The following is a 144,179-nucleotide window of genomic DNA, read 5'->3' on the forward strand; positions in this document are numbered from 1 at the left end:
TCCAACCATAATTTTGGACATCCCAAATCTACTGCAATTTTCATAGTATAAAGGGTCGCCGTAGCTTCAAGAATGTGACTATTAGTCTGACCTATAGGGATAGCTATAGCATCTTTAACTGTTCCCATATGATCTCTCAACACACCTCCACAACCCGCACTCCCCGGATTTCCCTTAGCAGCACCATCAAAGTTTCCTTTAATCCAACCATTCAGAGGAGAACTCCAAGTGACATTCAATCTTGGGTTATCAGTTTGAATCTTAGGGTTTCCAGGAAACATAGGATTATCAATAGGAAAGGTTTGATCAGATATTTTCAAAGATTTGAAATTCTCCTTACAAGCTCTAATAATATTCTGACCAAGCACCCATCCAAGAACCTCTCTATTTCTAAAAATTCTATTATTCCTTTCTTTCCAAATACCCCAGCAAAGATGAGGCAGAGTGATTTTCCATAGAAATTGAACATCAAAATTCTTAGACGAGCATTTCCAGATTTTAAAAGAAGATTCCACATTATTATGATGAACCCAAGTCAAGTTCCAATACATTAGGATCTCAGTCCAAACCATCTAAGAATAAGAGCAGTTCAGAAACAGGTGGTCTCTATCTTCAAAACCATTCTTACATAAAATACACCTATTCACCAAATTAATACCTCTTTTTTGCAAGTTATCAAGGGTCAGAATTTTATTTTGAAGTAGGACCCAAAAGAAGAAATTAATTTTAGGAATGAGACCCTTAATCCAAGCCTGAGACCACAAGGGATGATTTTCCTTCTCTTTAGAAGAAAAGAGAGAAGAAACCTTGTATTGCCCACTAGGATCAGCATACCAAATAATCTCATCCTCAAAAGAAGGGTGAAGAGAAACAGCATTGAGAGATAATTGGATGTGATAAAAACTTTGATCAATGTCCTTCAAGTTAACCCAGGCATCATTCTACCAATAATGACTAACAAGAGTGCCATATCTCTGCTTGCATAAGTCAACTTGATTTAGATCTTGAACATCTTCGATCAGGGGGTGATCCTTAAGCCATACATCTTCCCAAAAACTCACCCTAGACCCATTTCCAATTTTCCACAAGCACCCTTCTCCAAGCATTTTCTTAGTACCCTGCACAGCTCCCCAAATTGAGGAGGGATGACTAACGTCAGTAGAGGAGAAGAAATCAGGAAGAGAAACAGGATTAGGGAGGTACTTGTGTTTCCAAATGGTACTCCATTCTTTTTTCTCATGGAACATACGCCATCCTTGTTTAGCTAGAAGAGCTTGATTCATGCTTCTGATTTTCCGGATACCCAGACCACCTTCCCTGACCGGTTTACAAACATGATCCCAGGCAATTAAAGGTATTCTCTTTTTTTCCTCTGAACCAGTCCATAAAAAATCCCTTTGAATTTTATCAATAGCCTCAACAAATTTAGTGGGGATTTTGAAGAGACTTAAGGCAAAAGTTGGTATATTTTGGAGAGAAGCTCTAAGAAGAATTAATTTACCAGCCTGGCTTAAAAGGTTCCCTTTCCATCCTGCCAACTTCTTGTTGAGTTATATGATATTGTTATAGTGGTATTTGTGAACTAATATGGATGATTGTAGAAGCATTGCTACAATGATTTATTGGTTAAAATTCTATGGTATGTAGATTTTAACTTCCATAAAAAAATTCATTTATGATATCTCAATTCTTAGTTAAGAAATTTTGTTTAACTGATTGTAACCATCAATCTTTTTCATATGAACGAAACTGACTTAACTGACTTCCTATGAAATTGAAGTAATATCTATACTTTTTTGAGTATGATAGTTGTTAATTAAGACCTGGGAAAACTGGTTGTTACAATAAGGCTCAAAACGTTGCAAAGACCTCGCTCAAGGCTACACATGACCTAGAAGCCTTTGGCATGTCAGAGAATAAGGACTCTCATGAAGCCCTGGTTCAAGGCTACACATGACCTAGAAGCCTTTGGCATGTCAAAGAATAAGGACTCTCATGATTTATTGTTGCAAATTGCAACCATAGAAGCATAATGAAATGCATTAACTGTAGTTTTCTCTATGCAAAAAGATAAAAGGGCACACGAAAAAGTTTGTTGTGGAAGAAGATGAAGAGACAGCCAATGGAGGAAAAGACGAAACTAGTATTGAGCTTAGCTCAAGTAAAGTAGGTTGAAAAATGGTTTGATATGCATAGACGTGTACGACTCAAGAGAAAGTCGCAAGAGCTTGGAAACATTTAACTCCCCTGTTTATAATTTGGGGAATTCAGTTACGATGATGGCAATCACCAAGTGTTCAATGATTCGGGGCTTGGTCAAAACAGTCAAGATCACCCCAGCACAAGTATGTCCCAGCCTGATGGTAAATTACAGTAAAGTGAATTTGCTCAAGCTCAGACTGATGATATTTATGGGACCCGCGCTTCTAGTCTTTCTCCTCTGAGTGACACATCAAACTAGGAGGATGGTGAAAAAGAAGGGCCTTTGGAACAATGTTCCCTTGGCCCTGATGCTTCTTTGGGACTGGATAAATCTACAAACGACGCCTTGGTAGCAAGTCGCATGATGGACATTCGTGGTCTATCATGTATGCAAGAAAGGACAGATAAAAGAAACAAGTTTAGTTAGCACACACCAAAAACAAGTTTCTAGCCCGTTAAGGCACATTGCAAGCCTGCGTATGTTCATAATCTATGTGGAGCAGTCCCAAGTCCCACACAACAAGGGAAGCAAACAAACAACATTATCTGTGTGCAACAGACTAAATTCAATTCATGAATTGGATGCCGCATGGCCAACACAACATCAGGTGAGAAGCATATGAGTCTTTCATACAAGCATATGACATGCCACACTCAAATTCCCAACACTGCAAGAAGATGAAGAATCTTGCTGGCAGATGATCATCTATTGGACCGAGTTGCAGCTTGTATTTGGAGACTGATTCTTCACAAGCTGGGGATGACTTGGCATCCATGGATGTGGATAGCCTAATAGAGACTCTTGTGGTTGGAAATAGCAAAGATTATCTTATGTGCAGAGACAAAATTTCCCATGCCATTCAATCAAATCGTAACTATTTCAAAGTCACGTTGGGAAGTATTGCTACGTAGCTGCAGAGAGTTACCATTCTCCCATGTGTAGTCATGTGAATATTGGTTTCACTGCAGAAAATTGGTTTCAACATTTGTGGTTGTGTAGTGGTGTTGATCTCACACAAATTTATTGAACAAGGCAAGTTTTTCCTGAACTGAATGTTGACATGAACTACAAACCTACAGATCAATGCAGAGTTCATGTGATTTGACCAAATGGTTACAAGGGAAGCCAACAAGATGATTCTCAAAATGATGTGGCATCGATGGTTTGGAGTATTTTAGTTAATAATCTAATTATTGATAGACAACACAATAGGGATGAACGTGGACAAGAACTGTGGATTGTGCTGCATCTGTAGATATGAAAAAGGGGTTGGACGCTATGGGCATTGAAGAGCAAGACAACAAATGTATGGTTCAACCATGATGCAGAGAGCAAAAGAACAGACTCAAATCGGAATATGCATTCCCAACTTACTATCACAATGTAGACCGGAAAGAAGCAATCTTGTACTCCAGCACATATTCTATCAGGGAAACTCATAGTAGTCTCAATATAATCACATTCTTGGAACACTCACCTTCAAGTATTCTAAACTATTCCCAAGCACAAAATCTTGATCAACAAAGAAATGAGCATTTTTAATTTCCTTATAGACCCGCACAAAGATTTCTGTAACTTTTATTCCTGAGCATGCCTGTAAAATCGCTCCAGTGGAGTTGAGGAGAATTAGTTTTTTTCAAACATATCCGAAACTCAAAGAATCCAACGTTGCATTTAAAAGATATGCATTCCATACCGAGACCCTTTTCTGTCATACACTCAAACTCATAACAATAAACATCTTTGGACTGCCAACTGTAATCTGCACTCAACTTGGTGGAAATGAGAACCAAATCCATGGGATGATCAAAAGTCCCATTAAAAAGATTTATTCTTTCTCATGTGATAAATAAAGACCAATACTTTGTGCTTCTCCAGCCAAACCTGTGTACTAAATCTGCATATACGAAAAATATTCAAAGTTTCTTTGTATATAAAATGATCAAACCCATCTATATTTCATTGAATCCGATGTCAACATCCATATTTGAAATAAGGGATCGATATCCATAATCAATTAAATCTAAATTTGCAGCCCACTTTTAACATACCCGATAAAAAAATTCAATATCAATATAAGCATTCAATTTAATCAATAACCAAGCTATTGATTATGAAGAGAACACGGTCAATGTGAAGTGAAGACTGCATCTTAATCCCACAATCACTTATGCCCATTAACTGTTTTCAATCAAATGGAAACAAGAATCGGTTATTTGAAAACAATACAAGACAGTTAAAACCATATATTCACTTCCATTCAAAACATAGTGTAAAGGATTGATTCTTGATTTCAATCAAATTGGTAATCGCTTCATTTATCTATCCCAAACATATCAATGTAGAATCATGATGTTATGAAACTCGGATGCTGCAACTCAAACATTGAAAGGAGAATGATTTAAAAACTTGATCTAAATTTAATTCTCCAATTAAATTCTAACATTCCAATTCTTCTAAACAATTGATTTTGACTGTCGACAGTTAGAGGGCCCAATATGAAATTACGCGATTTTCTCCCCTTTGGACTATATCTTTTCATAATAACTCCAGCCCTTTATAACAAATTTGGGTGGTTACATGATTGTTCAACTTCTTGGGTGGTTGGTACAACATTATAAAATTTGCATTGTTCATATAACCTTCATGATCACTTTGGGTTACATAGTCTTGCATTTGAATTTATCACATAATAAATTACAATTAATTGTATTGGTTATTGATTAATATAGTGGTTCCCTGCTTGTGTGGACGTAGCCACAGTTGTGGTGAACCATGATAAATACTTGTGATCATCTTCTTGGTTTAGTATTTTATTTTGTGTATTGCTCATTTTTATACTTTCGCATTAACTATGCACATGTAAATGTAATTTGAGTACATTTTGACTTTTAGACCACTTATATAGTGTTAATTGAAACATATAATTTTTTTATAAATGATTAATTGACTTATTTTGTGTAATTTGTTTTGTATGAAATTGCATATGAGGTGATGGTGGTTCACTTTTATTTTATTTTGTCATCAACTACACATTCACTAATGAGCATGCATTGGTGGACATTCAAATATTTATTGGTTCAATTTAAAGTGTTAGTGATTAAAACATTATTCGTTTTTGGCGAGTCACTTTAGCAATAAGTGAATGGTTATTGGTACCCACAAAAACTACTGGTGCCTTTCCCCCAAATGATGAAGCAAACATGACTTTTTAATCGAGTTATGTCATTTTTCCTTCTAACTATGGTGCCCAATAATCCATATATGAAATATCTTCAATAACTGCCTTAAGTTGAATTTGCCACTTGTTTTTATAATCCGCCAACAAGCTCAAGGACAAGTAATAATAGGTACCCAAGAGCCACTCTTGACACTTATTTTAAATTTAGACTACAATAAATTTTCCCAAACTTTTTGGAAAAAGGTAGGCAGAACTATTAAAACACAAGGAAAAACTTGAGCACCATTTAAAATGAGTTTATAGCTTTTGGATTTTGACTTGTAGCATTTTCTTTCCCTAAACATTTCAGACCACAGTCATCATCATTTAATATTTTAGAAGCAATATAAAAAAATAGGTACCAAGAGGCCCTTACCTAACATTTTCCAGGACATAACCCATTGTACTCATCTCTTATATCAAAAACGCTTATCTCAAAGACTCATATGGGAAGATATCCAAAAAATAGATGAGATTTCTTCGTGTCTCTACATGTCATCAAAAAGCATATCTGAAAAATTAATATGAAGGTTTAATGCTGATATCTGGTGGACAACCTAAAACCTCAAAGGAGTAACATCACTAGTCTCCTAGTTTTTCTATTTTTCATGAAGTAATTTAGTTTTCTGTGGCAGCTTATATAGATCTTAAAGGGCCCTTATTTCCAGGCAAGTATGGTATAAAATTTAATCTGTTAGATCATAATGATGATCATCAAATATCAATGTAATTAATCTTTGCTTTCATTGACATCTATTTGGATATTTTGAATAGCTCTCTTTTTTAAGCATTTTGGTGTTTTACATTCTTTAAAGTTGCATACCCACTGTTTTATCAATTATTTTTTTCTTAATGTACATGTTAGATGACTATTCTATGATCCACCAGGTTTTCAAGATGTAGGGATGAGGAGACGGGATTGTTTTGGGCCATTCTTGGAGATGGCACTGGATGGATGTATATAAGCGGGATCAGTCAATGCGAGATGATGTCAGACAGCCATCCGAAGTTGAAGATATTCCTTAGGAATCAAGAACATTTGACAGAGATTTACAAGCAAAGATTAGAGCCCCAAATTAGACAATTCATTCTTTCAATTATGCAAATCCCTCCATTTCTTTTTGAGGTCTTAGAGGAAATTTTTAATATAGATTAATATATACAAGAATATAGGAGGAACATACACTAAACACAGAATATCTGAGCCACCCCAAACCGGTGACTGAATTTACATCTGTAGAAGACACTCATAATACAATAGCAAGATCCAAAAAATTAGCTTAATAGAAGGAACTGTGAATGTTGGTGTTAAGCCAAATATTCAAAACATGATCCAATAAATTATCTACCTCAAATATTGGATCTGCTGCAGTCAATCTCTGAAACCCATAATAACTTTGGATTTCATTACCAGTAAGAATGCCAAGGAAAAGAGAGGAGGAACATAGTCAACCACCAATGTGCCATTTCCTTGATTGATTTGTCAGAAAAGTTGTGAATTGTAGAAAACAGAAACTAAGAGAAATGTTCATAACATTAAAATTAGATTGTATAATTATCTCTATAGAATGGCTAAGCCATGAAACAATGATCAGAGCCAACGTCAATGATTCCGTGCAATTAGATCACTAAACTGAACTTTTCAACATCATTTCCGATAACTAGACATAAAAATGACAGTTCAGATTAAAACTGGCATGGTTCAATCACTAACACAATGGATAGTTCATTAGGAGAGTAGGAACCAAATCACACAACAGTTGTTGGAACATTGCTTTCAATTCGATACAAGTCTATGGTTACAGTGATATCATAATGATTAATCCCTAGATCTGATACTACTAGAGAGAAAGACCTATTCCAAATGCAATCCCAAGGCAAAGGGTTTTAACTTTAATTTGATTTGTTACTGAAACCAGTTGAATGAGAATTTGACTAGCCAGTGATATAATATAGGAAATTGAAAATTGCATAATCATTAGAGTTATATGCCCTTTTGCAAGACTTTTGGTGCTATACTGAGCACTTCTTTTAAAATGAACAGATCCGTGAGCCTGTAAAGCATGTTTACAATCCCCAACTCTACATTACAAATGACATAAACAAAACTATGGATCCAGCATCACATCATTATTTAATTCTTGAATACTCCTGAAAGCATCACACATTTTGCAAACCATAAGTATGTGTTTATCTGTACACACCACACAAGCGTACATAAATGAATGATAACCTGGTCGTTTCTCATGACTACATTGAATGAAGATTTTAAATGTACTATCAGAGGAGAAACTCTTTCTCACTGTTCTCAAGAAGTGCAGCAAAAAAACTAGCCTTTTCATTGATGCAAAAAGCATTTCCTAAACAAAAAATATCATGTTAATGAAATCATTGGTCCTGCTACATTTAATGCACTCACAATCATTAATTGGTGTCATGTACTGAGACAGGAGCTACAGGGGCCGCATCTTGAGAAGGCTCTTCTGTACTTACTCCCTCATTTAACATATTTCTCGTCCCATCTGTTATCACTTGGTTGTGGTCTCCAACACCTAATTTCTGCAATATACTGAGATTGGCTCAAACTGTGTATTTTTAACTTAAAACCTCTTCTTTGAACACTCAGAAATCTGTACATTGTGATCTAGTGAGGTAACCCTAATTTCATGTTGAAGACTTGATAAGAAAGGACATTAACTGGAAATTACACTAAATCGGTACTGAGTGCTCAAAGAATTCGATGTACAAATGACATTGAAAGAAAAAACTAAGCAAGCCAGAAAAGTTGAATAAAGTTTGAAGCATGGAGTAAACAAAAACTGAAAAAGTAAATTCAGATCAAAAGGCTAGATGCAAAAACAGCTGAATCTGATCTAAAAGTCTTTGAATGGTGTTCAACAATGGGGAGGGGAATCTTGAATATACAGGCTTAGCATTAAAATTTCAAATTTTCTGGCTCTATTTGTAACCTTGAAAGTTAACCTACAGTTGTCGAAAATCAATAAAGAAATTAATCACAATACCTTCTGAATTTGGGACAGCTCTGCTTGCATGCCCTCTATCTGTAAAGAAACATCTGTTGGTTGCCTGTCATTACCATTGGATCGCCTGCCCTGTGACAAAAGACAGACGATTCTCAGATAGGAAACTTATTTTAGCTTAGTAGTTGGATCGTTCTTCAAAGTAAGCATACAAAACCTATCCTCGAAGGAAAAAAGAATTGACAGAAATCTGTATGACGAGTTCTTATATGTAATTATACACATTGAAAATAGTGTAACCGGTGTTTAACAATGAGTTCCACTACTTAAAATAAATAGTAAATACTACTACTAGACAGGCACAGATTATATTGGAAGGATGATTATACAATAACAAGCACCACATTTAAATGCCTGGGAGTACAAGGGAACAAAGTTACACACAGATGCCAGATTCCACCTAGAATATTTAAAATAACATCTGCGAATGGAAAATGCTGCTAGAAGCATTCTTTGGCATCAATAAGAATCAAGAATATGCTGGTAAACAACTTTTGTTAAGAAACTCTGTTTTGCAGCTCAGAACTTTTGAAAGCAGTTTTAATCAAAATCATGAGATTTCCACACTCCATAGAATTATAATGATCAGCTTCTGGTTTTGATTATGTTTGTACTTTTAGCATCAACATTTTGGATCACACTCTATGATCCATCATCAGGATGAAAGAGAGAGATGTAAAAAATTGTGAGTTGCAAATAGGGACAAACTCGAGATAACTGGAAAGGGGCAGGGGGAAGCACATAGATCAAAAACAACACAATAACCCCAAGAAAAAAAGAAAAAATAAAATAAAAAGGACCACCAAGAAAAAGGAAAAAGGGAAAGAAGGGTAACAATATAACAAAACAAAACAACCTACAACACTGAAAACTAAAAACGGAAAACACAATGAATAAAAAAGAAAATAATAAAGAAGAGAATATACACACACAAACATGCATACACCAAAAGACAAAAAATCACTAAAAAGACAAGCCTAGTAAAAAGGAAAATCATAAACACTCATCAAAAAATAAAACACGAGAAATAAAACAAAAGAACACAGAATCAAGCGGGGAAACCAAAATTAAAATATGTTACATCCTAAATTTTTGATCTTTTAAAATAATATTTTAGCCGTTGTAATGATTAGTTAAAACTCTCGGATGTCATGATCTTGTGAAATGGAAGTTATGGTTAACCGTTTTTTATTCATGTAAAAATGACTTGTTAGTTGTTCGTTGCCATTTCAACTAAAATGAATGATTATATTTTAAGATGAATGTTAGTGGTAATGGTGGTTAGCGTTGTGATACTTATGAGTTATTGTTGTTTTTAGCTATCCTGATTTAAATGGAGGAATATGTTATTATCGTGGAAATATTCTTTTGGATGCAAAAGCAGATGGAGGGGGGGAAGCATTGCTAAACAGGATTTAAGGAATGGGACACCAAAACAAAAGGGTACATTAATAGACTATTAAGTATGAGCTCTAATCACCTTGGTGAAGGATTTAATGGCCAGGCAACACGGAATGTACCTTGGACAATCATGAGCTACCCAATCAGTTCTTAATGCAAGAAAACATGTAAAAAATTATTGGAAGGAAGATGTTACCTTCTCTTTATTTTTGTTGTGGCATTAAGTCATCATCAGAATATAAATCTATATACTGACACCATGGTATTTTAACACCTATAATTGCACTTACATGTATGGCCATATATACATACATATGTGTGTGTATAAAATAATATATTGAAAGGAAAAAGAGAACCACATGATTTTAAATTAAGGCATACATGTACGTACAATTATAAGTGACATCAAATAACATGATGACAATATCTAATTATATTTTGTATATTTATATCAACCTTGAGTAAGTAAAGATATATGTCTCTCATCGGTTCCATGACGTTGAGATATTGCCACCTCCATATCTGCTGTAATCTTCTTTTGAAATTCGTTTAAAGATTTTTTACGAGTTTTGCGCTATGCTACTCCCTTTCTTGTAAAGGAGGGAGTGTGTAGTGTTATATGTAAGTATGCCGCTACAAAAGAGTGCTTTCTCTCTCTTGCACTTCTCTCTTTTCATAGGTATAAGGACTCTGAAATCTTAGCAGAATTTATATATATATTATATGGCATTTGATATAACATCATTCTTGTTGCACATACGACACCTCAAACTGCAACTAACCACAACAATTGCTCACAGTTCAGAAAGCAAGCTTGTGAGTGAAGTTCTTGGTGATGTGCTGCGATCACTCAACATGAATATCAATTCTCAGGTCATGCTACATTTCCATAATTCACTTTTACATGCATTCCGTCTTTTTGTTATACCATTGTTAATGAATGATCATACTGATTTCGTGCATCCACGATTCATGGATTAGAAATACTGGCATTATATAAGGCCTTGAATAATGATTTAGAGAGCATGGAAGCTATTTTATTTCCTTTAATATTTCTATCTTGTGTACATTGGGTGATAGAAATCATACAGACCGTATAGTCCCAATCAGCTTTAATTATTTTGATTTCTAGTAATCATAGTCAAAATGTGTATCATGTACAACAAATATATATAGAGCTTGTCCTGATATTACTCATGAGATCCGACTTATACAGTGGTATAATCTATATGCCATTGAGACAAGAACCAGACTTGAGTAAGGAATTTTGATTACTATACTAAAATGCATTGTATACATTGAGACCTCCCAGGATACACCCTAGACCAGGAAGGTCAAGCACGAATGGGTGAGAAGGAGAAGTATCCCTGCAAGAATAACTTAAAATGTCAGAATGAGAACAAATGAATAATTTAAAATTGCATATGTCAGGTCAGCTCATGATTGTCCAAATACAAATGTTCCGGTTGTCAAATTGAGCGGTGGTTGATCGGGCTCATACACTACCCATCTAAATCCTTGTCCAAGGTAGGTTAGAGGCATGCTTGCCACATTTGATCACCAGAGGTCTGGGTGCTAGCTGACATAGGGGAGGCTAATGGAGGGTATCCACTGCCTTGTTGGCTGCTTAGCCGACATTAACACCAGGATGCTCGGATGGCACAACCATGGTGCCCCAAGCCTAACCCTAGGGTAGGGAGGGTCTTTCTCATAAGAGATTGTGTGGGGATAAGTTAAGGTCCGCAGTTGGGAGGTTAAGCCTATGCCAATGCTTCTCCTCTTCACCAGATGTTGAGGCTTGCATAACACATTAACAAATATCAACACTTGTATGATTCTTGAACTTGTTTATGTTTTCCTCATCTTATTTTCATGTCATTCATTGAACTGTATATTTATATAGTTATGTTCATCATAGTATCAAATGATTATGGTAGAAGTGGTTATGGAAGTTATATTAGTTTCTTTTCATGTAATTAGGAAAAGGATTGTTTCTAAATTGTTGTTTACATATTCTTGTATATTGAACTTAGTTGTTTGTTTTCTTTCTAAATGAATTAATGAATATAACTGCCTTATGTCATTTTGTAATGAAGGATAGATTTATCTCTAGAATTAATCTTTTTTCCAGCATATGAAAAATGCAAAAAAATTCAAAGGCATAACATGCAAATGCAAGAATAAACAAAAGCATATCACTGAAAAGAAAAAATCTAAATGTAAGCCTATATATATATATATATATAATATTAGGAAAGAAGAAGTAAATAAAAAACAACTTAAAATAAATTAAAATAAAAGAAGAAAAAACAACAAAAACACGAATGAAAATGTACCACATGAAAAACTAAAACGCAACACATGTAGACACTCACAAGATGACTCAAAAAGGTGAGAGGGAGGGAGAGGAAAGCTAGGACCACCCAAGGAGAGGAGAGGAAGCCAAAGGGAGAGAAGGGGACCCCACCTACCAAAGAGGGAGTGACCAAACAAGAAGACCAAGAGGACAAATAGCGATCGACCCCAAGGATGTTGATGACTATCAAGCGCAGCTAACAAAGGGTGCAAGAAAGGGCGTATGAGCCAACATTCATCACGATTGAGGTTGATAGGGTAATTATTAATATCAACAACCTCTCTAAGCTTTCTATTGAAACATTTTTCCTCAATGAAAAGGATTTGTGTATTTTCCAAAAAAAAATATGATGTTTGGTAGAAAATAAGTGCTCAACTAAGGCAGATTTGTGGACCCTACCATGCTTAATGTTAGAATTGTGCTCTTTGATCCGGATGTGGAAAGAGCAATCTATTTCACCAATATAGGGATTGCTACACCACCTTATAGATTCCTAAGTTGGCAAAATGTCCTTGGAGTTTTTAATAGAAGGCGCTCGACTTCTAAGTTTGGAAAGGGGTTTGAAAGTAACATGCAGAACGTTTTTGGAAAGGATCTTTGTGGTCTTTTGGGTGATGCCATCCACAAAAGGAAGGGAGGCATTTAAAACACATGATGGTGGGGAAAGTTTGGGCAAAGAGGTGGAAAGTTGGATAGACCTAGCTTGGTTGAGGGCCCTAGATATTTGCCCAGGTGAGTAACCATTTAGGCACAAGACTTGGCAAAGATGGTTAAGCTCAAGTCTTGGGTTATCATAATCACAAATTCTATAGGCTCTCAATGCAGTTTTACTATTAACCTTCAGTCACTATGAAACTTATAGAGCTCAATTGCTATTCTTTTCTGGATTCGATTGTGTAGCTTTTTTTGCACCAATGTTTTGGATCACACTCTATGTTCCATCATCAAGATGACTACTCCTTATGCTTCTTTACTCATCCCGATGATGGATCACAGAGTGTGATCCAAAACGTTGATGCAAGAAAAGCTACACAATCAAATCCAGAAAAGAATAGCAATTGATTTCATGGACTGTGGAAATCTATTACTCTGACTTCTAGAGCTATTTAACATTTTCCTTGATTCATTTCACTTAGTTCTAAAACTTCTTACCTTCGGCTCCTTTTTCTTTTGTTGCTGAGCTTCTCTAGATGGAGCATTTTTCCAGATTATTTGCTTCCTAAGTCTCAGTATTTCCCCTTTTGCAGATGATATTTCTTCTTCAAGCTTTTTAGCTCTCTTTAAATATGCATCCTTTTCCTTCTCAAAGCTCATTAGGAGTTTGTTTGCATGTTCTGCCCCTTCTTGAACTTCTTTAGTTAGTTGATTCTGTTTCTCTAGAGATTCATATAATGAATCTCTTTCTTCCTCAAGATTATTGATTTTGGACTTTGCAATCTCTAACTCTTCAGACAATGACATTATACAGGTTCTCATTTCCTCCATTGATTTTGTGGCTTCGTCAAAATCTCTTTGAAGCGTCCTATTAATTTCCTTCTCTTCTAATAGATTTCTTTCAGATGCCTCTAACTTTCTGCTTAAAGCTGCTGACATTTGTTTTTGTTCATTCAAGGCTGCAAATGAAGTCTCAGCTGTCTTGCAAATTTTGGATAGTTCTTCCTTCAAATTCTGATTAGAGATTGAACTGTCTTCTAATTTCTTACTCAAAAATAACATTTCATTTCTTGATGTATCCAATGCTTTCTTAACTGAACCCAATTCACTGGACAGTTTTCTGGAGGTTTCTTCCTCTTCATGCACTCTTTGCTCCAGAGCACTACGTATGGCATTGCTGTCATTTTGTAACCTTTTAATTTCTGACTCAAGATTCTTTGTTACTTGTTGTGAAGTTGTCAAGTCACTGGACAAATTGGCGACTTGGCTTCTTGAAACTTCTAAACTTTCAACAGATCTCTCCAGCTCATCACTAAGGTTCTTCAAATTTGTGTTTTTTTCTTCCAACAAGGCTTCCAAAGTAAACTTCTTTTCCTGTAATCTAGCAGCAATCTCATTATTTCTCTTGTTTTCATCATATGCAATTCTCAGTTTTTCTTTCAGCTGGTTGATCTCTTCTTGTTTTGCAAAAATGGCTTGTCTAGAAGAAACCAAATCTTTCTCAAATGTAAGTTTCATTTGATTAAGTTCTTTGTGCAGCATGACAAGTTTCTCTTTAGAATCTTCTCTTTCTGCAACAGCCAAAACAAGTTTTTCATCCAGTTCCTTTAGGGACAAATCTTTCTGAGATAATTCATTTTTTACCTTGTCAAGCTCCAGCCGGAGTTCCTTAATTTGAGTCTCTGCCTCTGATAAAGATTTTCTTGTCTGTTCAGCCTTGAAAGAAATTTCTATAATATTTTTATCTCTTTCCTTTAGAGAAAATCTCAGGTTGCTCACTTCCTTTTCTTTTTCTTGAACATTTATATTCTCCAAATTCAACTTTTCTTCTAATTCATTAAGTCTTCTGTTGTCTAACTCTAAATCTCTTTTCAATGTCTCATTAGCCTCTTGCACATGCAAAATTTCTGACTTAAACATTTCCACCCGCGCTTCCAATTCCTGCACCATGTTTTTCTCTATCTCAAGCTGCTTTTGTAAACCTTTTGCCATGTCCTTGGCAGATATTAGCTCCTTTGATAGTGCAACTTGCTCTTCCTGGGCTCTTTTTTCCCGTTTCTGGCTTTTGTCTTGTTCTAACTGTATTCTCCCCTCCAGATCCTCTTGCAGAGAAGCCATAGCTATTTCTTTTTCTTTTAAATTAGCTGCATCCTGCAGCAACAGATCAATGCAGTCAATATAAAACAAAACAGGAATATCAATACTTCAACAATAATTTTGATGCACAATTCCCATGGCTTGAATAGATTATTCCCAGACAGCCCATATGTCAGAATCCTACTAACATTTTATATTATATAGAAAATAAGACAATCCATAAAGGATATGTTGTTTACAAATCTCAAGAAGAAGAAAACTGTTAGCGAATTATCCGGAACTTTAAGTATAGACAAATTTTATGTGATATGCCATCACAGACGCTAATCTTTACTTAATGCACAGTAGCCAAAGGTCTTACAGCTTCAATAATAGACTCGGCAGCCACCCTACCCTTCCTCTCTAGCATATATAAGGCACCCGCAACTCCAGACCCAATTATTCCAATTTCATTCAATAGGCCAAAAATTGCATTTCCTTGGGACTTATTCTCTTCTGTAAACTGCAAAATAGGAAAATCGTGTCTTGTAAGAAATATGCTAAAACACAAGGTGTGAAGAAAAAAACAAAATAGAACTCTTATCCCACTTTACTAGGATGTATTCATTCTGAGTTTTTTCAAAGGATAGACAAGTTAGGAATAACCTCTAGTGTTTCATTTTGTTGTTGAGTTGGAGAAGCTACTGCATCCGTAATTTCTATTTTCTGATTTTTTAATGTCTTTGATACATCCATAACTTCTTTGTCTGCAGGGATCAAACATCCATGAGCTTAGGATCAGGATTCAAAAATATGATGTCCTCTATTCAAAGTTTAAAGATGCGGGTCTAGAGTTACCATCTGAAACCAATAAATGGACCAGAATTGGGATCAAGATAATTTGAATTAATTGGCAGGCAAAATGTTTATTGAAGTAAGCATGCCCACTGAAGCTGAACATGATTTGTGTCTTTTTTTTGCAATAAGACTTTCTTTTCAGAAAATCTACTTTAAAAGCTCAATCAAGTCACTATGATTCAACAAATATATATACAAAATGCCTTTAAAAAAAAGAAAAGAAATCCCAGAACAAGGGATCACGAGGAATAAAATATATATGAAACATTTGTAATATAAAAGTTCTGTAATATACAACAGTGAAGCTCTCAATAACTATGACCCCAAAGAAAGCACAAAAGTTTATGAGTGAATTCTTTCACAAATTTATTACAGTTATCCTAAGAAAGTAGGCTCTGACGTTTCTGCATTTAAATGAGTCAAAAGTTTATATTAGTAGGATATCTTGTTGTTCGAATCGCTTGAAAACCTACTCAAGAGCTGAGTCCAGACTACTTGGCAGCTGCATGGAATTAAGTTCAAGGCTATTCAAAATAGGAACAAGGATATTTCTTTTCAGGTTAACAACCTTGAACATTGTTATGTTATTGCTAATATTGCTAAGATGGCCTGTGATTTGTAAAATATATCCTCCTTATATTTATCCTTGAATGTGATATTTCATAGTAAGGATGAACTCAAAGTCCAGTTTCAGATTGAATATCCTGATTTGCCTTTGCTTCTGGGCACTTGTTGATGGGGATTATCAAATCCTTCAGGAGGTTTATCTGACATAAGAACTTTTTTGTTTCTCCTCAGAAACCCTTGCATTGATGTAGATCTCTCCCAAGGCATTGAGTCTATTGATATTCGAATTGGAGGATAACACATCTCCCAAAGGCTGTTTTAAATTAATGATCCCAAAACATACCTTCCTTGTGATTCTACAGAATATAGATTAGTGATTTCCTACTCGCTTGTGGCTAATGTTGAGCCTTTTCTGGTGGCCAACTTTGCCACCAAAGTAGGAAACTTGCAAAGACAACCAAGAAGGTTAGACGACCATTGACAGCAAGAGGAGTGCTTAGCTTGACAGAGAAAATGTCAAGGCCTCTAGTTTTGCTTCTGTGTCAACGAGAGCAGTTGTTACAGTAAAAATGTCTTTGGCCTGACTGGTTCTCAGATATTTGTACAACCTATGACTTCCAACATTCCCAAGCAGCTAATTTTCTTACAAGCAATTGGGAACCAATTGCTGACATTCAGCCCTTGCAACCTCATCTGGAGGCAATGGAGTCAACATCCAAAGCAAAAAGTTGTTGTCTTTCTACCTTGACAAGTAGAAATCATTCACAATGTTCCTATAATCCTTCACCACTGTAGTGGTAAGAGGAGTTTGTACAAGAAAAGAGACGGCTAATTTTTAACATGGTAATTTTATGTATGACAACCAAAGTAATAATTTCACTAAAAGCTATGCATTCTTGTGGGGGTTTGGAGGAGAATATGAACCTTGATGCTCTCCCATGATTGTGTTCTCATGGAGTGAGCACGGTCTGACTCTTAATAACCTTATCCATAAGGACAGTAGGAGTAAGGGGAGTTTGTACAAGATAAGGGGCAGCTAATTTGTAACTTGGTAATTGAATGCATGACAACCAAAATAATAATTTCACTAAAACCTATGCATTCTTGTGGAGGTTTGGAGGATACTGTGAACCTTGACGCTCTCCCATGATTGTGTTCTCATGGAACAAGCACAGTCTGACTCTTACTAACCTTATCCGTAAGTCCTAAGTGAGGGCTGTTTGTCGCCATTCCCAAGGAATGAATGTTTTATGCCTGCAAAAAAATATTTGCAGACAGCACTTAATGCTGATGAATTTGGTGCCATATATTACATGTTAGGCCACAAGTGAAAAAAATGTCAAACTGGCACACCAAAATCTTATTACTGTACCTGATCGCATACCAGAACCAGCAACCTGGCTAAACAACAAATGACAACTAAAAGTGTAAAAGAAGTTTACTTACACAAGCACAAAATAAGAAACATAACAAATTAAGAAATGCTAAACAGTCATCAAAACATAGGAAAACAACATAAAATAAGCTATGATTTTTCTCATGCCAAATAGACTGCATAGAAAGAGAAACAAACTTGAATTATAAGACATAACTAAAGCTTTAATGTCCAATTACTCTCTAATCATGATATTGCTATCAGGATTCAATTGTGTAGTGTTTTTCGAGTCAAATTTATTGGCACATGTTTCACGAGTAGTGGTTCACATGAACCCATCTTTCATGAGAACAAATGGAACAGAGATGGGTCATGTGAACCACTACTCATGAAACATGGGTCAATGAGTTTGACACAAAATAAACTACATAGTTGACTCCTGATAGTAATATCACAATTTGACGTGCTGTGAAAAATATTTCCTTCTTATCAATACTCTCTAATTGTCCTTAAGTATCAAAGTTGTAGTCTTAGAGTATATATTTTAATATTCCAAACAAACTTGGAGAATGTAAATTACCTCCCTTTTGACAATGATCCTTTCATAATTAGGAAAAATCTCATTAAGCTCAATTAGCTGATTATCTTAACCACTGTCTAAGATTAGCAATGATAAACGTATTAGTTCTCAACCTGCTAGTGTATGTGACACAACCAAAATTAGGACCTGGACTAGACTATCCAACCTTGCAAGCAATCACACAAAACAAACACAAAATTGCATGTGAATTGAAAAAAAGTACTTCTATTATTGAAAATAGGAAATCAACATGCCCGCAAGCTTACATTTGGCCCATCAGCTCCACATGTAGGCTTGCAAGCCGCCTTTGGCTTATTACGAAAACTAATTCAAAACAAAAAAAAATAATCTTAAATTACCTTTCTCATAATCTACCTGTCCCAAATAATCCCTAACTACTGTTGAAGATCTACCATGCTTCTTTACATGTTTATATATCATATCCAATTGCAATGTCCATGTTGACCTTCAAATCCCAAACTTGTGTAACATGTCATTCCAATCGTTGCTTCTTGAAAAGGGTTCAAATATTGATGCAGATCTATTTGGATGATATGTGGTCCCTTCTTGATGTCACTCTACTTCATATATGCGACACAATCCACTCTGCAAGGTTTGTAAATGCTTTGCACGCTAATGCAGTTGAGTCTAACTTGAGTTACTCCAGGACACTCCCACATCAGACCATCACGAGTATTTGAAAAGTGTGTCTTGCACGTTGCCATGTGTTGTCCAAACTATTCCAGCACACTCTCTGATATCTAAGTTGCATCTTCTAGTGACTTGTCCATCTATTTGGCCAAGCATTCCTTGTATTCCTTATTATGGGTGTTGTGCCTTGCCCAACTAGCTAGTATTTGTTCAGTTTTCTTGGGTGGTGTTGGCATACATTGTAGTGGTAATGCTTATATGTCCTCCTCAAGTGCTCCATAAAACTAATAGAGATCCACAATGTTGGAGATCGATGAAATGTCCACTCCCTTTGATAACTCAACTTCATAGGTGTTTTCAGAATCAAATTTCCAAATGATCTTGCAAGGCCCAAACTTCATCTTCAACTTATGATATCTACCAGGCATAAATCTCTCTTTCCAAAGATAGACCGTGACTTCATTGACTTCCGCAAATTCCTTTGGTCTTCACTTGGCATCACTTGCCCCTTGTTTTGGTTGTTAATGACTTCTAAATGTTGTTGGTCCTTCCCATGAACTGCCTCCATGCGTCTTGCGATGTCATGTCCCTTTTCAAATAATTAAATATAATAATTTTTGCCAAGGCAGGCAGGCCCAAAAAGGTGAAGTTTCGGAAAAAGGGGATAATCTTTGGAAGCTAATGGACTAATCAATGAAAATTATTATTAAAATATGTTTTATTAACCCCTCTTGGACGTGAGTTAGGGTTATGCCCTCTTTTAAGGGGGTTTGGAGGCATTTTGGGCTGATTCCAGAACTTGATTTTTTTGCGCATTGCTTTGTTGTTCTTTAGAGGCTGCCAAACCTGTGAAAAAGGAGACCCAAGAACGGAAGTTTGCAGGTTTCCAAGAAGACTAAGGACGGGAGTTTGAAGCCATTCCATGTGCATGCTCATGCTGAGTTTGCCTTTGTGCTGAACAGTGCAGATTGTGGGTTTTCGGGTGTATTTTTTGGTAAGAGTTTGGTGTTTCCAGTTGAGTATTTCATATCAGTTTGGGTTGCTGCTGTATATCAGAATTTTAAATGTTAAAATAGAGCTAAATATATGTACTTGGATATGATTATACTTCTGTGATAGATTATTAAGTTTTTGTGGTGATTCCGGGCTATTTTGTGCTATTTTCGGGAGCCCGATGAACATTGTTTTTGTCCTCCGTTTGGGAGCTATTGTGTGCATGTTATACAGATCTGGAAATATCATTTTATAGGCTGTTATGCTACTCAAATTTCTGTAAAAAATGTCCACTTTCAAATTTATTAATAATTTGTGAAGCTGTGAAGTTTTTGGCACTATTTTCGGCATACCCGATTTGGGGTTTATTGAGAAATTGGTGGATCTTTGAAATATTGGTTGTTTGATCTTAAAGATCTGATTAGAGGCTTGAAATATCATACAAAATCAGTAAAGGGACATTTCATGTGAACTCCTTTGATTCTGCCCTTGTCTTATCATGTGGCTTGTTATCTCTAAGTTCAATTGCTCCTCTAGGTTGCAGACCAACCACTTTTTCAAATAGTTTCCTTTCAGTGCTCTAATTGATTGAATTGTTGAATGCAAACTTTTCTTGTAGTAGGACCAAGTACCAATTTCCTATTTTATCTTTGACCAAGCATCTAAGCAAGTTGCATAGACTTTTGTTTACTACCTCGATCTTTCCACATCCTACAGGTGAAACATCGTATTGAATTTTAGGTCTGTCAGCATCTTCTTCAACAACATCCTCCAAAAGTATAAGGTAAACTTGGTATTCCAGTCTAAAACAATGCTCTATGGCACTTTGTGCAATCTCAACACTTTCTAGAAGAAAAAACAGCATTGCAAGGAAAGAAATGTGCTATCTTAGAGAATCTATTTACTGCAACAAATTTGGAATCAATCCCTCTTTGAGTTTTTGGAAACCCCCGACACAAAATTCATATTAATATCCTCCCAAGATCTCTCCGGAATTCGAAGAGGTGTATATAATTTGGTATTTTTTGCCAATTCCCTAGCCACTTTGCTGATCCTACATTCTTGAACATATTTTTGAACATCCTTGTAGATTTGCAGCCAAAAGAAACCATCATTTGTTCTTATGTGAACCCTAATTAGACTTAGAGGATAGCTTTTTCCCACTTCTGTTGGTGTGGTTTCCCCCCATATTTTTCTACAAGGGTTTGGTGGCAACACCCTACGAGGCCAAAAATGACTATTATTACATAAGGCATCCAGAGTTATTTTTCTATTGGACAACATATTCTAACCCTAATTTTGTAACCGACATAAGTCTTGAATAAAATGGATTAGGATTAAGGATTTTCGTATGATGATTTAGTAGCTCCTTGCAGTAGTATTGAGTAGCAAGGGATTACAAAATGTAATCAGGTTGAATTATTGGATGATTATATTGGACTCTCTATTTGGTGGGCGTAGCCCAAGATTAGATAAACTAGCTTAAATCTTTGTCTTATGTTCTATTTTTGTATGCTTTATTCCTTTGCGTTATTGGTTATATTTGCATGTAAATATTATATTTTTGTCTAATAATCCTAAACATCCTTAACCAACACTACTATTTTATCAATGCCAAATTTCCCCCTAATCCTCCAGAATGCTTCTCTTTGATTAGATTCTCCCTCATGCAGCTCCTTGGAATGTAGAATTGATTTCCACTAAATAACAAATTGTCCTAAATAAAATCTTCCAACCACTTACTTATGTTTGTGCCTACCAATTCACTACTTGCCTTCCATGCCTCTACAAAGTTTGGGTCATCCTTGTACAAGTGTTTCAATTTGTCAAATCCCACTACATTCACCCACATCTACATCATTAAGTATCTTCTTCTTAACGCAACCACCACTTAGTTTGATTTTCTACTTAAGTGTTTGAGTACCAAAGTATAAATCTGCATGAATTCAACCCATCACAAGTGCCTATGAGTCAACTTTCTTTGACTATCTAAATACTGGTGTGCTTGGTGACCAATGAATGGCACAAACTCCTTTGACCACAAATAGGATCTTCATTTCTTTAGTGCTTGGAATATGGCATAAAACTCTTTGATTATATGCTAAATAATTCTTACAGGCATTGTTCAACTTCTCACTAGAACAAGCTATTGGTCTCCCTTCCTGATTGAGGACTGCTCCATTGACGTTATTGTTGGCATCACAATCCACTTGAAAGAATTTTTTGAAATCCCACAATGTCAATATTGGTTGCTCCATCAACTTCCATTTCAACAACTCATAGCCCTTCTATGATTTGAATGTCCATTTGAGCTCCTTGTCTTGTCTCATTGCCTTTGTCATGGATGCGTAGATAGTGTTGGAATTCTTGCATGAACTACTTGTATAAATTAGCCAACACATGAAAAGGTCTCACCTCTCCAACACTTAGTGGTGTAGGAAACTTTGCAATTGCTTTCACCTTCTCTAGATGGGTAAAAGCACAAACCTCTATCACCTTTTATAAAGAAAAAGGATCTCAAAATTTTAAGTGTTTAACTTTAATGACATAAAAGTGGCATGTGTTTAGAATTTGAAGATGATGTAAACTAATGCAATGTGCAAAATTGGATGGAAATTTATGTTTAGATTTATTTATTTTTAAATTGAGAACTAATTTATGTATTTTTTTAATTTTTAAAGTCCATTTTTTAATTTTTTTTAAATGCTGAAAATATAGAGTTTCGTTCCCGCCAAACAAATATATACAAATGATCATATTTTGCTTTGATTTTATAATATGTCATAGTTGACATGTATATCTAGTGGACAAAAAAAGAATTTTTGATTTTTGATGTATATTTTTAAAGTTATAAGTGTTCAAAATCGAACTTATCAAAAATTGATAGTGTTTTTTTTTGGCCAAACTTTTCCTATCAAATCTACATATTTTTTAAAACAAGTTACATATTCTTGAAGAGGACTCTCTCCTCTAGAGGTAGATAATAAAGTTTTAATTTTTCGAACATGATTTACTATTTTTTCTGTTTTTTAAAGTGACGTCTTCTTGAATCTTAAAATACCTACTTGTAATATTTTAAAAGTACAACATATTATAACTACTCAAAACACTATAAATTTTATATGACCATAATCTTGACTCCGAGAGCTACAAAAGGGTATTTTTAGTTTTTGAAAAAACTTCATTTTTATGGAGAAATTGGCCTTAGTGAGAAGTTTTAAAAATACTCTATTTTTTTCTTGTGTGGCTATCACATAGGATGCCACATAGACAGTTTCAGCCGAAACCCAAAGTGACTTTTTATATCCACTTTCGTGACCTCATATAAGAGAATGTTCAAACATAACACTTTTGGTTGTAATGCTTTCGGCCGTGACCCCATTAGATATCCTCAAAGGTAACACAGCTTTGTGCTTTTACCTAGATCCATTTTCAATCCTTCCTTAAAGACCACAAACCCCAAATAAACCAATTCATTCTTCATGAAACGACACTTCTTGATGTTGATCAACAACTTCGCTCTTAGCCATTGGAACACTTGTTTGATGTGTCTGATGTGTTCTTTCTTTGTCTTGATGTAAATCAAAATATCATCTAGATAAGAAAGGAGAAATTTCCCTACAACTTTTTTTACTACCCCATTCATTAGTCACATGAAAGAAAGACTTTGGTGCATTGGTGAATGCAAAAGGCATGACTAGTTACTCATACAACCTCCCATTAGTCTTGGATGCTTCTTCCATTCATCCCCTTCCCTAATCTCGATCTCATGATATCCACTCTTGAGATCAATCTTAGAGAAGGATCTCACACCGCTTAGGAAAGCCATTATATCATTGATACTTGGCAAAGGCAATTATATTGATGTCTCTTGAATTTGTGCACATTCTTCATTCTCCATCCTTCTTTGGCACTAAGATAGCAGATATCACCAATGGACTCAAGCTCTCCTAGATTAATCCCTTCTTTAACAAGTCTTGCACTTGTCTATTCAGCTATATTTTCCTTGTCGCTGTTATCCAACACACCACTTTGTTGGGAAAACTAGCTTCTAGTATTACGTCAATGTGATGACTGCTACTCTAGACTGGAGGCAATCCCTCTAAAATATTCTCCAACATTATCTTGAAATTGCTCAAGTAGCTCTACACCTCCCTCTGTGGTACATCTCCCTGCCTTGCGTCAACAATTCTTCCTCCTTTATTGCCACAGTCTCTCAGAATGGGTGTAAAACAAGTGTTAACATGCTTCAATCATACAAGAACTTCCTATTACCCACTAAACAAATCCCTACACCTTTGTGCACCACCTACTGTTGTTCTTCTTCCGAGGGAATCAAGATATGCTTCTTTTTGTCTTTGATTATAGTGTAAGCATTCCTCCACCCATCATGTATTATTTTTTTATCATAGTGCCAAGGTTGTTAATTTTGGAGCATTGTTGAAAATGTTCTAAGCATTGCCATATTAGGTATGTGTTTTCCAAATGCAACCTCTTGTATTTATAATGAGCATAGCCATGAAGAGACATGTCCCTTGAAGGGACATGTCTATTCATTAATTAGATAATTAATATAATAAAAAATTTAATTATAGTTATATATATTATATTAATTTCTCTCATATAATAATAAACTTACTTCTCAAATATTATGAGCACATATATATAAATTATATCTCATATATATTTATAGGTTTATTCGAGTGAAGCTACCAAACATCAACACTCCCTCTTAGCTAGGGAGGATAAACACAAGACAATTATTACACCATTGATAATATTAGGAATGACAAATTTTAAGGATATCTTTGATCATAAGATATCCACTATTTCGATATCACATTTGATATCATGAGTATTGGCCTATTATCATATCAACACATGATATTCACCAAATACGTGTTATATATCTATACAAACAACTCATAGACCATCAAGTGAATGACATCTAAAACTTAGTTGTTGATTTACAAGATATAATCCATCATGATCTATTTCAACATTTACATAAAATGTATATCATGACTTAAGTTATTGTAAGATTGTCACCTTCCAATAACTTCTGCAAATACAAGTGATGGTCATTTGGAAGTTGTCACTTCCTCATGATGTATATAGGGGGTAGGCCCATTAAATCATGCAGTTACACACATGATACCAAAAGTTTACATGAAGTCAAAACTCCCTCTGATTTTGATATGATCAAGAGCTTCAAAGATGAACTGAAACATATCCTCTATCCGCTCCTTCAAAGGGATGTGCTAGACTCCCTCTAAACATCAATCTTTTGAGTTCTTTTACCTTCGATGAAGTGTTAGACTCCCTCTGAATCTGATAAATCCTCCTTTTCCTGCAAGAACATTCTTGGAAAAGATCAAGGCAAATAATTCTTATTGAAAATAAAAGAATAACAAGAGAGAGACTAAGATAATATTCAAAGATGATTCTGCTTAAAGATATAAGATCATTCCAATGTAATATAGATAAATATCTAATTTAAATATATACTTTGAATATATATGCATATATATTCCATCTTCTATTTATACACTTCAATCTATATTATTGTATATATATATATATATATATATATATATATATATATATATATATATGTATATATATATAAAATTGTGTATTTGATACCATATTATAATATAATATAAATGGAACTTAATGTACATCTTGTTTACCGTACTGGGTAAAGAAATCAACGCACAGACAATAGATATGAATAGCAGAACTTCTTATTATTATTCGCATAAGCCAAGACATTACATTATGCTTGATCAGAACTGATGATTACAATGCTTCCCGAAGGGGGTATAAATACTCACCGAAGGGCCTTTTGGAAGGTTCCCGAAGGAACCCGTCGGGCACAAGTCGGCTACATAACAAATAATACATACTATCCTACTCGTCGGCTCATTACAATTATTTACCGACTACACATCTCTATTTACTCAATAATGTAAGGAAAAATGTAAGGAAAGCTTTGAATGCACATTACCTTAATTTACCTTATTATAAGTGGGGTCCGATGTTTATAAGGTTATGAGGACCACCAACCTTGGGCTTCAAATTTCATAATGATTCCAAGAAATTGAATAATACTTACAATACTTACTTTGGTGGGATATATCCCGTGCGCATCTTCCTAACCGAGTATATCATCCATGTGGTTGGCGACATACATATCTCCCATAGTTTCCATTATTTATTCTTTGACTACTCGGGTCAAAATATATTATCCTTCCATACTTATTGGTCTTATTTTACATTTGGGATTTCGATATTATTCAATATCTCCCACTCATGGACTGGTGGGTTTCATATATTTCACATTTCTGCTCAATGTCTCTTCCTCATTAAAATATTCAACCCTAACTTTTATGAATCAAACGACTCCTTATAATGGCCCCATGGTCTGGTTGTTTCCGTATATGTATGGGTTCCTTCTCAGCGTGGGCTCCTCTTACAATGTAATTAGTGGCTTAAACGAAAATGCAAATGATGTTGATCCTCTTCTGCAACGTGACTTGTATTGATTCTTGGCAATAATGCCTGGTTGTTTCCGTACATGTATGGGTTCCTTCTCATCCCTTTACTGACTATTAGCATGGGCTCCTCTTACAATGTAATCAGTGGTTTAAACAAAAATGCCAATGATGTTGACCCTCTTTTGCAGCGTGAGCTGTATTGATTCTTGGCGATAATGCCTTTTTTAGGGTTGACCCATGCATCATTCCTAAGGGTTATTAGTTGGAGGCAAGATTTAAATGTTATTTTTGCAATGTGCTACTTTCATTTGCGTGCCCACCGAAATTCCTCCTTTCTATTCATTGAGTACCATCCTTTTTGCGCTAGCCTTCTACATACGATTCCAAGAAAAAAATATTTTTGTTCTCCGTTTTTGTTATTCTTGCCATTGAAATTGGCCATAGCTGTCCTCCATTGAGTTTCAATCAATTAGAAAATATGATTTATCAAGTTAAGAAAGGATATGCTTCAAGATTAGATGAGAAACGCAGATTTTCTCTTGCATTCAGGAATATGTTGAGTATTTGCTTGGTGGATGATCCACGAGAGAGACCCACTTCGAGCTTCCTACTTAAGCACCTCCTTTCTTAGTCGCTATGTAATATTTTATAGTTGATATGCATTTCAAATTTTCTTACATTTGCAGCCTGCAACCTAGCTCTGATACCATGTTGATTTTGGAGGAACTTTGCAAATGTACTAAGCATTGCCATATTAGGTATGTGTTTTCCAAATGCAGCAATCTCTTGTATTTATAATGAGCATAAGCCATGAAAAGACATGTCCCTTCATGGGACATGTCTATTCGTTAATTAGATAATAAATATAATAACAAATTGACTTATAGTTATATATATGTATATATCATTATTATATTAATTTGTCTTATATAATAATGAACTTATATCTCAAATGTAATGAACGCATATAATTATATATATTGATGAATTTATTCGGCTGAAGCTACTAAACATCAACAAAGGTCTTCCCAACAAGAAATTAAACACATCCATTGGCATGATATCACACAAAACTTCATCCTTAATGATCCAATTTGAAAACTAACAAGGCACTATTCTTTCACTGAAATTTCGTGGCCTCTTGTGGTAATGATTGGTAGCATCGGTCGGATTAGTCAAATTTAAAATTCATCCTTGATCAAAATACATTATCTACCATCTACATTCTACTCAAAGTTATTATGAGTATTATTGATATGATAAATGACTAAAAAATATTTATATAACACTTTTGTAATTATACACACATATTTAATACATCTATACTAAATATACATATGTATATGCATATTGTTATTAAATAATTATTAATCATATCATTTAACTGAAATTGTTAATATATATCATTCTATTTTTTAGTAGGATAATATCTGTTTTGATTTCATGAAAATGACGATATTTACAATGATTATTATCAACCACCTTAGTTGATATCTTTCTTGTTTTAATATTAACTAAACTGTAGTCACAATGATGCATCATTAGTATCATAGTAAACTGTGATTTGCAAACTGTTGATTATATTATGAAGCATCACCTTGTATTAGATGAGACATGCCTCATGGAGAAGCATGTCCCTACGTGGACTATGTCTCTTCATGAGACATGTCCGATGACAAATACACATACACGCATGCGCGCGTGTGCACACACACACACACACACACACACACATATATATCAAATAATGTGAATCTTGGAAAGCACCGAAATCAATTAGTGTGAACACAAGTTATAGACGCAGCAATACTTAGTAATAATATCATACAAGTTACAAAGGCAACAATACTTACTCAAATCTGTTTTGATTCTTTATTCTAATTCTGCAAACACAATATTGGTAAAATATTAGTGATATCATATTCAAGATAATATATTGAAATAAATTAAAATTCCTCATTGCCCAAGTCTGATATAAATTTAACATGGTATCAAAGCCTCGTTAAGATAAGATCAAATGAATTTATTAATGTTGAAGAAAAGCCATATCAAATTTACTCGAAGATAATCTAAAATGACATTTAAAGTTTATCAAATTTCCTAAAATATACAAAATGGTGAACAATGTTAGATTTGAAGATCGACTTGAAGAAGCATCGAATTTAGAATTATGCTTGCCCTTAAAGAAAATGAATAAGAATCATTTGTGGAAAAAGAGCCCTCCATGCCTAATGAAGAGAGTGAAAAACATCAATGGATGAAAAACAATAGCAAAACCATGAAAATCTTAGTAGACGCTATGAAAACAATAGCAATACCTAAACGAATGGCTGCAAAACCAGTGGGTAAGAAACTAGGGTTTAAGTTTTCGTTTTGTAGAATGATTCAAAGCGGCCTCTTTCTAATCTTTTTCGAAGACCATAATTCGCAAAAGACTGTGGTGGAGAGACAATTTTGGAGAATTGGAAACTCAATGTTTTGTGTCATCCTGTGGTCTCCCAATGTTGTTAATAACGAAATCATGGCCCTCTCAACACCTCAGTGGGTGTCAGTTAGAAAATCCCGCCTTTTCTTTGTAATTTCATACCACAAGCTTTGGACCCAATAGGAAAAGTAATTAAATTTGATAAATCGTCCACTTTGCTAACCCACATGGATGCTAGGGTTCTAATTGCCATTGACCCGAGTCAAGATCTCCCTGGTGATATTTCCTTCCTTATTCAGGGTGAGAATTACATTTTGTCCTGTGTCGTATCTGGGTGGTGTCAATTCTTGTTTTCTATGCAGAAAGGATGGTCGCATTCGGAAGAACTGCCCCCTCATTCAAAACAATAAACCATTTGAAAACTCGAGCAATTTTAAAGATTTGAGAAACACGAAAGGGAAAAGAAAATAAGTTGTTACAAATAGAAAGGATCTACCTGATAGGATCCCTGATTTGAATGTTGACTCTCATAAGGTTTCAAAGAACCTCTATTTGGAGTTGGATGCCCTGCAAACCTCCTTCAAACCCCTAACTGAGAATTATATTCAGTCTTCTACCCAGGAGCCTTTTAACCCTGTCTTGCCTATCCCTTCACCGGAAACCATTGGGCTGGCCCTAGGTAAGCCCTTGCACAAAACAATGAATGCCCAACAAATTGTGCTAGAGAAAATCAAGAAAAGATCAGGGCACAAATTTAGAACATAATCCAACTCCTATCCGGTTTTACCTCCAGAGGAAGTAGAAGCTCTCCTTAAGGGGCAAGAATCTAGGATATCTCCCCCTACCTTTGATAGGGATGAACAAAATAACCTTAAAGAGTTACCTAGGAGTGATGGGCTTGTTGCCATCATAGACTCATATGAAGCAGAGGATAAACTTAATGGTTTTGAGATGGTAGTCATCCTGGCTGGTGACGACCCATGTGTTATCCTGATGTGTGAGCAGAGTAGGAGAAAGGTAGCCTCTGAAATTAGAACTTTGAGTGAAATAGACAAGGAAGATCAAGATATGGAAGACAAGGAGGTGGAAAAGTCAAACTCCTAGGGAAGTTGCATGGAGGGAAAGGAGGTGAATTTCGTGTTTAATGCAAGAAAAAAAGAATGGAAACCTAGGAAGAAGTTAGAGGATAAAACTGATGAAGGAATCCTAAGAGATAAGTTGAAAGATGGCGAACAAGGGAGTAGCAGAAAGCGAGGAAGACCCTCTAAAGCCTCCACCACGAGCAAGCAATCTATGACTCTAAATGATGACTTGCCTAAATGTTTCAAGAGATTTAAATCTCCTAAAGGTAAACCTATCTTTCAATCCATTTGCTAATGGCCAAATACATCTCATGGAATGTTAGGGGTTTAGAATCCTTGGATAGGAAATACATAATCAAAAGGCTGCTTAGAGCACATAAGGACACAGATTTTTTGATGCTTCGAAAAATCAAGGCTACTGGTTTCCAGCTTGACATTGCATTGAAATGTATTTGGGGAGATGTGAAACGCTACTTTACCAATCATGAGAGAGGTAGAGGAGGGACTGCCATACTAGTCAGCCCAAAGTGGAAGAACCTTGTTATTGATTGGGGCTCCTCACCCTACAATAGAGCTGTTTGGATAGTATTAGATCATCTAGGTGAGAAGTTTGGAATTTGCTCAATATATGCACCGAATGACCATCCAAATAGGATCTCTCTATGGAAATGGATAACCCTAATGCACAATATACCCTGGATTGTTGCTGATGACTTTAACATGATAGAAGGCTAGCAAGACAAGATAGGGGGATGCAGGTTTGAGTGGAAAGGAGATGAGAAGTTTTTCTGGAACAAAATGATTAGCAAACATCTGCTATATGATCCAATAGCTAGTAAGAGAAATGAACATAAAGGTATCTAGTATACATGGACAAACTTTCAAAAAGGAAAAAACAAAATATGTTCCAGATTAGACAAATTCTATGTCAATAGAAATACTTTCAGCTTCCAAAATTTAGAGGAAGAGTCTAGTGTGATGGTCTTCCCCTATATATTATCTGATCATCGTCCCATTATCACCCATATTATCTGGATTGGCAAGCCAAAGGCTGACATCCCTAGAACTAAGGGATTTTCCCTAAATACAACCCTTCTAAAAGATGAGGACCTCAATGCTACCACAATTATGGTAAGATGGTTTACCATTGTGTAGTTAAGCACCTAGATGCTACCATTAGGTGGAACACAATGATTGAAAGTTGGAAACAAGTCTTTAAGACTGTGGGGAAAAAGAGAGCCAAGGATATGAGAAGATAGGAGACAGAGCTGCATGATATTCTAGTTGAAACAAAAGAAAACTTGCAATCTAATACACAAGATTGTTCTCTCTAGCAGGCTCTACCAGAAGCTAGGGATGTGCTAAGAAGAATCCAACATATTAAGATTCGGGGGGCTAAAACTAGAGCAAGAATTAATTGGATTGAGCATGGATACAAAGGTTCTAAATATTTTTTCCGGATTCTTAAGAACAAAGAGGCTAGAGACAAAATTGAAACTATTAGGGAGGGCGACAATTTGATTACTGAACCTAGAGGGACTGTAGAAACGTTTGCTCAATTTTATCACAACCTATTTACATCAGAAGAATAGATGTTGGGTGTGGAAAATGAAAGAATCATAATTAGGAAACTAATCCTAGAAAAGGTGTCAAATGAAGATAAAGATAGACTAAGCACTCCTATTTCTAAAGAGGAGATTATTCAAGCCATATCCTAAATGAATAATGACAAAGCCTCAGGGCCAGATGGAATACTGGTGGAATTCTACAAAACACACATAGAATGGATTTGGCAAGACCTATTGATGTTATATCAAGAAGGTGTGGGACATGGCTCGCTTGGGGCTGGTATCGATTCAAGACTTATCAAGCTCATACTCAAGGAAGGTGATAAAAACCCTAATCAAGAACTAGAGACCTATCACACTCCTCAATGTCTCATACAAAATCCTTGCAAAAATACTTGCCCTTAGGCTCAAAGAAGTGTTACCTTATGTCATTAACTCCACACAAACTAGATTTGTCAAAGGCAGATACATTCTAGAAAACCTCATCACCTGTTAGGAAACTATGGAATGGGCCAAAGGTTTTGAGCAGTATGTAGTTATGTTTCTAATAGACTATGAAAAGGCATATGATAGAAATGAGTGGAAATTCATAGAGTTAATGATGGGATGCCTAGGATTCCCCAAGACATTTATAAAAATGGTGTTCACCTTAATGATAGAAGCCAACACTACTGTGGAAGTTAATGGCATAGATCATAACCCTTTAGACTTACAAGATCTATAAGATAGGGTTGCCCACTTGCCCCCTCGCTGTTTGTAATTGCAGCTGATAGTTTGCACTACATCCTCAGGAACAATACTTAGTCACCCAAGGTCAGAGGAGTTGGGTTACCTAACATGTCTAGGAAATCAACAATATGCAATTTGCGAATGACACTTCTCTCCTCATTGAACTGGCAAAGGTCAACATCACTAATCTGTCAAATAAGCTGGATATATTTTGTAAAGTCTCGTGAAGCAAAGTGTCCATAGCAAAGTCCATAACGTTGGGATGGCAAGAGCAGCCTCCAGCATGGTATTGTAAGTTTGGCTTTTCCTGAGGAGGCCCTACACACATTGTGAGATATCTGGGAATACCGTTTTCAGTCCTACCAAATCTGAATTCAATGTGGGAATGGATCAAAGAGAAGATTGTCAATAAACTCAACAAATGAAATAACAATTACTTATCTCTAGCTGGAAGAGTACACGTTTGCCAAAAGATACTATTAGCATACACCATATATTACTCCTTTGCTTGGTTATTCAACCAAAATCAGATTTTCTACGTTCAGAAAATTATTAAGGATTTCTTCTGGTCCGATGGAAGAGGTAATAAGAAGAGGTATGTCATAAACTGGAAGTGGTGCACAATGAGGAAAGAAGTAGGTGGGATGGGGTTGAAGGATTTAAGGCTGCAAGGAATTGCTCTAGCTACTAAATGGATTGCTAGGTCCACAAAAGATGAACCCTGGAAAGTCCTGATCAAACATAATATCGAAAGAGGGGTATCTTGTATTGGGAAAACATGGAAAGGGATGCATATTCATGACTTACTATCAGGTAAATGGAAGAATAGAGTTGAGGGTTCTGTCATATTTAAAACTTTATGGAAAGCTTGGGATAAAGTGAGGCAATGGGTGGTAGGGGTTGATCTGATAGACATCCAAGACAAACTTTGTGGAGAAAGATCCCCATGGTGGAACTTGGAAAGGAAAGGAAGACCTCTAGCACTTCTGCAAGGTTGTTCAACAAAAATATGGGATAGGCTAGGCATTCACTCCTTTAGCAACCTATGTATGAATAACGAACTGATATTCTGGGAGAATCTAGCCTCTAAGATTCAGCTCCCTCAATCTCAAAAGAGAACATATGCAATGATTAAGGAAGCCTGGAAAGAAGACAAACTTCTCCAAGTTTGTGGCAATGAGATTGACAGACTTCCCCTTTTGGTTTGGCCCGATGGCACTAAACTCTTTTCCACCAAAGCTATGCACCTCTATTGCATGCTTTCAAGTAATGATGAGATCTTTGAGTATCTCAATACCAAGTGGGACTGCAACTTAAACTGCAAAACTTGGACCAAACATCTTTCCTCTATTTGGCACTGCAGAGTGGAACCTAAGGTGCAATATTTTATATGGCAAGCTCTTCTTCATAAACTCCCTCTAAACAATTTTGATGGTCTATCCTTCACTTGTTCCTTTTGTTCCAAACCTGAGACCATGTCCCACCTATTCTCAAAATGTGTTTTCACCAAAGAGATCTAGAACTAGTTCGGCATCCCTACTAATACTGAGCTCCTCCCTTTAATACTGAGCTCCTCCCTTTCTTTGCTATCTCTAGAAATATCCCTGGTCTTCCCAAACCCTTGAATGTTTTCTAGGCTATTTTTTCCTCTTATTTTCTTTGGTCTATTTGGCTAATTAGGAATGACGGTGTATTTAAGGATAGGGATAGAATCCTTTCTAAGTCTCTAAGGAAACTCATTTTGCATAAAATTTGTGTAGGTCACTCTCAGTTATAAAGTGAAAGAAAAGCAAGCAGTGAAGATAACCAATGCATGCTCTAAAATACTGAAAGATGGAGGAATATAGTTTGATGCATGTCGTCGGTAGAAATTGTGTAGCCGACGAGTTGATGTCGTCGGTAAACATTGTGTAGCCGACTGGTAGATTAGCATTGTCATGTAGCCGACGGACCCCTTTGGGAAGGTTCCACGAGAAGTATATATACCCTATCGGAGATCATTGTAAATCATCATAAGCATAATGTCATGTCTTTGGCATATGCGAATAATACAAAGAGTACTGTTGTTACATGTTTCTATTGTCTATATGCATTTATCTATTTATCCATACGGTAAACATTTGGTGCCATTGCCATTGCCTTCTATATTCCCTGCGGGTTGTTTTTATAACCACGGCTTGCTTTTTTTATTTCCTGCGGCGTGTCTCTTATTTCCGCAAGGTTACAGTATGTTTTCGCAGAGGTGTTTATGAGTTTGGCAGTCAGTGTTTTAAAACCCCGTGGATTGAGCTTTCAATTCCCGTGGCTGATGTTGTAACCTCCCACGGATGCCTCTTAAAGCAACAGGTGATTGCGGCACTTTCAGCTGAAGGGGTATTTTTCTCTTATGCAATTAAAGTCATCGTACCGCGCCAAATTCAACATCATGAGAACACAGAGGAGTTAATATCATTTTCATTGTGTATCTTATACGGTAAAAGACTGCGGACAAGTAAGTAATCTTCCAGCTGTTAGTTGGTAGGGAACCATTGGGGAAAGAAGCAAGCAATGGAAAAACTAGAAAAAAATATATATTATTATCTAGCGAGAAGGCAAAAGCGACAGGAACCCTACATTATAAAGGTAAAGCAAGAAGCCGTTATTATGGAATCCGCAGGGAAATGGAAGCAGTGGAAGAACCAGTTGAAGACAAGTATGGAGAAGAACGCCAGAGTCTTGGCTTTTGGAATCCGAGTTGCAGGGCCATCAATATCCACCAGTAAGAAGCAAAAAGTAAGGGCTAAACTCACACACCTTACCGTTCAGTTTGAGGGACTCAATGGCAGTGAGTGTTGGAAATGGTGGCAAGAAACTCCGGACACAGAGGTAATCAAACAAATTTTGGTACGAGCACAAGTGCATTGGGCCATACAGCTTCCAGTTTTTTCCATTTGATTGTTTGAATCAGTTTTGCAAACCATGATAGAATCATACAATAGACACAGCAGAACCAGCACATTTATGTACAAGAAGCATCACATGACAGTTTCTTTCAAACCGAAGGATTTCACTAGGGTTTTTGGTATCCCTGGCCAAGGAGGACGGAAAGTGGAAATCAAGAACCACAAGCTGTCACAAGAACGAAAAGAATATTGGGTAAGATTAGTAGGCCACGATCTTATGCCAAAGGAGATGGAGTCAGTGGTAAAGGGGTCCAAGTGTAGAGGGCTTCGGCGAGATTTTATTCGAGAGGGCCACTAGAGATGCATCATGAATATCATCAAAAGCAAGTTGACAGGGGCAAGTCAGGTGTCGGATATAGCTTTGCCACAGATTGTATTCATGGACGACATCATGAATGGCACAGTGTACAATTGGGCTATAGTCCTCGCCGATAGGATGGAGTTCATGACACTTCAGCATCGAATGTTCTTTATCCTGCACCATGCCATTGGCTTGTTTCTAGAGGCAACCATTAATCAGATACCACTAGATGATTTTGAGGTTCCATCGAGGGGAAAGTTGGTGCTAGGAGAGCCTCCAATATTCTACTGGAGACATTTGGAGATGGGTGGAACAACAACGGGGCAGAAGACGGTATTCCAAGGATTAGAGGCATATGGAGACACGGACAACGGACGGGAGGGCACTTCAGAGAGCAGCAAGGCCGAGTCCGAGGAAGAGAGTACTTCTGCGAAAGTTGGCAGCGACCTAGCAGTTAGCGAGTCCACCTTCTTCAACTCGCCGCAGTTGCTAGCTTCGGCGCACTTGTCCACCACCACTTCACACATTCCTCCGTTTGGCCAGCGTCATGCACTAGTCGTTATGACTCCACCGAAAATGGAAAATGTTGTCCCATGGTCCGTGATAGATGTCCCACGGGCAGTGGCAGATGGTGTCCCACAGACGACAGATGTTGTTGCACCGGTGGCCACTACAGACATTACTTTTCCGACGGCCGCAGCAGATGTTGTTTCTCCTATGGTCACGACCAAGGGCATGCCTTCCTAGGGTTGTTCGCTAGACCCCGTTGCACTAGCAGAGGTAGCCCAAGAGATGGTAGAGTCACTAGTGCCAGAGCTCGAATGCCAGGTTCATTTAGATGTGATTGGTTCTGATGCTGTGGTCACCATTTCATCCTCCTTGTCGGTGGACGTGTAGCCAACACAGTCAGCTCAGCCAATACAACTGGCACAACAAGATGAGAGCATCAAGCCGACATAGATAGAGCAGCCCGAGAAGATGGAGGTGATGGACAGAGCGAGCGCATTTCTACGGCAGCAGTTCCGACTCACCTACAGAGGTTGGTCCGTCCATCCAGTCCCCGAGGCATAAAGAGGTCTCCCCAGGACCAGCCGTCGTATCGGAGCCACAAGAGGTGGTAGTTCCATAGTTAGAGGATACACCTAGGAAGGAGGAGGCGGCACCAGATGTGGACATGGTTACCGCAGGAGTGGTAGAGACGAGTAGTGACGGGGAATGGACCATGGACGATGTGGCGAAGGAGGATTATGGGTCAGATGAGGATAGATGCAAGGACTACTTCAGAGCCATGTGGGTTGCACTGAAGAAAGGACACACCATCGCATTACAGGCATTGACTCGTTAGAAAGAGTTGTATTTGGTTTGGGCTTATATCAAGGGAGTTTGTTTGGAGCGATTTTGTTTGTGCTTTGAGGATAGGGGATGGCCAGTAGTCGAGACACCTGAGATGTTGGCTGATTGGGCCACCAACCCTAAGTTGGGGGCGTGCACCACTCCGATTGAGAAGCTGGCGCACGAGATAGTGGGATTGTACAAAGAAGTCTATTATGCTCGTAAGCGTGCAGAGGCGGACAGGGCGGCAGACAAGGTCACAATTGAGAGGTCCTTGGTAGTAGAGAGGGAGGCTAGAGAAAAGTTAAATCGGACTTGGCCAGCCAGCAAGCAGTGTGGGCAGCTGAGCATGCAACACTTTTATGGGATAAGGAAGCGGCTGAGCAGGAATTGCAATTAGCTAAGGCCTAGGCTATGGACACAGCGCTTCTTTTGAAGGAAGCCGTAGAGGTTAATACACGGACTCAGAAGGATTTGCGCATTCAAACGGATCAAGTGTATGAACTGCGTCGGCAATAGCATTCTTCAGGATCACAACCTCCTCTCTAGCATATATTCTTTCTATATTGTATATTGTGGTCTCCTATATTTATTAGTTTTGAAGTCGCCAAGAGATGACTTTTCTTTTGGTGGGGATGATGTCGTCGGTAGAAATTGTGTAGCCGATGGGTTGATGTTGTCGGTAAACATTGTGTAGCCGATAGGTAGATTAGCATTGCCATGTAGCCGATGGACCCCTTCGAGAAGGTTCGGCAGGAAGTATATAAACCCTATCAGAGATCATTGTAAATCATCATATGTCTTTGGCATATGCGAATAATACAAAGAGTACTACCGTTACATGTTTCTATTGTCTGTATGCATAAATCTATTTACCCATACGGTAAACAATGCAAAGGCTGAGACCTATGATCCAAACACCTTTAAGGGTAATCTCAAAGAAATGGTGGAGCAAATCAAGCTGAGGAAGCTAATTGAAAATCTGGATGGAGGTGGAGATGGTGGAGGTCAAGCAAGTAACAACAATGTTAGGCAGAGTGATAAATAGAATTGCTGAAAGCTGTGATGCCCCAAACATGTTCATATTTACGGAAAACAAAGATGAATTCAATGAGGGGAGAACTCCATGCCTCCTGATTTGTGCATCTCCCCGTGCACCAGAATTACCTTGGAAACAGATTATGAGAAATTCAAATACAGTGACCAGAGATGGAGCTATGAGGCTCAAGTGGTCAGATGGGTTGTTGCCTTGGATGGCTTGGATGGAGATTTAAAGCTGATAGGTTGTAGAAAACAAGTTGTTTAACTCCTATTCGATAAACATTAAGCAATTTTTTGATTTTTTGTAATTTGATCTGATGTTTAATGAAGATCTGTACGAACCACAGATCAGTTACTTGCTCGTTCCTCATTTTTTGTTGTTAGACAAACTGTAACCCGATGGTAATATGACTTTAACTTATATTTAATATGAAAAATATATTATTGATCATATCATATAACTGAAATTGATAATATATATCAATCTATTTTTCAGTAAGATAATCTCTATTTTAATTTCATGAAAAGGATGATATTTTCCATGTTATTATCGACCACCTTAGTTGATATCTTTCTTGTTTTAATATTAATAAAACTGCAGTCACGATGATGCATCATTAGTATCATAGTAAACTAGGATTTGCAAACTGTCGATTATATTATGAAGCATCACCTTGTATTAGATGAGATTTGCCTCATGGAAAGGCATGTCCCTACATGGACTATGTCTCTTCATGAGACATGTCTGATTACAAATACACATGCACACACACACACACACATATATATCAAATAATGTGAATCTTGGAAAGCACCGAAATCAATTAGTGTGAACACAAGTTATAGAGGCAGCAATACTTAGTAATAATATCACACAAGTTACAAAGGCAACAATACTTACTCAAATCTGTTTTGATTCTTTATTCTAATTCTGAAAACACAATATTGGTAAAATATTAGTGATATCATATTGAAGATAATATTTTGAAATAAATTAAAATTCCTCATTGCCTAAATCTGATATAAATTTAGCATGGTATCAAAGCCTCGTTCAGATAAGATAAGATCAGATGAATTTATTAATGTTGAAGAAGACCCATATCAGGTTTACTAAAAGATAGTCTAAAACAACATTTAAAGTTTATCAAATTTCCTAAAATATACAAAATGGTGAACGATGTTAGATTTGAAGATCGACTTGAAGGAGCATTGAATTTAGAATTATGCTTGCCCTTAAAGAAAATGAATAAGAATCATTTTTGGAAAAAGAGCTCTCCATGCCTAATGAAGAAAGTGAAAAGCATCAATGGATGAAACAATAGCAAAACCATGAAAATATTAGTAGACACTATGAAAGATCATATAGCTCCAGTATATCAAAACAAAATATTGCATATGACATGTTTATGTGAAAATTACTATTGCAGTCACTAATTTTTAATCTCCTATCTTTAAAAGATTGTTTAACTACCGAAACTTAATTCATAGCTAATATTGAAAAATAACACAACTACAACTTCACCAATAAAAAAGAAATATGCAACACAATGCGCACAATATTTTCGGACAAATTATCCCTGAAAAACCCCTAAGGGAAAACTAGTTCTGCAAATGGAAAAATATATTAACTTCAGCAAATCAAGAGATACATAAACTGCTTGCCTCTTACTGGTAGAGCTTTGACAATCTCCCACTTTCTCTCGCCGATATTCCCCCAATGTTATCCCCTACGTTATCACTATTCCCTTGCTCACACTACAAGATTATTTTCTATCAATGCAAATACTTCTCAAACTTATATTCTCCAAATGCCCCCTGACCCCCTTTTATACTACTCTTGGAAAACCAAGGCTGAGATTGATTCTCAATCAACGGCTAAGATTAAAAAACAACCTCACAATTTAGTTGTTTCTAAAGAGAGTTAAGTAATTACTAAATAATTGTCTTTCCTCTAACCAATTTAGAAACAATTATTTACTAGCAATTGAATTACTAAATAATTTGGAAACAATTATTTACTAAATTATGGCATGTAGACAAATAGTTATCCAAGCTACCATAGTTAACAATTTGCATGCCTAGAGAACATGTATGAAATAAATAATACTAGTAGAACCCTTGCCCTAAAACAACTACATCATGTCAAGATGAGCAAAGGCGAAACTATTACATCATACTTCATAAGGATAACAAAATTAAGAGATCAACTATCTACCATCAGTCATATAATTGACAACGAAGAATTAATGATGATGGTTCTAAATGGATTCCCTACATCCTGGGAATCCTTCATTCAAGGAATAAGCACATGATCTAAAATCCCTAAGTTTAATCGTCTGAAAACTAACTGCATACAAGAAGAGTCTAGACTTATCACTAGAGGCATTGGATTGAACTCTTGAAACGATGATATGCAAGTTCTAACTCTCATGCACACAAGAAAGGAAAGAAAAATAACTTCAAGATGAAGAAAGGAAGGACATAACAAGAAAGCAATCCTTTAAAAGAAAGAGGTATTTATCTAAAGTACAATGCTTTAGATGTGACAAAATCGGACACCTTGCAATAAAATGTCGTGATAGGTTGAAACCTCAAGCTTCCATTGCCAAAGTTAATAGAGTAAGCTTGGGTAAAAATCATAAAGACTTGTGTTCTATTTAGACCTCTCAAGCCATGTCACTACCAGTCTAAACACTTAGGTTATGAACAGTAGAGCATCGTGTAACATAACAGGATTTAGAGAACACCTAGATAGCCACATAGAAGATTCAGATGATGAAGTCACTATTGGGGATGATTCTAACTATCTTATGAAAGGAATTGGAACTTGCACCATACAAATGAAATGAAGCATCTCTCTCCAACTAACAGGCATATTATTTGTACCAAGCATCAAACGAAACCTAGTTTCCATTTCAGCCCTTGCAGACAAAGGATATCCAATTACCTTTATGGATGGTAAAGTTCTAGCCTAGACTAAAAATTCAAACATTAAGAAATATCACACTATAGGAGTTTGACATGGATGTTTATATAAGCTTTGTACTTCACCTTCTCAACCATTAATCCATGAATCCTCAAATCCTTGATAAATTTGGCATAGAAGATTAGGACATCTTCAATGTTGTGCTCTACCCTCAATGGGAAAATTGCTATCAAGATTAATTATATTTAAACAAGCGAACGAAGTAATCTGCAAGGGGTGTGCCTTGGGAAAGACCATCAAAAGCACATTTCATAGTAGTGAAAATAGATCTAAAGATGTATTAGAACTTATTCGTTCAGATTTATGTGGGCCAATGACAGTAACCTCCTTGGAAGGATTTCTATATTATGTTATCTAGAAGGTTATTCTATGAAAACTTGGATAAAACTTAGTTGCCGATTCGTGAAACGAATCTGATTCGGGCACGCGAATTGGATCCGTGGATTCGGGATTTTTTTTTTTCCAATAATGATTTGTAGAGGATTCGTGTATATATATATATATATATAACTAAGAGAAATTATTTCATAGTATGAATCTATGATTCTAGTATGCATCTATGAATCTAGTATACTTGATAATTGATCTATTTTCATGATTATAAAGAAAATCAGAACATTCACATTCATGATTTTATGTTTTCGTAATTTATCAATAATTATTACATGCATTCATTCTTTGTATTTAGAAATCAAGATCAAAGCTTTATTGTAATGTCCCCTCTTTAGTTCGACATGACATTGATCATGGATTTTGCCTATTCCAGACTCTCGTAGGCAAATGGTGTGGAGAGAGAGTCAATTCTGCGGATCAGATGGTCATATCTTGCTCTTGAAGAAGTGTTAAGAGGTTATATTTTATTATTATGTGTTATTGGGGCCTACATGTTATAATTTTAAGTTGAGTTGCACTTTTTATTTTATAAAATTACTTTATTATGAAAAGTGCATTATAATGAGATTTTATAAAGGATGTTTCTAGAAGTTCTAGAAAAAGTGCATCATAATGAGATTTTATAAAGGATGTTTCTAGAAGTTCTAGCAACTTCTTAGAAAAGTGAATAAATAGAGGGCTGGGCCTCTCATTTTGGACATGCTTGGATTTGAGATTTCTTCTACTTCTTCCATTGTGGAGCAAATTTGTAGTCTCTTGGGTCTGCAAATTATTATTTGATCTTTGGGAACGAATCACTCCCTTGGATTGGCGACTTTGAGGGTGTGAAATATCACCTGAATTGTTGCATTTGAGGAGTTGGTAATTCAGCCATCTCATTTGGACTTCATTGAGATTCAGTTATAAGGGTTTACTTTGGTTGGAATAAGGGTTTCAGTTGTGCCCTAGCATTTTTGGATTGATTAACAGGGTTTGAAGACACAGTTGTGCATTATTTTCAGACTGCCAGTCCAGGGTTTGGACCCACGTTTTTGCTTATAACTCCTAATTGGCTTGACGGATGAATTTCATATTTTAGGGGGTTATTCAGCAACCCTAGGCACCCAGATTTATTGCTTTTGGAGTGACAAAAAACGCTGCAATATTTTTATCTAGCAGCCGTACCAGGCCGTACCTGTACGGCCCTGTCAGTTGGGCAGCAGCAGCAATTTTGTGAGTCGGTTTGGGGCAGATTGTGAGGTCTTCGTGTGGCATTAATTCAGCATTCATATCCGGCAAAATTGGAGCTATTTCAGGTGCACAAACTGAAGTTTTGATTGCCAAAATATTGCATGTTATGGATTAGAACAATCAGCACTGTCATTGCATAAATAGTTATTTCCAGTCATTAATAACTGTTGTAAAAGTTTCATCATTTGCATTCCAAATCTGAACTGGGTTATTGTTCATGTCATAACATTGCATTGTCAAGAGCTTGATGTATTAGAAGTGCATAGTTGTGACAGTCTCTCATTGTAATCAGTTCTATTTGCTGTCATAAAATCAGAATTGCATTGGACTTCATATTTGAGTTTCATATTGTCATCTATCTCTTAGATTGGTAGTGTTATAATTTGGAATTGTTGTTCATACATTATTGGCATCATATATTGAGGTTTCGTTGTACAACAATTAGTAATATTGCAGCCTTATTCGGTTACATGCCAACTGTTTGACAAAATTCCTAAGTCCAGTTTGAGGGTTTCAGTGGCCTTTATAGTAAGGGTCATTACAGTGGTATCAGAGCTATAAGTCTTGCCATCCTGTGGAAGTCTTATAGGGAATTTGGAACAGCTGGATAGGAGGGAAAGTGTTTGACGAAATGTCAAAACACTAAAATCAGAACATTTATGAGCATGCGACAGAGGCTTTATAATTTCCGCAATACCAAAGCAAGACAAGATAGGATTTCAGACCTGCAGAGCGAATAGTCTAGCTCATCTGTACAGGTGGATATAGAATCCAGTCATACAGACACAGGGGAGGTATTCTTTGATCAAGACTACGACTACAATATGGATAGAGGCGGGAATGCCGGTCCAGATCAGCGAGAGGAAAGATTTTTACAGTTATTAGACACCTTGGCACAGGGACAGCGATTAGCCGAACAAAGAGCACAGGAACAGAATCAGAGAATGGAGCTTATGATGCAGATGATGGCTCGTCAAATGGGGTTGAACGCTAACATAGGTGGAGGAAATAATCAGAATGGTAACAATCAGAATGAGAATAATCAGGATGGGATACATAATGGAGGCGAACAAATTGGGAACAATTTCGGTCATGCACCCCAGCAAGCTAGGACAGTGAGTTCGAGACCTATGATTCCCACGTTCCTTCCTAGAGCTCCAGAGCAGCCAGTACCAGAACCCCAGATCACTGACATACAGGATCAGCTGAGGAGAGATTGGGAAGCAGGAGGTCCAGATTTTACAGCTGCAATCACCTTTAGAGAGTATATGGATGTGCGGATGAAGCATATGCCCCGTGGACATGACAGGACTCAAAGCTATGAGTTACGAAAGAAAGTAGGGAAACTTCAGTTACCATATTATGATGGCTCGGGGAAGTCTACAGCAAGAGCTTGGGTTCAAAAACTTGACACATACTTTCAATTGAACCCTATGTCTGAGGAAGAAGCTATTAAGTATGCAGCAATTCACCTGGATGGGTTAGCACATGAGTGGTGGCATCATGGTATGATCACTATGGGTCATGCACACATTACCTCATATGTGGAGTTTACGGAGAGACTGATTGAACGTTTTGATAAGAAGGATCCAGAACTCCATTTCAAGGAGTTAGCTCAGCTTAAACAATGGGGATCATTGGAAACATACATTTCAGAGTTTCAGAAACTTGCAGTGTTAGTAATAGATGTATCTGAATGGAGGCTATTGGTTTTATTTATGGATGGGCTAGTTGATCCGTTGAGAGGGTGGGTTAAAGCTCTCAACCCTCCCACTTTGCAGGAAGCCATTAACAAAGCTCGTGACATGGATTCCTCTTCAGCTTCTAAAAATAAATTCCAGGCAAAGAGTTTCCCTTCAGGAAAAGATAGGGACAGGAAAGCCTTTCATAGAGAGACACAGCTACCTAAGGAGGAAAGTAAGAGGTTGGACAAGGAGACACTTAATGACTTGCGTAGGAAGAAGCTATGCTTCTATTGCAAAGGCCCGTATGAGTATGGCCATGACTGTCTTATGAGGCCAAAAGGGAAGACCAACCGAGCAATGTGGGCTTATTACGAAGGTTCAGATTCAGATAGTTCAGAACATCATGATGAGGATCTTGATGAAGCAGAGGGAGAGCAGGAGATAGAAAGTGCAAGGCAACAGCAGGGAACAGAGCTACATTTACAAGAAGCACGACTGTCTAGTATCCAGAGAGAGGGATCTTTCAGACTTCGGGGAGTTTTGGCTGGGCAGAAGGTTATTACATTATTGGACACAGGTGCCACACATAATTTCATTGATGCACGATTCGTGGAGAAGCATGGACTCATTACTGAGGAGTTCATGGGACTAAGAGTCAAGGTAGCTAATGGATACACTCTTCGTTGTGACAGGATGGTACAAGACCTACCTTTGCGCCTGAACAACTATGAGTTTAAGGCGGACTATCATGTGGTCAACATGGGTGACATGGATATAGTACTTGGAATGCAGTGGCTACATTCATTGAAGGTGGTTACCCTAAGACTAGAGGATATGGAGATACAATTCGAAGTGAATGGTAGGACTCATGTGCTTAAGGCTATCCGTAATGGAGACATCAGGACTATCTCATTTTGGCGGCTGGAGAGATTAACTAGGCATAATGATATAGAGTGGGCAGCAGTTTGTACTTTGACACCTACACAAGAGGAGCAACATAAGACGGAATATCATCCTGATATTCAGAAATTGAGGATTAAGTACGAAAAGGTATTCAGTGAGATTCCACCAGGCAGGCCACCGGACAGAGGCATTGAGCATGTTATTGAGCTGGAGGAAGGTGCTAAGCCTATCATGATCACACCATATCGACACCCAAAGCGACTCAAGGATGAGATCGAAAGGACCATCGAGGAGTTGCTAGCTATGGGGCACATCCGACCAAGTAAGTCACCTTTTGCATCTTCTGTTGTTTTGGTAAAAAAGAAGGATGGAACTCTTCGGATGTGTGTTGATTACAGGGAATTAAATAAGAGAACCATTAAGAATAGGTATCCCATTCCTCGCATTGATGAGTTGATAGATGAATTGCATGGGGCTTGTTATTTCACGAAAATTGATTTGAGAACAAGATATCACCAGATCAGAGTCCGTGAACAGGATATTGAGAAAACTGCTTTCAGATGTCATTGTGGGCACTTTGAGTTTGTAGTCATGCCTTTCGGTCTGACCAATGCACCTGCCACTTTCCAGTCCACTATGAACAGAGTTTTCCACCATCAGTTGAGGAAATTCGTGCTAGTGTTTTTTGATGACATTTTGATCTATAGCCGATCATGGCAGGAGCATCTAGAGCATTTGGAGACAGTGTTGAGCATTTTACAGAAGGAGTCCTTGTATGCAAAAGAGTCCAAATGTGACTTAGGGATGACCGAGCTGCTATATTTGGGACACATTATTAGTGCAGATGGAGTGCGGATGGATCTTGAAAAGATTCGCGCTATTGTTGATTGGCCTCCACCAGAGAACCTTACACAGTTGAGGGGGTTCCTTGGTTTATGTGGTTTCTATCGCAGGTTTGTCAGTGGCTACTCACGACATGCAGCTCCCATGACAGATCTACTGAAAAAAGGGGAATTTGTGTGGACTCAGAAGGCACAGAACTGTTTTATGAGATTTAAGGAGATAATGACTACGTGCCCAGTTCTAGCATTACTTGATTTCACAAAGCCATTTGAGCTTCAATGTGATGCATCTGGAGAGGGAGTAGGTGTTGTACTTATGCAGAATAAGCACCCCATAGCTTATGAGAGCAAGAAGCTCAGAGGCCCCGAGCGTTCATTCAGTATATATGATAAGGAGATGTTGGCCATCATGCATGCTTTGGCCAAATTCAGACAATATCTTGTGGGTAGCAAGTTTTGTATTAAAACTGATCATAACAGTTTGAGGCATTTCTTGGGACAGCGGGACCTGAATGATCGCCAGCAAAAGTGGGTAAGTAAGTTGCAGGCATATGATTTTGACATCTCATATGTCAAGGGAACTCAGAATGTTGTTGCAGATGCTCTTTCTCGAAGGCCACACCTCACTCTTATGGTTCAGATATCAGAGGATTGGTGACACTTGATTATAGCAGAGTATGCTAGGGATACATGGGCCTTCGATATAGTGGAGGGAACAGTGATTGAAACCAGATACACACTTGTAGATGATTTAATCATTTACAAGAACAGGATTTACCTAGTCCTAGGATCGAAGGTTAAGCAACTGATTTTGAGAGCATTTCACGACACACCGACAGCAGGCCATCCTGGGTACTTCAAGACTTACAGGTCAGTTCGAGAGCGGTTCACTTGGAAGGGGCTGAAAGCTGATGTTTTGCAATACGTTCGAGAGTGTCTTGTTTGCCAGCAAAACAAACAAGAACACACCTATCCGGCAGGGTTCCTACAGCCACTTCCAATCCCTGACAGGAAGTGGGAGTGCATCTCCATGGACTTTATCATAGGTTTGCCCAAGGTACAAGGACGGGATTGTATTTATGTGGTGGTAGATAGATTAACAAAATATGCTCATTTCTTTCCTATCACTACTACCCACTCAGCAGCTCAGGTGGCAGAGGTTTTCTTTCGGGAGGTTTTCAAATTGCACGGATTGCCTCGAAACATTGTGAGTGATAGGGATAGCCGTTTCATGAGTCATTTTTGGCAGGAGGTATTCCGGTTATGTGGCACGGAGCTTACACCCAGCACTAGCTATCACCCACAAACCGATGGTCAGACGGAGATTGTGAACAAATGGGTGGAAGGGTATTTAAGGAATTATGTGGCAGCTCAGCAGCGAGCTTGGGTCAGATGGATATATCTCTGCGAGTATTGTTACAATACTACATATCACATCACTATACAGATGACACCCTTCATGGCACTTTACGGTTATGAAGCACCTAGTTTCTTGGATTTGTTGTTGGGCGACAGTCGGGTACCCAGTGCAAGAGAATTATTACAAGAGAGTAAGGATATAGTTGCTACTCTCAAAGATAATATTGCGAGAGCTCAGAACCAGCAGAAGCAGTATGCCGACCAGAAGAGGACTGAGCGTAGTTTTGAGGTGGATGATATGGTTTACCTCATGTTGCAGCCATACAGGCAATCTACTCTTAAGAAGAGTAGTGCAAAGAAACTCAAGCCACGCTATTACAGACCATTCAGGGTTATCAGGCGAGTTGGTGAGGTGGCTTATGAGTTGGAGCTTCTGGCAGACAGCAGGGTGCACAATGTGTTTCATGTGTCCCGCCTCAAGAAGGCATTGGGTCAGAATGTGGTACCTTCCGCAGTATTACCTCTTTTAGACGATGAGGGAAAATTGATTTTAGTGCCAGAATCCATCCTGGAGAGCAGAGAAAAGCAGCTTCGCAAAAGAGTGATCAGAGAATACTTGGTTAAGTGGAAAGATCTACCTGTTGAGGATGCTACTTGGGAGGGGGAAGCTATTTTGCAGCACCCGGCGTTGAGATTGCTTGAGGCCAAGCAATTTCAGGAGGGGCGGACTGTAATGTCCCCTCTTTAGTTCGACATGACATTGATCATTGATTTTGCCTATTCCAGACTCTCGTAGGCAAATGGTGCGGAGAGAGAGTCAATTCTGCGGATCAGATGGTCATATCTTGCTCTTGAAGAAGTGTTAAGAGGTTATATTTTATTATTATGTGTTATTGGGGCCTACATGTTATAATTTTAAGTTGAGTTGCACTTTTTATTTTATAAAATTACTTTATTATAAAAAGTGCATTATAATGAGATTTTATAAAGGATGTTTCTAGAAGTTCTAGCAACTTCTTAGAAAAGTGAATAAATAGAGGGCTGGGCCTCTCATTTTGGACATGCTTGGATTTGAGATTTCTTCTATTTCTTCCATTGTGGAGCAAATTTGTAGTCTCTTGGGTCTGCAAATTATTATTTGATCTTTGGGAACGAATCACTCCCTTGGATTGGCGACTTTGAGGGTGTGAAATATCACCTGAATTGTTGCATTTGAGGAGTTGGTAATTCAGCCATCTCATTTGGACTTCATTGAGATTCAGTTATAAGGGTTTACTTTGGTTGGAATAAGGGTTTCAGTTGTGCCCTAGCATTTTTGGATTGATTAACAGGGTTTGAAGACACAGTTGTGCATTATTTTCAGACTGCCAGTCCAGGGTTTGGACCCACATTTTTGCTCATAACTCCTAATTGGCTTGACGGATGAATTTCATATTTTAGGGGGTTATTCAGCAACCCTAGGCGCCCAGATTTATTGCTTTTGGAGTGACAAAAAATGCTGCAATATTTTTATCTAGCAGCCGTACCAGGCCGTACCTATACGGCCCTATCAGTTGGGCAGCAGCAACAATTTTGTGAGTCGGTTTGGGGCAGATTGTGAGGTCTTCGTGTGGCATTAATTCAGCATTCATATCCGGCAAAATTGGAGCTATTTCAGGTGCACAAAATGAAGTTTTGATTGCCAAAATATTGCATGTTATGGATTAGAATAGTCAGCACTGTCATTGCATAAATAGTTATTTCCAGTCATTAATAACTGTTGTAAAAGTTTCGTCATTTGCATTCCAAATCTGAACTGGGTTATTGTTCATGTCATAACATTGCATTGTCAAGAGCTTGATGTATTAGAAATGCATAGTTGTGACAGTCTCTCATTGTAATCGGTTCTATTTGTTGTCATAAAATCAGAATTGCATTGGACTTCATATTTGAGTTTCATATTGTCATCTATCTCTTAGATTGGTAGTGTTATAATCTGGAATTGTTGTTCATACATTATTGGCATCATATATTGAGGTTTCGTTGTACAACAATTAGTAATATTGCAGCCTTATTCGGTTACATGCCAACTGTTTGACAAAATTCCTAAGTCCAGTTTGAGGGTTTCAGTGGCCTTTATAGTAAGGGTCATTACATTTATTTTACGAATATTATCATCCTTTTTATTTATTGTCAATTTTACACAGCCAAAGGTGATGGGTACACATTTGAAGAAGTTGAAAAATGTCATTTTTTTCTTTTCTAATTACATTTTGCCTATATCCTAGGAAACAGTAACGAGAATGTGAAATTGCAAACATTTATGGATAGAAAATCTATGGAACTTAACATCACTTTCAGCACAGATGATTTTTCTTTGGGTGCTGAAATTTTTTATTTTGAATATATTTTTGTTTGCCTTGCTAATATCTAGGGTGAGACCCTAAGATAATGGCTACACCTTAAGAATATTAGGGTAGAGCTGGGGAACTGTGTCATCCATCTAGTGGTACACCTTACTCTAAACAGTTTGCAACAATCATCTCATGTTATGTATGTAATCAAACAACTTCATTGGCCTATGGCTACCAACCTTTGGGTGGATAGGAGACCTCTCCCAAATCCTATCCATAGTCACAAGAGGCAAAAGAGATTGAGTCAGACATACTTGAGATATGACCCATATGAAAATTCTTAAAAGCAGGTTCATCCTTGGAACCTACCAAATCCTGCAACATAGATTTTGTGTTCATCTTTTGAAATTTTCAGATATAAAATTAATAGAGGAAGTTTTCTCATACAGTTTTCTCAATTTTCAGACATAGGGTTTCAACTTTCAACCCAAGTTTTGCACCAACAGCTAATTGCAACTAGGTTCACAATAGGATTACTGAGATCCATCTTGTAACCAGAACTACACAGCAGAAAGATACAAGGAAATACAATGATATAATCAGCATTGTTCCACCTTTAACCCTCAGGTTGGTTTCCTTTGGGTTCTGTTCCTGACCTTGTATTGCCATGGATTCGTGCTGGATCCTCAGGATTCGTGCTTGGATCCTTGAGGATACAAGCAAGATCCTTGATTCTGCCTGTGGATCCATTAGGATCCTTGGGCCACGGATCCACAGGTAGGATCACGAACCCTGCCCAGATCCACATGCGAATCCAGATCCAGATCGGACCTGAATCCGGATCCAAGGTCTGATTCACGAATCTGGTAACTAAGGGATAAAATTTCTAAAATGTTAAGAGTTTGATGAAGTACTAATGAAGTTCAAAGAATTCAATGCTCTAGTAGAGAATATGTCGAGCAAAAGAATTAAATACAAAGATCAAATAATAGGGGGAGAATACATCTCAAATAACTTCAAAATCTTCTACAACAATGTTGAGATTAGGAGAGTTTACTGTTCCTTACAATCCTCAACAAAACGGGGCAGCAGAAAGGAAAAAAAAAACAATTGTAGAATAGTCATGCTACATGACCAAAACCTTAATACTTCTCTCTGGATTGAAGCTGCCAATACTGCTGTTTGTATTCAAAATAGATGTCATCACTCCCTTCAAGATAAAAAAACTCTTGAAGAAGCATTCTCAAAAGTAAAACCTCATATAAAGCACCTGAGAATCTCTGGTTGTCTTGACTATATTCATATACCCAAAGAAAAGAGATCCAAACTAGAATCTTCAGGAAAAAGGGGAATATTTGTAGGCCACAGTGAAAAATCTAAAGCTTATAGAGTCTCCATCCCAGGAAAAAAATTAATTGAATTAAGAAGAGGTGTAATTTTTGAAAATGTTGCATGCAAAAGATCAGTAGGCTCTCATAATACAGCCAGCAAAGATCAAGAAACCCCTCAAAATATGGAAGTAGATACTACTTCTAAGATTCAGAGGGAGCCCCATGAACACACAAAAGATAACATTCAAAATGAACCCAAGGACTCTACTGATGAACTGAGAACCACTACAATAAATTGTTAAAAACTTATTTGGGCAAGAAAGATGGTTCAAGCTATGCAGCCCCTAAAGGGACTTTCAGGGAAAGAAAAAGACCACAAAGGTACTCCAACTATGTTGCTCTTATGAGTGAAACTATTAAATCAGAACCTTCTAGTGTTGAGGAAGCAATTAAACATCAAGTTTCGAAAGATGCCTGACAAAAGAAGACCAATCTATACTTAAGAACGATGTCTAGGACATTATACCTTGAACCAAAGATAAAACAATAGTTACATCTAAATGGCTCTTCAAAATCAAACATACTACAAAAGGTAGTATTGAAAATAATAAAGCAAGATTTGTTGCCCGAGGAAATTCTCAAAAGGAATGAATTGATTATGAAAAAAAAAAATTCTCCTGTTGCTAGATACACCTCAGTCAAGGTTGTGATTGCCATTGCTACATCAAAGGGTTGGACAATTCATCAAATGGATGTGAAGGTTTTTTTTAATGGTGTGATAGAACAAGTCTACTAGAACCAACCCGAAGGGTTTGGGATTCATAATAATAAGTCTCATGTTTGAAAATGACTTAAACAAGCTCACTGAGCTTGGTACGAAAGAATAGACAAATATCTTTCAGAACTCAGCTTCTCCAAATATGATGCAGATCAAAACTATTATTTCAAGGTAATTAATGGGGATATGTTAATACTCATTCTTTATGTTGATGACTTACTTATTACAGATGAAGACCGCCTTATCACCCAATGTAAACAAGATCTAGCATCTAAATTTGACATGAAGGACTTGGGCCTCCTAAATTATTTTCTCAGGTTAGAAGTATGACAGCACACAAATGGCATTTTTCTGAACCAAGGAAAATACACAATTGACATTTTGGAAAGATTTGGAATGATAAACTATAAACCAATGTCTACACCTATAGAGACAATTAAAATTAAGCTAAATGAAGCAAAAACCAACTCAGAGTTGGTAGAATCTGCTCTTTACAGGCAGATGGTTGGATCCTTAATGTACTTAGTCAACTCTAGACTAGATAATTGTTATGCAACAATGCTCTCAGTCAATTCATATGTGAACGAAGACATTTACACCTAGTAGCAGTAAAATGCATTCTAATATATCTGCACGGCACATTAGAGTATGGATTAAGATATGATAACAAGGGCATAAATCTAATGGATTTACTGACTCTGATTGGGCAGGAAGCATAGTTGATTACAAGAGCACCTCAGTAGATTGTTTCAACCTACGATCATCTATGATTTCCTGGTTTAGTAAGAAGCAACTGGTGCAGGAGCACCTACTGGATACCAAGATCACATGAAGACTCCAAGCAAGGAAGTAGGCATGAAGACACCTTTGAAGGTTGATTGAAATGTTTTGAGGTCAACCATGGTCATATTGAATAATCAAATGATGTAAAGTCCATAATTCCTAAAGATCCTCATATGAACCTTAGGCCAAATTATATGTAAGGGAGGCCTATAGTGCCTAGTAGGGATAAATTAGGATCTAACTAGTTTAAGTGGGTCTAAGATAAGTAAATTAGGCCCAAGGATGAAAAATAGAAACAATTTGAATAATAAGGCAAAGAAATGTAACTTAGAAATTTGAATTTTCAAATTCTAACAATTAGCTGCAATTTGGAAAAAAAGGGATTTAGACCCTTAAATGTTTGTAATGCATTCCAACCAATTTGGATTGGATGAGGAAGTGAATATCCACCCTATACAGCCTGGCCAAGGCATAGGGGCAAGGGTCAATACAAATTGAACAGCATTTGTATGAACAGGTTAAGGAAAAAGCAATAAAGAGTTAGTTATTTTACCAATTTCTTATAGTTTATTGATTGTATTCCCATCTCTCATCTTTGTAATGATTTATGGGAACCAAATAACCTCTTCTTAACACTTGCAAATGTTTTGAAGCTTTCTTGTTACATTTATACCAGAAGTTGCTGACAGGAGTTTGGAAAATTGCTTATTTTCTAACCAGTTTGGCATTTCCTCATGGAAGAATGATAATTCCATAGATGTAGGAGCCTGATCGTAGGAGCCTGATCCCTGTGGGATGATCATGTCTTAACTTCTATAATGTTAGATTACACAATTTTGTAGGAAATTCTAAGGATTGGTGATCACCATTGAATTGGTTGTGTGGAAGGAACACAATTTGGTTGCTTGGCTACAGCAGTACCTATCTGGCCATTGGAGGTCTACATTTTATGATTCGGAGGGGATAAATATGCCTAGGGTAAAGGTGAATCGACCCTTGGTTGTTGGATATTAGGCTAGGAGAGGAGACATGATAGAAGCCCTAGTTTGGGCAAGGGTTTGGTGGCTAATTTGGGGCTTTTCGGTCTAGACCATCTGTAGGTACAAATTGATGTGAGAATCCTTTAATTGGAACCAAAATAAGGTTATGTCCAGAGTTACAGAGTTTGGGGATAAGATTTGTATATGGTTCCTTTGTAAATGTGCCCTCTTTTTAGGCCAAAAATAGTCACAGTTGACTGGTTCAGAGGTTTGGTCCAAAGCACATGATAGAGCCCTTTTAGTATGTTGGAGTAGAGCCAAATGGGTGCTCAAAAAGGTAATTTTTTTTAGAAGTCCTTTGGAGAAAGTTGGAGAAAAGATTTGATTATTGCCACTGGAGGCCTAAGGCCATAATTGCTAGTAGATCTAGTGAATCAGCATTTTGGGTTTGTTGGTGGAATGGGCTATTGAAATTTTGTGAGTGGGTTGATTTGAGACGTTTGGTTTGGTTGAAACCCTTGAAGTCATTTGAAGCCTTTTGGAAAGTTCTTCGGTGTAATTGTAGCCCTCAACCCTTATAGCCCTTTTGGAACATTAATCAATTTGCACTTTGCAAATGATTGACATTGTCACAAATAGTTTGAAAGAGTCCTTAGCCACCTACCTCTACATCAACAATCATCTGTTGCACAAAGTTCTATAGAAGCAAAGTACGTCACAGCATCCATAGGAGCCCGACAACTTGTATGGCTAAGAAAACTTCTAGTAGGGCTATTTGGGAAATCCTTGCCTCCCACAATCATTCATTGTGATAACCAAAGATATAATAAACACTCTATGAATCTAGTATTCCATGACAAATCAAAACATACTGAGATATCCTACCATTATGCTAGAGACATGGTGGAGAGAAATGTCATCTAGTTGAGATATATTAGCACAGAGGAGCAAACAGTCAACATTATCACCAAGCCACTCTCCAAAACAAAGGTAGAATACTTGAGAGGTAAACTTGGTATGATAAAAATGTACTTTTATTTTTGAGATTGAGTCTGAGCAATATTGTACTAATATATTCTAAAGATGTTTTATGAGAAAACTCTTTTATAGTCATTCATGACTTTATGGGCCATTGAGATCATCATTGAAAGGTGACAATCTTACAATGATGCACTCTAATGTTTCTGGTTGATATTGTAAGGTGACGACCTTACAATAATCAAACCTTACTATCATGATGAATATCATGTAACTTGATATTCATGGATATGTCATCATAATTAATTTCTCTTGAATAACTAAGTAGCGAATATCCAAAAAATATTTATGGATAATCACATAAGTTACTTTGAAGGGACATATCATGGTGGATATTGTATATCTGTGGATATGTCATGATAAGATATCTTTATGATAGGCATTATTATGCCAACTGTACATATCATAATAGATATTATGAGTATGGTGAATACCATGGAATATGATATATGTGGACATGCCATTACTCTTGATATTATCATAAGATAATATCATTCATGGTGGATATCATGAGACCTGATATCCGTGGACATGCCATAATTCCTCATATCATATTAAGCTTATATCTTTACAAACTCTTATGTCGAGTTATTGTATCTTCATCCTAAAAGACATTATCCTCCATAGATAAGAGGGAGTGTTAATGATTAGTAGCATTGGTCGGATTAGTCAAATAATGTGAATTTGGGGAAGCACCGAAATCAATTGGTGTGAATACAAGTTAAAGAGGCGGTGATACTTTCTCAGTAATAATCTCATACAAGTTACAAAGGCAAAAATACTTACCCAAATCTGTTTTGATTCTTTATTCTAATTCTACAAACACAATACCGGTAACAATATTAGTGATATCAATTTCAAGATAATATTTGGAAATAAATTAAAATTCCTCATTGCCTAAATCTGATATGAATTTAACATCTTGTATTCAAGCAATCTAGCAAGGGTCTAGATGTTTAATCCTCCTCAGGTATCCATCACCTCAGAGACCAAATTTCTTGTACTATCACTATAACCTTACAACACTTGCCTCTTGACTTGCAATTAATCCAAAACAAGCTCCTTCTTTGTGGTGGTTAATCATTGGCTTTCTTTTGCAACAACGCAATCCTCATAACCAATGATTCACCCTTTTTTGTTATGTCTTAGAGATTTGAATGATCCTACCTTTTCTTCCTCCACATAAGCACTCCTAGCTCTAAAACCCCTTGACCTTCTGACACTTATCGGTACTTAAAAGTACAATGTTTAATTTTTTCGCACTTGAAACATGTTTACCAAAATGATCCTTAGTCAAACCTTCTATCCATCCTCCAGTAGAATTGGCCCAATAATAGTGTTCCATTTTTGGTAGGTTGTGGTAAAATCCTCCCTAGACTTTTGTTCTTCCTTCCCGAGAGGGCTCCTTCCTCTAGTTCGCTTTGTGTATGACTTTTTTCTCATCAAGTTGTACACACCTTCCTAATTCCCTTCGGGATTAGTTCTTCTCTTCTAGCCAACTTCTCTTCAACTCTCAACACTTACTGATAGGATTCCGCCATGGTGGTCATCCGAACCAAGCCTAATTCTTGCTTAATGCTGGTTCTAAGGCAATTAATGTATTGCACCACCTTTTCCTTTCAGGCTTCACTATGCCAAGTCCTAATGATCACCTTGTGAAACTCCCTTTTCTATTCCTTTATCGTGTCCTCTCACTCCCTCATTTTGAAGTTTTTTAGCATTTCCTATTCATAGTCTACAGGTATGAATTGACCCTTCAATTTTTTCAACATCCTACCCTACTTCACAATCCTTTCCTTTCCTTTCCTCTATGGGTCCTATCCAATTGCATCTATTTCAACCAATTCATGGCATGTCCCTTTAACTTGGTTTCAACAAACCTAAATCACATCAGATCTTCAATTTCCTTGAATTCAAAGTACTCCATCTCATTGATCCTATTAATTAGCTCCTCCAAATTTAGGCTTTTGACATAACTAGGAATCTCCATCCTTGACCTTTTTCCAATTTTGGCAATTGCCTTCATCTTGATATGATCCAATTCCTCCTCATGATCCCCTCATCTTGTCCTTTCCCTTTTGGTGTGTTACCATCGCTCTCATCTTCTAATCTTAGGTTTAGCCCCTTCCTCCAGTCCTCTTTAGCAACATCCAATCAATTCTTCATAGCTTGCATGATGTCCATACTTGCTTCCACTCTTCTAAAAACATTGGCCATCATTGACATTCTACTTGACAACATCCTTTCTTTCGTGCTACATGGAACTGCCTCAATTGGGCGATTTGGTTTAGAATTGCAACTACCACACTTTAGCGATCACTTAACATTACCCACAACCTACCTCCAATTCAAGGGTCCAAACTGGAATGTCTAACCTTGAAGCTAATCACAAAAAACACAACACAAAATTGAATGTGAATGGAAACAAATATTATCATTGAGAATAGCAAATCAACATACCCATAGGCTTACATTCAGCCTGTTGGCCCCACATGCAGACTCATTGGTTTCCATGGACTTGTTACAAAAATTAGTTCTTAAATTTCCTTTCTCCTAATCAAGTTCTCTCTAACTACCATTGGTGATTTACCATTCTTATATATCATATTTGATGATTTGTGGTGGCCTACATCAGCCTCCAAAATCCCACGCTAGTGTAATTGTGTTTATTTAAGAGGGTCCAAATATTGGTGTTGACCTATTTGGATGGCTTGTGGTCCCTTCTTGATGTCGCTCTACTTTACATATGCAACACAATCTAATCTGCAAGGTTCAAAAGTTCTCCACGCACTAATAAAATTGATCCTAGTTTGAGTTGCTCTAGGCCGATTCTGCATCATTATGTTAGAAACAGTAAAACTTTGTTGAAGTACAGACTGGCAAAGATTCTAGCCTCAAATTTTCTTCAAGTGAACATGATGATTGTAAAGGATGACAATTGGATCATTTATCAATTGTTGGCTCAATTAGTCTAGTTTTCTATGGTGTGTATTCGCAAATACTCCCCAAGAATACTTAGAAACAAAAAGAGTTGCATGGTTGGAATAAAATTAGAATTGTCATCTAACAAGGTGAATATTTTACTAATATTAATTGCTTGCAAATGAACAATTTATTGATGAATCCATTTGATTAAATTCAATTTAATAATAATGAGTACGACTTTAAGATATTAATTCAAAAATGTATACCTAGCATAACTTTCTTCCTTAATTCTACTATGTATAACAAAGATGAAACATTTTGTCTACTTGTATAATGGTAACTCTACTGCAGTTGCTTGTTTTTCCTTTGCATTGGGAAAGAATATGGAAATGCACTTGAAAAACAATGTTCTCGCTTCTCCAAGCCCTTCTATGATGGACCATAGTAAATATAGGTATTCAAAAAACAATGTGCAACATGGAGGTTAGAATGCATTTGGTGAGACCAACTAGCATCAATGCTCTCCCAAATTGGCATAGATTTACTCATCATAAACTGCATTTTGGACCTCATTTGCCTTATCCATAGCCTCATAAAAATAATTTAAATAATGTATGGGGGATTTCCCCATAAAAAAACTCAATATTCTCACCAAGGGCTCTAAAATTTGTATAATCTGAAGTGTATCCATCCAAAATGTCTCATCAAACACACAATGTGATATTTTTATACCATCCATCCAACTAGGAAGCATGCCCTATCTTTTCCAATTAAACAGTCCTTGTTCATCTTTTAGAGACAGTGTAAATGCCTAAAATTGTCCTCACTAGATCAAATAAATATTCTATTCATTTAATTATTTTTCCATTGTTCTTCTATTAATTAAATAAAAAATATCAAATTTATTTAATTAATTCATTAGCCTTTTCTATCCAATAATTAAAATAGATATTCATTATTTATTTATCTAATCCCACCTTTTTCATTAATTAAATTATTATTATTATTTATTTAGTTAATCTTATTAACCTTTTCCATTCCTAAATTAAATGAATATATTTATTATTTATATAATTATCTTATCTCCACTTTTCTTTTCTTCTACTATTAATTAAATGAATATTTTTATTTGTTTAATTACTTCAGTAAATCCGTTTCTTTCAAATCTTATCCTTTTTCCACCTAAGCCTCACCTACCACTTTATCACATCCCTTCGTTAAATTCAACTTCTTAATCTTATTAATACTCTCTTACCCACTGCTTAATCTTATCCCTTCAATCATCTTGTAACCTCTATTCTCCACCCTTGATTCTCTTGAGGACTTCTATAAAAGAAGACCTTTCTTCCTCATTTTGCAACAACAAATGCAATCAATCATCCAAGATGACTAATATGATCAACTACATTTCTAATTTTGGGAAACTCTTGCTTACTTGCAACCTTGCTACTATATCTTCATATCACATCTTTGCATCAACATTATTAAACCACTCCATTCATTTAATGCCATTGTCATGTCCCCAAATTTTAATGTAATAATTAAAATTAATTAATTGGTCCTAGAATTTAAATAATATAATAAAAGGACCTTTAATTAGTTACTTTAATTAATAAATATGGGGCCCAGGTTAGGAATATTTGTATTGGTGATTCTAATTGATTTATGTATTTCTTGGACCCATCTTTTATTTTATTTGTAGGTGTTGTCATGTCGGTGTTACTTGTAAACCCTCGGGAAGTTTCTCCATAGGGGTATTTATGACCAGTTGTAGGTAGTTGTTTAGTATGCGATTTGGATTATGCTTTTCTTTATACTGCGAATTCCAGTTGGTATTCTCTATTGTTCGGCATTTTGGAAGTGAAAGATCTTCCCTACTTGGCTATTTTGGTTTTAGTGGGATTCAACCCTCACCCTATTCCAATCCTGTATTACTTTGCTCGGATCTAGCAAGTTCGAGCATCATCTATAGAAATTCTTGTTCCATTCTAGCAAATCTCTTGCAAACAACATTTATGTCTAATATATTGTTATTATTGGTGGAATCATTGTGATTACAAATATATAGATAACTGTGCACTTAGTCAAGTGTTGGCGAACTCGTGGTGTGACAACTCCAGACCGAATGTCTCCTCTTGTCGGCATCAAATGCCCCTTCCACCAGCTCTACCCTCATTGTACGACATATCAATATCACCATACTAGCCCCAACATTTTTTCTCTCACCGTACAGACCTCCATACAAGTATTTCGTTCACCTCTCTCACACCCCACGGCCAAACTTGGATACTGTACGGCCATCTCCCCATGACCAGACTTGGCTACCGTACGATCATCTAGTGAACACCGTATTGACTAACTTCACACATGTTCCCATTGCCGATGGAACATTTTGTCTTCTCATCTACATACGGTCAATCTTGCACATCCTCCACCATACAACACACACAATTGGCCACCTAAGCAATTGAAAATCTTCCCTCCAGATCCTCACCTTCAGACGTAATTGATTCCTAGAAAATCAGGAACATTGTAGCGGTGTCAAAGCAATTGCCTTTGGGTTGAGATCCCCTTCAGGTTGAGATTGCCTTCCGATCGCGATTGCCTCCGAACAGAGTTCCCCTTTGGATTGAGATTGCCTCTGGACAGAGTTCCCCTTCGGGACGAGATCCCCTTCGGGCTGAGATTGCCTTCGGGCCGAGATCACCGAGATCCCCTTTGGAAAGTCATTGCCTCGGGTTGAGATCCCCTTCGGGTCGAGATTGCATTCGGATGAAATTGCCTCCGGACATAGATCCCCTTCGAATTGAGATTGCCCCTTCGAGTCGAGATCCCCTTCAAGCCGAGATTGCCTTCAGATTGAGATTGCCTCCGGACAGAGATCCCCTTTGGGTCAAGATTGCCTCCGGATAGAGATTCCCTTCGAGACGAGATCCCCTTCAGGCTGAGATTGCCTTCAGGCCAAGATCACCTTCAAACCAAGTTCACCTTCGAGACATTATAGTGGTATAGAGAAATTGCCTTTGGGTCGAGATCCCCTTCAAGCTGAGATTGCCTTCGGATCAAGATTGCCTCTAGACAGAGATCTCCTTTAGGTCAAGATTGCCTCCGAACAGAGATTCCCTTCCGGACAAGATCCCCTTCGAGACAACATTGCGTTCGGGTCGAAATCACCTTCAAGCCAAGTTCGCCTTTGGGACATTACAACCATTTTGTGCATGTGCTAAATAGTTGAGAACAAGTATTATTTCTACAAGATCATGAAGGATAGGAGAACAATGGAGTCAAGTGTTTCATGAATGTGATGGTATAATTTGGTTTATTTTATGTGTTGCATTCACGAAGAAGTGCTTCATTGATATGTTGTTGAATTTAGTTTGTAGACTTTAGACTAGAGGTTGGGTTAATTAGGTTTACAAATAGCTTTTCAATTTCATCATCATAGAGAATTTGCAATGCTAATTATTTAGTAGAAAATTTCTCAAAACTAGTCTCATAAGCTCCTTCCCCTTAGTCAAGGATCTCATCGCACTAAGCTTCTTAATGTAATTATATATGAACTTGGTGTTAGATCTCCGCCCCCCACCCCCAACTTTAGATTTAAGCCAATAAATCTTTCAATGTTCTCAAGGTCTAAATTAGGGCAATGTACCACACATGGGCTCCAAAACAATGTGGAGTATTTCTCCATGAAAATTTTGTATGCTTATGCACAATTTGCACATTGTAAGCGATAAATTGAACTACACATTGTGGCCCAACTTCTATCACAACCTCATCAAATAGTGAATGATAAGTAGATTGAATTCACTTTATCTAATGCATGTGCTAATTTTATGAAGACTATGTCATTATATGATTCAACATGAAAGTTGATCAATGTATGATTCCTTCTACCAATCCACCCATCGGACATAATGTTGCAACCTTTAATCTCCCCCTACTTGTATGGTCAACAAGTATCTTGCTAATATCTTACACTTCCTTTCTCAACATGTTAAGGCTTTCATAGGATGGACCTTTGAAATCAGACCTACAATGGGAACAGCATCAACAATACTTTTACAATAAGGAGAAGAACAACAATAAACAAGATGCTTGAATAGTACAATATAATTTCTATTGCCTTGTGGCTTATGTATGAACCTTTTTTAATTTATTCTACTCTCTCCAATGATGGTTAGGGTCTAGGCATAGTGCAAGATACAAAAGAGGCATATGTGAATTCTCATCCGTGATAGTGTAGCACTAGAAGACTTATGCACAAATTCCAGCACAAATGCTAGAGTTCTTTCTAACTTAAATCAAAAGCTACATCATAGTGCCTAAGTAAACCATGTCAATCAACAAATAATAGTTTTGGTCTTTTCTACCCTGCTTTCGTCATAGGCATCAAGGGACAACTCTTATTGTTGGGTCCCATCATTAAGAAAGCTTGCAATCATGTCCTAAAAACTTTTCAAGATGTCATTTGAAATGACTGATTTCCCCATCACTTTATTTCCTGCAAAAGTTGTATTTCAACCAATTTGAATTGAGAACTGTCGTACAATAAGCCTATCCTAGATATCACTCATAGCATGATTAAGGACTGAAATCACAAACACATTCATAACCATTAGATCTAATTAAAAATAATAATAGCAGCTTTTAGGTTCAGTCCAAAAAAAAGATAAAAATGCATATCCCTAGTAGCCCCTAAACGAGTAGAAAACATACAAGAAAACGATCCCTATATCTAGTAAACAGAAAAAACAAAAAAAGTAACCCTAACCTTAATTTTAAATTTTAATTTTTTTTACATATTAGGGTTAGTCTTGAAAAAAGAGTATTTGTTTATGACATTATACATTGTTGGGTTATTGCATCTTTCATTTAGTATACAAGTTAGTTTATAGTTAAATAAATAGTGCTAGTTTTATTTTCATAAACAAATATTGTTGGTTGTTTGTTTTTAGGAAGTTTTTCTCATTGGAGATTATTCACAAGACTATATTGGCTTTATAAGCCAATAAAATGTAATGCAAAGATCATCTCATTGAATTCAATATTCATTATATCTGAATTTTATTGGGTTGTTCATCATGCATATTTGTAAATGCGTTTTGGTGCTAATAATTTTCATGTGGCATCAAAGCATGAGGATATCATGCATATTTGTAAATGCATTTTGGTGCTAATAATTTTCACGTGGCATCAAAGCATGAGGAAAATATTACATCCAGGTGTTTGTAAAGGTGAGGAATGTTGTGTGGTGGCATGATAGTCAAAGGAATATCTTAATGCATGAGAAATTGCAATAGTGCAAAGGATGAGAAGCCAAAAAATTATAAGGCGTGAAAGAAGACTACATTGATCATGTAATAAGGAAAAAACTTATGTTCTATAATGCTTTGGGGATGGGGATAGGGGCATAGTAGAGGATGCATTTTTGGGACATTTCCTAGAGGGCCAAAAATACAAGAAAATAGTATACAAATGTGTGTGCATCTGTGCTTATTAGCTTAACAAATATATTAATATGTTATAGGTAGACAGAGGGAAAGGAAGTGAGGTGTAAATAACTAATAACAACAATATCAATATGTCAATAAATCATGAGCAGTAGTATAACCACGTAATAATTTCAATAAAGCATTATAACAAAAATCTAGTCAAACATCAAAAGACTATGGTCTATCAATATCCAAATGTCTCAAACATGTAACCAGGAGTATCAAACATCAAAATATAACAATATGTGAAGCTAAGCCTCATTAGGGCTAATCAATATCCAAAGGCTCAAAATTAACACAGTCACATTCAACCTCTAGCAGGAATGGATCATCCAATGGTAACCCTACCAATCCTAGTGGATCATCTAATGGTTGAACCTAACATCTTCAGGATCAACCTCCCATCACATTGCTCAAGTCTATCGATACTCAATAGTTTGTAAGTCTTCAAATCTTTGAGCACTATGAACTGCAACAAGTTTTTTGGCTCGTTTTGAAGCACACATGTTTCTCTTAATGGAGTGGATGAAGCCATAGGAGGAGCAATTCCTCTTTGCAATAGTGGAACTAGCAATTTGTGAGAGTGATTGAATGGCAAGTTGTTTAAACCCAATGTGTCCTTCCCATAATATTTCCATCATCCAATGAGGTTTCTTTGTGCAATTGTGACCCTATCCATCCTAGCCTCTAGTTTGCTAAATGTATGACCCTGGAGATCAGAAAACTCAAGCCACCACTCTCAAAGAAGGGTTGCCTTTTTCTTCCTATACATTGTACAAAGGGCTGTTGTAAGCCCCTCTATAAATTCTTCATCGTCAGAAGAAAGCAGTCGGTCAGGTCTAGGTTCATACCACTTCGGATTAAGATCATAGACAAGCATATGAAGAGGGGTGTTCATTGCATTCCACCTCTTTGTGAAAATAGACCTACAGTGCTCCACATAGAATTGCAATTCAAAATCCTTTTGATGAATTTCTTGCTTCACTTGATCGAGTATGCTATCAAAAGTCTCATATGTCTCTACTAGGCTAGGCGAGTCAATAGATGTATATTGAATGATCTCCCTAGTTGGTACTATGATAAAGAAAATATACCTACAAGCATCATCTAAAAAAATAAAAATAAATGAAAAAATGAAGTAAAACAAACTGTAACAACTATAAAAAAGTTTTTAGAAAATTAAAAAAGTTGAATTTTCAAATATCTTACTTGATATTAGCCCACCAAGTGTCATTAAGTGCTCTCTCTCACTACCTTCCCTTTATCTATCTTTGATTGATGCCATTTTTCTAGTCTCCACAAACAACCGTAGATTTTAGAGCATCCTACACCTCCAACATCGTCAATGTCAAAATAAAATAGCTAGCATATCTAGTCTCAACTGGTTTGAGGAATTCTTTCTTTTAATAAGACCAGAATGGTGCAAGTGAAGTGTGATGGTTACATACAACCACTAGTATCTCTATAGCTTTTGTCATTGTTTCCTTAACCTAATCTATTTTGCCAATGTCCTTCAAAGAGTGTATACAACATGGAGTCCAAAAGATATGTCTATAGGAGCTCACAAACACAAGCTGAATATTCCACAACCTGCACAACATTAGAAGGGCCCAACCTCCTCTATGGCCTCCTTGAAAATGGAAAAGTAAAGATAAGCATCCTTAACTTTTCGAGGAACAATCAATAGCTTTAAGAAAGTATAAACCAATGGTCACATAACAATAACATTAATGAGTGGCCTCTGCCAAATAATATAAGTCAACCTATTTACGACAATGGAACAACCAATCCTAATCCATGTTTGCTTCATCTCCTTCATCAACAAGGTTGCTTTGGAATATTGCTTGTCAAGAAGGGATGTACACGATCTATGTTCTCCAAAGGGGGCATATAATGGTCCAACTATCAATAGTTATCTCACCATAGTTTTGACATAAAGTGACCTGGCGAAACAAAATAGAAGAGCATGTGTGTAAAAGAATTTGGTCATTGCATCATCAATTTGCTCATGTTTTTGCATATTCGTCAACCCCATCACTGAAATTTTCTCATATGGTTTCCTCCTCCCTCTATCACAACTCTCTCCAATTGATACATTAGAAGAGGCGTGCATATCAATGGATGATTTTTTTAGATTCTTATTCTGACATGAAATGATTTTCTCCACACTCCCTACAAGCAATGTTGCATATTCAATTTGTCATTGCAAAGTTATTTTTTCACAAACATTAACACCTTTCCGCTCTCATCCACTAGATGGCATGTGACCCTAGTATACCCCCCATGGTAATAAGTCTTGCAAATATGACAAAACCACGTCTTGATGCTCCTGTATTTTTCCCTTGTTGGAGGTCACCTTTATTGGATTATTTTTAGTATCCTAGGTTCTTGCTATATTTAACACATTGTCCTAGAACTATAGTTAATGGTCATTTAGGCTTTATTTTTTGTTTTCTTAATCAATTCTATTTTTAGATGTTATTTAGACAACCTTGCTTTTTACTTAACACTTTTTATAGTGTGTGCAAACTCTATTTAAGAGTGTGCATTGTTAATACAATTAATTCCATTTTTTAAAGTTTTATGGTATCAGAATAGGGGCTGGTTCGAGTGTGACTCTCTTGTGGGAGGGTTTTAATTTTAAAAAAAACTCAAAAGTTATATGTTGGGCTATAATAATTTTCTCTAAAAAGTTATCTAATGGGTTTCTAATTTTTTCCCTTAAAAAATCTTATAGGGTTTCAATTATTTTTTGTCAAAAATTATTTGGTGTCTTTTCATAATTTTTTCCCCTTAAAAAAATTTAGTTGGATTTCACTCAATATTCTTTGTTTGTATCTCTTATCCTGCTTGTTTATGATCAATTTTAATTTTTTCACATCAAAAATCATGTTTAGTTTTCATCAACTTCTCTCTTCAAAAATCATTTCTAGATTTTATAACACACGAAGTTCGCGTGAAATGTGTGTCAAGGATTTCTTGAAATAGCTCCTATGTAATAAATATCTAACAAAATATATCACTTGACTATATCAGTTAAATATCAATAATTGAATAGTTAAATCTATTATTCTTGTTAGAGTTCTAGGTGACTCTACAACACCCCCAGGATCAAATGAAAGACTAAGATAACTTCCACAAGAGAATGGCAAGACAATTGCATGAAGATGCAAGAATGCTATTATTGATAATGGACTTGATTGACATCCAATGAATTGATTTGAAATGTACATAACAGGCCTCCTTATATAGGAGAGGCGATAAGAGACAATGATAAGGAGAAGATAAGCTATCACCCACACAAGGTGGAGGGAGTCACATGTCCACCAAAGGTTTATCATCCTCCATTATGCAATGAAGTATGTGTGATGATGAGGATGTGTAGGCATAATTTAGGTACACCATTTTCAAACTTTTAAAGTTGACCTCATAAAGAGTTTCCCCAAATGTTTATGGTTTTTTCCCTAACCATATTTCTATGAAGTTTCAATGTTCTAAGGAGAAGTCACTTCCAGATTTTGCATTGGAGAAGCAAATGTTTCATTTTCCACCAAGGGAAAAGCATAGCAGAAAACTCATTTTTTGCTATGCCTTTCACAGTCATTTTCAGATTTTCCATTGGAGAAGCAAATGTTTCATTTTCCACCAAAGGAAAAGTGTAGTGGAAAATTCATTTTCCGCTACACCTTTCGTAGTCATTTTCAGATTTTCCATTGGAGAGGCAAATGTTTCATTTTCCACCAAAGGGAAAAGCGTAGCGGAAAACTCATTTTCCCGTACGCCTTTCGCAATCATTTTTAGATTTTCCATTGGAGAAGAAAATGTTTCATTTTCCACTAAAAGGAAAAGCGTAGCGGAAAACTCATTTTCTGCTACACCTTTCGTAGTCTAAATTCAGTTTTCCGCACGAGGAGAGAAAAGGCAAATCTCAATCCAAAATGAAGATATATGGGGTCTAGTATCAAGATCACTTCAGAAAAGCAATTTATGAATCAATCTACATCAAAATTGTGCCCACTACACGGAGGTGGAAAATTGAAGATTGGGTGCACTTTCTGCACTCAAAAATGGAATTTCCACCGAGTATCAAATCAACAATAGAGAGATGGAAAAGAGCTCTTAATTGATTAAACAAAGAATGATCATCTAATAATGATTTATCTCTTGAAGATTTGGACATCAACATGACATTAAATATGAAGTGGAAAATTCATTTTCCGCTATGCCTTTCGCAATTAGGTTAGAGTTTTCCACAAAAGGGAGAAGACAAAAGTCAAATTTCTGCAAAGAATGAATTGGAGTATTCTATAACCATTGACCTGATAGCAAAGAAGAAGTATTACTTGTTAATTATTTACAAAGTGTAACTGTTGCTAGAATGTGCAAATTTCACCTACAACAAAGCAACGGAAAATTGAGAACATGATACGCTTTTCGACCTCCATTCGGGATTTTCCACCACAGGCATTCCAAAGACTCGCTCCCAAAATTCAGCAGAGAATCAACATGGTAAGCATGGAAGATAACATGCTGGTAAATTAAAGACATCTGGGTTACATAGCATGTGAAAGAAGAATGGCTGGAAACTTTATTTTATCAGTTGATTTTGTAACAATCATATAGACCAGCATTCAATAGCTCATATCTTTTGACTCAGTGATTATTTTCCCTATCGCTCCAGTTAGAATGAAGATAATTATGTTTGGATATACATATCCAAAGCCGAGCCTGATCCAACAGTAGAATCAAAAGATATGCCCCCCGCAACGAGACCTAGGTTTATAGGCAGAATTATTTTTCAGTCTGATCAGCAAAGGAACATTTTGATTTGAATTTAATATATTTTGATATCACTTGTCCAAACATCATTCAAATATGTTAATGTATATCCTTATAAATCATAGTTTATAAGTAAGTCAATTTTCAAAAGAAAAAATATGGAAAATCAAAGAGACAAGAGTCAATTACAAAATTGAAAAGTCACTAGAAGAAACCAATTGGAATGTGAAGAGAACCTCCAGGAAGAAACAGTTATAGAACTGAAAGGTCACCATTGGAGAACCAAATGGTTATGAAGAAGTCTATTTATTGTAAATCTTTGTTGATATGGGGGGTTCTTTTCTGCGAAAGATAGAGAGCTGGAGTAGGGTGAAGGAACTTAGTTTAGTTTTCTGCATTTTCATTATGCATGTTAAGAATTCGAGTTTTTGTAATAGATTTAGCGTAAGCGGTGAACAAATAAAATCTGAGCATTCATATTTGTGATGTTTAAGGCAACAGGGGTTTTATTCTTAATCCGAGCATTTAGTTATTTCTCCTTTGATTATAATCAATCAAAGTATTGTTATTTTCACTTTTGGGAATCATCTTGCATCTCGTGTTGAATAATGAATGGGTTGTAGATCGGAGTATTTGCAGACGTTCCTATTGCAGGAATTGGGATTATTTAACTTTCTCTTTCATTTCATTTTGCACTGCATTTGCATACATAGCATTCACATTGCATTACCAATGTCGGGGAGTCATAGGAAGTGTGAATTCTTGGGGTTGGCTAGGTGTAAAACTGAATTCTCTGCTTGAGTTAGTTCTGTCTAGGGCTGGCTTGGTTTTCCTCTTTCGTTCTCAGGTTAAGAACATACCTTGTTAGTTTAGTCATAAAACAAGATTCATTGAATATCATTGATAAGGGAGCTGTACCTTTTAATTCAAAGGAAATCTATCAACCTCATGATAGATTATCCAACTGTTGGTATGAAATTGTTTCTCACAGGTTCGAGCATTTAAGAGTTACATTGGAAAGAACAATTTGTTTACCAACAAGATGATAATGTGATAAGTACACTAAAGGTAGAATGAGATAACAACTATGACCACCTAGAGTGGAATTCTCCTACACCATGTGTTTAATTGAGGTGCAAACTCCTAAGTGTCTCAATCAAAAACTACTATGAAATGCATTATCCTAAGTAAGCTTAAATGTAATTAGTGAATATTTAATTACACCAACACCCCCCCTTAAGTGCAATTTAGGGGAATGCACTTAAACTCACAATGCAAGATGGGTCCCAACTACTAGGCCATTTTAGGTACCCATGTACAATATGCAATGCAATACATGAAATGTAATCTCTCATAAAGTGAAGAAGGAGAGAAACCTCATGGAAAAAACCCTCCTCCAAAAAGAGAGATGAAAACAAGTTGCATGGATGGATGGAGTACTCATGACCCCCCAAAAATTGCATACATCATGTATATAGAAAGGATGATCCCCCCATAGGAAGGAAATAAGGAGACATGATATCCCCCCCATAATGAAGAAGCTCCAATGTAGATTAAGAGTACCTACAAAAAATATATAATCCAATGTCTACAAAAAAAATGTCTCCCCTTAGGAAGAGATAAATACATCAAATGATGAAGCCCCCACTCCATGTAAAATGTGAGGAAGGAGGAAGAAGGTCTCCATGTATGCATCTCTGAATATTGAATAGGTGTCTCCAAGCTCAAAGATTCTGTCACACCATCAAGCTAACCTATGAGATGTGAAAAATCAAGAGAACATGAAGAGTTGGGAAATCCAATCTCCAAAGAAGGTGAAGAAGTATCTTAAAGAGGAACCTCCTTAGATGTATTAAACAAATCTGCATTATGAGACTCATCTAAAAGAGCATCCAGGAATTCATCCCACACTGCAAGATCTGAAGCATAAAGATCATCTTGTTGAATAGTAGAGCTCATGTCTAAAGAAGCAGGAGGTGGAGGAGTAGGAAGTTCAACACTTGTCTCAAGAACAAAATGATTCAAGTGTCTAATGTTCTCCTCACATGAATTATTCACCCTTGATAAAGGGTTAGGTACATCATGAATATCATCATCATTATCAACAAAATGTGCAAAGAATACAAGCATGATGTATGATCAACAACTCCCATAACTATGACATCTCTAGTCTCCATGTCCCTAATATAGACATAATCAAGAGTGAACTCAACAATTTTACCTTGTGCCCCATGAGTGGATATTAGTGGTCAAGGATGGTACACAAAGAACATCATTAAATGTAACCTCTCCCATAGAAATAGAACCTTTCCCACAAACCTTCATGTATGTATTATTACCCATCAATTTAGGTGGAGAAGTACAAGGCTCAATAGAAGAAAACATATCCATAGAAGATGCCATATGATGTGATGCAACTGAATCAAGAAGTCATTTACCTTGCAAAGGATGTGTGGAAGCAATGAGTGCTTGTTCTTTACCTTTGAATGATGTTGTAGATGTAGTAGCTGCCTGATATTGAGAAGAAGGAGAAGACATTGTTAAGGGCAACTGGATATTGTTCTTTTGAAGAATGTGAGTGAGCTCATCAATTTTCTTATGAAAACATTTATGCTTATCATGTCTTAGCTTTTTGCAATAAGCACATTTATCTCTCTTTCTTCTAGTGGTTTCCTCTCTTGAAGAGGACTTGGATTCAATATTATGTTGTGAAGGAGAGTCATCACCTTTTTCATATTGCTTAGGATCCTTGTGTTGTTTTTTTTCCTTTCCTTTGGAAGCCTTTGGAGAGGAGTCATTTGCAACCAATGCTTGATACTTTGAAGGCTTCAATTGACCCATGTGTGCTAATTTTGTTTGTTCCCTTATGATTTGAGCTGCAAATTCATCAAGAGAAGGCATTTTGTATGCACTACCAAGAGCATCCATAATAGCATAAAATGTCGAAACAAAGATTGAATATTCAGGACCTAGCTTGGAAAGAATAGATAATATCAATTGCTCATCATCTTTAGTAATGCCACAATTAGAAAGCTCCAATCTAATAGAATTGAACTTAGAGAAAAAGGCTTGAATATTGTCAAAATCACATGGATTTAGACCTATAAGTTCATTCTCCAATTTGAATTTTCTTATTCTATCAAGTTTACCAAAGATTCCTTCCATTTTTTTCCAAGCATCATGAGGATGTGTGCAGAATGCAATATGATATAGCAAATCATTGGAGATGGTAGCTCTGAGAGAACCAAGTGCTTTATCCCTTCTATCAAACCATTTCTTTCTTTCTACAACACCTGTAGCTAGTTCTAGATCCTGTCCAAGAATCATTCTAAGCAATCCAATGCTCATCAACTGATTAGAAATTGCTTGTTTTCATTGATGATAGTTATATGGAGTGAGCAATGGAACTTTTGAAAAATCCATAATGAATCAAAGAATGACTGAAATCAACTGATAACTCTTTCAAATTATTGATTCAATTATAAAAATTGCAATCCAAGTATTCACCAAGTGCAAATATAGCCAAAAAGACTTATTTTTGAAAGTGATATGCCCACTCCAAATCACTGAAATTTGATTACAGATTTGGAAAGTAGAGGAAAAATCATGCACTTTCAAAAAAATTGCACCTGAAAATGTTACCGAATGTGCCCAAATAGAGCCTTGAAAGTTGCAAAAAATGGGATTTGCGATTTTCAGAAAAATTTAGACAGAGATCCAAAATCACCTGCACCACTGTGTAGATTGTGAAATTCTACCCCAAAACAAAAAGATTTGCTCGGAAAAAGGAGTCCGTATGAAGGAGATATCACAATTTGAAAATTGCCTTTGAATTTTTTTTTTCTGAATCGCTACCACCGCACCTTCAAAAATCAAATGTCTGTAGATTTGGCCTCAGATGTCTGATTTGGATGAAACAAAATTCGATTTAGGGGTTTTTAGACCTCTTCTATATGATGTCAACCTCTGATTTGCACCAACAAGCTCCAATTTTCACCTGCAATAGAAGGTCACGAAATAGGACTCTTGAAATCTCCTCCAAATTGTGATGTCCAAATTGTCAAATGCTGCACCAACAATAAGTCAAGTCAAGATTGCACTTCTTGAGAAGAAGTCTTCACACCATGAGAGCTCTGATACCATGTTAGAGTTTTAGGTGCTCTACAACACCCCCAGAATCAAATGAAAGACCAAGATAACTTTCACAAGAGAATGGCAAGACAATTGCATGAAGATTCAAGAATGCTATTATTGATAATGGACTTGATTGACATCCAATAGATTGATTTGAAATGTACATAATAGGCCTCCTTATAGAGGAGAGGCGATAAGAGACAATGATAAGGAGAAAATAAGCTATCACCCACATAAGGTGGAATCACATGTCCACCAAAGGTGTATCATCCTCCATTATGCAATGAAGTATGTGCGATGATGAGGATGATAATGTGATAAGTACACTAACAGTGAAATGAGATAACAACTATAACCACCTAGAGTGGAATTCTCCTATGACATGTGTTTAATTGAGATGCAAACTCCTAAGTGTCTCAATCACAAACTACTATGAAATGCATCACCTAAGTAAGCTTAAGTGTAATAAGTGAATATTTAATTACACCAACAGTTGTTTTTTATGGGTAATAGGCCAAACCCAAGATTTATTATTATTATTTATTGTGATTAATTATTACATTTATATAGCTTGATTAGACTCGAACTCAAGACCTCCCATATAAAAGGCTCCCAATTTACCGTTTTGTTGTAGGATCTTGCCTAATAATTAAATGTATTATTATTTAAATTAGATATATATATGTGTGTGTGTGTGTGTGTGTGTGATGCAAGAGCATCCTTGGGTTGTTGACAATCTTACATCACCCAAAAAGATATTGCTTTGTTTTCTATTTTCCAGTTTTCTGTTTGATAGTTTGAATTGGCAATCACTTCATTTCCTGTTTCAAATTTTGCGGGCTTGGCTTCTTATGGTGGACCTATCTTGGATCATTCTCCTGTGTTCGCAAAAGTGAATGTTACACATGTTTGGAGTTATGTTTCATCTTCTGGGGTACTAATTTCTTATGTGGTTCTTCATACGATGCATGGTATTTTTCTTCTGCGAGGTTTATCCCTTTATGCAAGGTTTCGTGGCTTTGCATATAGTTTCTTGGATCATGTGAGTACATATATCTAAGGTCGACAGTGTTCTTATAATATATTAAGTATTCGGTCATTAATTCATTGTGGACCAGTCCTATAAAGTATAACACATTTCCTATCTTGGAATGTAAAGTTAAAGTTGACCTATGTGTCTAGATGGCTATATATGTAATGTAGATGAGTCTTGTAGGGAGAGTTCGGTCAGTATAAAGAAGGAAGTGATAACTAAGGCTCAAAGTAGAAAAGTTGGTCTGTAATCTAGAATGTATTGGCCAAAATTGGGAAGGCCTTACAGCTCGGCATGTACGGTGTTCAATTGATGTAACTCAAGATTTGTTGTTAAATAAAGAGGAGGTTTTCGATTGTATCTTGTTATATTTTTGTTGGGTTGTCTTCGCTTGGGGTTCTGGTCATCTCCTTTGGGGATACAACTTTTTACTGCATCAGATGGTATCAAAGGTGGTTGATCTTGGTGAGTGTTAGGAAACTGATTTGTCCCTTTTTATAAATGCTTACAAAATGACTCAAGAATGCCTGAATAACAAGGCATAACCTCTGACTAATAGTTGAGTCACTTACAATGGCTATGTTCAAGTCCTCTCTAAGTTTTTTACGAAGGCTCAGCACCCTTCTAAAAGATATTCAATGAATTAAATGTTTATTATGTCTTTAACCAAAAGACATAAAGGCTATTGACATTCACTCATCAACATAAAATGAATGTATTTACAAATATGAATAATCAAGAGAAAAAACAGAAAATGACCACAAGATCATTCACTAAATCCTCCCTATTGTAGAGAAATTGAGAGAATTGAAATGCCTTAATCTACAAAAAATGAGTGTACAAACCAACAGATCTATTCCCTTGACATGGAAATATAAAACTGCATTCAGAATATAAAAGAAATGACCACACAATCAAATTTCGATCCAAGAAATAAATATTCAAACCTCATGATTTGATATATAAATTCCTCTTTATCTCTAACACGTGACAAAACAACCACAAGATCATTTTATCCCTACAATCCTGTCAAGCTACCCTAGAAAACAAAGTAAAAGCTTTATAATTCTCTACAGTCTACCTTACAATCAATTTTTAGAAAAGTGTTTTTCTCCTCCCTATAGCCACATGACCGCTAGAAAAGAAGAACCCATATTTTGTAAAAAGTCTTCCAATAAATAATGTTTCCTTTGGCTTTTCAGTTTGAGAATAACCGATTCTTGAAAATTATCTTCTTTACTACTTATATCAACCTTTCTCTCTCATATTACTTCCTTGGAATGAAGTATTACGTATCTTATTAAAATGCTGAATGATCAAACTTTATTATAATGTTATATTAAGAGGTTAAAAAATTGACAAGTGTCACTTATGAGCATTTTTTGGTCCCTTTTGATAGACCCGCACACAGTCACTTGTAACTTTTTAACCCAACCAAATTTCTTCAATCGTTCTGGTGAAGATTTTGAAAACTTGATTTTGGAAAACATATCCAAAAATCAGGAAGATCCAACAATGGAGCTAATAGTTATACCCCCCCCCCCCCCGTATTGAGACCCATTTTTCTTCTTTCTGAAAAATCATTTTTACAGGCTGCATTAGAAACTATAAACAGTGTACCAGCAAATATCCACACCTGGATCACCATGTTGAGTTGCTCTTAGCACCATGAGGGAACCCAAATTATAAGAATATTAGTATTCTCAATTACCATATATGGGATAACATGCTTTTGGATTACAACAACAGAGACACCCAAGCCAATAACAAGATAAGCAATACCCCAAACATATATGCGTTTTATCGGCATAGTGTCAAGTTTCTATTTACTAATAGAACATGACATAATACCCCCAATAGCTAACATTCAAGTGGAAGAGCCAAGGTAGAGCCTTTTGAATCTTGAATCCAATCCTTTGAATGGTTCCTTTGAACTTTGCACTTTGAGAATCTGAAACTGCCCTTTTGATCCTATGAGCTTGAACCGTTTGAACCGTTGAGCTCGAACTTCGAACTTGAACTTGTGATCTCGAACCATGAGTATTCAAACTTTGAACTTTGAACTTTTATAGTGAGGTTCGAAGTTCAAGTCCTCTCTAATGCTTCTTATGTGCAATGCTTTGCAAAATCATTGTTAGTCTGGAACCATTATAATGTGCTACAGGAAATTGGGAAAATTCCTTCATGGAGCTCTATTTGAAAAAATTTAAAACTTAGGTGCTAAAAGCAAGCTAACAGCTGGCTCTGTCTAGGGACATGGACTGCAAGGAACATAGAGAATCTAGCAATCTCTGGTATAAGACCACTGTCTAGACACTGGGGAAATAGAGTCACGGTGGAACAGAAAAATAAGAGAGACTTTGCAAAAGAGCAGAGGGAAGTAGGGCAACACTAAAACACCTAAACTAACAGCAAGCCAAAGAACCAATAGATTAAACTAACACAATCAAAACTTGCAAAGCAGAAAGCTACTCGTAGATATGTACATGGGCAGGACACCCCCACCCTAAAAGTCGGAGGCAAAGAATACTTACACAAAGCCATTTACAGGTTGGCAGAAATATGAACCCTTTCTAAATAGAGAGTTGCATCTAAATGAAAGAAAACAATGCCATCTTTGCCTAGGAAAATCTTCGCCACTATAATCCCAACTGATTGTGTGCAAGAGTTTAGTGAGATGATATTCAGATCCAAACAGCCACGACCCATCATATATTTCTTACTCTTTCCAATCTTCCCTCATGAAATCTTCAGAAACATTAGCATTCTCTAAATGAAAAACATAATGCCCTAATATTCCTAAGGAGAACACTGCATCATCCTTAAAATAGTGTTTAGTATTTGAAGTAACCTTGGCATCTGAGAACATTTCATCTTTTAAAACAAAAATTAACTTTGGGCCACCATCAAGCTTCACAATTTGAATCAAGTTCCAATAAACTCTCTGATCTCCAACTTGTTTATTTGAATCAACAATCTCATCAAAATCAAATTGATCAACATAGATATTCTGCTCAGCTTGAAAACGTGTATCATGAATCACACCTTCTTTGACCTTGACTGCATACCAAAACTTACTAGGATTGTTGGTCTCAAGGCTGAAGGTATCTTCACTTGACAAGCAACAAATTGGATCACTTGCCCTTTTATGGACTATATGACAACAGTAGAGTCTGTCTTGCTGTGAGGCCTGCCCAACCTTAACCACCTCAATACCTTTGTTTGAGAGAGGATGCACAACATAACCAGGTAAATAACATGAAATATCTTCTCCCTCAAGATGAAGGTTGAGACCCTTACAGTTAACAAGCTGAAAGAGAATGCAACATGGATCTATTTTATAGAACATACCTTCCAAGCTCAAGACACTCATGCAACCTATGTTTTTGTAGATCAAACTGTTGTGGAAATATCTGCCTATAATAATACCATCCATTGTTATAGCTGCTGCAAATTGTAGAAGATGGTCTTTGTTTTCTTTCATCCTTGTGCCTATTAGATACCACACATTTTCACAGTTTTGAGTTTGAAAAATTTCAGCACTATGACTCAAATCTTTAACAACACCATATGCTGATTCATATTTATATAGCATTATTGAGTGATCTCATGAAATTAAATCTTTCTTTCTAAGGTTTTCTTGTTCATTGGATAAAAAGAGCCTGACTATGGTTTCATTGTTATAAGGAGAAGTCTTCTTCAAGCTGCTTAGTAATTCTTGAGGTATCAAAATTTTAGGATTATCTCCAATCCGTGGCTGAGAGAAATAATACTCAGCTTTTCCCCAAGAAAGAATTATATCATTCATAGAATCAGCAATCTTGAGATCACCATTTTTAGAAACATTTTCAGTATTTAAATATGTCTCATAACACAAATTAACTTCATGCAGCATAGGGTCAGCATTTACTAAAATAACCTCATTATGTTTTGCTGCAACTGAATCTGAAAATTCCCCATCCGAGATCAATGCATCAGGCAAACTAGTACCTGCAACTTTTTTTTCAAACTCATCTTTCTAGATGGCTAACAATAAGTTTTCAATGACCTTCACCTCATATAAATAATCATCACTTGAGAAGGCCAATGATAATTGGGGCTGAAATGTCATAACAATCTCATCATCTTTAAGTTCCACATCTATAAGAAATTTTTCTTCTCCTTTTAAATTTGTAGAATCTGGGAAGCTTTTAGCCAGGCACAGATTAGTTTTACTTTCAGCATAAGAAATTTCATATGAGGATATAAATTCTAAAGTAGTTTCGCTTGAAGAATCACATTCTTCTTTATCCCAAGTAAAATTAAAAGCCTCATATTCTGATTGTACATGAGGCTGAAAGTGTTCATTAAATTTTCTAGAAAAAGGATAACTTTCAGCACTTATAAATTTAGGAAAAAGAATGACACTAAAAAAAATTTCTTCGCTTCCACCATCTTTCCTTACCAGTGCTTGATCTCCATGTGTCTGCAACATTTTGATTGGACTGTCATGGTGCTGAAAATTTATTTCAGAACTTCCCTTTTTTTATCATTAGAATGAGAAGGATCTTCTAAATTGGATTTCCCTTTATCAATATCAACTCTATTTTCAAAGCGAACAGGTTCTAGAATAGGCTGATCATAATCTTCTAGAATTTCAAAAACATCTTTATCCATTCTTTCATGGAAATCAAAAACCCCATATTCCGGTTGCTGGTAAATCTGAAATTTATTTCCTTCCATGCTTTCTAAAACAGAATGATTTCTCTCACTTTCAAAACTGAAACTCTCTACTTCTGAAGAGAAAACATTATTCAATCTCAAATATTTTTCAGTTTCAGTTTGGTCATTTATGCTTACCAATGCTCAACTTTCGAGAGGTTGAAAGGCTTCTTGCTGAACTTCTTGCTCATTCATAATGAGGTAGTTGTATGAGAGATGAAACCAAGATAACTGGAGCTTCACCATCATCCACCTCTAATTCTTTTTCAAGCTGCTGCACCTTTCCTTTGCATTCTTCCAAGTCTTTCAGCTTGTGAAATCTGTAACACAACTTCTCCATAGCAAGGTAGTTAGGTGATCCTCTTTGACGCTTAGATTTGTTTTGATGGCACGCAAAATACTTTCTTTCCAGTGCTCCCAGAAATCATGCAGTACTTTATCTTGCATTTGGAGGATTTCAAGGATAGTAGGCTCAGGTCTTTTATTCTTCATGGTCTTTCTATTTGGCATGGTCAATGCACAGAGTTGCCAATCTCGTGCATGTAGAGATAATATAGAAACTAAGGAACCAAATGTCAAGCACTGATCTTTTGCTCCTGAGGTTCCCCACTAGAGTCGCCAAAAATCTGTTGGTAAACAGATTTTGTCCTTCGAAAAGAAATGCAAATAATCAATTAGAATGCCCGAATGAAGGCACAAATCCTACCAACAGTTGAATTGATTATCATTGCATTGATAATCCTCCTCTGAATTGAGAGCTACAACTCCCCCTTAGAAGATATTCAATGAATTAAACATCTAGATATAACTTTAACCAGAAGACATTAAAGCGTGTTGACACTAGCCCATAATCATGGACTGAGTGCAATTATCAGATTTACAAACTAAAGCAAGAGGACGAACAAATAACCATAAGATCACCTATTCAAACCTCTGCACTATAGAAGACACAAGAGGAGTTAAACATATTATTCTGCAAAATGTGAGTACATGAACCACATGATTACATACAGCACATGTTTGATACAAAATGGAGGATTATAATTAGAAATGTGAAGAAGAGAACCTCATGATTACTCTTAATCAAGAAAAATAAACATACAGCCCATATGACCTGTGATATAAATTCATTCCTATTTCTAGATATAGCAAAACAACCACAAGACTATTATGTGTCCTGCGTTTACAATCAAGAATGCAGAAAACATAAAATAAACTCTCCTATATTCCCCTGTTACACTCTATTCAAGTATGTTCTCCCTCTCTCCTTTAGCCACAGGACCTACGCTGAAAAGAATAACCCCCAATACCTCCTTTCTATTTCACATTTAGCTTCTTTCTTGCTAGTTCCTTTTCAATTGTTACAACCAATTCTTGTAAATCACGTGCCTTTTTAGAAGACTGTCATTGGTAAATATTGTGTAGCCGATGAGTTGATGTCATCGGTAAAAATTGTGTAGCCGACGGGTTGACGTTGTCGGTAATTATTTATTATGTAGCCGACGTGTAGCCGATAGACCCCTTTGGGAAGGTTCTTCAGGAAAGTATATGTACACCATCCGAGATCATTGGAAGCACTATGTAATCTCTTCGGCATATATGTGAATAATAGGAGTACTGCTGTACATGTTCCTGTTTATTGTCTGCATGCATTAATTCATTTATCCCATATGGTAAACATTTGGCGTCGTTGCCCGATGGACCTGGAACGAAGGCAGAGGAATGAAGACTAATGTCGAATCAACTGAACAAAAATAAGAATAAGCTGAAGGAAAAAGATGAAATACGCACAGCACAAGGGAATTTAATTTTGGCACAACAGGCCGAACACAGACGAAGGTTTAGCAAATTGCCAACGGACATCGAAGCACTGAGGAATTGCTGGAAGAGACTCAACAGCAATTGGATTTGGTGGAAGAAGCAAGGGAGGGATTTCTTAACTTGCATATGCCAAGGGAAGAGAATCCAGACGGAAGGGGATTAACTTGCACGACTCAGAGTGCCAAGGGAGCACAAGCGTGGAGTGAACTCTTCGTCCGAGATACACTTCTAGAATGGACAGCTTTGCTTGACGAAAACCTTTCCTCACCAAATAGCACGACTGTTGGAAATAAAACGACTGTCCAAAACAGCACAGGTGTTCAAAACAGCGCGGATGTGTAGAACAGCGTGGGTGTGCAGAACAGCGCGAGTGTGTAAAACAACGCAGGTACACAAAAAGTCCCTCAACCTTGAATAGTAATGGCTAGACCAAAGGAAAAATTGCCAAAGTTTGATGGTGATGGAACGGCCAATCCAATCAGACATTGTAAGACATGCGAAACAATTTGGACAGCGAATGGCGTAACTGACACAAATGAATGGGTGTGACAATTTCCAGCAACTCTAAGAGGTGTAGCAGTTGATTGGTTTGCCGACATGGATCCCCAAAAATTAACTACATGGGTAGACATTAAAAAGGAGCTTATCACCGAGTTTCAATTGCTGCGCGACGACAATGAAATTGTAGCAGAAATCTACACCACAAAGCAAGGGAAAAATGAAATCGTCTGTGTATATGCCAGAAAGCTCAAAGAATTAATAAATAAAATGGAAAGTAAGTCAATAAATGGGTTGAAAAAGCGATGGTTCATTGAGGGACTACGCCTGGAGTCAAGGAAGAAAATGAAGGTTGTGTCGCCATCATCATACACCGAAGCACACAATCGGGCAATGGACTTAGAGAGTGGACAGAAACCAAAAAGAAGAAGAAAAGTAGCTCATCCGACTCAGATGATGCGTCTGCGGAAGAAGATAGCAGTGATGACAAAAAGGGCAGCAAAAAGGTCCGAGCTCTCTAGAAGGACATGATCAAAATGATGAAGGAATTTAAAAATATGCAGCAAGAGATGATGGGAAACGAACTATGATGCACCGAATGCACGACAAAAGGTCACACGAAGGGATCTTGTCCAAAGAACCAGTTTTGTGAGATCTGCCAAATTATGGGCCATTCCGTAAAAGAATGTCCCTTCAATATGAAAACGAGAGGACCTCAACAAGTGCTCCTGACATAGGAGGCTTTTGCGTCAGGAGGGAGCAGAAACACTAGCAGTGATGGTGCCACTTCAAGTGGGTACAGAAACAATAGAAGAGGGCAGAATACCAATACCAACAATAATAATGGGGGCCGCAGCCGAATTCAGTACGATGCGAACGGCCACCCGATGGTTCAATGCAAAGCATGCAATTTGTGGGGCCACTTTGCACGAAACTGTACATCAACAAATGCATCAAAGTTGTTATGCAGATGGTGCGGTCCTGGAGATCATGAAGATGCCAAGTGCCCGAAATCAAGAGTGAATTTGATTAGCATCGGTGTAGACGAAGAAGTCTTGGCAATCACCTGTAAACAAGCAAAACTGTACCCCGACCCGATGGAAGAAAAGAAGAGATTGGAAGAAGCACAGGCGAAAATTGAGAAAGCAACGCAAGCAAAAAAATCACAATTGAAGGACACTACTGGTACCTCAATGAGGAACTGCGTTGAGCAAAACATAATAAGGCAGGTGATGCAAATGGAAGTCCCGATCAAATTAAGTGACCTTCTCACAATGCCCTAGTTATGGACGACCATTCTGAATATGACACCATTTTCGAAAGTGACGGAGGAAACAGGAAGGGACGGTAGTGGAACAACGGCAACAGGCCCAATGCTTTTGGCACTCACAAGGGGAAGGCATCCGACAGTGTTGAGATGGGCAATCTGGGAACTGTTCTGATAGACACAATTGTGGATGGAGGGTCAAGCGTGAACGTGTTACCAGAAGATGTATGGGAAAAGTTGGGACAACCTTCGTTGTGGCCACCAACATTCCAGTTGCTCACGGCAAACCAACATAGGATCAAACCATTGGGAACCTTAATGGCACAACTGGTAACTATTAGAACGCAGCTATTTTTATTGGATTTCGTGGTCATTCCACTGAAAAAAGAGGGTATGACGCTATTCTCGGATGGAGTTGGTTGGTACAAGAAAAAGTAAAACATGACTGGAAACGAAATACCCTATCAATGGAGCGCAGAGGCAGAAGATTCATAGTTGACTTGCACACACAAATGGTAGGCGAGGAGGCAACGTCGTCGGATTCTGAAGGCAAAGGTGGAGGGGATGACAAGGGGAAGAAGAGAATGGAACTTGATGAAGAGGGAGTATTGAGACTGGAAGGAGGGTCGAATGAGGATGACCTAGATTCGGTGAACGAACTATTTCACTGGCAGATGGAGGATTACTAACTCTTCCCAAGCTGCAACATGTTGGGCGTTGAAGAAGAAAAAGGAATTAATGAGTTCCCGGAGGAATATAGTGAACTAAAAGAAGGAGAAACGCAGGTGGACGAAACACCAGCCCATACATTCAATGAAGATAAGCCGATAAAATATGAAGAGGCCACAGTACAAACCATGAACCTTGAAGATGATATTGAACCAAAAAACATACTGGTGGGAGAAGAGAGAGCTTTGATCCACACGGAAAAGAGAAGAACACACCATACAACTGGAAACTTGTAGGAAGAGACCTGGAGGTGCACCATATGGCAAGCATAGGGCAAGGGGAAAATACCGTTCAAACTGGAGGCTCCGTATGGACAAGGAGCTACCACTGTACAGCCTTCTAGAAGCAGGCAAGGAAGTATTATACAGCCTAGACAAAGAAACCGTATGGATTCAGGAAAGGACTGTACGAACCAACTAGGATACTGTATGGACAATAAGCCACCACTATACGGCCATGTAAATGCCTACCATACGGACATGAGAAGTACTGTATGGCCAAAGAGGTGTACCGTATGGTAGTACGACAAACAGATGAAGGGGAAGCCATGTCTAAGCATTATACTGTACGGAAGCCATACAAGTACGGCTTAAGGAAAGCAGAAAGGAGGGTATGCCATATGACCATCCAGTGCAAGGTATGTCGTACGGACTTGGAGCATAGGGGATGGGAAGAATATCACAAAAATGGTGTGTTCCATGGACTTTTGTTTGGGTTTGAGAATGCTAATTTGGTCTTGGTGGCAGGGGTGCTGCTCCTCGACCCCGCCCTGTATCGCAACATGGAGCGCGCCTGGCGTGCTGCCCCAAGACCCCTCGACCCTGCTGGGGGCGATACCCTAGACCCTCAGTCGGTGCAATTATCATTCGTGGGAAGTTTGACCAGTTGATGAGACCTAGAGCTACTGCAAGCATAGAGTGTCTGTGTACCAAAGGTGGAAAGATCAACACAGCAAACCTTTCGAGAGGGGTGATATGCTTTGAGGCACTTGGAGTAGGTGTTGGATGTGAAGCTGTCTTGGCAGATGCATAGAGAACTCGGGAGGAGCTGATCATCCAGTTGGAGGCAGTATAGCGACACTTGGCTCAGTGTACCTAGGAGTTGGAAGCAGAGAAAGCAACACAGATGGCTATCAAGGTCCACTAAAGAAACAGTATTGTGTTAGCAAAGGCTGCAGATGCAACGTATTTTGGAGACCAGTTTGATATAGGCACGGAACGAATGTGAAAGTGGTGTGACGGAAACATATCTACCTTGTTATAGTTAGTCAATTAATGTATCTTGTTTTGTTAATCTGTCTCAGATATTTTGTAATTGTCATCCGGAGATGACTTTTTCTTTTGGGGGGGATGATGTCGTCCGTAAATATTGTGTAGCCGACAAGTTGACGTCGTCGGTAATTATTTATTATGTAGCAGGTGTGTAGCCGATGGACCCCTTCGAGAAGGTTCTTCAGGAAAGTATATGTACACCATCCAAGATCATTGTAATCATCATTAGAAGCACTATGCAATCTCTTTGGCATATATGCGAATAATAGGAGTACTGTTGTACATGTTCCTGTTTATTGTTTGCATGCATTAATTCATTTACCCCATATGGTAAACAAAGACTTCATATATATCTCTTGATTACAGGGACCTTTTCATATCTTACTTCATATCTTATTACATTTATTATTATTATGATATGAGTCTCCCTTAGATGATATGTCTATACACCTAACACTTGGACACTTTCAATTAAATAGCATCATGTATCATGTCAAAGTGGAGCAATTCTCATGGGGATCTTTGCCACCTGGCTCTACACCTGTCATGGGTAAATTACTTATTTACTTCATCATGCTTCTTGTTTCTATTTGAATAATACCCTACTTATTAACCAATTGTGCCAAACCTGATCTGAAGAGAAGATTACATATTGAATGTGAACAATCTCATTCAATCTTATTGTCATTGTCTCCATTATTTTCAAATGATTTAGGGATTATCATGTTATTGGCGATACCCAATACCCTGTACATTTAACTTCACATTATCCCTTGACAAGTCCTGAATGCATTCAATCTCCATCATAGTGCATGTGTTAGTTATCTACATTTCCTCTATATCAGTTCCGCTGTTGTCTATTCGAAAAGATCGGTTACCACATGACCTAATAGCTTAACCTTAAAAGGCAACTTGCAGTTCCATGCTCACTCGAATAACCTGACTCCAACCCATATTCATCATCTCCATTGCTGAGATTTTCCATCCTTCACATGTATGTAGTTCCACCTTTATATGCACACACAATGAGGTTTGCAGGTTTGAACTTGAGATGGCAATTGTGGACCCATCTTCCATCGTGTCACTTTTTACATTTTGCCTTTACGCATGTGAATAGAAAAATGGATGAAATCACCATTGGGTATGTTTTATAATGACCGCGGTTTAGGCATTGAATCACTTGATTGGCAAGAATAAGAAACTTTGTATTCATGTGCCTCTCATGAATGAGTATGCCGGATTTGGCCTTCCACCTATTGTTTTGTTGAGGGCATTTAGTCAAACAACTTGCGCTTCCCTTTCAGTTTCAGAATTTGTTGGAATGTGTTAGGTCGAACAACTTGTATGAACAATCATCGATGGCATACTCCTTGTGGACATTTGTTCTTTTTCTATTCACCTGTGCTCCATCTATACTCACTAATCACCTGCTCCCCCAATCATAGTGGTCGAGCGCTGCACATGTTCCCAATGCCTATATATTTGTGGTGTGTGAACATCTATGAGGGGAACTTTTGCTATGATTGATAAGCATGCGATCAGGTTTGGTATAAATATGTCGCCAGCTAAACTAGTAAAGAAACCTGACTATTATCACACAACATGAAATTGTCACCACAATGATTATGATTTTGTTGTATGAGTGCATGCTTTACAATTGATAAAGCTTGTACCTTCATTCACCACCCTACAATCTCATGGCACTCAGATTTATTCTGTAGGTAAATCAAATATCATGTGCCAACAATTGAAACCGGTTCCACACACATTGATCGGGTATTTTCACTAACTGTGGCATCAACTTCATGTGAGGAAGTTTGCGGCTTGTTTAATTGGGTTCATGTGTCGCTACTTCTCATAAAGACTTAAAGTTAGCTGTGAAATCGAAATTGGGCCTGAGATCTATATTGTGCTTTCATCTCCACTAAGTGTGGGTTTCAAAAATGGAAAAGTCTCCGACTTATATAAACAAGCATGGAACCACAATCCTTCATATGTTACCTCTGTCTGCCATCGTTGTTAATGGCCAACATTAAAATTGACTATTTGATACATTATGTCAAATAGTTGATGGAAAACACTCCTTTTGATACCAATTTTAAGCCTTCATCTATGGTCCTCACATTGCTTCCAATCTATGATTGGATTGATGTGACTTTGGGTGGGGGATTGAGTGCGGTCAGGCGCTAGTGATTTGCACTAGGAGTCAACTCCTTTATATTCCAACCAGTGTTTCGATACCTCAGTTTTGCATAAGTCCACAATTTATGTTTACCAATGCCCTTTCTAATAGCTTTGGTGATTCATATTTGGCACAAGGGGTGTCTAAGCTAGATCTGATTGATTCCCTTTAATGTCGAGGCCTTCATGTGCATGGGTCTTTTTAACAACGAATCGCCCATTCATCAAGTTTTAGCACTACACATGACACCTTTTTGATTATGTGCACATGGTATAGTGGCCATCCACGTGTCTCTGTCTTATTGGCCTTTCCTTTTTAGAATGAATATAAAGAATGTAGACCTCACATACATGAAGATAAGAGTTCGAGAAATTATCCTCAAATTCTATATTAAGGATATTTCTTGCGATTATGGGTTTGGTGTATTAAATAAAGATATTTGCATCTCTTTGAAGTGCCATAAGAAGGGCTTGTTATTTCATCTTCTATATCAAGGCACCAATCATCGCTCTCATGGACAAGAAGATAAAAGAGCAATCAACCCATGGAGTATAACATATGAAGTTCAAATTTTGGGTTTGAACTTAGGGCATTTATATTTCGTACAATCTGAATAATTTAATCCTTAGGCTGAAAAACCTTCATTGAAACTATGAGTAATTATGGATTTAGCCTTGAAATCTGCACCTCGAACCTTGAGTCTTTATGTCTGTACATGTATTTTTGAATCTTCAACTGTATATCTGAATTCATCGTTCATGCTTTTGAACCTGAACTCAAACCTTGAACTTTGAGAATCTGAACTGCATGTTGAGATTTGAATTGAACCTTGAACTTGAACTTGAACCTCGACGTTCAAAATTCGAGTTCAACACACTGCCCTTTCACAATTTACTCTTCACAAAAGAACATTACCAATTTAAAATTAGCAAGATATGGAGACAATTTCAGGGGTTTCCTTCCATGGGACTAGCATCAAAAATTTAAAAGTTGGGTGCTAAGGGCACGTCAACAGTGAGCTTGTCAAGACTTGGACTTCTTGGTTGCGAGGTGGTAGATTGTGGTTCTAGTTCGCAATTGCTGAGGACTTGCAAGTTGTTGGTAACCTATTCCAGGTTTATTGGCTTCTCGTTAGTGAACAGATCGCTCAAGTCGAGGCAATTGCACCTTGTTTTGATTCAAAATGCCGCTTAGAAGGATGAATCCTAGGAGTTTGGAACATATGTTTGAAGAATTGAAGGCAGAGATGAGGAATGAGATGTATAATGTCTTGAATGGTTTAAGGAGAAATCCTGAGGCAAAGAATGAATATGTAGTTGTTGAAGCTCTTGAAGTACTTAGAGTAGAGATCCCTACAAAAGAAGAAAGATTGTTGAGAGCTATGGCACAAGTTGGTAAGAGTCATAAAATGGAGGTATCAAATTATTCTGGCTCATTACATCTTGAGAAATTGATAGATTGGATTAATGAACTTGAAGATTATTTTGAGCTTGAGAATATTGTAGATCCACATAGGGTTAGGTTAGCACAAGCTAAGTTGAAAGGTCATGTTGCCTTGTGGTGGAAAGAATAACAAAAAGAGAGAGAGGATAATGATGAACCTAAGATTAGTAGATGCAAACCCATGGTTTCTAGATTAAAGGCTACATTCATTTCTGAAGTTTATGAACTTGAATTGTTTAAGAAGTTATAGAAATTGAGATAGAAGGATATGACTGTGAAAGAACATACTGGAGAATTTTACATGGTACAAATCAGATCTGGACATCTTGAATCTTCTAAGGAAAAGCTTGCAAGGTATGTTAATGGTTTGACATTTAACATTCAAGATTAGTTGACTATGCTGAAACTTAGTTCAGTTGAAGATACTTGTCAATATGCATTGAAGGCAGAAGATAAGTTAGGAAGGAAGCAAGGTAAACAGTTGACAAAAGTAGATAAGGGCAAGCAAAAAAAATTTGATAAGAAATTTGTGTTCAAGGGTACTTGTTTCAAATGGTAAAGATGGGCACCAAACTTTTGAATGTACTAGTAAAAAGATTGACAAATAAAACTTGGTAGTACACGAAGATCCAAAAGAGGAAACATCTGATGTTGATTTGGCATCACCTGAGGTTGGAGAATCTCTCTTGCTGAGAAGGGTCATGTTGGCTAAGCATGATGAGGAGCCAATGCAAAGAAGAAACTTGTTTCAAACCATTTGCAAATCTGGAGGAAAATGTTGCAAGGTTATTATGGATGGAGGTAGTAGTGATAATCTTGTATCAGAGGAAATGGTTAGGAAGCTTGGATTGTAGAGATTGAAACATCCTACTCCTTATGGTATTAGTTGATTTCAAGATGATCATAGGGTACAGGTTTGAGAGCAGTGCTTCATTAATTTCAAAATTGGATCTTTTAAGGATGAATTTTTATGTGATGTAGTGAACATGAGTGCTTGTCACTTTTTACTTGGAAGACCTTGGCAATTTGACAGTGGAGCTATTCATGATTGCATAAATAATATTATTATAGTTGAAAAGGATGGCATAAAGTTTGTTTTGATTCCTTTGAAGGATGAGGAAGGAGGAAGAGAAAAGAACCTTAGTGTTTTTAGAACTTTCAGTTTGAGTACAACAAAGCATGAGATTCAAGCAACTATTGATGGAAGAAAATCTGGGTTGAAGAAGTTGTCTAATCCTATGGTTAAGAACGAAGGCAAGGGAAAGAAGACATTTAATCAAATGAAGGTATGCAGCAATTATGATTCATTTAATCCTAGTAGTAGTAGCAGATCTGAGATCTCTGATGGAATAGTTCGTTCCAGCAACAAGTTTGGCACACTTCTGTAATGATTGATGAAGAGGATTTGTGGGTTAAGAATGAGCATAGGATTTATGTGTTAAATCCTTTCAGATGTTCACAAGTCCTAATGGAACATCTTTTGTCACCTTGGATGTTTGATGCAAGAGCATCCTAGGGTTGTTGGCAATCTTGCATCATCCAAAAAGATATTGCTTTGTTTTCTGTTTTCTATCTAGCAGTTTGAGTTGGCAATTACTTGATTTCCCATTCTAGATTTCGCGCGCTTGGCTTCTTATGGTGGACCTATCCTAGATCATTCTCCTATGTTCACAGAATTTAATGTTACACATGTTTGGAGTTATGTTTCATCTTCTCAGGTATTGATTCCTATGTGGTTCTTCATACAATGCATGGTATTTTGCTTCTGCGAGGTTTATCTCTTTCCACAAGGTTTCATAGCTTTGCATATAGTTTCTTGGATCATGTCAAGACCTACATCTAAGGTCATCAATATTCTTATAATATATTATGTACCTTGTCATTAATTCATTGTGCGTCAATCCTATAATGTATAACACATTTCCTATCTTGAAGAATGTGAACTCAAAGCTGACCTGTGTCTAGATGGCTATATATGTAACGTAGATGAGTCTTGTAGGGAAAGGATGGTCAATATAGAGAAGGAAGTGGTAACTAATGCTTGAGGTAGAAGAGTTGGTCTGTAATCTGGAATGTATTGGCCAAAACTGGGAAGGCCTTACAACTTGACATGTATGGTGTTCATTTGATGTAACTCAAGATCTGTTGTTAATTAAAGAGGTTGTTTTCAATTATGTCTTGTTGTATTTCCGTTGTGTTGTCTTTGTTGGGAGTTATGGTGATCTCCTTTGGGGATACACTAGCCTTTTACTGCATCACAATGTTATCAATTAATAAATACAAATCTTAATTAATAAACTTATTATCATTATTCTTATTATTAATCAATTAACAAAGTTAACTAATAAATAAATAAAATTATTAATACGGAAACACTATCAATCGTGTCATTCCACACGCAAATTATTAAAAAATGATGAGTGCACATCCACACTGGCAGACTTGCATAGCCCATACCTGCTAACACCCCACTAGCGTAGCCCATCCATGTTGGCAAATTGTTAATTAATAATAAGAATGATGATAATTAGTTTATTAATTAAGATTTAGATTTATTAATTGATATTTATATTTATCAATTGACAATCATTGTTATATATAAATTATTACTTAATTAAAATAATAATAAATTTAATTATTCAATTCTTGATGTCTAATTGATATATATTTTATTAGATATTTATTACATAAGGGCTATTACATTTCTGTTTTAGGGTTTTTACCATTTTTCCTTAAAAAACAATGCTTTTTAAACTTCCAATCATAGTATTTTGCAATCGATTTTAGGGCATCTTGCTCATTTGCAATAATTTGGAGGATTTGGCAGCTACTCACAGTGTCTCTCTCTACAAGGAAGGGCGGCTTAGTTATCCAACATCAGGTTGGATGTTTTTGTGATGATTTTGGTCAGTGATTTTGTAGATTCTAGGAGGGTCAATAGGAGAGTCAATAACAGGCTCTACTGTTTTGTTGCAAACCATTTTGAAGAAAGGAGTAACCTTCTTTGTTTTTTTGGCTACTCTTGGTCATTGACATTCTACAGATCTAGGGAAGATCTCAATCATAGCAGAATATTTTGAAGGATTTGTAATTAAAAGATATGTATTGTCTTCTGTAGGGTAGTTCATAGAATGACCATTAAGGGAGGGTATTAGATTATTTTTAGTACCCTAGGTTCTTGCTATATTTAGCTTGTTATTTTAGAACCCTAGCTAATGGTCATTTAGGCTTTATTTTTAGTTCTCTTAATCAGTTCTATTTTAGATGGTGTCTTTATTCAGACAACCTTTCTTTTTACATAGCACTTTTTATAGTGTCTGCAAATTCTATTTAAGAGTGTGTATTGTTGATACAATTAATTCTGTTTTCTAAAGTTTTAACAATTGTGGCAAACCGAAGCAATGGTTTCTTGGAATTAAAAGGGACTTTTACAATTTTTTGGACAATGTAGAGCCTACAAAACGGTCTAGTATATTAGAAACAGAAGTTGGACTTTCAGAAGTAGAAAAAGGGTTTCGACATTTTGTTCACTTCATTTTCACTTTCACTACCCTCATGGTTGTCACTACTTTTGCTGCTCATTTTGTGGTCTTATTATTTATGATTCAAAGTCTGGAAGCAATTAAAGTATTTTTCAATCCACAAACTTGCTAATAAACAAAAAAAACCTAAAAAACAAAAAAACACAGAGGAAATACCTTGGCTGTAGCTTCAAATTTGCAGCTGAGAACTTGTTTCAGACCTGTAGAAAAACGAAAATCAGACCAGTATCTCCTCTGAACAGCCCATCTCTCGTCTAGATCATGCCAATCTCTTCCTTGACAAGCAAAATCTCACAGCAAAGAGCAAAAATGAGAAAATGGAGGAGGACAAATGCTTGGTGAATTAAAGATTTGTTTTAGTTTTATGTCTTTTGATCATTTTAGGGTTTCTAACTTGTTTGCATGCCCTTGTCGCCCTCCACGCGGTTCTAAATGTAAAAATGAAATTAAAAAGTTGTTATTTTAGATTTCTTTTTACACTGGAAGCATTCCCAGATACAAGGAATGGCACCGACAAGACAGCAAAGGGACATTCCCCATGTCCGCAGGAGGGTCAGGGGATGCTTCCCATGTCCTCCAGCCGTCCCCAAATGACAGGGGATATTTTTTGTCATTTTAGGCACCTTCAGCAGACTCAGGGACAGAAGAAAGATGTCTCCTCAGCATCCTGCCATCTCGGAAATGCCTAGGGGATGGGAACAAGGGGTTTTGGGGCAAGGGACATGTCCCCATGTTTCCTTGGAAAATGGATATTCGGTGGGCATGAGAATTGCTGCCAATTCAAATATAAATTGTCAATTTGAATCTAACAATACATATAAGTGAATAAACTCTTATAATATTAGCTTCTGTGAAGAAGGAGTTTAGAATTGCTCGAAGCGGCAGAGATTTGATAAAGTTGGCAAAACATACTAATTTTGCAGAGAAGAATCACATCCTGTGTGCAAGGAGTGTGGGGATGTAAAACCCCAAACTGTTGGAAATCGATCAATATCCACTCTGAGCATCACCTAGATCCAATGAGTGCTAAATGTTCCATTTATTCTCATGAGAGATGGATTCATGTTGAATCACTACTCATGAAACATGGGTCAATGAGTTTGACTAAAAAATCACACAGTTAAATCCTGATAGCAATATCACAATATCCACTCTATTAAGATACAATATTCTAGACCACTTACATCTGCTGAAGCATGGAGGCATGGGAAAATATGATATTATTGAAATTCATTTAAAATTTATAAGTCTAGCATATTTTTCTTAAGTGAGCACAGCTGTATTCAAATTGCCCTGGAAACGGACAGGTAGAGTAGTCTTTAAAGCAGTTGGGATTTATAGTTGTGTGAAACACTTGTTGGTGGTATTCAGTTACAAAACTGCCAACAATTTTGTGTTTAAACTATTTTGGAGTTATGATTCATTTGAAGTGATATATTTGTCAGGAGAGACGAAGTTGTGCTTTTCTCTTGGAAGTTGCAAGGAATGATTATGTTTATGTCATGTTCCCATTTTGGAGGCAATTTGATTTAATTAATTTAATTAATTAGGTTGTCCAAAATAATGAATATTTTATGAGGATGACTAATTAATTATTTTAATTAAATAAATAAGTGGTATTAAGTTAATTATTTATAAAGTTATCAAATAAATAAATATTAAAAGGTAACTTTATATTTAATTAATTTAATAAAGTGATTTGAATTATAAAATATTTTATAAAGTCACTTAATAGATAAAATAAAATAATGTTCTAGAAGTTTCTGGAGAAAGTGGAGAAAAAAGAATAAATAGGCACCCTGGGCTTCATTCTGATCATCCAGTTGTTTATTTCTCTCTTGACATCAAATTGTGATTTAGTCACATAGTCTATTGTGGAGCCAAGTGGTTTCAGATAGTCAGTTGATCTTTGGGAATGAAAACCCCCTTGAATTTGCATAACTGAGGAAGTGAAATATCTTCTGAAGGGTTGCACATTTGGAGGTGATACTTCAGTCACTTCAGCTAGGGCATCATTGGGCCTAAGGCCATTTTTCAACATTTCAGCATTTCAGGAAGCATTTTTAGCAAGGCCGAAATTATTGGAGGTCATTTCTAGCAGGTCTGAAATTATAGGAAGCCATTTTAAAGCAGTCCGAAAAAGCAGGCCGAAAAAAGCAGAACCGAAAAAGCAAGCCGAAAAAGTAGTCCGAAAAAGCAGCTCCGAAAAAAAAAGCAATCCGAAAAAGCAGTTCGAAAAAGCAAAACGAAAAAAGCAAATCCGGAAAAAGCAAGTGGAAAAAGCAGATCAGAAAAAAAAAACAAAACAGAAGGGGCAGCATTGAAGGAAATTATTGCAGCCATCTACAATCAGGTTCTTCACTTCTCATTTGGCATATTTTCTGAGAAATGTAGGTTTTCAGCTGAGTACAAAATATAGCTTCAGCACTTCACTATTTCACATTGTACTTGTCTTTGTTTACCATTTGGCATTATTGGTATCAAAGGAAGGCTAGGATTTTGCAATTGAAAGAGCATTGTAATTTTTAGACTATCTATATTGCAAACCTAGAGTTTGATGATCAGCGTATTAGTTTGCATGCCAATTGTTTGACAAAATGTCAATTGGCTATAAGTTCTCTTTTTGGCATAAATAATGTTATAATTTTGCATACTAAGTGTTTATATTAATGACACTTGGTTGTAAGTGCATTAATGCCATCTTAGGTTGCATCCAAAGTATTTGTCATAATCACTAGTTGCTGTAGCTGCATATTGCAAGTAGTTAAGTCTCATATTTGTATTGAATATTGTCAAAATTAGTTGCACATTCATGTTAGGTCATTGTTTAGACAATCTGGAGTTTTTTTTGTAAGCATTCTCTTTGATGCAAATCGAAACAAGAGTCATTGCAGCAATCTGAAAAGTTATATCAGTCATATGACCCCTTGTATGCAAAGTGTTTGACAAAATTCTTCGAGCCTTCAATCAGCATTTTAAAGTTGGAATTGAGCAGGATTATTACAGTTTAAATTATAGGTAGAATGAAACACATTATCAATTTTAGTTTTTATCATGGTCACACATATTTCTTATATTATCTGCATTAGGTAGGGGTTTCAAGGCTCCCAAAGACCCATATGCTATATTTGATAATTAGACTGTGAAGCAGAATCAATTGGCGCTTGGAAGCATTGGAGGATGGAAGACTTTTATCATCTTAACCCAGCTTCTCACTCAGAGATGATTCATTGCAAGACAAACACCTTTTTCTATCTGTGTAGTTTAATGGAGGAGGGACTTGGACTTTCATGATATTTCTTGTGCAATTAATATAAATAGATGGTTGTGGTTGTTTTCTACAGTAGAAGATTGCTTCCACAGCACTAGAGGAGGGGGGATATTAAGACACTCAAAGGGGATGTAGACTCTTGTAGAAGAGTTGTTCTCTCATGTGCAGTGCTAGAGGAAGGATTTTGACACACTCAGAGGAGATCTGGACTTTTAGAGGAAAATTATTCTCACTTTGTGCAAGGAAGATGGAGACAAATTATGTTCCCTCGTGTTAAACAAATGTTTTGCAAGTTTTCCTGTTAGGACATTCACTAATGGAATCGGACTGGTGTTTCCTGGATGAATGAGGAGGATTGGGGAAAGTGCTTCATCAAAGTCTCCAAAAGGATTGTTATTGTCAACTCTTGTAGTATCCCACCCTTTGTTTGAAGTAATAAGAGGGGGAGGGGAGAATGTTGGGTTATTACATGTTTTATTTCGTATAGGTTTGTTTATAGTTAGATTAAATTAATAATGTTAGTTTTATGTTTATTTTGTAAATATTGTTAGATGTTAGTTTTTGAGAAGTTATTCTAATAGAAGGTTATTCAAAGGAAAATGTTGGCTTTATAAGCTGTTAAAATGTAGTGCAAAGATTATTTGATTGAAATCGTAATCCATTATATATGCATTTTATTGTGTTGTTCATCATGTAAATCTGCAAATGTGATTTTCTACTCAGTATTTTCACATGCACTAGAGTTAGAGTTTAAAAAGTTTCTAAAATAATGTTGCCAAACCCTACCATTTTCAGATTGCAGCTGAAGAATATCAATATGTGAAACTAGGATTTGAAAGAGAAATGCCAAATATGTGCCAACATGCCCTAGTTTGATGACCACAAAATGTCTAGTTTGGTGTTACTATATGCATTTGCCTGAGGAAGTCTGAAAACGTGTCTATCTATGATCCAAAAGACTGAAGTGTGAGAACATTCTAACCAAAAACCTGTAGCTATTATGAGAAAGCCTACAAAAGACAATGTTTTTTCAATTAAACGAGTTTAAATGTGCATTTTTCCTTTGCCCATGAGTTTTCGCCATGTCAATGCAGGTTTGACAGGGCATTAAGGATTCCAATTACCCAGGTGTGATGATCAAACTCGGCACAAGCAGATGAGCAGGGAGCAATTACTCACAGCTAATTGCATACGATTCCTGGTATGAGGCACTATGTGCACATTGTACAACCTTCTGTATGTCAAAAAACCCTAAAACCTCAGTAATTTGCTTACTCTTATGAAATTATTGGTTCGTGTAGGCACTGAAAGTGTCCTCTGGCAAAAACAGAATCAGCTTTAGCAACAATTTGTAGCATCCTGTGACATTTCAGTTTTCAGTTTTTCTCTCTTTGGCATGGTTTCAAACGAAAAAAGCTATAAAAAATCAACTTCCTAGATAGATGAAATTTTATGAAAAAACCTTGTGGAATGTGTATAATCAATATTATGTGATTTCTATGCATTGTAGAGAGCCGTAGTTGGAGTTTTGTTGTGAAAACTCTATATCTTGGGATGGTCATAGCAACAGAAGCAGGAAAAGTGATATGAGAGTTCTTGGGGGTTGTTTTAGAGCTTAGAAATAGGTGTATGGGATTTCTCCAGCAATTCTAAGTGCTGGGACCTCTTTGTACTGTCATTACCGGAGTACTAAGTGAGATTGTGCTCACCTTTCAGCTAGAGTTGTCACTCAAAGAAGGTTTTCCCAAAACATATCCGTGGTCATTTACGTTTTTTTCTCTCTGCTAAACTTCATTTCCCTGCGCAATTTACTCAGTATTCAAACTAAGAAATAATTCGTTGTTAATGAACAAGTTCAATGAATATCCTCCCTGTTACGTATCAGGACCCCACTCTCAAGATGTACCATCCACTCCAAGCCTATAAATAAAGAGACAGCAATACAGAAACTGAAAGAGATAAACCAGACAACGGATATAAGCAAATTAAGGAAATTGAATATATGAAAGTCCCAATTGTCACTTATCTTTCAATAAATTGGTGAATATCTTGATGGATTGGATTGGAATTAGAAAAATCTCAATCATTAAACCAAAATAGTAGAACTCACCGACAAAAACTTCTCCAAAGGCCCCTGAGCCAAACACGAAAAATGGACTTGCAGAAAAGGAGAGGAGAGCCAGCGTAGCCCTCCTACTGAGTGAAAAGGAAGACGTGGGCTTTTCATTTTGCTTTCCCTCGTCTGACCGAGATGCCAACACCTTTCTCCGATTGCTGCGCTTTCCAGGATTAATGAACACAGCCTGCTTCTGCAATGTCAGATTATGTAAGAGAGGAGGCGAGCATCCCACGAAGGAACCCATTTTCTATCCAATTCGACTAAAATTCGCAGCAGCTCCCAATTCATGCATTGATCAGTCCTCGTAACAAATCCTACTCTCCTTCCATTCCAAACCAGAGCTCAGAAATAAGTAGAAAGTTAATACTTTTTTCCTCAGACTAAAGTGAGAAGCTTTGAATATTAAAAATTGCTTCTTGAGCACTGCTCTGTGCGATTCTTTCCTTCAGAAGCTGCGGATTACAGACAGTTAAGAAGAAAGCTCCGATGTACATTGTCCGCTTTGATCTCTTTATCCGAGCTTCACCAATGCGAGTGAGCGCAATGGAAACGTGGCAAATGGAATCGTCAAAAGTCATTAAAAGTGAATACCCTGCCGCCTCCTTAATACAAAGACCACACGTAGCTTCAAATTATATAGAAATATATCTTCGGAACAGTATTTACGTATTTACTGCTTAAACCCTTTTTGGTTTTTTGAACTAGCGCTTGTACCAAAGGTACAAGTGTATAGCCGATACTGTCGTGTTGGTTCTCAATATTTGAAAAAAAAACAAATGATGATATAAAGAATTATTGTAACACAAAATTGTAAAAAGAATTTCTAGGAAAATTTAATGATTAACAATAATTAATTATTATTTGGCAATATCAAATGGAAGACTATGACCTGAAAAGCTTATGTTAGCTCATGGTACTTTGCAACTTAACATTCTAGGAAATGTAGTGAGCCTTACATAGAAAGAATAGAGTAATAACATTTATTTTAAGAAAGAGTGTATTTTATGAGGTTTCTGCAATCTATTTTGAAATGTTCTTTCATCCATATGAGTGTGATCTGAAACGTTGATGATGCTATCATTAGATAGGATTAATTATATAATAATCTATATTATATGATTGTATTCTATAGAGTGTGTTTTTTGTTTTCTTGTCTCTCTTCTCTTCTCCTCACTTCTTCTTATATATTTTGATTGAGGTTGTTCTAGGTCTTATTGCCTTATGATTCAAACATGCTCTCATCTTGATGATGGATCACAGAAAAATATAGAAAATCTAATCCACAAATGAATTTAAATTACATATATAAGTAGTATATTTATACATTAATAGAGTCATATGTAGATTATTTTCCAAATGTATAACAAATTTTACAATTCTAATTATAAATATTCAGAATCTAAAAACAATAGCAGTAAATGCTTAAATCTATATCAAGAAAACAAATTAATGTTTTTTCCTAAAATCTAAAATATCATTTAAAACTTAGAATTCATACAAGTAACATAACTACTACCACTTACACCAATACTCAATATAATTTATGAACTCTTCATATTAAAAATGTTACCTGAAGATGGCTTTAGATGTGGGAAGTTTGGAGGTCATAAATTATACATATAAAAAATATTAAACAATTAACACTTTCCTTCTAATTGAAATTCAGAATGAGTGCTTTGTTATCCTCAATATATTACAAGATTTAAACATTCACGTGTAACTAAAATGGGGTGATCGTGTGGATCCCATAGACTACTTCAGCGTGATGAACGTCATTAAAATCTATCATTTCATTTACTCCTTATGCTTTTCACAAGACCTAGGCTTGTGGATAAGTTATCTAAATATTATTGCTTATTGAGTGGGATATTACTTCTTGTATTGCTTCAAGCTTTTTAATGGTGGGCATCGTAGGCAACAGGCGTTGTCCATGTGGGAAATGCAGATGGAATTCTTGCCCATTTCTTGCCGCTAGTAGATCTCGTTCATCAAATCATTTCTATCATGTTCAAAATGGCAATCTCCCTATTCAAAACTACAGATTTCCATTCCCAATGATTTTTAATTTAGCTACAGGCAGCCGTGGTTGATTGGAAAGTGTAGAGTGCTTCGTAACGACAACATTCCTTGGGATTAAATTTTGGTTTTCATCATGCTTATATGTGATTAAGGCCTCTCAAATGAGAAATTGTGAATTCTATTCAGCAGCCCTGGCTGGTGGACATTTCAACAGCTTCTGATAAATTCAAAGGCATAATCCATAAGACCACCATTGCAGCCTTCATTATAGGAAGTGTTGCAGTTTGCCAATTCTTGCTCGGACATTGAAACAATTAACAGAATCATGTAACCATTCACCATTACTGCTTTGATTTATACCCTTCAATTGCTGATGGCGCAGATCTGCAAACTTGTTTAGAGCCAATTTTTAGGAGGCCACATTCTCCGTATTGTGCTGATTGGTGAAAAAACATTGTCCTTAACTATGTTTGGCCCAATCGATTTTCCCTCAGCGGTCAACCAAAACAAATTGTCAGTGCAATCAGTTTACCGTCAACGCCAACCAAAATCCGCTGCCAACAATCACACAACTTTCTGATTGCATTCAACTTTTCCGGCAGCACGTTGCCCTGATGTAACTAGCTATCGACTAAGGCCATTCAGTGAGGCACGAAGCTTGTAAGTTACATACAGCTCACTTATGTCTGAAACCTCAGGACTAAGGAGCATCCACGCCATCAAAATCACCCAAAGCACAATTCTGATGTAATCCCATATGATGTCGAAGACTTGCACTTGGCAAGATTTGACCCCTAGTGGGCTCTTTGTGAACCATTCAACTTCACCAGTAGACCAAGGGCCTAGTGACTAAAATATAACTTGACAATAAGATAAGGCAAGAAATGTTAGACGCTCAGTTGAATTATAAGAATATTTTTAAAATTTTAAAAAAAAATTAATTAATTTGGATTAAAATAAGAAATGAATTTATTTATTTTTTCAACGTATGTATTCATTTATAAAAAGAGTATTGATTTAGTTCATATAAATAAGAAAGAACCTCTTTTAATATCATAATATAGATAGTTTGAATATTTTTATCTCTAAATTTGAACAAGTGTGATTTGAAGTTCTTTTATTTTATTTTTAATTTTTAATTTTGTTTTGTTTTAGTTTGAACTTATATTATAGGTTGAAGATTTTTTAGTATATTTTTAATATGAAAGAATATTTCAACTTTCTATTAATTAAAATGCATAATATATATTTAGTAAGATATGAGTGGATGTTAAATTATATCTTGAAATGTATATATACAAAGTACAACTAAGTACAATCACACAACTTTCTGATTGCATTCAACTTTTTCGGCAGCACGTTGCCCTGATGTAACTAGCTATCGACTAATTATTAAAAAACATAGAGGGTTCAAACTTATAAGGCAATTCAACGAGGCACAAAGCTTGTAACTTACATATAGCTCACTTATGTCTAAAACCTCTTTGGCTTAGTGTAAGGACTAAGGAACATCCACGCCGTCAAAATCACCCAAGGCACGATTCCAATGTAATCCCATATGATGTCAGAGACTTGCACTTAGCAAGATTTGACCCCAAGTGGGCTCTTTGTGAACCATTCAACTTCACCAGTAGACCAAGGGCCTAGTGACTAAATTATAACTTGACAATAAGATAAGGCAAGAAACGTTAGACGCTTAGTTGAATTATAAGAATATTTTTAAAATTTAAAAAAAAAATTAATTAATTTGAATTAAAATAAGAATTGAATTTATTTATTTTTTCAACGTATATATTCATTTATAAAAAGAGTATTGATTTAGTTCATATAAATAAGAAAGAACCTCTTTTAATATCATAATATAGATAGTTTGAATATTTTTATCTCTAAATTTGAACAAGTGTGCTTTGAAGTTCTTTTATTTTATTTTTAATTAAAAATTTTGTTTTGTTTTAGTTTGAACTTATATTATAGGTGGAAGATTTTTTAGTATATTTTTAATATGAAAGAATATTTCAACTTTCTATTAATTAAAATGCATAATATATATTTAGTAAGATATGAGTGGATGTTAAATTATATCTTGAAATGTATATATACGAAGCACAACTAAGTGACTAAAGTAATAAGAATTGGAGAAGATTGAGGCACTAAGTAATCTAATTTACCTAATAGGTCAACAAGGTTCATGGTGACATGAGAAACATCTCAATCCCCATCTTTATCTCTATCTTTTTTGTGCACTAGAAAGATTTCTAGAGTAGTTCATGGAAACTATTTGGAGGTATCATGAGTTGACTGCCCAAAGGCACCACTAGTCGATGGCCTCACCCCCTAGAAGGCCATCCTGAAGTTGAACTCCCAAGGGAAGGGGAACCAAAGAGTCATGAACAGATCATGATAATCAATTAGAGTACTAGAATAGCAACGAGGATCTTGAGACCTAGGAGACATGGAGTGGCAAGCTAAGAGTCTCTAGTCTCCACCCTTTGCATTGTCCTTAAATAGGAAAATGGTCGCTAGAAGAGGACAAAGTTGAAAAACTCTAGCAATATAGATGAAGCATTGCATAAGTGGTCAAGAAGCTCCCAAAGGTGAGAAGCCTTTGACATCACCTTGTGAGCTTGCCCCTAAATCTATAAAAATATATTGGAGCATATTATAACTTTAGAACCAAGCAAAAATTTTGATCAATAATACAACGAGAAAAAATAAATATAAGATCTATATCCTTCCATATGCTGAAGAGGATCTCCACCCTAAAAGCATGTCATATTTAGGTATACTCAAGGGGATGTAAGGTCAATCCCCCAAAAGAGTCAATTGTTAAAAGAAAGGATTTGGCTTGAAAGGGTGGAAGAGGTCATGATTCCAACTCCAAAGTTGTTGAGCTCTATAACAGAACCATAAGAGGTGAATAAAAATTTCCACCATATGTCAAAGTTGAGACCTTATCAGTAAGATGTAGAAATGAATACAGTGAGCAAAGTGAGCAAGCTTAGGCTCAAAAGCATCTCATTAGATGTTAAGAAATTCACATTTTGGAACTAAGAGAGGTGATTACAAATTCCACCTTTGGTTTTAATTTGGCCACTATAAGAAGATGCAATGAAAACCAATGATACCCAAGACATGGCTTAGAATTGTAGAAAGTTGTATTAGAGCTCCACGTAGACATTGGAAATTGTCCATGACCTATGAACAACATTTTTACTAATTATCTTCTTTATTAATTAAATGATTTCAGTTACCCAAAAATAATTAAATATAATTTTATTATTTAATTGTTTATCAATTTTCCTTCGCTTCTTATAAATTAAATAATTTTAATTATTTAATTAGCTCACGAGTCTTCTATAATTAAATTATTCACTTTTATAAATTTTCTCTTTAAACAAATAAAAACTTATTTATTTATTTATCTCGCCATGCACATATTAATGATTTTAAATTATTGAATGCTAATTATTCTTCCACCCACCTCTTAACTACCAATTACTTTAAGTCAATTGATTAATCATTTTTGTTAACTACATCATTCAATCAATTAACTTCCTAATTGTAGCTCAATATATTCCACTCATCAAATCTCAATCCTTGATCTTTGATTCTTTTAATCAAATCTCTATTATTGATAGATATCATATATCTATAAAACCAAGCCTCATCCATCGTTAAACAATAACCACAATCTTTGAACTTTCATGTGATCACACTTGAATAGAAGTATTGAGATGCAATTTTGAGAGCAACATACTACCCATACTTGAAATTGAGAAGAGCAATGGAGGTAACAATGATTCATGTTTGAGAGGTGTTATTGATTTTCTAATTTCAATTTATCGCCTTACATTTGCATATTCATCTAATCATTTGAGGCTAAGAAAAATGGTGCATTTTCTAGAGTTTGTGGTTGTATTTTTTTTTAATAAATGCCTAGTAAACTTTTTAGTATGATCAATTATGCTCAAGTCCGCTTGAAATTGTTTGGACTGAGAGTTATGAACCAATAAGGCAATAAATGAGGGACCTCATCCCATATAAAAAAGGTTTGACCCAAACCGAAAAGTGCATTAGATCAATGTAAGCACAAGCTCAAGATGACAATAGTCCAACAAAGGCTTGAACATGAGTGGGGAAAGAAACAACACCAATCAAATTTTTAGTAGTAGTGAATCTTCGTCAATTGGCGATTTGGTCTCCTCATTCAATCATCATTTTGTGAATAGATCATATATAGTTGGTCAACTGTGTCATCAAAACTTTACAAAATTTGGGTTTAAAGCCCGATCCCCATTAGTTTACATGTAATTGGTCAAAAATCCTGGTCCAATCACCAATGTAATATACCTTAAGGATACAATTTTTTTTAATAAAAATCCATTCTTTACCTATTGTTTCTTATTGGACAACATTATTTCATCGTTAGTATAAATAATATATTTTCCCTTGGGTTGGGTGTCGCCTACCATTTTAGCGACATGTAGCACCAACCAACCCTGTTTAACCAACTATTTTATATTTTGGGCTTACATAGGAAGTGTCATTTTGCCTACTTTTGACATTCCCACTTGTTAATTTTGCACAATTTTCCAACCTAGTTTGGTATATATACATTCATAAGATACTATTATTCTACAAAATTTTCTCTTTTCTGGTCTGGCATTTCTTATTGTTGTTGAAAGTTTTAGAGTGCTAAGTGCATTGCCCATTGAGCAGTCATGACTCGTGGTTTTCTTGAAAGGTAAGTGATTATTAATTTGTTTTTTATGTGGTTATTTTTTACTGTCCACTAGGAGTGGCTAGTAGATACCCTTTGGACATCTCACATGCTCATATAAGATTGTAAATATTATTGGGTAGTACCGTAGTAGGTATACCCTTTTTATGTGAACAAATCATATTATTGTTATTATATGTAGTCTAAGTAGTCTACTATCATAGTCTTTTGTTCAACAAGTTAATATATATTTTTGTAGCCTTTATTGGTTTGCAATGTCAAACAAGAGGGGTTATAGTAGGATCCATGAAAGCCAAGAGAGGTCACCAAAAGCAGAACCTTATCAACATACTTTGGTGGTAAAAATGTTGGCAACCTACAAGATTCACAACGTACATCTCTAGTGCATGATATTGAAAAAGGAGATTCATCACAAGTTAGAGACCATTTTGAAGAAGTTCAAGTTGGTGAACTTAATATCTTAGTCGAGGATGAACTTGAGGATGATTTTGAGGTAGTGCCCCTAACTATGGAGTCACAAAATGATATTATAGACTTGGGTGAGAAAAGAAAAAGTGATGCCAAAAATGATATTATAGAGTTGGGTGAGAAAACCAAAAGTGATGCCATAAATGATGTTTTTGCATAGCAAGGGAAAAGAAAATTGGAATAAAAAACATATCGATCTCGTGAGGATTTGTCCAAAAGTAATTTTCAATTAGAATGGGTAGAAAAGTTCTAGTTCATTGAACCAATGCCTAATCCAATTTATGGTGAGCCTCCTATAGAATGCAGATGTAAGATTTTCATAGAGATATCAAAGAAGGAAAAGACGTTGCAACTTAAACTTGATACCATAGAAAAGCATGTCGATAAAATTTACAAAAAGGAAACTATAGATGAAGTTGAAAAATCCATGCTAACTTGGAAAATGAAGGACAATTGTCTTCATATCAAGAATGTCAATTTATACAAGTTACATGAGCAATTATGGGAGAAGCATTCTAAAGTAAAAGGTTATATTGAAGCTTTCCTTGGGAAAGCAATGGAATTAGAAAATATGGGAAAAGTTGTTCAGTTAAGTGTCACCTTTTATATTTTAGTAGAGGTCGTCCTATGATAGACTACCCTTCAATTATTGGTTTATTGCACTTTTTGAAAGTTTGAAACTATTTAAACAAACACCGGTCAGTAAACAACGGATGTGAATAGGCTGATTGTCTTGAACAGGTTGAAAAAGAAGATATGAAGGAAAAAATAAAACAATCACATTTCATTTCATTGTCTCTAGATGAAGTTACATCAATTGATAATACTTCCTGGGTGTGCATGCAGTGCCTCTCCCATTTGATTTCTGTAAGTCATCCTGATGGATGCAACCTTGTTGATCTTGCTTGGTGAGTGATCATGATTGGGACCATGAGTGGTCTGCACCCTTGAGGTGATTGGATTTTTGTACTATATTAGTTTCTTTGATTATTCTTGTGGCTGATTCGTGAGTTTATGATGTGTTAGATGGTTCATTGAGGTTTGTGCCAGTGGTTACCTAGATTGATGTGGTATCATGAGGTTGTTTTGTGATTACCCCGAGATGTTCGTAGAGATTGCACTGTATATTATTATCCTACTACACTAGACTAGGTTCCTATAGTAGTGGTTAGTCATGTATTTGACCATATTCACTTATGTGTTTTAAGTGCCTCTTTATGTTTTCTAAATAACCATTATTAAATGCTTAAATATTAGAAGTGAATTGTCCATGTTAGATTAATATGTTGTTTAGTTGATCATATTTTCATGATGATGCCCTTTTTGAGATGACAATATGTTTTATGATGATATTTGGTTATCTGGTATTTGGACATATCCTCTTATTATGTTTATATGTTGGATTTAATGCTATGGTTATTTACTTTATTCTTACTTTGTTATGCTTTATGTGAAAGTGAGTGTTGTAAATGGATTATTTCAATAATTAAATAAATGCTTAAATTAGGTTAATACATTTATAACTTCAGCTATATTATTATATGCAATTGTACTTGATCATATGGTTTAGTGTGTAGGATTTATGTCCTTGGCAATGACACATGGAGTGAGTGATTCAATTGTTCATATCTAGCCAATGTCATCCCTGTATGGTTGACGTATCCTATTTAATTATTTAAATTAAACCTCCTAATGATTTGATAAATCCAGACTCATTTGCATTATGTGATTAGACTTGTGAACGTGTTTGTGCATTTAAAGGTTGACATTCTCGTGGAAGTTATTAAGGTTTTCTATGATTTCAGGTTTAAGGGTTTTCAGGTTTTATTTTGATTGATTTTAATTTCTGGCAACTTTTTCATAGATGAATTCCAATTACTTGGAATAGCCTATTTTTGTTTGGGTTGATGTGGGGTTTAACTAGGTTACCTAGTTATTTACCCTAATTGATTATTCACTCAAAAAGTGAGAAAGTATCGAAAGAGGAAATTAATTCCTTAATTCTCACTTTTCAACTAGAAAGTTTAAGAGTAAAACCCAAAATCCTCTTCATGAGGAATTACTATTCTGATTGTTGTGAGATTTATGGGTGTGGGATGGTTGTGAGATCTGACTTGTTGGATCTAGCTCGGGGACACCTTAGTTTGCCACGTCTTTCAGCTACTTCTGTGGGATATTTATTTTATCTGGTTATTTTCTATTTTAGCCCTTTTGGTTATGAGGTAGGGCTCTCCTGTTTTAATGTTTCAACTTTGTTTCTACTTGTATTTTTGGTAGTTGTTTGTTAGGAGGCTGAGAACTAGTGTTCCCCTTTGGGTTTTGCACTGTTATGCTAGTCATTTTTGCATACAAACTCCAAACCTAGATTTTATTTGATATTTGTGGCTTTTGTGCCCTAAGACCAATTGGGTTTTAATTTTGAAGTTTTTGAGTTTTGAGGTTTTTACCTCAATTTGTGTGTCACCTAGTTTTCTTGGCATGATGTTGGTCATGGACCTGGATTATCCATAGGATGTCAGTCAAACCACTATTACACTTATGTGTTTCATTGGGATGCATGCCACATCCGTTCTCCTAACTTTGTATTCAATAGAGTGATTTTGTATCCAGTATTATTTTTCTAATCAAACACTTGTTGTTATTTTCATGGACATTAGGATTCATGTAGAATCCATACTCTTGGATTGAGGCCAGTTGAGTGAGTTCATGATGTATGGTTTTGTTGTCTTTTGTGATTTGTGTAGAATATGTCCTTTCGAGATTATATTCGGTTGAGTGTCATTTTGCTTGCATTCTCATCCAGTCCTTGTGTTATGATCTTTGTGATGGTGGTGTGCCATACACGATTAAGTGTGCATGCATTTTTCAAATGACTTGCAAGGCTTGAACTCCCATTTGTACCTCGGTGGAGTTATGATCATTTGGAGTTGGGTTGGAAATATGCATGCCTATGGGAACTTATCATTGGATGAGCACGGGTAGGGTAGGATAGCACCATCAATGGGGCTTCTATATTGTAGCTTGGTGTTTATGGTGTCAGAGGGTTGACGTGATGAAGTTTTAATCAAGTGATAACAAAATAGAATAATGGGTAATAAAACTAAGATAATAAAAATGTTATAGTGTGAGAGCATTTTGTTGGAAAGTTGAGTTTGCACAATATCAAACTTGGGCTATCTGATGCCAAGTGACTCTCCATGCAGTGAGTTCCTACATAGTTACCCATTGAGTGTCTGACCAAGATCTATAGTACTTGCATTGTCTCATGAACTTGGGTTCAGTCATCTTACTATTTGGTGTGAGTGTTAGCCATGGACGTTTTCTTTATGCATGTTTGTGGTTGGATCATTATCTCCATCAGCACGACAAGAATGGACATATGGGTTCCACGTGGTTGGGTGGCATAGCTACCTATACCATTACTAAGGACCAGTATATAGAGATGGTCTATTTCTAGTTTAGACTGATGCTTGATGTTTCACTTTGTATTTTAGGTTTTCTGGATATTATAATGTTAGTTTATTTGACACATTCCTATATTATAATGTTTAGCATATGATTAGATGATGTGATTTACTTAGTTGGAGTATCTATTGCTTTATTGGATTAGCATGTTATATTTCCTTGTTCTTATGATGTTATTATATTTTAGTAGTGATGCCCTCATAACACAACTTCGACTATCTAGTTGGCAGTTTGGAATGTTACTCTCAGGGGATGGCCAGGACCTTTGAGGTCTCATGACGCTATTATGGTTGGGAGGAACTACACATGAGTTTTGGTTGTGTTGGTGCTTAGATGCATATGCTTTCCTTCATATGATGTTTGGCTCATGAACCATGTATGTTCATTGGGATGTTGCTTTCCGCATGTTCTTTCATATGATGTTCTGAATTAGATAGATAGATGTTTTCTTCTTCTTGTTGGACAATGTCTTGCCTTTTATGCTCTCGAGTGATCATTCCTTGATTTGCATGGATCCAGTACTCCCCGATGTGGAGGAATTATTTTTCCTATTTTCTTATTCTTAGTTTATCTTGCTTGCTATTGTGGTTCCTCACACGAGATTGTACTCTCTCACACAAGAGTCTGTTCTTTAGTATATATTCTTGCACTTCCTTGTGGGGTAGCTTGCACTTCCTTATGCAAACCTCAGCACCAATGCAGTGTATTTTGGCTATTGGACCAATCATTTCCTCACGCGAGGTGTTAGTTCCTCATGTGGCATTATGTACTCTCTCATGCAAAGAGGTACTTCCTCATGTGAGACTGTCAATTGTGTTTTCTTGAGCAGACAAAAGGGGGCATCTCTGTTATTTTTCAGAGAACACAATTTTATGTTTCAAGTACCCTTCAGGATTGCTTGTATTTCTAGACTTTAACAAATTGAAGATTATGTGTTTTGTTCACATCTTTGGTTTCATCTTTTAGTTGACTGTGTCAGTTGGTAGTGGCATTTGGAGATTCGTCGGTTGTCAGGATTGTTGGTTAAGTCTTTCATTGTGATCCTTGTGATCCTTGCATGTTGATTATCGTGTGCATCCATACTTGTTTAAAAAAAATATATCTTGGCTTTTATTTATCCTTATTCTAAGGATCTCCAATCTCTAGGTGGGGCATTACATCTAGTATCAAAGCCCATGTTCAAACATTGGGATCTTTTTGTATATGTTGCTCATATGGTTGATGTTACAATTGTGTGAGTGCAAGTTTCTTAGTGAGAGCTCATGAGTTTTGTTGCTTTGGTATCTACTTGTGATGGACTTGCTTGTCTAGTAGATGTGACTAGAGTAGTGTGAAGAGAAGGAAGTGAGTCTTTCCATGTTTGTAGATGGAATCGATGTGTCTTAGTATCGTTGGCTGCTTGTGCGACCCTTTTGGATGGAACCATTGATTGGTGTCCATGTGTGGGCTTTGAGTGCGTCTTTTTTTTTCTCCTTGTGGAGTAAGGTGCATTATTTTCTCTGTTTTTTCCTATTTTTAAGTAAATAAATGAATTTTATCTATGATTTTTGTGTTATGTCAATGTGATAATGAAATGTTCCCTTTCATTGAGAAATGAGTGGTTATTGTGAATCATTGCAAAGGAATAAGTTTGCATTAGATCCTTTGGGTTAATAACTTAAGTCCCCAAAACTGATTACTTCTTTAGCTAATGGAAATTTTATTAAAATTGATGGATATATAAATGTTGCATTGCATGGAAAATAATTAAGGAAATTATTGTAGCCTACATATGAATGAGGTTATTGATGGTATACTGCTTGATGTGTCTGAGTGTGTTCTCTAACGCTATTAGGATGATGTATTCATTAGCATTGTGTGGTGATTTATCCCTCTTGTATGACTATTTCTAGCCATTGCATGTAATGTCATTTTATTGATGCCTTATTTTATTTGGTTGGAGGTACTTTCCTCATGTTGTTGGGCTAGCATTGATTTTTAGCATTTTCCTTCTTGGGCTAGTCATCAAATTTCCCTATCACTCTCTTTGTGGTCGTCATCACACTTGAATTTTTGTTGAAATGAGATCTCTTGTGATTAACTATTGGAGTTGATGATTCCCCATTTGGGCTTTTTTTTATTTTGGTTCATGATGACTATTCTAAATATGTTTTACTGTTGCCTAGTTGTGTGTTGTGACTCTATCATGTTCATCTCGAACCTCTAATAGTTCATATAGGGGATAATATCATAGAGAACATACTAGTGTATTTGTTATAGATGTAAAGTTGTTAATGTAATTGGATGGTTTTAATGATGATTATAGTAATGTTATTCTTGAAATAAATTCAAAAGGATATGTACTTGTCTTATGGTAAGTGACTCTTGAACCCTTGCTTTGAAAACCTTTCAGTTTCATTGTGCATTAATGCTTGTGTTATGGTTAACTATTGAAATTATGAAAAATAAGAAATATTGGTTTCAATGTGTGAACTATCTTTCATTTCATGTATTATGTTGATTTAGGCATCTGTGCTCTTTGGTTGTTTTGGACATTCCATCTATTGCTTGTCTTGGTAACCGAGACTATTTGATGTTACCTATGATGTTTTACCTTGAGTGGTGACTCAAACTCTTAGGTATTAGGACTCTCTAAACTTCATCTTGTTGTGGACCTTGTCAAGAGCTTTCTAACACTTTTCAAACGAAGTTAATTGGAGTCCAGAAGTGAAAGTTATGGCCTTTGGAGTGAAGGCAATTTTTGTGTTGTGAAATTTCATGCTAGTAAACAAGAGTCATGCATTTGCTCACCTAGGGTATAGCATTATCTCGCCTAGTTATGGGAGAAACCTCACACCAGAGTATGCTAATGCAAAATATCACCTTGGAAACAATCAACACCTCTTTCACACTTTGGAAGGTGCAAATTGAGATTCCAAGCACCCTTTATCAAGTAGAGGTCAGTTTGATCATGACATATCATATTTATGGTCATTGGAGAAGTTTAACCCTTCATGTTATATGAAGGAGGATTTAACAAGCCTTCGTAACCTACTAGGTACTTGTTGGGATTTGTGCTTGGGTTTGTTTGTTCCCTATAACATCGATCCACCTTGTAAGGTGAAGTGTGGATTGTGAGCATTCCTTGCTTGAGGTTGATGTTGTCCTTGTCATTTGGGAATGACTCAGTCTTTTGTTGAGTATAGATCTTCCATTTCGATGTTGACTTTGGTGCATCTCCATATCCTTTTCTCTCTTGAGAAAGTAGGCTAGCTTGGGTATACCACTAACTTAGTTAGTGTTGAATGAGTATTTTGATGGTTGGTGGAATTGTGAGTTTCCCTAACATGTCTTGGGCTGATTTAGTGCATAGGTTGAGAGAGACTCCCTATTAGTCCTAATACTCTATAGTTTTACATCCCTAAGCTATTATCTTCAAGAGGATTGTCTCATTCAAGTTGCTTGTGTACAATTGACTTGAGGCTGGAGATTGAGTTTAGTAGTAGGTGGGGTGTAGTTTTCCCAACATGTTGTTGGAGGGACATGGTACCGTTGGACACATGTTACCATCTTGTGAGTTGGTATGAAGACATTACATGATTTTGCGCACTAATGAATTTCTTTGCAATCTTGTGGAAAGGTGATATCTTGTTTGGTTGGGTTATGTAACCCGAGTTCCCAGTGATAGTTGAGTTTTTTGTATCATAGAGATTAAGTGCTCCTACACTTGGTGGTTAGTTGTGGGTGAGTATCCTTTGGAGTGTGAAATTTTGTTAATAAATCATCATCCTCTATGTTCAAAGGGTAAGTTTATGTCAATTCCAAGATGCTCTTGTGTGGCATGATGGTATTATTGGGAAATTGGGATGGTTATTCCTCACTATTCCAACTCTTGTTGGAAATACATAGTGTTTTGACCTTGTTTTATGGTCATGCGGTAGGTGCATGTTGTAGTTGGGCACCTATTGACAAGGTAGAGTGGCTTTTTCCTTACCTTGTAGTGTTGACTTTATGGCTAGATGGGTTTTCCCAATGCATAGGAAGTTCCTTGTTGGAGGACCTTGTGACACCTATTCTCTTGTGGTTAACCTATCTAGGGGTTGATGAGATAGTTTGAGAATGTTGGAGTGATTTGGTTGGACTTCTGGAGAGGTCAATGAGTCATTCTTATTTCTTGATTTTTATTTCGTACTTGGTAGGTTTTTATTCTAGGAGTCAAGGCTTCGAGGAGTAAGCCTAGTCTTTGGGGGGGGGGGATGATGTAGGGCCTCTCCCAGTTGATTTTTGTAAGTCGTCCTGATAAATGCAACCTTGTTGATCTTGCTTGGTGAGTGATCATGATTGGGACCATGAGTGGTCTACACCCTTGAGGTGATTGGATTTTGTTATTGTATCAATTGCTTTGATTATGCTTATGGTTGATTTATGAGTTTATGATGTATTAGATGGTTCACTAAGGTTTGTGCCAGTGGTTACCTGGATTGATGTGGTATCATGAGGTTGTTCCATGATTACCCTAAGATGTGTGTAGAGATTGCACTATGTATTATTATCCTGCTACATTGGACTAGGTTCCTGTAGTAGTGGTTAGTCATGTATTTGACCATGTTCACTTATGTGTTTTAAGTGCCTCATTATGTTGCCTACATAACCATTATTAAATGCTTAAATATTAGAAGTGAATTATCCATGTTAGATTACTATGTTATTCAGTTGATCGTATCTACATGATGATGCCCTTTTTGAGATGACAATATGTTTTATGATGATATCTAGTTATCTTGTATTTGGACATATCCTCTGATTACATTTATATGTTTGATTTAATGCTATGGTTATTTACTTCATTCTTGATTTGTTATGCTTTATGCAAAAGTGGGTGTTGTGAATGGATTATTTTAGTATAATTAAACAAATGGTTAAATTAGGTTATTTAATACATTTATTGCTTCAAATATATTGTTATATGCAATTTCCCTTGATCGTGTGGTTTAGTGTGCAGGATTTATGTCCTAGGCAGTGGCACATGGAATTAGTGATTCAATTGTGAATATCTAGCCAATGTTGTCCCTGTATGGTTGATGTATCCTATTTAATTGTTTAAATTAAACCTTCTGGTGATTTGATAAATCTAGACTCATTTTCATTATGTGATTAGACCTATGAATGTGTCTGTGCATTTAGAGGTTTGCATTGTTGCAAAAGTTATTATGGTTTTTTGTGATTTTGGGTTTAAGGGTTTTCAGACTTTATTTTAATTAATTTTAATTTTTGGCAACTTTTCCATAGAAAAATTTCAATTACTTGGAATAGCCTATTTTCATTTGGGTTAATTTGGGGTTTAACTAGGTAACCTAGTTATTTAATCTAATCGATTATTCACTCAAAATGTGAATAAGTATCCAAAGAGGAAACTAATTCCTCACTTCTCACTTTTGAATTAGAAATTTTGGGAGTAAAACCCAAAATCCTCTTCATGAGGAATTATTGTTATGTTCATTGTGGGGGCTACGGGTGTGGGATCATCACAAGATCAGTCTTGTTGGATCCAGCTCAGGGAGACCTTGGTTTGCTTTATTTTTCAGCTACTTCTGTAGGATATTTATTTTATCTATCTATTTTTTGTTTATCCTTTTTGGCTATGAGGTAGGGCTCTCCCATTTTAATGTTTTAGCTTCATTTCTACTTCTATTTATGGTAGCCATTTGTTAGGAGGCTGAGAACTAGTGTTCCCTTCCATTTATAAGTGCTAGCTCTACCTAGTTGGGCGGGTATGAGCATTTTCCAATTTTTTGGGATAGGGGTTTGCAATTTTGCATTGTTCTACTGGCCATTTTTGTATATGGACTCCATACAAAGATTTTATTTAATATTCATGGCTTTTGTGCCCTAAGACCAATTGGGTTTTAATTTTGAAGTTTTTACCTCGATTTGTGTACCACCCAGGTTTCTCATGTTTTCTTGGCATGATGTTGGTCATGGACTTGGACTATCCATAGGATGTTATTCATACCATTTTCGCACTTCTATGTTGCATTGGGGTGCATGCCACATCCGTACTCTTGACTTTATGTTCAGTAGAGTGATTTTGCATCTAGTGTTATTGATCTAATCAAATGCTCGTTATTTTCATGGATGTTATGATTTATGTAGAATCCATAATCCTGGATTGAGGCTAGTTGAGTGAGTTCATGGTTTGTGGTCTAGTTGTATCATTGGGATTCATGTAGAATCCATACTCCTAGATTGAGGCTGGTTGAGTGAGTTCATGATGTATGGTTTTATTATCTTTTGTAATTCATGTAGAATCTATCCTCCTGATCTTATATTCAATTGAGTGTTATTTTTATTGTGTTCTCATCTAGTCCTTGTGTTATGATCTTCATGATGGTGGTACACCACACACGAGCATGTGCACATGCATTTTTTGGGTGACTTGCAAGGCCCAAACTCCTGCTTGTACTTCGATGGAGTTATGATCATTTGGGGTTGGGTTGGCAATACGCATGCCTATGGGCACTCATTGTTAGATGAGTATGGGTAGGGTATGGTATCACCATGGAGGGGGATTCTATCTCACAACCTAGTGCTTATGGCACATGAGAGTTGGCGTGATGAAGTTTTAATCAAGTGATAATTAAATAAAATATTGGGTAATAAAGCTGGGATAATAAAAAGGTTACAGTGTGAGAGCCTTTTGTTGGGATGTTGAGTTCGCATGATACTGAGTTTGGGCTATCCAATGCCAAGTGAATCTCCATGGAGTGACTCCCTACATAGTTACCCATTGAGTGCCAGACTAGGACCTATAGTACTTGCATTGTCTTATGATCTTAGGTTCAATCATCTTACTCTCTAGCATAGGTGTTAGCCATTGATGTTTTCTTTATGTGTGTTTGTGGTTGGATCAGTATCTCCATCGGCACGATAGGAGTGGACCTATGGGTTCCATGTGGTTGGGAGGCATAGATACCTATACCATTACTGGGGAACGATGTATATGTTCAGATAAAACCACAGATAGAAATAACAATTACATGCAAATATAAACAATAACAGAAAATAATAGATCACACAGAAGAGAACACAAGACACCAAGATTTAATATAGTTCACCCAATCCTTGGGCTATGTCCACCAAAAAACAAGTCCAATATTATTATGATCTATTGATTACAACCTAATTACAATTTTTAATCCCTTACAACTCAATACAGCTGCAAGAAGCAATTTTTATATCACCTACAATGAGACAATCCCTAACCCTAAGCCCTTTTATACAAGTATTTTTTTGCTTTAGGGTTAAAATTAGTTACAATATGTTGGCCATAAAATGTTGATATAGCCACCCCCAAACCCTCACTCGAGGCTTGACCTGACCTTGAACCCCATCGAGGAATTATGGAGTATGTATAGTACTTCCTTGATCAGTCATTGGAATCTAACAATATAGAGATAGTCTATTTCTAGTTGAGACTAATGCTTGATGTTTCACTTGGTATTTTAGGTTTTCTGGAGTATGTTTCCCTTGTGATTTATGTTTTCATTGGAATGCTTGGATATCATGTTTAGATGGTGTTAGTTTATTTGACACATTCCTATATTATGATGTTTAGCATGTGATTAGATGATGTGATTTACTTAGTTGGAGTATCTATTGCTTTACTAGATTAGGATGTTAGATTTCCTTCATTTTATGATGTTATTACATTTTAGTAGTGGTTCCCTCATAAGAAAATTCTGACTATCTACTTGGTAATTTGGGACATTACACGTGGGGGATGGCTAGGGACTTTGAGATCTCATGATGCTATTACGGTTGGAAGGAATTGCGCACGATTTTTGGTTGTGTTGCTGCTTAGATGCGTATGCTTTCCTTCATATGATGTTTGGTTTATGAACCATGTATGTTCATTGTGACGTTTCTTTCTACAAGCTCTTTCATATGCTATTATGAATTAGATGGATAGATGTTTTCTCCTTTCTTCTTGGATGACATCTTTTCTTTTATGCTCTTGAGTGATCATACCTCAATTTGCGTAGATCTGGTACTCCTTAGTGTGGAGGAATTGTTTTTCCTATTTTCTTATTCTTAGTTTTTCTTGCTTGTTGTTGTGGTTCCTCGCGCGAGGTTGTACTCTCTAGTGTGAGAGTCTATTCTTTTGCGATGGTGCTTACACTTCCTCTCACAATGCTCAACACCACTACAGTATATTTTGGTTGTTAGACCAAGAGTTTTCTTGCATGAGGGGTTAGTTCCTCACATGGCATGGTTTACTCTCCCATGTGAAGAGTTACTTCCTCGTGCAAGACTATTAGTTGTGTTTTCTCACATGGAAAACAAAGGGCATCTCTACTATTTTTCAGAGAATGCAATTTTTTGTTTTGAGTACCCTCTGGGACTTCTTATATTTCCAGACTTCAACAAATTAAAAATTGTGTGTTATGTTGTCATCTTTGGTTTCATCTTTCAGTTGAGCATGTAAGTTGGTAGTGGTGTTTGGAGATTCGTTGGTTGTCAGGATTGTTGGTTAAGTCTTCTATTGTGATCCTTGTGATTCTTGTATGTTGATTGTTGCGTGCATCCATACTTGTTTTATATATATATATATATATATATATATATATATATATATATATATATATATATATATATATATATATATATATATATATATATCTTGTCTTTTATTTATCCTTGTTCCAAGGATCTCCAGGCAAGGCATAACATGCATGCATGTCTATACTTTAAATGATCTTTGTTGTCAACCCTTTCTACTATTTGTTGCTAAATTTAATTGTAGTATGATCACTGAACATTTATATGATTTATTAAAGAGTGCTCTAATTGCCTATAGAGATATGGATAACATGGAGATTCCCAAAAATTTGGTATGTGTTGGAGCGGATGGAGATTTTTTTATGCAAGGTCATAAAGGCGGTCTTTGCAAAAAGATTGAGAATGATTTAGCACCCTACGTTATCCCCATTCACTGCATGGCCTATCGAATGAATCTAGCTTTTGGAATTGTTGGCAATTTTGGTTGTATTTGTAAAGGGGAATCTTTAATCAAAGAGATTTACCAATATGTTTGTCAAAGTCAAAAATGAGTCCAAGAATTTCAACACTTTTCTCAAGGACTTACCAATGGGAGGAAGCTTCTTAAAGACAATGATAATGGACGGATCTCTTTGGATGGACTAGTGCATCAAGTATTCTCTAAATATTTTTTATTGTGTGGACTAAACCACTATGTGCGAAACAATTATCCTCGACTCTTTTCAATTTTAACTAATGTTAAGATACTCTTAACTTTAGTAGTTATTCTCCCCATGGACATGAGAAATATTATGAAAAAGGTTCAACAAAGAGCTATATACATTGAAAATATAATAAATTGTGTAAAATGAAATGTAATAGCCTAGATACTTTGTATCAATTACAACCATTAGATGAATCAAAGTTTTCAAAGTGGATAGAAATCACAAATTTGAACAATCTTGGGAAGCTTTTACATATTGGTGCAAATGATGGTGTATGTGCCAAGGTACATGGAGTTGACATACCAATGTAGTATCATGCCTGCATCGACCCCAAGGCTAACCCAAATGAATTAGGAAGTGAAGTAGAACTAGAGAAGGCACTTTCACATGTTAGAATTGAAGACTTCAAGAAGATTGTTGACTTTGTGCTTGAGTCTATCAAGTGAGTTTGCTACAATCTTTCATCACAAATTAGATATAGATTCCCTCCAGAGGAACTACTTGAGGCAATATCTATTGTTTTTCCTTAATGTTGGTCTCTAAATAGTTTGAATAGTCTTTGAAGAAGGATTATGACTTTGATTAAGAATTTTCACAAAACTAAAGTAATCAATGGAGTAACTAAAAATATAATTTTAGATGAATCTTGATTGAGAGATCAATCATATTATTTTGCAAACATAATGAGTGAACAATATGATCTTATGGAAAATCCAAATGAAGAGGGAGTATTAACAAAGCTTTGGAAAAACCTTGGTTAGAGAAATCAGTTAAGGGACTCAATACCATAATATTTCAAGCTTACTGATTTATGTTTGACAATGATATTGGTTTTAGTGGAGGATGAGAGAGTTTTCAGTATTTTGGGCTTCCTGAAGTCAAAGGTTAGAAATGAATTATACATAAATTTGGATAATTGTTTGAGGTTCTATAATTCTAGGTATGAGGTAGATAGTTTCCCTTATGCAAGGGCTTTAACCAATTTGGATATACAAATGGCAAAGAAGAGGGATGACCGACATTTCAAACCAAAGTGGGAGTGGCAGTAGCAATGGCAATATCGCAAATAATGGCACTGGGAGTAGCTCTTGTCCTGATATTGGAAGCAATGATGATGAATTCTGCTTTGGCATGCATATCGACAATGAATTTGAAGAAAACAAGAGAAAAATAAAATTTTAATTTGAAATAGATTAGGAGGATTTTGATGATAGTGACGCTTAGTTAGTTCAGCTAGAGTGGCAACTATAGCAACTTATTTGTGTAGTAGGCTAGTAGCTCTGGCCTTACCAATTTAAATTCAAATTAATTTATGCTCTCTAGTCTTACCAATGTCTAAGACTCTATCTACCAATTAATTATGTTTGTAGAAGTCATTTTATACCCTTAACTATTGCTACTCTCGATGCTTAGGTTTTTTTTTAAAACATGTTACATATTGAGATTTTCATAGATTCTAGTTTTTATACATGTTGAGATTTTCATTGAATTTAGCTTTTAGACATGTTAATATTTTCATTGATTCTAGTTTCTTAAAGAAATTGTAACATAATGCATTTTACATCATAAACTTTCTTTCAAAAAATTGTATTATAATTTATAAATGTATAAATCAGCATGTAACATAATACATAATACATTTAACAATTACAAGCATAATAAAATGTACATTTAACAATATTGTCTATATGTAGAAATCTTAGACAATAAAATTATACAAATTAAGAGCCTAGAGAAGTAGAATATTAAAAACCTTTGCAAATGACCTTGAATTCCCTTTTATAGATACAAGGGAGAAACAATAGCTACAGGTCAGTTTGTAATTGTATATCTAATATGATTACTACTACATTACGTGTGTACAATCACATTGCCAATTGCATAATTTTTTCAAATAGGACTAGGGAAAAATATTACATTTGCTCTAGGTATTAGATTATCCAACTATCCTAATAGGTTAGTTCCCTATCCTTGTAACAATTAACATTGAAAAAAGTTGAAAATTTTAAAACAAATTTGAAATTAAATTCAAAATTTAAAATTAAAGATCAGCAAGCAACAAAACATTTTTATTACTATCACTTACTAAGTTGTTACTTGTTAGTACTATGACTGACATTGATAGATTGAGTAGATGACCCAAGGATGTTCTTTAGGGCACTCCATTCTACATTGTTTGGAAGCTCTATTTGATTTAGGTTGTACATAAATATCTACAACCTCCTCAACAATGCATACTTCAAAGAGATTTTTTATATGAATCAAGGAATTATCTATAATTGCATTCAATGTTGACAGTGGTTTGATGCAACTTATAGTTCTTTCTAGAGTGGTTTCCTTAGGCAAGTTTCCTAAATCAAAGTTCATGATGTGCACTAGTTTCATGTAATCTTCCTTTCTAAGGAATTTACCTTTTGAGTAAGTTGGATTTAACAATCCAACATTTAGCAAGTGGATTGTAATGTGATTCATCTTCATTAAGTGTTTGGAAGAAGATTTCATAGCTTCATCTATTTTCATTAATTTTTCACAATTTTGACAGACAACTAAGGCCATTACAGAGGCATCATAGTGGTTGTTTATTCCCTAGCTTTCTAATTCCTATCACTAAATCTCTGTACTTTATGCAAAATTTAATTTACAATATTTTCTAAGGAACTAGGGAAGATACTTATTTTTATCGTAAACAATTTTTTTTACATTTTCAAAGACACCTCCAATTTTGCTATTTAAAATTAAGCCATTCAAGCAAGCTATTGGTGTTCTACATTAATTTCTCCCAATTTTCTTGTTTATACTATCCTTGACATGATGGTCTTCAAAAGATGCAGTTATATTTTTTGGAATTACATTCTCCATGTATTTTTTCATTTTGGACATCTCCATTTCACCCATTTCTCGTATTTCCTCTACTTTCCCTTGCTAATAAGTTTCTCTTTTCCTCTCATCCTCCATTTCCTTCTTCAAATATTGGATTATCTTTGTAGTAGTTACCTCTATTTTCTTCTCATCCTCCAATTTCCTTTTCAAATCATGGATTGTCTTCGGAGTAGCCTCCTTTTTCTTCGCATTATCCAATTTTTTCTTCAAATCATGGAGTGTATTTCCAGTATGAGGAGACTCCTCTTTCTTCCAATTCCTTCTTCAAATCAAGGATTTTATTTACAGTTGACTCCTATTTTTTCTTCGCATTCTCCAATTCCTTCTTCAAAGCATGGATTGTGTTTGCACTAGACTTCGTTGTCTTCACATTCTCCAATTCTTTCTTAAAATTAAGGATTGTCTTTGAAGTAGACTCCTCTATTTTCTTCATATTCTCCAATTTATTCTTCAAATTATGGATTTTTTTTGCATTAGACTTAGCATTTTTCTTCTGATTCTCCAATTCCTTCTGCATATTATGAATTATCCTTGCATTAGACTCCTCATTTTTCTTTTCATTCTCCAATGCCCTCTTCAAATTACTAGTTGTATTTTTAGTAGAGGAGTACTTTTTCCTTTCATTCTCCAATTCAATCTTCAAATTATTATTTTCCTTGACAGTAGAGTCCAGATCATTTTTCAATTTATTGTTTACTTGTGCATTATTCTCTATAGAATGAAACAACTATGTAGTAGAGGATTTTTCATTCTCAAATACTTTTTTGCACTCATCTAGTTCTTTAGTCAAAATTTCAGTTGTTCATTCATCTTTTCTTGCTACACAATTTCCTTTGTAGGAGAATAATTATTTATCCTATTTTGCAATTCTTTGAACCTATTGTCTCCTACTTTCTCCTTGGCCTTCACACTATCGAGGTCTATTTATAAATTTTCTATTTTCCTTGTAAGCCTTTTATTTTCTCTCTCTGCTTTCAGAAGTGTAGAGTAGACCATTTTGTTGGTCTCTTTTGATATATTGATTTTGTCAATATTTTTCACTTTTGAGAAATCCATTTGAAGACTAGGAACTTGTACATAATTATGATTTATTAGACTTTCTAGTTGATTATTATCTCTAGCTAGGGGCATAATAACCATAAAGTTCATCATTTTGGTGTTTGGGTCATATGTTGGAAATATATTGTTAGTATTAGATGCCTAATGTTCAACAACTGCATCACTTTTCAACATCTTCATAATTTGTCTATTTATTTTGTTTCTTTGATCAAATTTTGTTGCAAAGTCATTTAAATTAAAATTTGGTTTTGCTGTGATAATTAAGTTTTTGAAAGGTGAATTATCACTTGTATTGTTGTATGCTCTTCTAACTCCAATTATGTTTACTCCACCTACCATTGTATTTTGTGGATTGCCAACAACCTAAAGATAACTCATTTCAAATCTTGGTATTTTAGGACTATTTCTAGGGTTTTGTTTAGAAGCTACTAGTGCATACATTGGTGAAGTAATCACTAACATTTCTTTCATTATAATTGTCATAACTTTTTTATTTTTTGTACTAGGCTCACTAGTTTTTGTGCTAGTGCCAGTGGGATCAACTTCAACTGGATTTGAAGATTTAACAAATATTGTATTGGGATGACCTTTATAAGTATAACATTTTTTTCCCTCTCTAGATGAATCATCTTCAATCTCATTGAAGAGTCCAATGATTGGTTAACTTCCACTTTTTTATGGGTCTAGTACTGCAATTGGATTCCAAATCCCTTCACAACTTGCAACAATGGTCCCTATACTTGCATAACCCATGTTTTGTATCATGGTTGCCCCTTTAGTATATGATTTTCTAATAGAATCACTTATTTGAAGTTTAACAATATTTCTTTGAGGCTTGGTTGACATGGGATCGTAAGTACCTTGAATGTCTCCATCAAAATTAGAGTCATTTTGTCTTTGACTATCACTGTCATTGCAAGTGCCAAGTTGATATACTACAGATGGATGCTCTTTATTCCAATAATCACTAAAACATTAATCCTTTTCAATTTCCCAAAAAGGTGTTAAGGTCTTTGGTTCACCCATATTTTTCCTCATTTCCCAAAAATTTATTCATTTTAGTTTGAGATGATAATTCAAATATGCATGTCTCTTTAATTACTTTTGACATAGATCTCTTAGAAGGTTCAGAGGTTTTCTTGTAGAAATTGAAGTATATCATAGGCTTTGATTTGTGTGACTTTGATATGTGCAATGTCATAATTTTGGATGACAATTCTTGCATTGAAATATTATTTGTTGTTGCATGTTTCTCCATCGATTTCTTAACCTCATCCCATGAATCCATGTTTTTAAACTTTTCTATCAATGGAATATCTTGGTGTTGATATTGGCTTGCAAAGTTCCCATTGGCAATAAATATTACTTTTATTATGTTCATTGGATCATAATTCTAGTGACTGACAAGATCAAAGCTAAAAATATGAACCAATTCATTTTCCACTTTGAAAGTATTTCTCTCAAATGTTAGGCCTCCAATTGCGAAAGACAAGGAAAGAAATATCATTTTCTTTTATTGTCTACTGAAAAGTTCATCTGTGCTCTCCATATGGCATACATATTCCAGTGCAAAAATCCTTTCTATCAAATGCATTGGAAGTTTGTATGATTCAACTACTAAACCGTAAAACCTTAACACAATGTAGTCTTCCATGAAGAACTAGTCAACTTATTAATTTTAACTTCCGAATTGAATACAATATTTACAAGACATATGTGATCTAGGCATTAGAGTGCCCATAATTTTTTGGTAAATAGGTGCCAAAAAGAAGTCTACAAAATGGTTGTAGTTATTATTGCTACCAGTCATCCTCATCTTATGTGTCCACTCATATGATAGACTTAGAATCTCTGATTTCTTCTGAGTTTTCTCATGAAACTTATAGACCTCAATATCAAGCTTGTTGTTCTCAATCTCAAATATTGGGAAATGCTTTGCTAAAAGAAGGCAGCACAAGTAACTTGTGAACCTAAATGTCTTCATCATTTCTATAGTTTTACTTTGTTTAATCATTAGTAATTATTCTTGCATAGATTCAACAATGTGCTAAATATATAATTATATATAACTTCTACCTTGTCAACTGAATGGCCTCGACAATGGATATTATAAACCATTGCAATAACACTGGCCCCTACTTCCTTATTACTATCCAATCCCAAAAAAAATGCTAACAAAGAAATAGTATTTTGAACACATGGCACAAAAATATCATATTGATAAGGAGGTTTATGGTCTTTGTCCATTGTAATAGTAATGACTTTGAGTTTATCAAATTGTTGATATATGAATCTTGAAAAAATCTTTCTAGTTTTTCATAAACTTGTGCTAGTTTATCCAACTCAATCCTCTCATTAAAGCTTTCTACTTAAAACCCTATGGATACAATTTCCTCCTAAGTGTTTTGGTTTACAATTTCCTTTCTATTTTCATCATAATTTGGAGTGCATAACATTATATTGAGTATACATATTGATGCATAAATACACAAAGTAGACATGAGGTAGACACTTGAATGCATGGAGACATGAAGCATACATGATGCAGATAGTTGAAGACAAGAAGTATACTTGATGCAAATAGTTGAAGACATGAAGTATACATGATGCAAAAAGTTGAAGACATGAAGTATACACGATGCAAACACATATTACACATGTTAAAATATCATTAGAATACTAATTACAATTTAAAATAAAAAAAGGTAAGGAAATGTTATACCACTTTAATCATGAATGTTGTGCTCCTTTCCCTTGTCTCGAAATCAAAAGTTCTTGAAGATGTATATTTTTAACAACTTTTCTATAGCTAGTCATATAGTAGGGTATATAATTCCATAGTGGATGGTAGATTTACTGCTACTCAAGTTTGGACACCCTCAGCTTGGGGCTCCCTCGTATTTTTATCCATATTGGGATTTTGTTGTCCCAACGTGACCAATTTACTCCTCCCCCTGTGCACACTCCCTACCCACTAGGAACATGGATGGTAAATTTACTTTTTCTCAAGTTTGGACATGCTCAACTTGGGACTCCTTTAGATCTTTATCCATATTGGGATTCTCTAGTCCTAATGCGATTGATTTACTCCTCCCCTTGTGCACACTCCCATCCATTCTGTAATAAGTTGCAAATGGATTTCTATCCAGTTGACCAATAGTATCATCCTTAAATTTACAAAATAAGTTTTAATGTGCTACCAAATAGTATTATATACTCATATATATAAGATTCAAATATCTTATAATTTAGATATTTGAAAATCATGTCTAATCTATAATATTCATCTCATTATTAGACTATGATTATACTATTTATTCTATACATTTATAGATCACCATTTAACTTAAAATATTATAACTATATAACAAAACTTATTAATGAATAAGAAAATATACCTTCATTCACAATGCTATAATCAATATGGAATCTATTCCAATTGTTAACTAGTAATAAGGCAGTCATTATAAATTCTAAATATTGAATTATAAACCATATCTTAAGTGAACCTTTTTGAACGATCACATCTCATGCATGGGTCATGTTAGGTTAACTGAATTTTCATACCTTTTTCAATAATAAAATTCGAATTCTAATGTAGTCCATCATGTAATTCAGTTCCCTATTATATGTAGTCCACCATGTTTTGTTGTTACCGCTTGCGTGACTATCTACGAGTAGTGCTTTCATTTAGTTGTCATATTCTTTTCTGACCTTGATGCTAGGTATATTATATATCTTTCCTTCAATTGCATGATTTGATTCTTTATTTCCTTGGTATTGTGTATTTATATATTCTTGATTTCCTCTCTCAAATAAGGATGAATTACTTGTATTAAAGATGTTTCTTGTTTTACTGGTATTGTTTCATGACTATAAAAAAGAGTCGCATTGATATTAATTCCTCTAGCTTCTTCTCTCCTTTGAATACAACTTCAATTATTGGATTCTCGGTATTGCCATCAATAACCATGAAAGGCTAGAGTTTCACTTTACATAGATGGATGGTATTCTATTTAATTTGACATCTTAAAATGAGGAGAGATCATATGTTGTTTTACAATGCAGTATCCCTATTTTTAGTTTTCCACCACTCTTCATTGCATTGCTAATAAAATACTTTATTCCATTATGAAGTTTAATTACACGTATTTTTACAGGTTCCAATAGGTGTAAATCATTGAAATGGATAAAAAGGCTCAAATTGTATGCTCAATGTTCTTAAGATTTGAATGGAAGTATCAGAATATGTGGACCATAAATCTTCTAAGTCTGTGCCTTGAAAATCAACACCTCAATTCTATCCAAGAGTTATCAAAAGTGAAGGTATGAAGATGATGTCTAGATATTTTCTCATTTTCAAGGCCCAAGATATTTACAATCTTGAGAGATATTTATACATGGTCTAGAAAAAACTATGGTTGGTGTTCATTGGTGAATATATTAATGAGGGATTTTTTTTTTGTTCCTGCCTAAGGGATATTTATACGAGTATAAATGTTCCTTGAGATACATATTAGATATAAATTCAAGATTCATCTTTTGTAATATAATTTCCTTGCATATTCATGTTGATGCCAATGATAATACATTTACTAGCCATGATGATAATCTCTGTGGATCAAACTCAATTCACGACCAATCATGGCCTTAATCATATGAATAATTCATGCAACCTCCTCTGATATAACTTGAACATCCACCAATATTTCTTTTAAGTGCTGCCCTAAAAATTTCCATCAATAATGAAAACTCTAGCAAACATCCAATAGAATGATAGCATGCAACTCCTCAAATATTCATTGAAGTTTATTAACACCCATGCTATATGTTTACTAAAACTTTATTCAGTAGATACAATATTTTGAAACGAATTAAACTTAGGATAAATATAAATGTAGTTAATTATATTTCACTATTTTCTCATATGAAATCACTAAATATCTTTGATAAAACTTTTGTAAAATGTTATTTTTTCCCAACCTTATAGGACGACAAGATTGGTGCTCTGATACCACTTGTAATATTCCCTTTTAGGACATTTATTTATTTGGCAATTCATTTGTATAAGTTTTTCATAATCCTTTCTATATCCTGTGCTTTGCATTTATATATGTGTATTCCATAAAGTCATGTCTTTTCATTCCTAATATTAATTATATTAATAAGGTGATTATATTATACTTTAATTATATATTATTATATAAATTATATAAATTATATTTCTTATTATTAATATTAATAAGACTATTATAATATTATTACATAATATATTATTAATTTAAATATTATTATTAATAGTTAATATATATATGTAAAATTGATAGAACTTTGACTACTTAATTCCTTTTTTGTTACTAAAACTTACTCCTAAATTGGGACATCACAAATAATTATCTTACATGATCCATACATTATATTTTCATTGGCATAATCTAAATCGCAAACATTACACATCATTTAAATGATAATATTTTTTCATAAAGTCCACATTGATAATGAAATGTCCCTTTACTGATTTTATACGATATTTCCAACCTCTAATCAGATTTTCAAGATCAAACAACTAATATCACAAAGATCCACCAAATTTCTCAAGAAACCCCAAATCGGGTATGCCAGAAATTGTGCCAAAAGCTTCACAGCTTCACCTATTATTAATAAATCTGAAAGTGGACATTTTTACAGAAATTTCAGCAGCATAACAGCCTACAAAATGAAATTTTCAGATCCGTATAGCCTTTACACAACAGTTCTCAAATGTAGGACAAAAACTATGCTCATTGGGCTCCCGAAATTAACACAAAAATGCCTGGAAACACCACAAAAACACTAACAATCTATCTCAGAAGTTTAATCACATCCCAATACATATATTCAGCTCTATTTTAACACCTTAAAGTCTGAAATACAGCAGCAACCCAAACTGATATGAAATACTCAACTGAAAACACCAAACTCATACAAAAAACACACCCGAAAACCCACAAATATGCACTGTTTAGCACAAAGGCAAACTCTGTATGAGCATGCACATGGAATGGCTTCAAACTCCCATCCTTAGCCTTCCTAGAAACCTACAAACTCCCATTCTTGGGTCTCCCTGGAAACCTATAAACTCCCGTTCTTGGGTCTCCTTCTCCACAGGTTTGGCAGCCTCTGAAGAATAACAAAGAAATGAGCAAAATCAAGTTCTCGAATCCGCCCAAAATGCCCCCAAAACTCTTAAAAGAGGGCATAACCGCAACTCACGTCCAAGAGAGGTTAATAAAACATATTTTAATAATAATTTTCATTTATTAGTCCAACGGTTTCCAAAGATTAACCCCCTTTTTCCGAAAATTCACTTTCTTGGGCCTGCCTGCCTTAGCAAAGATTATTATTTTTTAATTATTTGAAAAGGGGACATGACAAGTCCTCCCCTCCCAAACATTGCTTGTCCTCAAGCAATGGCTGAACAATAAACCAATCAATCCACCTGGATCCCAAATGTAGTCATGAACTATACTACTACCAATTAACATAGGCTCCTGCAATATCCTTTGCAATATGACCAAGAGGAATCCATAATCAAACTGACAATTATAGCTCAACCAAACTCCAAAATCACCACTACCATAGTAAAAAACCCATGAGACACAAACTCTTGGAACATCAGAACCCAAGTAAAGTGGACAAATCAAACTACCAACACAGTAAATACCATCAACGCATCCCACTGGCCTATACAGAATGTACAATCCAACTCTACAACAATGGTGAATGCTCTCAAATGAAACTGTACCAAGTATGGAGAATCCACACATTGTACAACTCCTGCAGTCAACACAACTCTGCAAATCACCGGCCACTATCTCATAACCATAACTCCCATGCACATGAACAAGTGATACAACCCACTGTGACTGATCACTAGCTAAGTCAGGAGATGTCATAGCCAAAGGAGTAGAATCAATAACAACACCCACTAAAGCATCACTCCCAAACTCCTGCTCTAAGTCACATATTATCAAGTTGTCAACTGCAGAACCTATCACCATGTCATGCCCATCACAACTCTCATCTTGAGGCATCAAACTGTCCCATAACTAATGATAAGCACTAGGAATCAAAGTACATCTCTGTATCATCATCTCATCAACATGGTCATCAAAGGTAAATTGATAAGCGTACCTCATAGTGTAATGCTGATAGAATTTGCCAATCTCAGTCAATGGATCAGACTGTAATCTAGATGAAACTAACTGCAATTGATCATTAACCATGTTGGAACTGACTACTACCTCTGAAGATATCACCAAGGGAGTAGTATTACTAGCAGGAACCATGCCAACTGCGGACTAACCAACATCACACATTATCTTTGATACATCTATAGTCTCCGTGCCATCAATACTAGAGGCCACCACCATGTCAGGCATACAAAAATCTGCTACAACACCCAACTCAACTGAACCTAACTCTAGTGGGAATGAACCTGATATGCCAATGTTAGTATCAAGGATGGATGCATCCCCATCTCCACTGTCTCTGACAATCTCGGCCATGGACATCCTCGGATCACCAAACACTACAGCTTGTGACTGTATAGAATCAGGTAAAGACTGTAGTCGCTCTAACTCCATGGTCACCTTAGCCAAATGAAACTGTGACTCCTTGAAAGCCAACTGTGTACTCTCAAGAATCTCAAAAGTCACCTCAAGCTACTCAGTAAGCTCACTCACCTCATCTTCCTTGGCCAACAATGCATCATATGCTGTACTGCCCTACTCCATAAGATAATCTTTGTCAACTACCAACTGCATATAATTCTGTCTCAAAATATGAATAGCCTCCCATAAAGAGTGGATCTCTGTCAAGGAAAGATAACTGCCTTCCTGCTCATCACTAGTAGGAGAACTCCATCCATAAACTGTTAACAACTGACGAGCAGCATTGAAATGCTGGCAAGTGATAGCAATGTCTCGGTCACTAACTCTCAACTGATTAGACACATGATGGCACTGGCATGACTATCTCCTACAAACCTCCTCTAATGCACTGTCTAAAGGAGTATCCTCAAAGTTACTAGTCTCTAGAGTATTACCATCCATATCGTGTGAATCAAATCTAAAGCTCATATCAACATACAGAGTATCAAAAACATTAGCACTGCTGTCCAACTCCTCTATACCCAAGGAAACTAAGTCTTCAAAACTGCCCACTGCATCCTCCTGGATGTCATCAATGCCAATATGATCTTGGGACTCATCTATACACACTGCCAAATATGAAATATCATCAACACATTCCAGCAAGTATGGTCGACTGGATATATGAACAAAGCCCAACATCGGTGTATAAAAACTAATACCAAAATTAGACAAGATACTGGCACAAGAAAAGATAACACCGTGTAATCTACTAATCAAATCCATGATAGCACCCAAACAAACACTGCTACCAAAAAGTGTTAAAGATCTCCAGTCAACTGAATCCCAAATGCCAATATAACAATCTCGAGTCCATATCCGTAAACTAGAATCAACTGGTAACTCAAGCAAACTCCTCACTTGAGTAATATGACCAATACCAACTAACTCCACATACCTGTCATGATGAGATAATGAAGTCACAATACTACCTTTGTTCACCTTCAGCTGGCTGGAAAAATCATGTGAAGTACTACCAGCCTCAACCTCATGTGATGAAGCATCTAACTGTGCCTGGTACTCTTTCTCAGCAAAGTCATGAATGCTCAATGTCTGCTCATCTCTACCAGGTATCTCACCATCCTGCACAACAACATCCTCATAATCATCATCTGAACCCACTACACTGTAGTCACTGCCTGTTGTAACTATACCATCCTGAATACCTGTGGCATCACCCTTTGACGACCTGTAAACAATTGTCTCAATTTGAGTATCAAGTTGACCGTTACTATCAATCTGTGTAATATCCTTTCGCACCACCTCCTGTGGCAAAGTAGAATCTGAGACCTCTACCTGGCTATCAGCTAGTTTCTCAAACTCCTCATGCAAGTTCTTAGGAATTGTGTCATCTGTCCTGTGAGAAAATCTGCCAAATAGAAATCCAGTCAACTTATCCACCTTAGCTGGGTCGGACAACATGTCATTCATTATATGGTGGTGCTCAACCAACTGTTTTAGACATGTCATGGCTTATTTTCATAAGTTTATCTCGAATGTCTAAATAACCATCCTTTCTACTATTTTGACTCTGGATATCAATTGTCCAAGATCGTGTCCTCTGAGACTCTGTACTATACCTGTCCATTCTGGATAAAGTAGAGTGTAACCCCAATAGGATATAACTTCTTCAAACACCAAGAACTAACATGCAAATGATTAGAAGTAGCATGCAACCATAGATTTTGACATGAAATTGATTAGAAGAAACATGCAACCACCAAATTATGACATGCAAGATCTGGGTAGTTGTAAAAACTGACATGCAAGATCTAGGTAGTTGTAAAAACTGACATGCAAGATCTAGGTAGTTGTAAAAACTGACATGCAAGATCTGGGTAGTTGTCAAAACTAACATGCAAACTTCTACAACCACCAAATTCACCAAGAACTAACATGAAAATGATTAGAAGTAGCATGCAACCATAAATTTTGACATGCAACTGATTAGAAGCAACATGCAACCATAAATTATGACATGCAAGATTTGGGTAGTTCTCAAAACTGACATGCAAACTTCTATAACCACCAAATTCACCAAGAACTAACATGAAAATTATTAGAAGTAGCATGCAACCATAAATTTTGACATGCATCTGATTAGAAGCAACATGCAACCATAAATTATGACATGCAAGATTTGGGTAGTTCTCAAAACTGACATGCAAACTTCTACAAACCCTCAGGCTAGAAAGATCATAGCTCTGATACCACTGAAATGTCCCTTTACAGATTTTATATGATATTTCCAACCTCTAATCAGATTTTCAAGATCAAACAACTAATATCACAAAGATCCACCAAATTTTTCAAGAAACCCCAAATCGGGTATGCCAGAAATTGTGCCAAAAGCTTCACAGCTTCACCTATTATTAATAAATCTGAAAGTGGAAATTTTTACAGAAATTTCAGTAGCATAACAGCCTACAAAATGAAATTTTCAGATCCATATAGCCTTTACACAACAGTTCTCAAATGTAGGACAAAAACTATGCTCATTGGGCTCCCGAAATTAACACAAAAATGCCCGAAAACACCACAAAAACACTAATAATCTATCTCAGAAGTTTAATCATGTCCCAATACATATATTCAGCTCTATTTTAACACCTTAAAGTCTGAAATACAGCAGCAACCCAAACTGATATGAAATACTCAACTGAAAACACCAAACTCATACAAAAAACACACCCGAAAACCCACAAATCTGCACTGTTCAGCACAAAGGCAAACTCTGTATGAGCATGCACATGGAATGGCTTCAAAATCCCATCCTTAGCCTTCCTGGAAACCTAAAAAATCCCGTTCTTGGGTCTCCATGGAAACCTGTAAACTCCTGTTCTTGGGTCTCCTTCTCCACAGGTTTGGCAGCCTCTGAAGAATAACAAAGAAATGAGCAAAATCAAGTTCTCGAATCCGCCCAAAATGCCTCCAAACCCCTTAAAAGAGGGCATAACCGTAACTCACATCCAAAAGAGGTTAATGAAACATATTTTAATAATAATTTTCATTTATTAGTCCAACGGTTTCCAAAGATTAACCCCCTTTTTTCGAAACTTCACTTTCTTGGGCCTGCCTGCCTTAGCAAAGAATATTATTTTTTAATTATTTGAAAAGGGGACATGATAGATAACTTATCATTTAGATATAGAAATAAAAACCATCAATCATCCATATAGGTACATTGCATAAATGAATCCAACATAAGAGAATATTGAATCACACGTAGCATTATATTAACATTATAAATGCATCTAGAGTAATCATGTAGAATTCCATCACAAATAACATCAATCATAACTACATAAATAAATAAGTTATAGTGCATCCATCATCTAACTTAAAGAAACATAAGAAAAATCATCCTCAATTTTTTCCATACATGTCATACAATGCACAACATAAAACCATTACAACATTGGCACACATCTAAGGAGGATCGGGGAGGGAAGAAACACAAGAGGGAGGGCCTGGAGGAAGAGATTATGCAGCAAGGACGAGACATGTCTTCGTTGCCTCTTTCACCTATCCATATTCATGCACAACCTAAGGAACAAAATTTGGATTCTGAGACCGAGGGTGGGGAGGTGTAGGTAAATAACAGAAGGAAAGCTTGGAAAAACTTTAAAGTAAAGACCTCGAAAATGGGCATTTTTAGAGAGCCCATGATCCCACAGGTCCTTGTGGATAACCAAAAAGAGACGAGGCTTGAAGAAATCATTGAATCGGCTATTGTGGCTATTTTGGACAAAGCTAGGGAAACCAGGTTGAATCTCTTGAACAATGCCCGCAATAGCATGATTGATAACTTGAGATCAATCAAGTGGCTTTACCATGAGTTGGAGGAGGTCAAAGAGCAGGTGGCTCATATGGAGAATAATAGGGATGGAGTGGACTTTGATAAAAGAGATGACAACAGTGAGAGGCTTAGTATAGCAGAGAGAAGGATCAACACCCTTGAAATCTAAAATCATAATCTCTCAAATCAGATGATTGAGATGCTTAGCTCCATTAATAGCAACATCATATCCTTAATGGGTTGGATCAAATATAGAGCTATGAAGGATGATGAGAATGGCAAAGACAAGGAAGAAGCTAGGATGGGGGTCGACACCACTAAGGACAACATCAATAATGGTCAGGGCCACGAGGATCAAAGGGCGCACTAGTAAGAGGCTGAGGAGAACAAGATGGCCTATGAGGCAGCTCAAGTCATGCAAGACCTGGAGAGAAAGAACAAGGACTAATCCTTTGCCTATTCTTTTATTTTTTGGCTTTTTGTAAGGGCTTTTGCCCTGGTCGTTTCATGTTGTTTCTTTTCTTTTGCTTTTGTCTACCGGTTGGGCCTTGTGCTTATTTTCACCCTTTGAACTGGAACTTTTTTGGTTGGGCTTTTCACGCTTATTATCAGCCTTGTTAATGTTTTAACTCTTGGGTTTTAGGGTCCTTGTAAAACCTGTTTATCTAATCAAAAACATTGGCACACATCTAAGTACACCATTGTATATCATATATCTCATCAAAAAATATGTTTTTGAGTATAATAACATCAAAATACATGATGTATCAAGGTACACAGGGATCATGAAGTAAAATATCAAGTGTTAGGAGGAATATACATCTCAAGTGAGTAACATTAATCATAAAATATCATCAATATGAGTGTGCAATCATGAGGTATCTAAGAATGAATCCCACTAGACTTTGTGATCTCATTCATCATATCACCACCTATACCTTCACTTGAATATGGATCCTATGATGGTCTAGGTATTAAATATATCATAATCTTTACATCTATCTATCCTCTTTGGGAAGTCCTATGATGTCTATTACTTTTTACATAGGAGGGTGCCTATTTCTTTTAGGGTACATGCCAAATGTACAACTATCTATAATACTCATCATCTTCCACTTGTAGAGGGGATCCTAAATCTTCTCCCCAGCATAATCACGTACCTCAATAGCCTCATCTCGGGACCTATGGTCTTGATCCCATTATCAAATGGCCTAATTAAATGGCCTACAATACCATATCTCTAATAATATATGCCTTATTGTATCCCATTTATACCTCATCTTGTTACTTGGTCAGATTAGTCACTCCTAATATCAACTAGACAATATTGGTCTAAGCCTACTATAGTTGTGTCTATTGTTAGTCTACTAGTGCCTATAATGCACCAACCTATACATATTACATCAATTATGGTTGATTTGGTTGAGATTGTGCATTATGTGGCTCAATCAAACTAACCTAAGGAACATCTTATTATTGTGGTTTTGGAAGTATCTATGCATCTCTATCTTGATGGTAACCCTATGTACCCTATGAATCTCTATGTGATATATCAATATATATGGTCTTTGGATCCTCTACATGGAGGACCCCTTCCACCACTCTCATCTCCATTAAAACCTCAACCAAAACTATTATTATCATTCCTCTACTATGTATGATGCGTCTCATCATCATGAAAATTCAACCAAAACTCATCAAAGATAATAGTCATGGGAAGAGATAGTCTATAAACTACTAATAGTAATTTGAAGTCATTAGTGACATCTACAATGGTGCAGGAGCACCTTGGGATAAGGCAAAACCCTAAGACAATTTTGGCTTGTAAATGGTCTAGCCAACCATTTGAATAAGGACTACATGTAAAGTCCCAAGGTAGGTTTAGGCGCTGTGGTTAGGTAAGAGTTAAGGTTGAGTCAAGTTTTAGCCAATTAGGTCTTGATAAGCATAAAATTGCTCAAAGTTGCTCTATAGGGAAAAACATGGAAAGAAACCTAAAATAGAGCAAGAAGTGTTTAATGAAGGTCCTTAGGTGTTTTAAGTTCAATTTATAATTATTGGAACCAGACTGGATAAGTTTGGAGACCTAGAATGCAAAATTGCAAAAGTTGTCAAAATTGCTCATTGACAACTTTGCAATTTTTGCAAAATTGCAATCTTTTCTAGGAAAAGGAAAGATGGGTAGTTTGAACTCAAAAAAAGGCTCAAGGTAGTTAGAGGAGGCTATATAGATATGAAATAAATCCTTTCAAGGGGTTGGTTATGCCTTGTACGAACATGTGATGTGTGAAGAAGGAATTTTGCTGACATAAACCACAATTTTGGAGGATTTCTTGAATAGTTGGATTGGTGTGCTTACTATTTTGGATGGAATAGCTTCTTGAATTAATTTTTTGGAACTATGCAAGGCCATTTTGATTAGTAGTAGTCATTTTCTTTGGTTTTCAAAATTATTATTTTTTGCATTACTACTGTCCAATTTTGGGCAATCGACACAAAAATGGCTAAAGCTTTATTTCCCATGGTTAAAAATCTATGGAATTTGGAAATAAAGTAATAGCCTTTGTAAAATATGTACATATCAATTTTGGGAGTTGTGGGAGTTAGTTGGCCATTTTTGCATATGAGCCCTAGGCAAGCACAAAATAGCTTGGCAAGGCGTAGTGATGCTTGTAATGGAGTTTTAAGATGAACAGGAGATTGGCATGTGCCAAAATTTAATGGGAAATGGTGGAGTAGAGTGTTAGGTGTCCAAAAACTAGAGGAGAAGGTTTGATACAAGGATTATAACATTTGGCAAGTGTTTTGCTATAATTTCCCTTAAAACCCTCAAAATAAGGGTTTTCTAGAACCATACTATACGAACACCATGGAGATCTAATACATAGAAAAAACTCAAGCCTAGGTCAATAGGAAACAAAGTATAGAAGGAAACAATAGGTTCTATTAAGGGATTTTGTGAATTATTACAAGTTCCCTATTTTTGGGAGGGCTAATAGGGGCTCTTTGGGCTACTAGGCCAAACAAAGCAAGAATGGGATTTTAGTGTGATAAACATGTCAAGAAGGTAAAGAATGTCTTGGAATGTTCCAAGAAACTCGTGAGGGAGGTTGAACCTTGATTTTGGTTTTCTCACAACATTTGGTGGACTTTTGGCTTATTAGGCTAAAAAGGTGCATAGTTTGGATTGTGGGGTTAAAGGAGTGTAAACTAAATTGATTGGTGAGTTTCTTGAGAAAAGGGGATTAGGAGAGAATACTATAGGTTAGGGTTAGAGAAGTGACCCTAAGAAGGCTAGGAGATAGCCTTGGTAGAGAAACAAGCTCTAGATGAAGAATCTCCCCATCATACAATGTGCTCCAAAAAATGTCATAGTTGTGGTCCTAGCCTTGAATTCTCTAAATATGTGATCGTGGACTAAATTGAAACCCATGATTCTTCCCTCTCCTTATGTGCACATGAATAATTAGTTTTTCCACATAGAATCCCCTAAAGTCTACCATACTATATGAGCATCTGTTTACTAATAAATTACTTAGTAACAGATGTAGTCCTCCTAATCAAATACCTTGAAGTAAAAATAAATAAAATCTCTCTTATATCATCATGCCAAGGCTTGAAGTTTAAGTATAGTCTCCAGACTAATACATTAGTATCATAAGAACACACCTCCAAAACTTTAGCTTTCCCAATTTTATTGAATATGTCTAAGAGCACAAATATTAACATATGTATGCTCTACATGTTGATGCCTATCCACTATAAAGGATGATACAACTAGGATATGCTCTTTGTTGATCCCTAAGCCTATGTGTCCAAACACTTAGTCCTTTATAAGGCAATATTAAAAGGTCATTAGTGTAAGTGAGTTATCTAGTAAAGGCCGAGCATACAACACTGATACCAAGTAGAATAGTGATTACCAAGCATTTAGTAGAGACTAAGTAGATATATGAGCCGAGAAAGATAGTATGAGTTGAGAAAGACAATAAAGATTGAGCATACTAATAAGTTATCAAGAGACAAGAAAATGGTTATATAGAAGTTGAGCAACAACATGAAGGTGTATGCTTAAACAAGTGCCAGAGTATTCAAGTGTTTAGTAGTTCAATTTTGATAGCCAGCTAAGATGTTGATTACACGTCATTACAAAAGGTAATTATCCCTAGGCAAGTGATTCAACTAATCAAAAAAAGGGATGTAAATGACAAAAGATGGTGAAGTGCAAACTATCGATCAAGATCTAGAACCTTCATAGAATTTCTATTTAAGGAGGATTCTAATCATAGAATCATAAGAGAGATATTGCAAGCATATGAATAAGGAAGAAGAGATAAGGAAACGTATCATTATGTGCATGTGAAGGAGCAAAGACAAAGTCTAAGAGTAGAGTATACATAGAGAAATCAAAGTAGTGAAGGATTGAACAAAGTTATCAGGTTAGGAGAATCAGATTAGTAATAGAACAAGGAGGAGACCCAATATCAACTTGTAGAGAATACCAAGGGGTAGGTACTGAATCAATTATTTTTGATTGAAATAGGGAAAATCTCTTAACAGAGTGGTCCTAATAGGCATATGTAAACCTCCTAATAGAGTCCTTACTTCATTGTGAGTGTTAAATCCTTTAACAAGGTGAGACATAATAGTCTCTTAAGCTTTTAACAGGTTAGACCCCTCATAGTGTAGATCACATTTTATGACCAAACATTGTGACATTAATAGGTTAAATTTATTCTTGCAACAATGAAGATTTATGGGTTTCATCACCACCCTAGTTTTACCTTCATCTTGAAGTGTTTCTAGGTAACCAAATCATTGTGTTATGTGTTTAAGTTTTTATGGATGTGATGCATATCATTTATAATACATCATTTTAGTTTTAATGGTAGATTAGTGAGATGCATTAGGTATGAATGAATGTAATTGGTTTTGAAGTCAAAATTTTAAGATCCTAATTCACCCCTCTCTTAGTATCTTGTTTCCCATATACTTTTTCCAACAATTGGTATTAGATCTTAGTTCTCTTGTTAGGAAGCCTAACAACTTGAGAGGAAAAGATCATGGAGATGGAAGTGTACAAATGGGAAAGATCATTGAGAATTAGATTATTGAAATCTAGATCGTGTGGCAACAATTAGAAGTAGCAAAAGAGGAGTTAAAGAAAACCCTAAAGAGAAGAAGAGAGATAGCTATTCAGTTAAATGATACACAATACATAGAAGTTAACACTGAAGGATTGTTGGACAATGAAAAGACTAGCAACTATTGAGGTTTCCTTTTGCATGATGCTTAACTTATGAGTCCTTTTTAACTCCTCTCTCGAAAAGCTAATATGGGATCAACTTTGATGTTCTAGGAAATCTTGTGACCTACTAGAATCCGCTTAGTTAAAGATAAATGTATTTGTTCTTAGCGAGGCCTTTTCTAGTTCAAACCAATTTGGATAAGATGTTTGATCTACTATAATGAAAAGTAACAATGCAACTATATGAATTCCTAATTTAACCAAGTGTTAGAAAAGATATATTTTTGGTAGTTTATGTTTTATAATGAAATGCAATGTAATAATGCAACTATATGAATTCCTAATGTAACGACAAAAAAGATATATTTTTGGTAGTTTATGGTTTATAATGAAATGCAATGTAACAATGCAACTATATGAATTCCTAATTTAGCCAAGTGTTAGAAAAGAAATTAACAAAGATAGATTAAAAAGAGATGAAAGAAAATAACTTGAAAGGGAAATTCATAATGGACATAAACCATAGCAACAACACATCTATGAATTAAATCATCAAAAATATTAGGTACAAAACCAATAAAAATAGGAGCAATGCTTCCTCAAATCCACTGATGTAATCATTGATGGGAACTTAGTAAAAACTAAAAGATGCTTCACTTATCATCAAATCATAGGGCCATAGAAAGTACACTCTTGCGAGACAAGAAGCTATGTAGGAACAATAGGGTCATCTCCTCTCTAGATTAGTATGTTAGAAAAATTCATCAACACATGTTAAACACCAGAACTAAAACCATTGGCTCCATTATTATTCATGAACATGTATTCACAAAAATAACACATTTTGACAAGAATAAGTACACTCAGAATAAGAGAAGCAATAGAATATATTATTGCATCAAAATAACATCCTAGATTACATATTACATCCATGTATTTATAAGAAGACATCTCCTTAATTTGTGATGAGAATGAGAGGTCTCTTAATGCCAACATATGCTTAAACTTAATAAAACAAGCTAATTATATACAAACTGACTCTCTAAATGGTGCTAAATAGGAATCCTCCCTTGTTTTTATCAATTAATGGGTGGATGAGCCTTTACATGACTTAAAACAAAGAAATAAGAAGTATATAAGAAGAAGGAAGCTACAAGAGGATCTAAGAGTCACTAAAGGCTCTAAAAATGGAAGCTTGACCTTTTCTAGGTGTTTCTAGGAGTTGAACTACCATCAAAATGCATTTTTGGTGTATGAAAAGCTCTAAATTGGGAATTGGTAGTTGATTTTGAGTGCACCTCTATGAATAGTGCACCTACAGACCTTGATGATAGGTTCAAAAAATCCAAAATTTCCCAAGTTTTAAAATTGAATTTCTAGCTTCTTGGTTTTTGTACCCCTTTATACTAGAGCATTGCTTGTATGTTTGCTCTTGAATTTTTCTATAATCTCCACTACTTGGGAAGCTTCTAGAAAATCCAATGCTTTATACTTATCTTTAACTATCTATTTATGGTTACTAACCTCAATATAGGTCTTCGCAAAATCTTTGAGTTTAATGTCTAGTTCCAACAATACGTCTTTAGTCTTTTATGCTTGCCTAATATATTCATCAGATGAAGCATCCTCAAAAGTTCTTTGGAATTGTTTGACAATTGATTACAATGACTTGAGATTTATTTTTGACTCATCTTCAAAAATCTCAAGGGCAACAACATCGTAGTACTTCTTTTCTTCCAAAATCTACTATTGAGTCTAGTCCTTCAACTTCTAAATATCTTCATGAAGTCCTTCCATGACCTTATTGCCTACAACTATCTTCTCAATCCAATGTTTGAGCTTATCAAACCCTTACGCTATATACGACTCCATGAGTGTATGATACTTTTGACCTTTTATTGTTGTCAAAATTTATAGGTCTTTAACTGAGGTATGTACCTTGTCCATTAACCCAAAATCTTTGTTCACTATAGATACGAGTTTATCTATGCTTGATTGAACATACTACAATAGGTTCAAATTACCCTATATTATCTATATGCTCTTCTATTCAAAATTGTCATGTAATTGTTGACCTATTCCCAAAAATGGATCCATCTAAGTTGTTCCCTTTTATTCCCTTTCTAATGTCACAATAAGAGTGATCTCTAGATGATTTGGGTCTATCGGGCCCACTATTTTGTGCATATAACCCCTCATAATCTCATTTTGTCTCCTAAAAGTCACCAATTCTGACTCATTCTTGTCCAAATTCTTGAACACTTATTTTACACCCTCACTGACCAAAACTTTGGTAGTATCTATCACAGGCTTCCCTAACAAGACCTCCTTGATTTGGTAATCACTTAGAGTTAGATTTTCAATGTTAGAATGTGGAGGAGGGATGGAAATATGTGCAAGAAAGTCCTAGTCTTGGTTCTTCATTATGAACACCAATGGTTGTGCATCACCCATAGCTAGCTCAAGCTTCTTGATAGCTTTGACTAATTCTTCCATTCCCTCATCTACAGTTACATTTAGCTAACTTTTGTTGAACCATAACCTCCCTCTTCAACTAGGCTAGTGTAGTGCCCATTGGAGACATGGATTTGGTTTAAGAGGGGGCTTCTACTATAGGATGCTTCCCCTTATCAATCCTTTCTAGCATCTTTCCCTTTTAAAAAATATCTATACTTGGAGTCTTTGTGTCTACTGTAACTAGGTTCCTAGCCTCTATATCATGAGGAATTTTTTAGGGTTCTTTTGGTATTTGACCCTTCTATAATACTTCATTGGATTGCATTTTTTTGGCCTCTTCCTCCTCTATTGTTTACTCTTCTTCTTCAATGGTTGGAGGGAGTGGTGCCACTAATCCTTTGTCCATAAATGAAAAATCTTGAGATGGTGGTAAGGGTAGGCCAAAAGGTCCTTGAAGAAGAAGTGGTATTTGATTCTAGTCCTTGCCTAGGGGTTGAACCCTTGGAGCATCCCTTATCTTCTCCCTCACCATCTCAATATCAATAGGCATGAAATCAAAATTAGATAGGTTAAAATGTTAGTCCCTTGATCCTCTATGTCAGTGATCCACTATTGTTGCTCATCCTTAGAAGTTTTAATATGAACAAGTTATATTGGATCAGATAGCGGTGTTAGAGTGGAACCCCTTCTCATTTCCTATTCCAAAGACCTGGCTGATCAAGTCCTATTACTCAAGGGAACATTATCAAGGTTTTCCTCCTCTTTGTTTTCTTCAACCTTAGGAATAGTTTTAGGTACCTATGAGGTAGGATTATTCTTTTTCTTCAATTTTCTTTTTCTTTGTGGCTCCCTTATAATGAACTAGACCCTAGCCTTCTTAGGAGTTGAGGGGCTGGCTTCTTCCTCTTCTTTCCCTTTTGGTGACACCCTTTATTCTTCTTCTAGCTCTTGTTCCTCTCCTGGAGGAGGAACTTGCTCAGTCTCTTGGACTTGGGCCGCCTGTTCATCTTGAGATTCTTCTTATTCAAGACCTTGTTGCAATTGTTGAGATGGTTGGGCTTGATCTATTTGTTCACTACCCTTTGCCACTCTTTTCCTCTTATTCTCCCCTTTATATGCCCTAAAGTAATCAACCTCCCTCTCATGTTGATGCACTATTTATAGCCTCATTAGAGATTGACTAGAGAAGGTTGGTACTATAACTTTTGCACCTTTGCCCTTAGCTAGGCAGTTTGTGGCTTGTAGAGGAACAACCTATGGAATTGGATCAAGTTTGAATGGTTTCTTGATCCATTCCCTTGTCAACTAAACAATATGTGAGGCACTATTTTGGATATTTGTGTTCTCATCTCTGTCAATTTTTGCATTCATTATAGGTCTATCATATATCTTGTCCCTGTTATATAGTGGATCTAAGACATCCTTTATGTCCTTTTCGATAGTCTTGAGGAGAATCTTCATCTTAAGTGCCTTATCTGATAAATATAGAGTCATCCTACAATAATCTCTAATTTAGACATCGTATTCATCTATGACATTCATCCAGTGATCCCCTAGTGCATCCTCATGTACAAATTGCTTTCCTGTCAGATACTGCACCCTTCTAATACTATCAAAGTATGGGCGAGGGGAGTTGTACCCTTCCAAGGGACACTCATCCCATTTCTGAATCAAAGGCCATTATATCCTTTTTCTTTTTGACCTCAAAGGCACCTATGGTGATCAACCACACCCATGTCTTCTTGTGTTTTTTCCTCACTCTATCATATGCACTTGTGAGTTGCTTGGCAATCACCAAAAAAATGAGCCTATTAGACAGATACCTCAAGAGCTTTTTTGGGTTCACCATTATGTTTTCTACCCTCAAGTAAGTGAATGGTTTGAATTGAATAAAGTAGGAACCAATTTTTATGATCTTTGTTGTTACCTCTAATGACATTATTTTAGCATAATCACCCTCTATAAATTGGATAATTGAAAATATGAAATTGTCATTCACTATCATGTATTCCTTGCTCTGATTTGGGAGCTTCTTCTTCACCAATTGAGGATACAAAACATAAGGCCAAGCATTTGCATCTTGCATGCTTCCACTTTTGTAAAGTTTTGGGAAGTTAGTTGTCTTTGCTGCCAATAAGTATACCAAATATGATGTCATATAGAACTTGGGGTCAGCCTTGATTCCCACCAACTGCTTGTGTAAATTCTCACCGAGGATAGTAGCCCAATCCATGGGAAATTTTTTCCATCTTGATGGTCTCTATGAAGTGCACCATCCAAATTTTAAGGTGTCCCACTATAGGGACTCCATGGTTCTACTTAAAAAGTATAATTGTGTAGCCAATATCATCTCTCATGTACCCTCATGTCATATCTACCTTCCCTATTCTATGACTTACTAGAGTTTTGTCTATTAGGAAGGAAGATTGAATTATTTCTTTGGATTTCTTTTTGTTCTCCCTATACCATCTTTCTACTCAGTCATAGGTCATCTTTACATATTGATTGGCCCTTGAGAGATGGAAGAATTTCTCAATATTGTGAGGTTTGAGGTCTAGAATTATCTCCCCTATGATAGACTTGACAACATTTTATTTAGCCACATAATGTTTTTACAAGGTCATTATCAACTCAGAGGATTGTACAGAAGTTGGATGTAATGCTACATTCACCAGCTCAGACCTGATCATAGTTGATACCATTGTAGATCTTTCTTTGGGCTTATTGCATATAGTGAGGAATGCATTCCAATCGTTGTGTTCTAGTTCGATGTCTTAGGTTTATGCATGTCCATCTTGGAAGTGGAATTTCTTTGGAACACCTTGGTATTTGAACACGATTAGTTTGGGAGCCATCTTTTCTATGAGCAAGGATGATGAGGACACTATTTTATCTTTACAAAAGAGAAAACATTAGTTTGGAGAGTTATAAATCTAACTCAAAGCAAACCCTAATTGTTAAAAAACCTAACTAAAAACACCAAAATAGTGAAAAAATCGCTTAAATCTCCCCAAAGAGCTCTGATATTCAAAATATCTCACCTTGCACACCTTTATAGGTGAGCTAGGTGTGCATAAAAGGCATATCAAGTGTCTTTTAGTGTAGTTGTGCACATGCACATGTGCACACCTTTTAAGGTGCACACATGCACTTAGTGTAAGTGCTATGTGGAGGAGGGGGAACTTAGTGTTCAAAATGGTGCACAGATGTTCACCTTAACAAGGTGCACATCTACACACCATTATATTAGGTGTCTTTGCTTGTGTAAAAAGGTGTGCACATTTCCTTGGTGATTTTCTTTGTCTTAGTCCTTTCTTTTTAGGTTTTAGTTTTATCAAGGGTGTGCACATGCACACCTTTGATGCCTTAGGTTTTGTGTGTTTCCACTTTGAGGTACACCTCTAGATGTGTGGAGGTGTGGATTTGATCAAGGGCATGAAAATAATGAAGAGAGGGGAGAGGGTACCTAGGCTTATATAGGCCTGGGTAAGTATGCACCCTTTGAAGGTGCACACCTATGCATGTGTGCCTCTTCAAAGGGAGATAAGTGTGCATTTGTGCATTTAGTGCACCTACGCACCCCGAAAGGGTACACGTGTGCTAGGTGCACTAGTGCACCCTTTAGCACTAAAAAAAACCTTCAATTCCTCAAAAAAATCTCAGTTCTAGCATATGATTCTTGATAGTTAGAGGACAAGAGCTAGACCTTGACTCTAGGTGGAGTCCCAAAAATATCCCAAGCCTTGGATTAGGGGTCTGGGGGACAAAAAAATTACTAGGGGGTCTCTATTTCTAGGATAAATCAGGTGTGCATTGTGAAACCACAATAATAACAATAATGAACCAATGATAGAATTGCTAGAGATGAATAGTGCCCTAGTGAAAGAAATAAAAGATCTCAAGAAACTCATGGAGAGAATAAATAAACCAAATGAAGAAATCAAGCATTTTGAAGACATGATGAAGTCACCTAGAAAAAAAGACATCTCTGGACTTGGATACAACAAGAAATATTCATCTACGAAGAAGGAGAATCATCTATGAGTGGAGAGAAAAGGAATACAGAATCAAAAGGCAAAACTACATGTTATTACTATGGGAAAATTGATCATATAGCCAACGTTTGTAGGAGCAAAAATGGTAAGAAAATTCTAAAACCTAAACCAAGTGGTAATTATTTTAATTGCAAGAAAGTAGGAGATCAACCATATGAATGTAGATCAAAGAACAATGACTCAACTAGGAAAACATGTGATTTCCAAGGTCACTTCTATAATTTCTAAAGGTATGGACATAGAGCTCATGAATGTAGACTTAAGAAAAAGTAAAATTGGTCACCTAAAAAACAAACTCATACAAAAAGGAAAGTAAATTCCTACAATTGGGATTACAATACATGGTACACTTATCACTATTGTGGAGAATATGGACACCAAAGAATTGCATCAAAATATATTTTAGAGGAAACTATAAGAAATGGTTAAATAGAGAGATATTATGTTTCAGTTGTCTCAAAGTTGGACACATAAGTAGAAACTACAAAACCAAAAATCCAACACCAAGTAATGGAAATGACAAACTTGAAGGAAAGAAAACATGGATAGAGATAGTGAGAGTTGGAAGTAGTAAAGTAGAAGAAATTGTGATCACCCAATATGATGGATCAGGTGATCATACTACATCTCACTAAAGAAAAGGAGATATGTTGAAACTATATACTCAATGTTATATTTTACATCAGTTCCTAGCATACAAGAAACACAAAGTCATATCTAAATAAATAAAGATGTATTAAGAATTGTTAGAAATTGAAAGTCATGAAGTACCAAGCACCAGTGGTACAATCTACATTGATTGAGCCTTGTAGTATAGATTGAGTTATCAAGGAAGATAACATACTGACCAAGTAAATTGGTTATGACTGAGTTGACTATCATACATCAACCAAGTATGAAGATAATAATTGCAAACCCAAAATTGAAAGATTGAGGGTATTTATCAAATTTGGTGATTCATTTGCACCCATGAAGCAATCAAAGAACTCAAGAAAAGTAAGTATCACTCTTAGTACCGATTAAAATATTTCATAAAGATATTTGCGAAAGTTTTGTTTAAAATCCTAGTTGGAAATGACATATGGAAGTGAAATGGTGAAGGATAGAAGTGCTCAAATCATTAGGAATGATCAAAGGCCCCCACAAAACTTCAAAAATTCAATGAATACGTATAACATTATTGATGATATAGGAGTGTTATCATCAATTCGATCTAGAGTCTTGACCATGCAAGGCCTAGAATTGTGCTATCAATGTAAAGTTGGAGAAATTGGAGATTTTGAAATAAGGGTAACTTATGAGAAGCTAT

At 36.0% G+C, this 144,179-nt stretch overlaps 1 protein-coding gene across 3 annotated transcripts; it reads right to left on the reverse strand.

Annotated features, from left to right (window-relative positions):
- Positions 1–7,366: 7,366 nt before the first annotated feature.
- Positions 7,367–96,300, reverse strand: LOC149573110 (uncharacterized). 3 transcript variants are annotated; one of them, XM_089814291.1, is made up of 7 exons: positions 95,738–96,300; positions 15,618–15,718; positions 15,334–15,474; positions 13,374–15,026; positions 8,447–8,536; positions 7,843–7,982; positions 7,367–7,574 (listed from the first exon to the last, which is right to left on the reverse strand). In XM_089814291.1, the coding sequence occupies exons 1-6, from the start codon at positions 95,988–95,990 to the stop codon at positions 7,848–7,850; spliced, it is 2,373 nt and encodes a 790-aa protein (XP_089670417.1). In that variant the 5' UTR covers positions 95,991–96,300; the 3' UTR covers positions 7,367–7,574; positions 7,843–7,847. The 3 variants fall into 3 exon arrangements, with proteins under 3 accessions (XP_089670417.1, XP_089670416.1, XP_089670415.1); XM_089814290.1 differs by having other exon boundaries at positions 7,523–7,617; positions 95,738–96,299; XM_089814289.1 differs by lacking the exon at positions 7,367–7,574 and having other exon boundaries at positions 7,740–7,982; positions 95,738–96,299.
- Positions 96,301–144,179: the final 47,879 nt, after the last annotated feature.

The sequence above is a fragment of the Cupressus sempervirens genome, chromosome 2, assembly GCF_028749045.1.
Source record: "Cupressus sempervirens isolate cs-2001-9-10 chromosome 2, ASM2874904v1, whole genome shotgun sequence".
Classification (NCBI taxonomy): Eukaryota; Viridiplantae; Streptophyta; class Pinopsida; order Cupressales; family Cupressaceae; genus Cupressus; species Cupressus sempervirens.

What these genes read in the sequence shown, in the direction of transcription:
- LOC149573110 (XM_089814291.1), bottom strand. Translation starts at nt 95,990, where the DNA reads ATGGGTTCCTTCGTGGGATGCTCGCCTCCTCTCTTACATAATCTGACA. An exon ending in CTTTGGAGAAGTTTTTGTCG is followed by an intron (nt 15,719 to 95,737) that starts GTGAGTTCTACT and finishes TGATCCCTGCAG; the next exon opens with ACAAAGAAGTTATGGATGTA. An exon ending in AAAAGAAAAAGGAGCCGAAG is followed by an intron (nt 8,537 to 13,373) that starts GTAAGAAGTTTT and finishes CTTTTGTCACAG; the next exon opens with GGCAGGCGATCCAATGGTAA.